General features: G+C 54.4%; 11 protein-coding genes, 1 long non-coding RNA gene and 3 other non-coding genes across 33 annotated transcripts; 10 read left to right on the top strand and 5 right to left on the bottom strand.

Moving 5' to 3' along the window:
• The first annotated feature begins 1,040 nt into the window (after positions 1 to 1,040).
• On the top strand, positions 1,041 to 12,765 carry HOOK2 (hook microtubule tethering protein 2). 3 transcript variants are annotated; one of them, XM_059696500.1, is made up of 22 exons: positions 1,041 to 1,198; positions 1,725 to 1,810; positions 1,880 to 1,952; positions 3,009 to 3,059; positions 3,175 to 3,307; positions 3,390 to 3,457; positions 3,740 to 3,802; positions 4,096 to 4,176; positions 4,269 to 4,429; positions 4,515 to 4,655; positions 5,804 to 6,005; positions 6,792 to 6,902; positions 7,008 to 7,095; positions 7,721 to 7,790; positions 8,442 to 8,579; positions 8,689 to 8,776; positions 8,973 to 9,007; positions 11,499 to 11,581; positions 11,663 to 11,763; positions 11,980 to 12,090; positions 12,159 to 12,230; positions 12,311 to 12,765. In XM_059696500.1, exons 1-22 carry the CDS (start codon positions 1,154 to 1,156, stop codon positions 12,458 to 12,460), a joined length of 2,151 nt encoding a protein of 716 aa, XP_059552483.1. In that variant the 5' UTR covers positions 1,041 to 1,153; the 3' UTR covers positions 12,461 to 12,765. The 3 variants fall into 3 exon arrangements, with proteins under 3 accessions (XP_059552483.1, XP_059552482.1, XP_059552485.1); XM_059696499.1 differs by having other exon boundaries at positions 11,660 to 11,763; XM_059696502.1 differs by lacking the exon at positions 1,880 to 1,952 and having other exon boundaries at positions 11,660 to 11,763.
• A 1,916-nt stretch (positions 12,766 to 14,681) lies between these two features.
• BEST2 (bestrophin 2) lies at positions 14,682 to 20,166 on the bottom strand. 3 transcript variants are annotated; one of them, XM_059696505.1, is made up of 11 exons: positions 19,800 to 20,166; positions 19,618 to 19,698; positions 18,643 to 18,885; positions 18,428 to 18,522; positions 17,470 to 17,703; positions 17,163 to 17,317; positions 16,799 to 16,876; positions 16,481 to 16,633; positions 16,316 to 16,396; positions 15,979 to 16,133; positions 14,682 to 15,528 (listed from the first exon to the last, which is right to left on the bottom strand). In XM_059696505.1, the coding sequence occupies exons 3-11, from the start codon at positions 18,792 to 18,794 to the stop codon at positions 15,105 to 15,107; spliced, it is 1,527 nt and encodes a 508-aa protein (XP_059552488.1). In that variant the 5' UTR covers positions 18,795 to 18,885; positions 19,618 to 19,698; positions 19,800 to 20,166; the 3' UTR covers positions 14,682 to 15,104. The 3 variants fall into 3 exon arrangements, with proteins under 3 accessions (XP_059552488.1, XP_059552486.1, XP_059552487.1); XM_059696503.1 differs by having other exon boundaries at positions 18,643 to 18,846; positions 19,800 to 20,164; XM_059696504.1 differs by lacking the exon at positions 19,800 to 20,166 and having other exon boundaries at positions 18,643 to 18,846; positions 19,618 to 19,790.
• A 1,890-nt stretch (positions 20,167 to 22,056) lies between these two features.
• On the bottom strand, positions 22,057 to 28,769 carry GET3 (guided entry of tail-anchored proteins factor 3, ATPase). The gene is made up of 7 exons (XM_059696514.1): positions 28,581 to 28,769; positions 27,614 to 27,761; positions 24,133 to 24,281; positions 23,902 to 24,052; positions 23,083 to 23,190; positions 22,808 to 23,005; positions 22,057 to 22,397 (listed from the first exon to the last, which is right to left on the bottom strand). The coding sequence occupies exons 1-7, from the start codon at positions 28,739 to 28,741 to the stop codon at positions 22,266 to 22,268; spliced, it is 1,047 nt and encodes a 348-aa protein (XP_059552497.1). The 5' UTR covers positions 28,742 to 28,769; the 3' UTR covers positions 22,057 to 22,265.
• Positions 28,770 to 30,822: 2,053 nt separating this feature from the next.
• TRIR (telomerase RNA component interacting RNase) lies at positions 30,823 to 34,152 on the top strand. Of its 2 annotated transcripts, XM_059696518.1 has the most exons (3): positions 30,834 to 31,247; positions 33,321 to 33,398; positions 33,707 to 34,152. In XM_059696518.1, the coding sequence occupies exons 1-3, from the start codon at positions 30,909 to 30,911 to the stop codon at positions 33,812 to 33,814; spliced, it is 525 nt and encodes a 174-aa protein (XP_059552501.1). In that variant the 5' UTR covers positions 30,834 to 30,908; the 3' UTR covers positions 33,815 to 34,152. The 2 variants fall into 2 exon arrangements, with proteins under 2 accessions (XP_059552502.1, XP_059552501.1); XM_059696519.1 differs by lacking the exon at positions 33,707 to 34,152 and having other exon boundaries at positions 30,823 to 31,224; positions 33,321 to 33,397.
• Positions 34,153 to 38,396: 4,244 nt separating this feature from the next.
• On the top strand, positions 38,397 to 55,489 carry TNPO2 (transportin 2). Of its 7 annotated transcripts, none has more exons than XM_059696495.1 (25): positions 38,397 to 38,788; positions 40,266 to 40,377; positions 41,631 to 41,706; positions 41,793 to 41,942; positions 43,967 to 44,073; positions 44,168 to 44,301; positions 44,382 to 44,463; positions 44,538 to 44,660; positions 44,768 to 44,886; positions 45,892 to 45,952; positions 46,051 to 46,216; positions 46,403 to 46,555; positions 49,176 to 49,401; positions 49,595 to 49,766; positions 50,226 to 50,312; positions 50,391 to 50,498; positions 50,582 to 50,740; positions 51,232 to 51,319; positions 51,502 to 51,600; positions 52,151 to 52,246; positions 52,554 to 52,659; positions 52,917 to 53,016; positions 53,096 to 53,170; positions 53,290 to 53,416; positions 53,496 to 55,489. In XM_059696495.1, exons 2-24 carry the CDS (start codon positions 40,279 to 40,281, stop codon positions 53,395 to 53,397), a joined length of 2,694 nt encoding a protein of 897 aa, XP_059552478.1. In that variant the 5' UTR covers positions 38,397 to 38,788; positions 40,266 to 40,278; the 3' UTR covers positions 53,398 to 53,416; positions 53,496 to 55,489. The 7 variants fall into 7 exon arrangements, with proteins under 7 accessions (XP_059552478.1, XP_059552481.1, XP_059552479.1 ...); XM_059696498.1 differs by having other exon boundaries at positions 38,397 to 38,913; positions 52,584 to 52,659; positions 53,290 to 53,391; XM_059696493.1 differs by having other exon boundaries at positions 38,398 to 38,913.
• On the top strand, positions 49,458 to 49,526 carry LOC132236352 (small nucleolar RNA SNORD41). The gene has a single exon (XR_009453282.1). It is a non-coding gene; the product is annotated as a small nucleolar RNA SNORD41 (small nucleolar RNA).
• LOC132236370 (small nucleolar RNA ZL2) lies at positions 51,360 to 51,434 on the top strand. The gene has a single exon (XR_009453298.1). It is a non-coding gene; the product is annotated as a small nucleolar RNA ZL2 (small nucleolar RNA).
• Positions 55,236 to 57,126, bottom strand: LOC132234917 (uncharacterized). The gene is made up of 2 exons (XR_009452958.1): positions 55,957 to 57,126; positions 55,236 to 55,557 (listed from the first exon to the last, which is right to left on the bottom strand). It is a non-coding gene; the product is annotated as an uncharacterized LOC132234917 (long non-coding RNA).
• A 125-nt stretch (positions 57,127 to 57,251) lies between these two features.
• FBXW9 (F-box and WD repeat domain containing 9) lies at positions 57,252 to 62,455 on the top strand. The gene is made up of 10 exons (XM_059696506.1): positions 57,252 to 57,779; positions 58,967 to 59,106; positions 59,184 to 59,309; positions 60,225 to 60,337; positions 60,429 to 60,520; positions 61,336 to 61,484; positions 61,567 to 61,680; positions 61,810 to 61,899; positions 61,986 to 62,051; positions 62,134 to 62,455. Exons 1-10 carry the CDS (start codon positions 57,371 to 57,373, stop codon positions 62,206 to 62,208), a joined length of 1,374 nt encoding a protein of 457 aa, XP_059552489.1. The 5' UTR covers positions 57,252 to 57,370; the 3' UTR covers positions 62,209 to 62,455.
• A 408-nt stretch (positions 62,456 to 62,863) lies between these two features.
• Positions 62,864 to 68,742, bottom strand: GNG14 (G protein subunit gamma 14). Of its 2 annotated transcripts, XM_059696523.1 has the most exons (4): positions 68,638 to 68,742; positions 64,417 to 64,486; positions 63,264 to 63,356; positions 62,864 to 63,182 (listed from the first exon to the last, which is right to left on the bottom strand). In XM_059696523.1, exons 3-4 carry the CDS (start codon positions 63,354 to 63,356, stop codon positions 63,057 to 63,059), a joined length of 219 nt encoding a protein of 72 aa, XP_059552506.1. In that variant the 5' UTR covers positions 64,417 to 64,486; positions 68,638 to 68,742; the 3' UTR covers positions 62,864 to 63,056. The 2 variants fall into 2 exon arrangements, with proteins under 2 accessions (XP_059552506.1, XP_059552505.1); XM_059696522.1 differs by lacking the exons at positions 64,417 to 64,486; positions 68,638 to 68,742 and having other exon boundaries at positions 63,264 to 63,538.
• LOC132236201 (U6 spliceosomal RNA) lies at positions 66,069 to 66,175 on the top strand. Its single transcript, XR_009453168.1, has one exon. It is a non-coding gene; the product is annotated as a U6 spliceosomal RNA (small nuclear RNA).
• DHPS (deoxyhypusine synthase) lies at positions 68,178 to 72,215 on the top strand. 6 transcript variants are annotated; one of them, XM_059696508.1, is made up of 9 exons: positions 68,181 to 68,551; positions 69,155 to 69,319; positions 69,563 to 69,684; positions 69,766 to 69,862; positions 69,943 to 70,029; positions 70,504 to 70,609; positions 70,686 to 70,789; positions 71,857 to 71,940; positions 72,024 to 72,215. In XM_059696508.1, exons 1-9 carry the CDS (start codon positions 68,345 to 68,347, stop codon positions 72,117 to 72,119), a joined length of 1,068 nt encoding a protein of 355 aa, XP_059552491.1. In that variant the 5' UTR covers positions 68,181 to 68,344; the 3' UTR covers positions 72,120 to 72,215. The 6 variants fall into 6 exon arrangements, with proteins under 6 accessions (XP_059552493.1, XP_059552491.1, XP_059552492.1 ...); XM_059696507.1 differs by having other exon boundaries at positions 68,185 to 68,551; positions 71,815 to 71,940; XM_059696512.1 differs by lacking the exon at positions 68,181 to 68,551 and adding an exon at positions 68,895 to 69,035 and having other exon boundaries at positions 71,815 to 71,940.
• Positions 72,216 to 72,259: 44 nt separating this feature from the next.
• WDR83 (WD repeat domain 83) lies at positions 72,260 to 76,138 on the bottom strand. Its single transcript, XM_059696517.1, has 9 exons — positions 76,003 to 76,138; positions 75,799 to 75,919; positions 75,613 to 75,718; positions 75,309 to 75,357; positions 75,101 to 75,227; positions 73,920 to 73,987; positions 73,718 to 73,826; positions 73,514 to 73,628; positions 72,260 to 72,409 (listed from the first exon to the last, which is right to left on the bottom strand). Exons 1-9 carry the CDS (start codon positions 76,103 to 76,105, stop codon positions 72,260 to 72,262), a joined length of 948 nt encoding a protein of 315 aa, XP_059552500.1. The 5' UTR covers positions 76,106 to 76,138.
• A 207-nt stretch (positions 76,139 to 76,345) lies between these two features.
• On the top strand, positions 76,346 to 77,760 carry WDR83OS (WD repeat domain 83 opposite strand). Its single transcript, XM_059696521.1, has 4 exons — positions 76,346 to 76,482; positions 76,597 to 76,702; positions 77,178 to 77,275; positions 77,371 to 77,760. The coding sequence occupies exons 1-4, from the start codon at positions 76,433 to 76,435 to the stop codon at positions 77,435 to 77,437; spliced, it is 321 nt and encodes a 106-aa protein (XP_059552504.1). The 5' UTR covers positions 76,346 to 76,432; the 3' UTR covers positions 77,438 to 77,760.
• A 4,385-nt stretch (positions 77,761 to 82,145) lies between these two features.
• MAN2B1 (mannosidase alpha class 2B member 1) lies at positions 82,146 to 97,070 on the top strand. Of its 2 annotated transcripts, none has more exons than XM_059696490.1 (24): positions 82,146 to 82,368; positions 83,082 to 83,184; positions 83,358 to 83,531; positions 83,893 to 84,086; positions 84,687 to 84,819; positions 85,041 to 85,186; positions 85,600 to 85,716; positions 88,361 to 88,443; positions 88,527 to 88,647; positions 88,727 to 88,805; positions 89,004 to 89,113; positions 89,476 to 89,583; positions 89,881 to 89,997; positions 91,069 to 91,278; positions 92,103 to 92,200; positions 92,283 to 92,400; positions 93,534 to 93,652; positions 93,743 to 93,844; positions 94,049 to 94,136; positions 94,316 to 94,396; positions 95,110 to 95,340; positions 95,969 to 96,124; positions 96,231 to 96,333; positions 96,834 to 97,070. In XM_059696490.1, the coding sequence occupies exons 1-24, from the start codon at positions 82,210 to 82,212 to the stop codon at positions 96,941 to 96,943; spliced, it is 3,060 nt and encodes a 1,019-aa protein (XP_059552473.1). In that variant the 5' UTR covers positions 82,146 to 82,209; the 3' UTR covers positions 96,944 to 97,070. The 2 variants fall into 2 exon arrangements, with proteins under 2 accessions (XP_059552473.1, XP_059552472.1); XM_059696489.1 differs by having other exon boundaries at positions 88,358 to 88,443.
• The last annotated feature ends 10,987 nt before the right edge of the window (positions 97,071 to 108,057 follow it).

Below are 108,057 nucleotides of genomic sequence, written 5' to 3'. Positions count from 1 at the left end.
GTGGGGGCTGCGGTCATCCTGCCGAACCCGCTCCGCGGCAGGGCAGGCGGAGCCGGACTCTGCGTTGCCGGGATCAGCGCCCCTCCCCTCAGACCTAGACCCAGCCCCGAAGCAGAGCCCGCCCTCCCCTCCGGGTACAGCTAATAACCTCTAATTACTGCTCGTTATGTCGCCCGCCCCGGGGGGAGGGGCTTTCGGAGAACTCGGGCGTCGGCGGGCGCCGGCTCTACCGCTCCTCCCGAAGCCGGGTCCACCCAGCGCCTCTGTTTCCCCGCCGGTGAACCGAGAATTAAAACACCACTTGCCATCTAGAGTCCCGGGGAGAATCCAGCCGCTTACATACGAAAATCGCGAAGCGCAGGGACTGTATACTGTAGGCACTCAATAGATGGTGGCTGCGATTGCATTGTTAACTGCTCTGGTTCTGTCCTTTGAGCCCCCGCCCTAGGCCGCCTTCCTGCGGCCTGAGCGCCCCCTGGTGGGCGGGGACCCGGGCGGCCTGGCCTGGGCTTTGAGACCCGAGGACCCCTGCCCGGAGCTCGGGAAGGTGAAGGTGCGGGGGAGCCCCGTGGAGGACGGATCCAGGCTGCGCAAGTGTGTTTGTCCATCACCACCAGGACGCTGTCTGGCTAAATCACCCTGTCCTCGACCTAGGACCACATCCATGTCCCCTCATCTACCCCGGACACGCCTCCCGAGGCACCTCCACCAGGAAGACAGACCCCCTCTGAGGCCCCCCGCTCCAGGTCCAAAGGATGTGTAATGGCTGCCCCTTCCCCGCGCAGACAGCAGGATTTCTCCCGGCCGAAGGGAGGCTGAGGCACGATCCTGAGATCCCCGCTATTCCCCCTCATTCCCCGCTCTGAAGAGCAGGGTGACACCGGAAGCGCAAGGTTGGCGCAGACTGACCCCTAGCGGCAGGGCGGGCGCCCGAACGCTGCCCGGAACCAAGATGGCAGCCCTGGAGGCTTGAGAGGGCGCCGCGAGGCGATCACGTGTCCGGGGCGGGGCCTGGCGCCTAGGGGGCGGGGCGGGGCGGGGCGGCGCTCTAGGCCGAGCGGGAGGTCGAGGTTGCGGGCGCTCGCTGGTGGCGGACCTGGAGGAGGCTGCGGTGGCCGGGCTCCGCGGCCGGGGTCGAATCCGATCGGGAGCCATGAGCGTGGACAAGGCCGAACTATGTGTGTCTCTGTTCACCTGGGTAGGTCGGGGGTGGGGCCAGGGGCAGGTGAGCGCCCGTTCTTGCCGCCCGGGGGCCCGGCCTTGGCTCGGCTCACCTTTCGTCCTGGGGCTGGGAGGAGGAAGGGGGTCGTCGGCTTGCTGGGCCGTTGGACTCTGGCCTGAGCACCCGCCCCTGTCACGTAGAAGGTCTGCGTGGACAGGACAGGTGAGGTCCCGCCCCTTCGTTACTGGGTCACGTGGGGCCGGGGCACAGGTGAGCTGGCCTCGTGACCCGTCGCCTGTGGGAGCGGGTGATTTGGTTCCGCCTTCGCTTGGTCCCGGGAGGTTGGTGGGACGGAGGTGAAGTGAGGCCACGCCCCCTCCGGTCCCAGGTGAGCAGAGGTCACTCCCCCAAGGACCTGGCCTGTGAAGCAACAGGCCAGCTCCTGTTCAACCGTGCAAGCTCAACTGTGTGAAGTTCACGCTGACCGACAAAGTCTGCAAAGGGGAGTGGCTCAGTGACCCAGGCCCTGACGCTGCCTGTTGCGCTCTGCTCTTCCCCACAGTTGCAGACGTTCCCCGTCCCATCCCCCTGTGCCAGCCCCCAGGACCTGAGCAGTGGCCTGGCCATAGCCTATGTGCTGAACCAGATGTGAGTGAGGCTGAGGGGGAGGGCCCCAGAAAGGTCTCCCAGCAGCTCATTCCACCTTCTCACCTCCAGAGACCCTTCCTGGTTCAACGAGGCCTGGCTCCAGCGCATCTCAGAAGACCCAGGTCCCAGCGGGAGGCTGAAGGTGATAGGTGGACTCTCCTGGGTTCAGACTGGTGAAGAGATGACCTGAGAAGGGTCAGATAGACATATTTCCTGGGCGGTGGACAGACAGACCTGGTTAGGAAGTGGGATAGATGTGATCAGCCAACTTTATTCCATTCATCTATGGAGCAGGCCTGGGCATGCAACAAGGAATAACAAAAACCCGCACGCACGAACATAAATGTTGACTTCCAGTGGCAATATGTTGTGTGAAAACAATAAAGCAGGCCAGGAGTGAGAACAACTGGGGGTTGGTGGACGGTCACTCCAGATCGGCTGATCTCCGCGTAACATTTGGGGGAACGGTATTCCAGGCTAGGGAACAGCAAGTGCAAAGGCTCTGAGTTGGGAATGAGCTTGGTGTGACTGAGGAATGGTAGAGGAGTCTGAACAGGAAGCAAAGGATGGTATGTGAGAGCATCAGGGGCCCGGTGGGCTGGGGCAGGGCGGTGGATTCTAAGTGCCGTGCAAAGCCAAGGAAGGGTTTTAGAAAAGGAAAAGACACACCCTGGCTTGGGCTTGAAAAAGCTCCCCCTGACTGCTTCCAGAGGAATGGAAAGTGGAAGCTGGGGTAGGGCTGATGCAGTAATTCAGGGAAGAGATAACAGTGGCTGGGGCCAAAGGGTGGTGGGACAGACGGTGATAAGTGATTGGATTCTGGGGACATGGGAACAAGATGAGCAGGTGGATAAAAAAGGCAGGCAGGCAGACCAGGCCTAGGAGAAGGGACATTCAGACGGAGAATGAGGCCAAACAGGATGAGATGACCAGGGATTGGCAGGGGAGGTGGAAAAAAAAAAAAAGGATGGGGAAGATAGATTCAGGGTGAGGGTTGCCTGGCCCCTTCTGGGGGGGATCTGGAGGGGGGCAGCCTGTAGGGTGGGATTATAGGAGAAATGGCTTTGGGGACAGGGGGATAGAGCGGGTCTCAAGGTGGATCATGGAGGCCTTGAAGGCTGCCCTCAGAGGGCCCGGCTCATCTCAGCGCCACCCCATTTCCCTCCAGCTCATGATCAAATTCCTTGTCTCTCCTCAGGTCAGCAATCTGAAGATAATCTTACAGAGCCTGGTGGAGTACTCCCAGGATGTGAGTAACTGTAAAGGGATTTAGGGGGTTGTATTGGGAGGCAGAGACGAGTCTGTGAGCCCCTGACACTCACCCACCCACCCACCCACCCACCCCTCCTCCCACCTGTCCTCAGGTCCTAGGACATCCCATTTTGGAGCAGCACCTCCCAGATGTGAGCCTCATTGGCCAGTTCTCAGACCCTGGAGAGCTCGGCAAGCTGCTTCAGCTGGTGCTGGGCTGTGCCATCAGTTGCGAGAAAAAGCAGGGTATGGGGGTTAGGGGGTCCCTAGGGGAAAACCCGAGGAAATCCTCCTCCCCAATCTCAGTCTCCTCAACCTTGACCCCCAGAGCACATCCAGAGGATTATGACGCTGGAGGAATCGGTTCAGCATGTGGTGATGGAAGCCATCCAGGAGGTAGGAGGGGGTGCCCAACATGGCAAGGAGCTGCAGGGAAGGGCACTGGCCGGATTTCCCTGTCTCATATCTGCCAGCCCCTCCCAGCTCTAAGTCACAGTCACAGGGCCAGTCTTCCCTGTGTGTTGGACCCTGGCAGGGGGCAGCCTGTAGGGTGGGATTATAGGGAGAAATGGCTTTGGGGACAGGGGGATGGAGAGGTTCTCAGGATGGATCATGGAGGCCTTGAAGGCTGCCCTCAGAGGGCCCAGCTCATCTCAGCACCACCCCATTTCCCTCCAGCTCATGGTCAAAGACACCCCTGATGCCCTGTCACAGGAGACATATGGGAACTTTGACAGCCAGGTAAGGGGTGGGGCACCTGGTTAGGGTACCAACCCCATTACTGATTCTCTGAGCTGCCTGAGCAGGAGGGGCTTGTGTTTGAGCCTGAAAACCACCCCCATCCCTCAGGGGCCTAGCCTCTTTTCCTGGGTACCCAGGATTCCCAAACGACCTTCCTCCTGGATCCTGAGGTCCCAGCTTTCTCCTAGATCCTGAGGGTTTCTTGAATCCCTCCTCTCTGCCCCTAGAGATCCCAGCCTCCTTCCCCAGTCTCCTCCCCTCCATTCCTGAGTTCCTTGCCGCCCCCCTATCAGTCCCGCAGGTACTACTTCCTGAGCGAGGAGGCTGACGAGGGGGATGAGCTGCGGCAGCGCTGTCTGGACCTGGAGCGGCAGGTGGGGCTGAGGTGGGGACAGGTGCCTCTAGGGCAGGGTTATCTTGCATAGCCCCCTTCTCAGCTCTAGCTCACTGCACCCCCTGCCCACAGCTGGTGCTCCTGTCAGAGGAGAAGCAGAGCCTGGCGCAGGAGAACGCAGTGCTGCGGCAGCGGGTGGGCCAGCCAGAGGGCGAGGTCGCCATGGGCCTCACTGCCAAGAAGCTGCTGCTGCTACAGTCCCAGCTGGAGCAGCTGCAGGAAGAGAACTTCAGGTGTGGGCTGCTGGGGCTGGGGCCAGGCAGGTCAGGGGTCGGGGGGGGGGGTGCGGTTCCCTCACATGCCCACCCCACCCCCCAGGCTGGAGAGCAGCAGGGAGGATGATCATCTGCGGTGCGTGGAGCTGGAGCGGGAGGTCACTGAGCTACAGCAGCGGAACCAGGCCCTGACCAGCCTGGCCCAGGAGGCACAGGCCCTGAAGGATGAGATGGATGAACTGCGGTGAGTGGTGGGTCTCTGGTCCCCACCACACACCCCCATTGCCAGAGTGCCCCTCTGATGCCACAGTATCTCTGTAACCCTGAAATGCCCAGTAGACCCCATAATGCCCTCTAGACTCCATGCCATCCTAAACCCCACTGCCCTGTTCTGGACTCTGCCACGTCCTCTGGATATCACCAAGCCCCCTGGATCCATGGTGTCTCCCAGGACCCACCCAGCGTCCCCCTGTTATCCCATGTCGTATCACCCAGACCTCATAGCATCCCTGTGATCACAGCAAGCCCAAGCCCCCCACAATGCTCCCCAGATCCCACTACATCATTCTGGGTCTTATCTTATTTTTTTAGAGCGAGAAAGAACATCGAAACATCAATGTTTGTTGTTCTACTCATTCATGCTTTCACTGGTTGTCCTGACCGGGGATCAAACCCGAAACCTTGGTGCATCAGGACGATGCTCTAACTGAGCAATCTGGCCAGGGTTCCCCAGCCCATGCCTCAGGATCCATGGTGCCCTCCAGGACCCCGCAGTGCAGCAATCTTGCCATCCCTTGTAATTCCCATTGGGCCCCCCATGACAGGACTCTACGTGACTCCACAGTACCCTGGCAACCCCTTTGTGCTTAGTGGGCCCCCACAGCACTCGCCCCCTCCCTCGACCTCACTGTGCCTTCTGTAACCTCAAAGGGCTCCCCCGGGGCCCCACTTCTGTAATGTTAAAGTAAGTTCAAGGACCTCATAGTGCTCTCGCCCCAAAGCTCTCCCATGGCCCCACCATCGCCCCTGCACCCACAGTGCTCACATCAGCCCCTCAGTCACCTCGTGACTACAAAGTGTCCTTGGGGCTCCTCCATCCCTCTGGGCCCCCATCATTTTCCCTGTAACCCCACAGCCATTCTGTGTCCCCACCACAGTGCCACCTCTGAGCATCCCTGATTATGGCTCTGGCTAGCATTGACACTTAGGCTCCCTTTATGCCCCCTAACAACCCCCAACAGCACCAGGCCCAGGCTGACCGTGATCTTCAAACCCACCATCTCTAACTCAAATGCCCCCAGGCCGACATCCCTTCTGCCTTGAGGGCATTGTGTCCTAGCTAAACCCTGACTTCAGATCCCAGCCACCTCTCCCACTTGCCCCCTCCCCCAGACAGTCCTCGGAGCGTGCTGGGCAGCTAGAGGCCACGCTGAGCAGCTGCCGGAGCCGCCTGGGAGAGCTCAGGGAGCTGCGGAGGCAGGTGCGGCAGCTGGAGGAGCGCAACGCTGGCCACGCAGAGCGCACGCGGCAGCTGGAGGAGGAGTTGCGCAGGGCTGGCTCGCTGCGCGCCCAGCTGGAGACGCAGCGGCTGCAGGTGCAGCAGGGGCTGGGGTGCCTGGGAGCCTGTACCTGTATCTGGGCCTCACGGCTCACTCCCTTCACTTTGGGGACCCTCACGTGGTGCTCAGCCCCTTAGAGATGAGTGGTCTCTATTGTTGAAATATATGGTCACGCCCTTTAGGCAGGCCAGCTGCTCTCTAGGTTTTGGGCCTTGCTCCTTATCTGAAGCTCAGCCCCTCCAATTCTTTGAGGCTGGGTCCTCTGGCCCTGCCCCTTCACCTTAACACCTTAAAAAAATTAAAAAAAAAAATTCAGAGAGGAAGGGAGAGGGAGAGATAGAAACATCAATGATGAAAGAGAATCATTGATTGGCTGCCTCCTGCATGTCCCCACTGGGGATTGAGCTCGCAACCCAGGCATGTGCCCTGACTGGGAATCAAACTGTGGCCTCCTGGTTCATAGGTTGACACAACCACTGAGCCACGCCGGGCACCCTTTTATTTTTTTTTTAATCCTCACCTGAGGACATTTTTTCCATTGCTTTTCAGAGATAGTGGGAGGGAGGAAGGGAAGAGGGGAGAGAAACATCGATGTAAGAGAGACACATCGACCGATTGCCTCCTGCACGTGCCCCAACGGGAGGCAGGGAGCAAATCGCAACCCACTTATGTGCCCTTGACCGGGAGTCAAACCTGAGCCCCTTCAGTGCTGGGGCCGATGCTCTAACCACTGAGCCACCAGCCAGGGCCCTGTCCTTTACCTTGAACTCAGTCCCTGCCCCTCTTCCACTCTGCCACCCTTACACCTCCCCCCTGTTCAGGTTCAGGAATTGCAGAGCCAGCAGCAGGAGGAGGCCATGAAGGCTGAAAAATGGCTATTTGAGTGCCGCAATCTGGAGGAAAAGTATGAGTTGGTAACAAAGGAGAAAGAGGTGAGGCTGAGGTCCTACCACACAAGCCCCCCTCCCCCCCCCATCCATCATGGGGTAGCCCACTCGAGTGGGCCTCAAGTGGTGTCTTGCACCCCTTCCCTCCAGCGGCTGTTGGCTGAGCGGGACTCACTGCGGGAGGCCAATGAGGAGCTGCGCTGTGCCCAGCTGCAGCCTCGGGGACCGAGCCAGGCTGGTGAGTTTGGGGCCCATCCCGGGATCCTGGGAGTATGTGTGGCCTGGGGTGCTGTTAGGCAGGCAGAAAAGGCAGTGCCTCGGGGCCTGTCTAGGCTGGGAGCAGAGCTCGGCCCTGCTGGAGAGACACTAGAGGGGCAGGTGATAGGCTGACAGAAGGCGGGAGCTGTCCTCCTGAGCTCAGGGGGGGCCAAGCATCACGGCTCCTTGCCAGGCTGGAGGTAATGGTGGGGGCTTATGTCAGGCCAGGCTTTTGTCTGCACTTGAGCCCTCAAAGATGGTTCTTGGCCCCAGCTGGTTTGGGTCAGTGGATGGAGCATTGGCCTGTGGACCGAAAGGTCCCAGGTTCGATTCTGGTCAAGGGCACGTACCTCGGTTGCAGGCTCCTCCCAGGCTTGGGCCCTGGTTGGGGCTCATGCAGGAGGCAACCAATCCAATCAATGTGTTTTCTCACATCAATATTTCTCTGTCTTTCACTCTCTCTTTCACTCTCTAAAAACTAATGGGAAAATATCCTCGAGTGAGGATTAAAAAAACAAACAAAAAAAGAGGATTCTTGGACTGAGGATCTTAAGGATGGGAGTGGAGGCCGTGCAGCTACCTGAAACGTTTCTCACATTCTCCAGACCCCTCGCTGGATCCCACCTCACCAGCTGTGGAAAACCTGGCAGCAGAGATCCTACCTGCAGAGCTCAGGTATCCTGGGGTCACTGAGAATTTTGGCCACACCCTGGCCTGCCAGTGCTCACCCTCAGCCCCGTCCCCAGTGCAAGCACCTGCCATAACCCAGCCAGCTCAGTTCCCAAGTCCTACCTGGACTCCGAGGCCCACCCACTCCTCATTCTGCTCTTCCCTTTCGGGGGGCTCTGGCCCTATTGGCGGCTTGCCTCTCCAGGATCCATCCTCAGTGCACAAAGCAGGTCCAACCCATCTGGCTCCACTGGCCACACAAAAACCCCTGCCCCAGCCCTGCCCATATTGGGTTCTGCTCCCAGGGCACAGCCCTGAACTCAGTGTCGCTCCTGCTAATCAGGGCCCTGTGCCCTGCCCAGATGGGCTCTCCCATCGCAGCTCTTCCCATTCCTGCGTCTTCCTTCCCCACAGCCCCTTCCCTACGTGTTCAAACCAGTTCCAGTATCCCCTCCCTCGCCCAGCATCGCCCCTAGGCCGGCCCACTTTGGTCCCCAGAGCTTCACTCAGAATACCTAGGCCCGGTCCCCAGGACTCTAGGGCTGCCCTAGGGTCTGGCCGGGCTCCTCCCAGGGCCCTGTCCCTTTCCTGGTCCCCTCCGCCAGCTTTGGGGTGACTGGTCCCAGCAGCGTTCACTCCCTGGGGTCTGGTCCGCAGGGAGACGCTCCTGCAGCTTCAGGGCGAGAACAGGCGCCTGTGCCAGCAGGAGGCGGCCGACCGGGAGCGGCAGGAGGAGCTGCAGCGCCACCTGGAGGAGGCCAACCGTGCGCGCCACCAGCTGGAGACGCAGCACCGGTGAGCGCGGTGGAGGGGGGCCGCGGGGCGGGGGGCGGCGGGGGGGGGGGTGGGGGGGGGAAGCGGTGGAGACCTGCGGCCAGGCACTGAGCGGCCACCTACCCCGCAGGCTGAACCAGCAGCAGCTATTGGATCTGCGGGTCCAGGTGGCGGACCTACAGAAGGCACTGAAGGAGCAGGGGGGCAAGAGCGAGGACGTGAGTGCCCACCTCCTTCCTGCCTGGCCCTCCCTCCTGTCCCCTAATAACCCTCTTTTCTTTCCCCACCTGCTGCCCGATGCCCCATGCAGTCCATTGTAAGTACCATGGGCCCCGGGGTGACACCTCTGTCCTCACCCCAGAAAAGGGCTGGGACCTCTGGACCCCACTGACCCCACCGTCTTCTCTTCCCTAGCCCGCCCTACTGAAGAGGAAGCTGGAGGAACATCTGTGAGTCCCAGAGGGATGGCTCTCCTAGTGGTGGGGAGGCTGGGGCAAAGGTGTGGTGGATGGGGAGGTGTCATGGAGAGTCCTCTGTGAGGCGAACCAGACGGCAAAAATGCAGACTGAAAGTTCAGATCTAGTGGGGCCTTAAAGGCCACGGGAAGCAGTAAAGACTGTTTTGGGGGAGCAGCGGGGAAACCACAGAGAGAATTTCATCAAAGTAGTCTCACTTTGCTGAAAGCGATAGTCATCTTTTACTTTTTTTTTTTTTAAATATATTCCACTGATTTTTTACAGAGAGGAAGGGAGAGGACAGAGAGTCAGAAACATCAATGAGAGAGAAACATCGATCAGCCGCCTCCTGCACATCTCCTACTGGGGATGTGCCCACAACCAAGGCACATGCCCCTGATCGGAATTGAACCTGGGACCCTTGAGTCCGCAGGCTGACGCTCTATCCACTGAGCCAAACCGGTTAGGGCCATCTTTTACTTTTTACATTATTAAAAAAACTATTTTAAATAGTGATCACATTTATAGTTTAAAAACCAAAATGTATACCTCCAGTGTTCCCTCCTCCCCCCACTCCCCCCACCCTGACTCATTTTCCACCCTATTCTACCCCCATTCCTATTAGTTTATTATGGCAATCCCTCCAGAGGATTTTTTCCTTTTCTTTTTTCAGTTACAGTTTGCATTCAATATTATTTTGTATTCGTTTCAGGTGCACAGCATAGGGGTTAGACAATCATTTATTTTATTTTTTTTAAATATATTTTATTGATTTTTTACAGAGAGGAAGGGAGAGAGAGATAGAGAGTTAGAAACATCAATGAGAGAGAAACATCGATCAGCTGCCTCCTGCACATCTCCCACTGGGGATGTGCCCGCAACCCAGGTACATGCCCTTGACCGGAATTGAACCCGGGACCTTTCAGTCCACAGGCCGACGCTCTATCCACCGAGCCAAACCTGTTTCGGCGACAATCATTTATTTTATAAAGTGTTTCCCCCTCAAGACTTTTTAAAGCAAATACAAACAAATATGAATATTGATTTTAATTTTCAGTCCTTATTTACACAAAGGTGGTATAATATGTGCTAGTCTGTACTTGCTTTTCCTATTTAAGATGACAGAGAAATTTCTTCAAATAAATCATCATTATTTTTTATAAATATAACAGCCTGGTCCTGGCCAGGTGGCTAAGTTGGTTGGAGTGTCATCCTGTGCACCAAAAGGTTTCGGGTTCAATTCCTGGTCAGGGCATGTATGGGAGGCAACCAATCAATATTTCTCTCTTCTCTCTCCCCTTCCTCTCTCTAAACTCAACAAACATATCCTTGGATGAGGATATATATATATATATATATATATATATATATATACACACACACACACACACACAGCGGCCTGCGTCAGCTGGGTTTCCATGGGGAACCTAGGCCTTACTGAAAACGATTTGGGTGGTGGCTTTCTCAGTTCTGACCAAGGATGGAATGTAGCTGAGGCTCACGCCGAGCACAGAACAAGTTATTTCCTTACAGAGGCTGGATACTTGGAGGCATTAGAGCTTAATGCTCCTATAAAATTCTGGGCCAGAAGGGCTGGTCTGTAGCATTTTCTGTGAAGATCATAGTGTATTTAACTTGTTCTTTCTAGGTATTTACAATTTCAAACAAGGCAACCGAGTGTAAAACCTTGCATACGCATTGTTTCACCTGTGTGCAAATATATCACAAAAGTGGAACTGGTGACTCAGAGGGCACATGCCTTTGTAATTTTAGTAGATGTAACTATTAGGTGTTATACTATGTTTCAAGTTCAGTGCACAATAACAGTGTCACCTCCAGGGAGTGTTATTAAATCTTTTGTGTTTTGCCACTGGTGGCAAAGGGCACTAAACCTACGTACAACTTGTAGTTTGCATTTCCTTTTGTTACAAGAGGTTTGCATTCTAGAAAGATCACTGGCTGTTGGGTGGAGCATGGAATTGAGGGGTTGAGAGTAGAACAATCCCTCTAGTCCAGCCGTGGGCAAACTAGGCCGGCAGGCCGGATTCGGCCGTTTGAAATGAATAAAACTAAAAAAAAAAAGACCGTATCCTTTTATGTAATGATGTTTACTTTGAATTTATATTAGTTCACACAAACACTCCATCCATGCTTTTGTTCCGGCCCTCCCGTCCAGTTTAAGAACCCATGTGGCCCTCGAGTCAAAAAGTTTGCCCACCCCTGCTCTAGAGGGTAGTGGTGGGTAGTGGTGGCTGGATCAGAATGTGAGGTGTGAAATAGAAGTGGACAGATGGGGGGCTGGTCTAAGGGCCACCTGTCTAGGGGTCTGGAGGGTTGTGGTTCTGGTGGCAGAGGCGGCAGTGGGGCCAGAGCACACAGCCGCCGTGCTTGGGAGGCAGGCGGGGAGGCCTCTGTGGCCGGGCAGGGACACTTCCCGCTGGGAATGCCTCGGTTGCCAGCACCGCTGCTTGTCCCCTGCCCACAGGCAGAAGCTGCATGAAGCGGATCTGGAGCTGCAGCGGAAGCGCGAGTACATCGAGGAGCTGGAGCCACCCAGCGAGGGCAGCAGTGAGCCGTGCTCCACAGCCAGGGGGTGGGGGGGACCTGAGCTTGGCGTGCACCTGAGGGGCCACTTTGTTCCCCCAGCAGATCGGCGAATCGAGGAGCTTCAGGACAGCCTGCAGAAGAAGGACGCAGACTTGCGGGCCATGGAGGAGCGGTACCGCCGCTATGTGGACAAGGCACGCACGGTGAGGATGTTGAGTGACCTCCTGTCCAGCCTGCTGCCTCCCGCTGGGTCACGCCTCCCACAGTTTGCCCAGCTCTGCCCCCACGCCCAGGCCTGTCATACCCCGTATGTCAGACTTTTACACCATAGCCATGCGTTGTCACACTCAACACACTCCACTGCGCCCAACAACCTGTGAAGCCAGGGTCACCTTGGCTGTATCTTTCCCAACCCCTAGGTCATACAGACCCTGGAACCAAAGCAGCGGCCACCTGGGGGGGTGCTTCCGGAACTCCACACCTTGAGGACACAGCTCCGGGAGCGGGAAGTCCGAATCCGACACCTGGAGGTGGGTGCCCTCATCCCTCCTCACTGCCCCCAGCATATCCAGGCCCTTGACTCTTGCATCCTTGGCAGATGGACTTTGAGAAGAATCGAAGTCAGCGGGAGCAGGAAGAAAAGTTGCTCATCAGTGCCTGGTATAATATGGTGAGTGCACCAGCACCAGCGCTGGAGTGTCGGGGGCATCCCCTGGGCTCATCTAATGCCAACCACACCCCTCTCTCTAGGGCATGGCCTTACAGCAGCGAGCAGGGGAAGAGCGGGCGCCTGCACATGCTCAGTCATTCCTGGCACAGCAGCGGCTGGCTACCAATGCTCGCCGTGGACCCCTGGGACGCCTAACATACTTGAACATGCGCCCCGCTGACAAGCATTGATGGACCTCAGGATCCTGCCCACCTGCCCAGCCAGTCAGGGCTTAATCCTAGATCCCCCCAACTCCCCCAGGGCTCAGCATCATGCCTGGGTCAGCTGCTTGAGAGCCTTGAGGTCATGACCTGTGCCTTTTGTTCTCCCTGGTGAGACAAGCTACAGGACAGGGCGGGAGGCAGGTACGGTCTGTTCTTTTTAGCAATGTGATTCTTACCCTTAATATTCTTCCTGAGGCTAATGAGCTGCCAGGATAGAGAGAGTGATTTTATATTTGAGAAGAAAAATAATAAAAGATTTTCAATCTGCCCTGGCTGGACTCTGGGCACTGAGGTGGGGGAGAGAATATGGGCCCAGGACTCAGACCACTGCTTTTTAAGAAGGGCCGGGCTTGTGGTCGTACTGAAGTGTGAATGACTGATAGTACCCAGTGAGAGGTGAGAGTCATATTTGCGTTTGTGTAACTGTGCATGTGTGGTGGGTTTTAAAGAAGCTTCAGACAAAAATCCCTGCCTTATGAAGCCATTATTTCCAATGAAGGGAGACAGACAATAAAGGAAATAGATAAAAAAAATTTTTTTAATATATATTTTATTGATTTTTTACAGAGAGGAAGAGAGAGAGATAGAGAGCTAGAAACATCGATGAGAGAGAAACATCGATCAGCTGCCTCCTGCACACCCCCCACTAGAGATGTGCCCGCAACCAAGGTACATGCCCTTGACCGGAATCGAACCTGGGACCTTTCAGTCTGCAGGCCGACGCTCTATCCACTGAGCCAAACCGGTTACAGTGGAAATAGATAAAATTTTATGTGAGAAGTGCAATAGAGAAAAATAAAGCAGACAGAAGTGATGGGGATGCAGGAGGTAGACTGTGATTAAAATTTTTTTTTATAAGTATTTATTTGAGCCCTCACAGGTTTGGCTCAGTGGATAGAGTGTCAGCCTGCAGATGGAAGGATCCAGGGTTCCATTCCAGTCTAGGGCACATACCTTGGTGGCAGGTTCCCCGGTCCTGGTTGGGATGCATGCAGGAGGCAACCAATCGATGTGTCTCTCACATCAATGTTTCTCTCTATCTCTCCCTCTCCCTTCCACTCTGTAAAAATCAATGGAAAAATATCCTTGGGTGAGGATTAACAACAATAGCAAAAGTAATAATAATTTATTGGAGCCAAATTGACAGCATGATGGGGAGTAAGATCGCAAATGCTCCAGGAAATGGGGATTTTTAATAAAAGGCCAGCAAAAGAAGCCTAGCCAAGGAATTGATATAATTTAAGCAGAGACCTGAAGGTGAGTAAGGAAGGGGCCGTGTAGGTATCTGGGGAAGAGCAATCCAGCCAGAGGGAACACCATGTCAACGGCCCTGAGATGAGACCTTGCTGGGTGGGTTAGAGGGAGTGTGGAGTGAGTGAGGGGAAGGGAGGAGACAAGGGCAGGGAGGTTGCTCAGGGCCTTGTGAGCTGCGAAGACTTGAGCTTTTATCCTAAGTGCGGTGGGAGTCACGGAAGCGTGTTATCTAATTTGGGTGTTCATAGGCTCCCCTTGGCTGCTGTGGGAGGAACTGACGGGGGGGTTAAGGCCAGAGCTGGGAGACTAGGGTGGAGGTCACTAGTCCAGCTGGGTGGGTGCATAACAGTGGTGGGGGCCCTAGAGGAAGGAGAAATGGTTGGAATCTGGATACAGTTGAAGACCAAGCCGATGAGATTTGCTGCTGGGTTAGTGTGGAGGGTAAGAGAAAAGAGTTGAAGATGACTCCAGCTTTTAGCCTCATTATCTGGACGGACAGAGCCAACAGAGAGAGGTTGGGGAGCCAAAGGGGACTGGTTCTGGGACCTGTTATGTCCGAGGTGCCTGAGAGATCCCTACATGGAGACATTGAGAAGACAGTTGGATCTATGGGTCTAGAGACGGGAGGGATCCTGTGTGGACATCTAAATACAGAGGTCATCAGCAGATGATTGAATTAAGACCAGGAGCACTAAGAGGGTATGTGAGAATTCAGGGACTTGGCGTAGAAAGATTGCTTGTAGAATCATAAATCGAGGCTGGCAGCAGGAAGCTGTAGTCCTGGGACTGTGGCTGGTACATGAATGAATGAGTAAAGTGTGCACCGATGCGGCCATTTCAGAGAGCAGACTTTGAAAAGAAGTGGGCAGGGCGTCATGAAATAACCTGGAACATTACTAAAATCAGACTTAGCATAATGCGTGGCAGGAGAAGTCAGACTAACAGCATTTGAGTAGAAACCACTAACATTTTATTGAGCACCTATTATGTACAAACGCCTTAAAGCTGTTATTTCATTCCCATCCTCACAGCTCAAAGAGGTAGGCACTCATATCTCCATTTTAAGGAAACAATAAAGGCAGGACACACATAGGGCCCTTCCAGGCAGTGGGGGGGGGGGGGGGGGAGAGCTGGTAGGAAGAATGAGCTGCTCTAAGCTGGAAAAATCCCTTTGCCCTTAGCCCAGGGCCAGCCCACAGGAGACACAGGCCAGACATGAAGACAGGAGCACGGGTAGCAGGAACTGGTCCAAAGCCGACGGATGAAATTCTCGAGGGCCTTATGCGGACCCAGATGTGTGCGTGGGTGCGGTGTGGGTCTTGATTCCTTGTTCTTGGGGATCTTGGGCCCAAGGGCCTTAAGCTAGGTTCTCCTCTTCCTCGCCAATGGGGCTGGGCAGCCAGGGCGGAGCCGGCCCTCTGGGTGCGGGCATGGACACTCTGGTGAAGGGCTCAGCGTCCAGCCCAGGGGCTGGCGGCTCTGGCCCAGTGTGGGGCTCGGGTTCCGGCTCTCGAAGTCCCGAGTCCAACAGTAGGTCCCCACAGTCACCCTCCGGGGCTACGCCATCGAGGGCGCTGGTGCCCGCGCAGCTGGCGGCTGTGGACGCCTCGGACACCCCGCTGTTCTTGCGGCGCAACACGGACAGGCGCCGGCCCAGCTGGCTTCCTGCAGCCATGCCCGGGCCCACCGGCGGGAGGCGCTGCCAGAAATCGCCATGCGCCTCGCCCAGCGGCAGGTCCACGCCGTCGGGCCGCTCAAACTGCATGTCCTCCTTGGCCAGCCTGTGGGACGGACGGACAGGGGGTCAGCCCTGCTACCTCGCCCCTCTCCTTGGTTGACAGGTGGGACCGAGGCCCACTGCTTTTCCTGGCTGCACTCACCCATGTGTCTCACTCATCCCAAAAGATTGTGGCCGCTCACCCAAGAGCCAGGCCTTGTCCTCTGGCTCTGCTCAAACTTAGGCCTCAAAGCCTTAGTTGTGGCATTGTATCGCCTATGACCACCCATCCAGCCCTCACACACCTTAGCCCTTAGCTCTGACCCCAATTGGTGGCCTGATCCCAGACCTTGACCGCAATCACTCTCCTCATAGACTTTAGCTCTTAGCCCCAAAGTTCCAGTTTAGCCATTAGCTCTGTTGTGGGGTCCCAGAGACCCCCCTCAGTTAGTCCCCACAGTGCCATAAGCCTAGCATCCAGCAGGACCCCCCCCCCCCCCCCCCGCTGGCTCACGTGATGTCGAAGGTGGAGCCTTGGAAGGAGGGCTGCAGCCTCAGGAAGGCGGTGGCCGTCGTGTAGGGGGCCCTAGCCTCCGCTGTGTCCCAGTACAGGTCCTTCTCCAGCATAGCCAGGTCATCGTACATCTCGTCCACGGCCAGCATTGACACCTGCAGCCGTGGACACGTGCTAGGCGGGGTAGCAGAGCACGGGCACCGAGGCCTGGGCCCTCAGGAGTGTGATGCCAAGGAGAGAAGGATGGTGCAGAGGCGAGGCCTGGGCAAGTCGTGGCAGGGGTGAGTGAGGCCAGGGCCACCTGGGGAGCCTGGGCCTGGGCTCAAGGGAGTCTCACCTGGAAGTTGCGGTCGATCAGAAAGTTGGTCTCAAAATCGTCATCGTCCTCTCCAAAGGGGTTGATGAGCTGCTCTGCCACCTGAGTGGGGAGAAGGGAGGTAAGCAGAGACCTGAGAACCCCGCCCGCCCCACTCCCGGAGCCCAGGCTCAGGGCCCCAGCCACCTTGAGCCAGCCGACATAGAAGAAGAACTGCAGCAGAGTGAAGACAGGCACAAACAGGTCAAGGTTGTGGTCTTTGTAGCCCTGCGCAGGGTCTAGGAACTGGCGACCAATGACGCAGGCCAGGAAGTAACTGTACACAGCGATGGTCACCACCTGGGGGCAGCAGTGGCCAGGTCAGGGCTCTCCTGGCCTTGGGTTCTCGGAGAGACCAGGGCTAGGGGTCAGGAGTCACTGTGACGGGGTCTTAGCTGGTCCTCCATGTCCCCTTGAGACCAGTGCGTCTGAGGATGGGCCTCCGAGGAGACACTGCGGGATTACCTGGGTGTAGACGAGGGGTATGCTGATCCAGTCGTAGTGAAAGAGCATCGAACACTTGCCCCGAAACACAGTCAGCTCCTGCGGGCAGATGCAGGTACTGAGCGGGCCTGGCTGGTGAGCTCACACGTGGGGACTAAGTGTGGGTACTTGGGATGGAGGTGAGTGGTCACCATGTGCTTCTGGGGGCTCCAGGGATAGTATTTAGTGGTGAGTGTACCCGGGGGGAGGGGGGCATGTATAGCTGTGCACCTGGGGGCTGCTAGGGAAGGGTGTTTGGAATCGGCCTCGTGGGAGGCGCGTGGCTCGTCCTCTGACGGTATAATGTCTCTGGTGTTTTGTATGAATGGCCAGCTGGCGAGCCCACCTCCAGCAGCAGTTTAAGGGCGCTGTTGTCCCGGATGCGGCCCTCCCGCCGGGCCTGTGCCGCCAGGTTAGAGAACCAGACGCAGGGCACCCAATACTTGTTGTAGGATGAGTTCAAGTTCTCAAACTTCTTGCGCTCCTCGCGGGTCATAAACCCTGGAGGGGTGAGACGGCGGAGGGGGGCGGGTCACTCGCCCCGCCTTCTCGTCCTTACCGGGGTCACTCTCCCCGCCCTCCGCCCTCCGCCCTCCGCCCTCCGCCCTCCGCCCTCCGCCCTGCCCAGGTCCCGCGTCCAGCCGGGGGCTCACCAGCCTCCACCACGTGGTCGATGGTGGGGAAGCGCTTGAAGACCGCGGTGCTGACCGAGCGCAGGATGAGCACGGCCGAGAGCCCCGCGTAGCGCATGAGCGTGCGCCGGTAGAGGCGGCCGCGCTCGTCGCGTCCGTGCACGGTGCCCGACACGATGCACATGAGCGCGTCGGGCAGCGGCATGCAGAGGTACTGGTTCCACCAGCGGTGCACCACCAGGTTCACGTAGAAGCCTGCGGCAGAGCCGGGAAGGGGCGCTCGGTGGCGACACGGGGCAGGGGCTTGTGGGCCCAGGTTGTGGGAAGAGGAGTGACATAGAGCCCGCCTCCGCAACACCCGGCAGGCTGGCCACCCTGACCCCGCGGGGCCACCTGGGCTGGGAACTCGGGGGTCTAGCCCTGAGATCAGAGTGGCTCGAGCAGCCTGGGTCACTCTGGTTACCTGGGAGTCACCTGAGATGGAGCCTGGGGTCTCAGTGCGGAGGCAGAGGCAACAGGTAGCCCGTGGGCCAGAGACATACGAAGGGGTTGGGCACAGGATCCATGTCGGGGCGTAGGCTGGTAACCCCACCCGTGTGGGCAGAGCACATGGGAAGGAGGCTGGGGCCAGGACTTGTCAGAGAAATACTTCCTAGGCTGGACTTGGGGGGACAGAGTCATGTGAGGTTCCTGGAGGAGGCTCCTGGGCCAGGAGGGGGGCGGGCACTAGTAATCTATGCAGACACAGGCGCAGTCCCCGAGGTGGCCAGGGGCAAACGCTCGGGTGACATGGAATTCTCAAGGGGCAGGTGACCAGGTGATGTCCAAGGGGCTACATCTGTCTAGAGGACGCAGAAATGGGGGTCTGTGGGGCTGGATTTGAGGGGCGTCCCAGAGAGGCAGGAGTGGGGGTCCCCAAAAGGCATGAATGGTTTCTGGGGTGGGGGATGGGGCACAAGGAACTCGAGCGCGAACACACCGAGCACGAAAGAGAGGGGGATGAGGCTGGCGTACTGGTCGCAGTAGATGACCAGCTTCTCGAAGTAGCGCTTGTGGCCTTCGGTCAGCACGAAGCTGCGGGCAGGGGTGCGGGGTCAGGGGCGAGCTCCCTCCCCAGCGCGCGCTCTCCTCCCGCTCCGTCCCGCACCCCGGGCGGGGCCAGCCCCCTCGGCCCGCACGCCGCCGGGGCCTCACCGATAGGCCGCGCTCAGCGCCATGTAGAGTCCGAGGAAGCAGAGCAGCTCCCGCCACAGGAGCTTGTAGATGCTGCCGCGCCACAGCAGCAGCAGCTTCGAGAAGCCGCCGAAGCGCGCGTTGGCCACGCGGGCCGTGTAGGTGACGGTCATCGCCCGCGCCGGCCGGTCCGGCGGAGGAGGAGGGATCGGACCGACCGCCCACCTGTGGCGGAGGAACGGGGTGGGGGGACCGGAGGGAGGGCTGGGGGCCACGGGCGGGGGTGAAGGTGGACGTCTGACTCAGCTCAGCGTGCCCGCCCCGGCCCAGCCACCTCCCCGTCCAGCCTTCTCCCAGCCTTGCTCAGCCCCGTCTCCCGCTGCCGCCCTCCCCAAGCCTTCCCCCGCAGGCCACCCCCTTTCTGGACTCCTGCACCCCACATCTTGCGCCTACCTCCTCAGGCCCTCACCAGCCTCCACCTCTCAAACTCTTGAGTCAACCGAGTTGCCTTCTACCCCATCCCATCCCATCCCATCCCCTTACCTGGGCTGCATCTGCAGCTTCCCCTACTCCCGGAGTCCCCAGTGCCTCCGTTTCTGGGTTCTCAGGCTGCCCCACCCCATTCCTTTCTCAGATCCCACCTGTCCCCCCTCCCCTAGCTCCCAGTCTCTGCCCTTCCTCCACCCCTGCACTCCCGTTTGAAGCCCTAGGAAGCCATCCTCAAGCCTCCAGGCTCCCAGGTTCCCTCCTGCACCCACCGGCCTCAAGCTGGCCCCTTCTCCTGCACAGCTACCCTGGCCTCCCACTCTCCTACCCTCCACTTAGCTATCCTTCCCCTTCTTCTGGGTCTCCTGGATCTGTCCTCTCTTCATTCTCCAGCCTTCCAAGCTCTCCACTCCATGCTTTGAGGGTTCTGAAGGATTCCTGCTTGATTCCTGTCCACAAGCCCACCAGTCCTCAGGGTCCCCTATTCCCCTGGGCCCGGGCCCTACTCACCTGATGGCAGGCGCAGGACACACAGGCACAGGGACAAGATGGGCAGGTGGCTTCAACTTTGGGTGTAGCTTAAGCCAGACCCTGGAGTGGGAGGGGGCTGAGTGGGCGTGGATAGTCCCTCCCTGGCCCGCACCCCTGGACTGCAGCCTCAGAAATGTGTAGAAATCTGGCCAGTTTGTTACCTGGAGCAGAGGGAGAAATCCAACCAGCCTCCCTCGCTCCTCCCTGTCTCTCTCCCTGGCAGTCACTGGCAGGTCCAAGGGATCTTGGACCCAGAGCTGGGGGAGAGGGCGGGGACTGTGTCCTTCCCAGTCACACACACACACACACACACACACACACACACACACACACACACACACACAGCTCAGTGGGGCTGGTTCACTCCATAGTCACCTGTAATCATACTGCCACAAAGATGTACTGTACTTAGAAACATACATCAGAGACCCAGGCACAAGTTCAGCTTCCCTCAACACGGACACACACCAGCTAAGCGCAGACCCCACCCAGAGCCCAGAGAGTCTTCACACACAGCCACACACCATCCCACAGAGGGTGGTAGCACACATTTATTCCTGGTCTTCCCTGCACAAAGATCTCAGACCCTCTCAGCATTGTCGTGAACACACAAGCTTGGGGACACAAGAACGTGCCCCCGTATTTGCATGGAGGCAGGAGAGATGTTCCCCCTTCACAGACGCCTACAAAGTGGACACTCCTAGCCCGGCACAAACACGCAGCCTCCCTATCCCGTTCCCCAAACACACAGCCTGTGTGGGAGGGGTGAAAGCTCTGAGGTCCAGACCCTGGGCCCCTCAGTCCGCCTTGTACACTAGGAATGTGGATAGCTTTACGAGGCTCCACCCGGAAGCCCTGTCAGCCAGGACACCTTGTTCCAAGCCTGGCATATGTCTGCCCCGCCTGGGGTAATTAGGAACTGGCCCAGGCTGGCTACCCTCAAACCTGCTCCTCGCTGTCCAGCTGCCGGACAGCCCATAAAAGTGGATGCAGGTTGGCACTGCTAGCTGTTGGCCCCAGGGCGGGGGCCGGGGGCAGATGACAGGGGACAGGCTTCAAGTTGATGCAGCTCCATTCCTGACCAGAGGCCCCCACTCCCTAGGATGTATATTTATACACACTGCAGCCAGCCAGCTTCTCCCGTCCCCGCTCATCTCCCTCCTCCAGTCCACAGGGTCCCCACACATTTCTGACAGCTGGACACCAGCTGGGCTAGGGGCAGGTTGCCCAAGCTAGCTCACAGGCTTCATTGTAACAACGAATAATAACATTTGTAAAGACGTTACTTATTTCACCTCACTGAGTCCTTACAAGCAGGCTTATGAAGTTGGTGTTCATCATTCCCACTATCTGGTAGGGAAACTGAGGCTCAAATGACACAGTCCGTTGACGGCACAGCTGGGATTTGAACCCTGGTGGTTCAGCTGGGAGCCAGGGGTCTTTGCCACTGTTTACAAATGCCACCCCAACATGCCCACACCCGCTTGTGCACACCCAGTACAACCGAGTCCAGGACACGTTTGGGCTTGTGGCTGGGCTCCCCTTACATGCACGCACACCCTCACACACCCAGACCCTGGGTGTGCACAATTTGAACACTTCCTGACTCATGCGTGTCCTCAGGTACCTCTTGTCCATTTCCCCCACCCCCACCCAGCTCTGGCTTGGAACCTGCAAACGAGGTCCTGCCAGTGCTGGGTCCCCCAGGTGGGGACGAATGTGGCTGTCCAGGCAGTTGTAGAGAGAGGAGTGAAGGGGATAAGGGGGCCCCCTGGATGCCTTCCAGGGCCAGGTGAAGTTGTCCCATGGCTCTGTGAATGGCCACACTTGCCTCCATTTTAGAGATGAAGCTCAAACTATAGGAAAACACGAGGCCACTCAGTGAGATGGCTCTACAGTTAGGACTTCAGGGATACCTTTGGCCCGAGTCCTCTACCATCATGTCACCTAATCTGTTCCTGGTTGTAACTGTGCTGGGTGGAGCGAATTCCATCCCACGGGGGCAGGAATTGGGGGGTGGAGACTGTTAATCCCTAGTCTGGCCAGCCCAGCCTCTGCCCAGGGTGCCCACTAATTTCCAAACCAAACAGCAGGTACTGGGCCGCTGCCTGCCTAATCCGCTCCCCGCCCGCCTGAGGTACACCAATGGGCCTCCTGGTTCCCACACCCTTTGAGCCTCAAAGGAAGGGGGTATATGCCAATTCAGGCGTTATGGCAGGGACACCCCTACCCATACAGAGCTAGAAAAAGCACCCCCTTACTGAAGACACCCACCTTCCAAAATTGCCATAACAAACACGCATCTTTGTTAGTCTGTTGTGACTGCATCCCTCTAGCTGTGACACTGTTGTGCAGAGTACAACCTGGGCAACTGTTCATGGAGGCGCTGACTCTAAAATCCTTGTATCAATACCCACAGTAGTTTAAGATCATTTTATTGAGAAGCGAGAGGCGGGGAGAGGTGAGGGGTAGCTACAGCCACCCCAGCCCCACCAGGGGGAACAGACCCCCTCCCCGCCTCCCACCTCAAGTGGCTCCCCCTGTACTCTGGGGGGACCTTGTGCAAACTCTGCCCCAGTGGGGTGGAGAGTGGGTGGAAATGGTAGCGGCTGGGGCTGGCAGCAGTGCTACTGGGTGCTGGGCGGCTTGTAGGGCTCCAGGAGGAGGGCAGAGAAGGTGTTGACCTTGTCCGCCCCCCGCACCTCATGGGGAAGCAGAGGCAGCTTCACAATGTGGAAGTCTTCATACAGGTCCTCCATCTGTGGTCGGGGCAGGGGGCAGAGGACATTGGTCAGGGGCCTGGCTGCAGGCAGGGACAGAATGTGGGTAGATCAAAGGGGTTGAGATGGGGGCCTCCCAGGGTCAGTCTTCATAGGGTCACAGGCGGGAGTGGTGCCAGTGGGGTCAGAGTTTCCAGGGCTGGACCTCTGGCTCCCCAGGGTCAGAGGTATCCAGGCCAGGCCAGCCAGATTCCTTCATGGCCAGAATTAGGGGGAAGGGACTGAAGTAGGGGTGAAGAGCAGGAGGCTGGGGCAGAGGTCAGAGGGAAGATGGAGCAAAGACTCAGAGTGCAGAGTAAATGGCTGGGGGTGCCATGGTTAGGATGGGCCGGGTCCCCACTGCCAAGACCAGAGGTTTGAGGGCTGGGTGGATGGCTGGGCATGCACACCTGGTCCAGGTACTTGGCCTGGATCTTATGGCGGGCCTCACACATCTTGCAGGGCTTCTCAGGGTCTGGGAAGACGAGTTGGTTGACAATGATGTTGTGTGTGTCGATCTTGCATTTGGCCAGCTCTTGGATCAGCCGCTCTGTCTCGTACAGAGACAGGAACTCGGCGATGCACACACAGATGAAAGTCGTCTGCTCCTGCAGGATGTGAGAGGACAGTGAGGGCCAGGTGCCGGTCCCGGAGCCTCTCACTGTCTATGTGCACCATGACTCACAGGATCCTTGAACTGCTCGCTGACAGAGCGGATGACAGGCAGCGTCTCTTCCAGCTTGGAGGCCAGCTGGTCTGCGTTCATATCCCCTAGGCCCAGCATGTTGCACATCTGGGGGGAGGACATGGGAGGGCTTGAGGCTTACCTGAGGCCATTATACCTCCTAGGTGGAGGGCCTGCTAACCACCTCCCAGTGGTTAAAAGCCTGGGCCCTTGAACAGACCACAGGGGGCAAATCCCAGCTCCGCTTCTTTTGGGGGACTATAGCCAGGTGGCTTGACAGGAATGCTGAGTTTCCCCATGTGTAGACCTTACCTCCAAGGGCTGGTATGCTAGATGAACTGAAACATGTCATGTGCTCAGAACAACGCCTGGCACAAAGTAAGCGCTCCACAAATGTGACTGATCTGGGACACAGGTACCCAAAGGGGGATCACACACACCACCTTGGAGGTGGGATGTGCGTAGAAGTGCGGCTGTCATGTTATCATGCTAACAACAGGGACACTCGCATGCTCTCCATTTGACAGACAAGGAAGGTGAGGCCCAGAGAGATGAAGTGACTTGCCTTAGGTCACATTACAATGCAAAACATTTGAACCTGGGCTGTCTGGCTCTGGAATATGTGCTTTCAAGCTGTCTGGGGCACTCAGCAGGTAGGGGCAGGGACACCAAGTCCCCCATAATGAAGATCCCCTCCCCCCCATTGGGAATCGTGGATCCAGAGTTGTGTGAGAGAAAGGCTTTTGTCACTGCACATCTGGGGGCCTGGGGACTGGCTCCCACTCAGGGGACACCTGGATGCCCTGGGGCCCTGCCTGCCTGTGAGATGAAGGGGCTGATCTGGTTCTTGATCTGCATGAGGCGGCCTAGGCCCCGCTCCACGATGGTGGGGAAGTTGAGCAGCCTCAGCGTGTGGCCCGTGGGCGCCGTGTCAAACACCACCACTGAGAAGTTCATGCCCTTCACCAGCCTGTGGGGAGATGAAGGTCAGGCCCACTCTGCTCCCTCTTCCACCCCAGTCCCAGGCCGCGCTAGCCTGCCGGGCCTGACCTCATGACCTCTGCATAGCTCATGGCCTCGTCAATGCCTGGGAAGGCGCTCATGGCCTCCTGCATCATCTTCTTGCCCATGCTCAACATGTTGTCCTCCTCGAAGAACTCGTCAGGCAGCTCTGCCACGCCAAGGCTGGGGTCAATCTCCTGGGGGGGGGAACACAAGGGATCGAGACTCAGGCTGCTTCTGCTACTCCCAGGGCCTTCTCACCTGGGGGGCACCAGGGCCAGGGGAGCCCGAAGAGGGCCCCATCAGGGAAGAGCTGGGGAGGCCCCCAAGGTGCCATGGCCCTCCCTCTGGCATTAAGGTCTTCCGACTGCTCAAAGGGTCAAACAATTTTAAAAACAGATGGAAAATTGCAAATTTTTGTGATCAGTGTCCACAGAGGGAAGCCAAAGACCCCTGCAGGGTTTGCACTGGCTGTTCCCCCACCCGGCCCCTGACTGCTTCCAGATTATTCTCTAATGTGAGTCTTCCCTCACCATCTCATCTAACAGGGCAGACACAGTCCTCACTGTCCCACCTGCCTTTCTCCTTAACATCCAGCCTCCCTTCACATGACACACTCATCACATTTCCCATCTGTCTCCCCACCCAGAATGTCAGCCCCCTGAGAACACCCGAAACTGTCTGCACACAGGAAGTCCTCAACATAGATGTGGAATCCACAAAGATATGACCATCCTTGGGGACTCTGGCCAGTCCTGACTTGATGCCTCCTTCTCTATCCTCCTATGTCACCTCTCCTTGGTGACTGCACAGGTCCTGCAATGAAGTCCCCCTCACTGGCCTCAGAGGTCCACTTCCCTGCATAGAGCTTGTGTATCCATTGCCCGACCCATCACACCCAGTCACACCCTTGATGGGTTATTCCTAGTCACCGGGTCACCTCTGAGCTCACATACCCCATTCTCTGACCTGGGCCTCCTTGCCTCCTGCTTCAGTTATTACTATTTTAAAATATATATATATATATATATATATATATATATATATATATATATTTTTTTTTTAAATATATTTTATTGATTTTTTACAGAGAAGAAGGGAAAGGGATAGAGAGCCAGAAACATCGATGAGAGAGATCGATCAGCTGCCTCCTGCACGACCCCAGTAGGGATGTGCCCGCAACCAAGTTACATGCCCTTGACCGGAATCAAACCTGGGACCCCCTGAGTCCGCAGGCCGACGCTCTATCCACTGAGCCAAACCGGTTCGACTTAAAATATATTATTTATTTCAGAGAGGAAGGGAAAGGGAGAGAGAGATAGAAACATCAAAGATGAGAGAGAATCATTGATCAGCTGCCTCCTGCATGCCCCACACTGGGAATGGAGTCCACAAACCATGCATGTGCCCTGACCGGAAATCGAACTGTGACCTCCCAGTTCATAGGTCGATGCTCAACCACGGAACCACACTGGTCCGGCTGTTATTTTTTAAATATGTTTCTATTGATTTCAGAGAGGAAGGGAGAGGAAGAGAGAGAGAGAGAGAGACAGAAACATTAATGATGAGAGAATCATCTATTGGCTATCTCCTGCAAGCCCCCTACTAGGAATCAGGCCCGAAATCAGGCCCTGCCTGGGAATCAAACTGTGACCTCCTGGTTCATGGGTCAATGCTCCAGCACTGAGCCACGCCAGCTGGGCCTGCTGCAGTTATTTAAACCTCTTTGGGCCACCTCATTCCCCCTCCCCTGACCCCAGTTCACTGTCAGTGTCCCTCTTGGCCAGCACCCTTACCCAGCCCAGGCTCCAAAGGTTGCCTCTACAAACACGCCCCCTTCCCTCTGTGGTTGCCAAAATCCCCATCCTGGTTATTCCTGGGTCCCTGGTGTGGCTACACTGAGGTGAACACGAGGGGAGCGCACCTGACAAATAACTCCCACCTGCTCCCCATTCCCAATCACAAACACCAATGGCACCCAATAGCCAGGCCATCCACTCTGGTGAATGTTTATGTCCCATCTTATGCCTCCTCAACCCCCTTCCGTCCCAGTCACCCCGTGCTCTCTGCTGAGACTTGTGCCTCACCTGGGCCTGAGAGAGAAAGAAAAGCCACTGGCTGTCAACACCTTATCCCTTCCTCCCAGGAAACGCCCCTGGCCCTCCACCCTGCCTCCGCATCCCTGCCCTGGAGAGTCCATGTAAGAGGTCTGTGCGCTGTATGTAGCTCCCTCCCACCCGAGGACAGTCCTCTGTCAGCACCCTCACTCCTTCCTGCAGCACTACTTGTCCCTCCCTGGTAAAGTATTTGCACTGGCAAACAAACATGCTCCAGCGTCTCCTTTTTCAAAAAAGCCCTCCTCAACCCCCCTTCCGTCTCCCTCCAGTGGTGGCCCCATTTCTCAGCCCCCATCATGGCGATCACCGTCTCCATCTCCACAGCTCACCCATTCCAGACAGCCTTTTGCCCCCACTCACCAGTGGTCTCTAAAACGGATGCACCTGCTGGAGCAGACAACCTCTTTCTGCCTAAGTTCCTTTGTCCTCCTGGAGCTCAGAGGCTATAACCTCTGTCTCGCCTCCCACCTCCCCGATGGCTCCTTCTTAGCCTCCTTCACTTCTGGACCCTAATGCTGACATGCCCTCAGGTTGTCTCTGGGCTCTCTGTTCTCTCATATTCTCCTTTACTCACACAGCTTTCAATACCACCTTCGGGACAGCGACCCCAAAATCAGTATCAACTTCCTCCGAGCTCCAGGCTCACACAGCTAAGCCACTGTCCTGTGTCCCCACTTGGATGTCCAGTGGGCACCGTGGATCCACTGTGGTCAAAATAGAATTCTTGACTTGTCCCTTCTAAACCTGCTTCTCTGCTCGTCTTCCTCATCCCAGCTGCTCAGGGGCCAACCAAGAGATGTATTTAGCCCTAGACGGTTTGGCTCAGTGGATAGAGTGTTGGCCTGTGGACTGAAGGGTGCCAGGTTCGTTTCCGGTCAAAGGCACGCACCTCAGTTGCGGGCTTGATCCTCAGCCCCAATCAGGGAGTGTGTGGGAGGCAACCAATAGATGTGAGAGAGACACACTGATGTTTCTCTCTCTGTCTCTCCCCCTTCCTCCCACCCTCTCTCTCTCTCTCTTTGTTTTTTAAATATATTTTATTGATTTTTTACAGAGAGGAAGGAAGAGGGATAGAGAGTTAGAAACATCGATGAGAGAGAAACATCGATCAGCTGCGTCCTGCACACCCCCCACTGGGGATGTGCCCACAACCCAAGCACATGTCCCTGACCGGAATTGAACCTGGGACCCTTGAGTCCGCAGGCTGACGCTCTATCCACTGAGCCAAACCCGTCAGGGCTCTGGCTTCCTTTTTGCTCCACAAGCATTCCTCAGTTGTTTCCTTGTGGGTACGCTGAAGAAGGGGCGAGACTGGAATGACAAAGGATGTAGATGGGCCGATGGTAGATGTGCACAGGAAAGACCTGAATGAGCCGTGGCCAGACTGGGGAGCTGAGCCTTGCTCTACTCACCATGGCAAAGAGGTTGTCATAGCCTTTGACCTTGGTGGGCACCTTGGAGAACTTCTGGTCAAACGCATCGGAGATGTTGTGGGCCGGGTCCGTAGAAATGATAAGAACACTCTCCCGCCCCTTGGATAGCTGGACTGCTAGGCTGCAGCTGGGCAAGGAAAAGGTCAAAAGGTAGGGAGCACGGGGTCAGGGCCTGCTCCCCGTCTGCATGGGGAGATGTGAGGCTCAGAGGCCGGGGCCCTGAGAACAGGGGTGATTGTGGGATCAGTCCCCAGTCTCTGTGCAGGGCCCTTCTCAGACCTTTGCTAAGACCACTCCAGCTGGCGAGTGGCCGGGTTCAGTCTGGCATGATGCCTGCTTCTTGTTTGCGGGCACAGCATGGCATGGTCCAGCTGTCCAGCCAGCACAACTACGGGGTCCCTTGCGCCCCCTCAACGCTAAGCTAAGGGGTCCCTGGAACCTCCTACTGCTCTCGGGATGGTTCAGTCCCATTTGTTCAGGGTAATTTGCCCCAGGAACCCCTCCCTCTCCTACCGGTTGAATGGAAGTCTGATCACCTACCCTCTCTCGCTCCGTCCCCCACCCCCCACCCCCACGTGGGCACAGAATAGCAGGTTTCACCAGACGAGGATCGTTTGTTCCGGTGCCCCGGCCCCGACTCTGAGCTCCCTCCGGTGTGGCCCCGCAGACGGGGACCCCTAAGGGCTCTCCCGGCCGCCGTGCGCTGGGTTCAGCGTGATTCGGCCCTTGAGCCCTAACGGAAATGGTCCAACTCAGAGGGTGCCGGGCCTGAATCCGGGAGGCCCCGTCCACGCGCTCCAGGTAGCTTCTGGAGAGCACACCCCGGGACCCCCGGCGCCCCTCCCTCCCGTGCCCGGCTCGGCGTGGAGAAGCCGGTCCCGGGCCGCCCCCTTCGCCTAGTGGTCCAGCCCACCGGTCTCCCCGGCTCCCGCCGCGGCCTCCTTACCTGCACGTGGTCTTGCCAACGCCACCTTTGCCCCCGACGAAGATCCACTTAAGGCTGCGCTGCTCGATGATGTTGCCAAGCGTGGGTTCCAGCGGTTCCACATCGGGCGCATCCTCGAACTCCTCCGCTTCAACCCCCCACCCGGCCACCCCCGCCGCCATCTTGGAACCGGCTCACGTGACCACGCGGAGCGCACCACGGCAGGCACCTGCGGGGGGAGTTCTCGGTCACATCTCCAGCGGGACCAGCAGCCCGAGGGACGTTCCCCACCCCCTGGCTTTTAGGCGCCATAGAAGAGGCTATAGTTCCAATGTTCTCCATTCCCGAGGTTTACCTTGTTGATCTCTCGATTATGTTTTCTCACAGACGCCCCCCGATTAATTAACATATTGGTACGTTCCAAAATACTCCCCTTCACTGATTGGACCCCAAGTCTTGCAGCACTCTTTTCATTGGCTACTTTTTTTTTTATTATTTTCTCCAATCACTCGCCTGTGCCGGTAGTCTCCCACCTCTCCTTAGCAACCCGCCAAGCACCCGGTGCATACCCTTTCCCTGAAGTTGGATCCCAGACACGCCCCGGCCGGACGCTATGGGCTCAACCTCAGGTCGATCATTTCCCCCCCAGTTCTCTAACTGGGTCCCCAAGTCGTCTCATGTCCGTCTCCTTTGTGAGCCACCCGGGCTCCTCACGCAAACCAATCAGACAGATTGATTAGTTGACCGAAGACGTCTCCTGAGGCGGCGAACGGCCTAGCCCTAGAGGGAGACCGCCTCCAATTGTGTGCAAGGCCCACAGACCCTTGTCCAGTGCTCCCAGAGCCCCCATGCTGGGAAGATCAGGGCAGGGATCACACTTGCAACCGCGCTCCTTGTGTTTCCTGTTCCCGAAAACCTTCTTGCAGTTTGCTCCCCATAGAAGGGGAGACTCCAGGTTAGCGAATTCCCCCTGTTGGACCTCAGCAATGGACAGGAATACAAGCTGGGTACCAGGCCCTTGGCGGACACTTTTGTGTGTGTATGTGTTTATTTTTAAGCTATTTTATTGCTCTGGCCGGTGTGGTTCAGTTGGTTGAGACTCCTTCCATGTACCAAAAGGTCGCCAGTTCCATTCCCAGTCAGGGCACATGCCCAGGTAAAAGGCTCTATCCCTGGTTGGGGGTGGTGGTGGCTGGAGGCAGCTGATCATATCGATGTTTACTCTCTTTCTCCCTTTCTCTCTAAAATCAAATTTAAAACATTAAAAAATATTTTTATTGGTTTTGAGAGAGAGGAAGGGAGAGGGAGAAACATCGATGGGCTGCCTCCTGCACGCCCCCTACCGGAGCTGCAGCGCGCAATCCGGGCGTGTGTCCTGACGCTAATGGAACCAACCACCTTTCCTGGCACCGGACGACGCTCAACCAACTCAGCCACGCTGGCCAGGGCTTGGCGGACACTCTTGCTAATAAGCGGGGGGACTCCGGTTTAGAAAGCCCAAATAATACCCTGGTTCTGAGATGGGACCCCCAGCTCCACGGAGCTCCATCCCAGGGACATGTCATCAACCCAGAACAACCTCATCCAGGCTAGAGACGCTCTCTAGACTCAGTTAGGGACCCATGTTCCAAGGCAGCGGTTCTCAACCTATGGGTCGCCACCCCTTTGGGGGGGTCGAACGACCCTTTCACAGGGGTCGCCTAAGACCATCGGAAAACACATACATAATTCCATACTGTTTTTGTGATTAACCGCTATGCTTTCATTCTGTTCAATTTGTAACCATGAAAATACATCCTGCATATCAGATATTTCCATGACGATTCATAACAGTAGCAACATTACAGTTATGAAGTAGCCACGAAAATAATTTTATGGTTGGGGGTCACCACAACACGAGGAACTGTATTAAAGGGTCGCGGCATTAGGAAGGTTGAGAACCACTGTTCCAAGGTGTCAGTTGAGCACACGGCCTCAAAAGGGATCCCTCTCCCCACCGAGATTATCTCCGGTGCCAAGAAGGAGGTCCTAGCCACAGAAAGCTATGCCCCCCCAACCCCCCACCCCACTTTCCCCCACCCCCGTCTCAAGCGGAAACCTCACTCCTGAGAGCCCGCTACACCACGTCTCCGTGATGCCCGCCCAAGCCTAGCTGAACGGAAAAGCCCGCGGATCCGCCGGCCGGTTTTTACCCTCCTTCGCTCCGCCCTCAGGTTCCGCCTCCACTGCGACGCCTTGAGGTGCAGACGGCTCTTCCCGGCATGCATTGCCCGGGACCCGACTAGTCGGGCGCCAAGCGCGGGCCGGAGCGGCCTTCCCGGAGTCCTTTGCGCCGCACCTGGTGACAAAATGGCTGCCCGAGGGAGACGGGCGGAGCCTCCGGGCCGGGAGGCGCCGGGCCCCGCGGTGGGCAGCGGCGGCGGGAGCCGATGGGCTGAGTCGGGGCCGGGGACATCGCCCGAGAGCGGGGACGAGGAGATGTCGAGCCCGGTGTCGGGCGGCGTGAACTTGTTCGCCAACGACGGCAGCTTCCTCGAACTGTTCAAGCGGAAGATGGAGGAGGAGCAGCGGCAGCGGCAGGAGGAGCCGCCTCCGGGCCCGCCGCGACCCGACCAGCCAGCGACCGCCGCCGCCGGGGGTCCCGGGGATCCGAAGAGGAAGGGCGGCCCGGGCCCCACGCTCAGCTTCGTAAGGAGCCGCGGGGGTGGGGGAGGGCGCCAGGGCCTCCCTTGGCAGCGGGAATCGGGCCCGAGAAAGGGAATCGGGAGCCAGGGCCGCCCTCCGGCCCGAGGAGGGCTACATCCAGGTCTCTCCGAAGATGCGGAACCTGGGTTCCCCACGAGAGAGGTTTGGGGGCGAGGGGAGGCTTTCCCGTAGACTGCCCGTGAGGACCGGGAGCCGGGAATGGGGAAACCAGGATGCCTGTTTGGTGCCATAACTGGATGCTGGGACCGTCTCCCCCTTCTCGGAGGGGAGCGAATGCAAGTCTGGAGTCTCAGATGTGTGGGTTAGACACTCGGACCGCCCGCTGTGTGGCCTTAGGAGATTTGCTTAGCTTCCCTGAGCCTCATCGCCCAGTGTCCGTTTGTTGAGTCCCTTACCTGGTGCTGGGCATTGTGCTAGGCGTTGGCTGTGCCCGGGTGAACCAGGCGGGCACGATCGCTGCTTTCCTGGAGCGTCTGTGATGGCCTGCCTTTATTTTTTGTATTTGGAAAAACGGACATCTCCTCTTCTGATGTGATGAGAATTCAGTGAGGCCATCCTGGAAAAGGATCACGAGGCTTGTCTGATAGAAAGGGCTAGACCAGTTGTCCTCGTTTTACTTTTTTAAATTAAATAAAAAACCAGATTTTTTTTTTTAAATTAGGAAAGGGAAGAGAGAGAGATAGAGAGAGACAGTCGAACAGTGATTTGTTGTTCCACTTATTGATGCATCCATTGGTTGGTTCTTGTACGTGCCCTGACCCAAGATCAAACCCGAAACCTTGGCGTGTTGGGTCCATGCTCTGACTAACGAGTGACCCAGCCGCGGTCAGTCCTTCTCAATTGGAGATGCTCTTCCTATTTAGGGAAGCCTGGAGACATTTTCGGTGTCAGAACTGGGGCAGAGGGTGCTGCTGACATCTGCGGGGAGACCAGGACAGGGATGTTGCTCAACATTGTTCAAATGCACAGGGCAGCCCTCCTCGAACCCCCACTCCAAATTCCCCAGCAAGGAGTGATCCAGCTCCACAAGTCGTTAGTGCGAGATTGAGAGACTTTGGTTTAAATAAATGGCATCTATATTGATTTTCCATTCTGAGCTTGCTTTGTCTCAGGTGTTGAGATCAAGGCCCTGTGGTGTGGGGAAAAAAATACCAAAATTTGAGAGAATAACAGACTGGGGGTCAGGTTTCTTCATCCACCAAAAATGGGTGTGAGACTACTAGTCCCAGCTCTGCAGGTCCCTGAATGCCTGGTTGATGGGTGGAGAGATAGGATGATGCCTTTCAGGCTCGTTGCTGCCTGTGGGGCACGGGAAGCCTCAGTCAGTGGGAGCAGATGGAGGACCAGGACAAGAGTCCGGAGGGAGGCTTCTGTTTGAGGAAGGGAAATGCCAGGAGCTGAGTGGGAGTAGTAGTCCCTGCCTTTTCATCTATTCACTGAGGGGCTGTTTCGGGAGCACCCTCCAAGAGGCCAGGCCAGATTAGGTTCAGGGACACTGTGGCTTGGTGGTTAAGGATGCTGCTCGGTGGCTTGGACCCACTCGACCCTAATTCAGTCCCATTGTTTGCTGCCAACATGACCGAGGGTACAGGCCTCTCCTTCTCAAAAATGTTTCCTCATGTATAAAATCGGTATGGTTGTAACTATGAAAGTGAAAGGAGGTGATACATGCAAAGCACTGGGCACAGGGCTTGGCATACAGTAAGTGCTTAATAAAAGGAGCTGTTGTTGCCCGCGTGGTCACTGCTAGGGGAGGGTGAGGCTTCAGCATGGAGAGTGAGGACGGAGCCTGTCCCCACTGGTGTGGGGGTTCTTCTCGCTCCCTGGGAGGGCATCATGGGGGCCCAAGACTGCCTGGGTATCATGGGCCCAGGGCAGGCGCTAAGAGTCGCGTGTGCTCCTCTCTGATTGCTGCGCAGGTTGGCCGGCTGGCGGAGCTGGGCGCGGCGTCAGGACGGGCCACCGGGCCGGGCTAGGAAGGTGTAGTGGGCCTCAGCGCCGCCAAGGGCGGGCCCGACTCCTGTAACCGTTGCAGTCTTCTGTCCCTTCACCCAGGTGGGCAAGCGCAGAGGCGGAAACAAACTAGCCCTCAAGACGGGAATAGTAGCCAAGAAGCAGAAGACGGAGGATGAGGTGAGCAGGCCAGGTTTGGGGGCTACCCGTGCGGCCTTTCCTTAACAGCCTCAGCACCTGGCTAATCAGCCCTGCCCCTCCCTGTCTAGCATCTGGACCTTGGATGTGGGGGTACTGGGTGAGGGAGGAGGGCTTTCAACAAGGTCCCCAGATAACTTGACTCTGAATATCTTTACCTCAAATCCAGGACCTCTGGGTGGTGGTACTGGGGGTGGGTCAGCTGTCTCAGGACAGTTCTGACCCCAGTTCCTAGCCTCCCTGGTATCCCCTTCCCAACCTCCTGTGTGCCCCTGCCCCCCTCCCCACAGGTATTAACAAGTAAAGGTGATGCATGGGCCAAGTACATGGCAGAAGTGAAAAAGTACAAAGCCCACCAGTGCGGTGATGATGATAAAACTCGGCCCCTGGTGAAATGACCCCCTTCCCCCGTCTGCCCACGGCCTGGGACTCTCTGCGATGTACATAACTATTTAATGCGGCAGCGGCAGCGGCGGCGCGGCGGCAGCCCTTCCCCCCAAGGACTTAAACACAGAAGGAAACCAAGATGCTTCCCGCAGCCGCGGACGATCCTCCAGGACTCTTTTTTACCTTGAGCACTTGCCTCCTGAGACTTCATAGAACAGTGGTTTACTGTCCCCTCTCTTCCCTCCTCCTTGCTCTCTCGGGCTCTTTCTGTCTTCCTTTTCTCGCCCTCCCCTTCCTCCTTCCCTTAGCCATCACTTCTGGGAAGTAAAGAACTTGACTTAGTGCCGGAGCTGTGTGCTTGGTTTGCCTTCTTTGCTCCTTCCAACCTAAAGCCTCCCCTGCTACAGTTTCCAAAGTCTGGATCTGGCCTGGTGAGGGGGGTTTCGGGGTCTGGGGAGGATGGGGGTACGGCCCCGTCAGTAGGCCTGGACTCTTCCTTAGGACCCTTTTCCCCCCACCCCTGACTGTACCCCCCACTGTTGCTCCTGGTGTTCAGGTTCTCTTCACAGTCCCATTTGGCTGGGCCAAAGCTGTTATTCAACAGACATTGAGAACCTATTCTGTGCCTGGGCTGGGGCCACAGCTATGGACAGAACTGATCATGCTTGCTCCCTGCCCTTGTGGAAGGAAACAAACAAAGGGGAAGCCATTTTGGGAGGTGCCTGTGAAGAAGTACAGGGTAGAGGCTTGGGAAGGGTGTCTATTTTCATTGACATACGATCAGGGACCTGAGCGAGGTGAGGAAATGAGTTCTAGGTGGAGGGAACAGCCAGTGTAAAGACAGGCCAGAGAGTGCCTGGCCCTTATGGGGAGCTTTGAGGAGGCCCATATGACAAGCCAGGTGAGTGAGAAGCGTGAGTGGATTACATATAGAGCCTTGTGTGTTAGGGTGGAAACTTGGGACTTTATTCTTGGTGAGAAGAAGCCTTTGGGGGTTTTGAGCTAAGGAGCAACACACTGTTTTATATCAACAGGAGAGGCTGGGGCTGACCCCGCCGGCTGTATATATGATCAGGAAAAGGAATACATAGAAGGAGCACATGGGCTTGTTTGTCCCATCTTGCAGGCATGACTATTAACATGTTAGGGGACAGGGTGTCCTAAAGGAAGTCTTATTTCCCTAGTGCCCCTCTAATGCCCTCCTGGCCCCTTCGTTAATCCTGGTGGAGCTGGAATGTTTTATGATGCCCTCACCTTCCAACCTCTTCTCAAACCTCATAGACCTGGGATCCCCGACGTGGCCCAAATGCTGAGCAGCCCAGCACTCCAGTCTATCCCATGGCCAGGTTCCTGTACCCCTTCCATCAGGGGAAGAGCAGGGCTTGGAGGATCATGGTGGTCACTGGGACCTGTGGAGGCAGAGGGTGGAAGGGCAGATAGCTGTGGTCCTTCCTGGGAGAGGGCAGCCTGTTGCCGGGTTCCAGCCTGTGGGAGTTGGGGTGGAGCACCAGAACAGACAAAACTCCCTGTCCTAGTGGAGCTAACATTCTAGTTGGGGAAAACAGACAAGAAACACATAGGACACATCAGATGGTTATACATTTGGGGTAGGGTATGAAAGGGGGACTGATATAAGAGTGGAAGAGATGGCGATTTTAAGTAGGTCATGGATGGCCTGCCTCTCTGAGAAGGTGGCATTTGTCCCAAGTTCTGAAGAAGGTGGGATTGGCAGTGAAGAGTCTTTGGAGTATTTCAGGTGGAAAGAACTGCAGGTACAAAAACCTCAAGCTGAAACCATCCCTGACTTGAGGAAGCAAGCAGACTTTGGAACAGGAGACATACCCTCTCTCATTTCCTGCTAATATACAATAAAGTCTGGTTTTTAAAATTTTGTTTATAATCCTCACCCAAGGATATTTTTCCATTGACTTTTAGAGAGTGGGAGTGGGAGAAACAAACATCTATGTGAGAGAGGGACATCAACTGATTGCTTCCTGCAGATACCTTATCAGGGCCTGGGCTGGGGAGGAGCCTGCAACTGAGGTACATTCCCTTGACCGAAATCGAACCCAGACCCTTCAGTGCACAGGCCAATGCTCTATCCCTTGGCTATAACCCCTGAGCCAAACCGGCTAGGGCTGGTTTATTTTTTTACATTGACCCAAAGTGTTGGGGTCCAACTCCAGCAGGTCCAGGGGCCCCGAAAGGTGTGGACTGAGTCGGTGAAGAAGAAATGACACGGAGACAGCGTTCAGTTGATCAGCAGCCTAGCGAGGATCTCCAGCCAAGTTCTGTCTTTTATTGTCTTGTTACATCTGTCAATTTCTATTCCAAAGGTTAGGGCGTTTCTTTTCTCCATTCCAGGGAGTAAAGATGATGTAGCTTAAGGGTGATTGTTCGTAGTTAAAGTGATTAACTACCCGCCTGGCATTTAGTTAAGGGGTTTTATTCCCTCCCTAACTTCAGGGAAAAATCCCTACCTGGGGAAACAACCTTTCTCTGGAGAGGTGACCTTGGTTAAAACACATAGCGCCAAGAAGGGGAGCAAACATATTAAAAACAGTATGCCATATACGCCAGGTCCCTTGAAACATGCTGTGCAGATGTTTCTTCCCCACAGTGACTGTGTCAAGCAGCAAGGATGGACTGGCTTCTGGCACCAAAGTGCTTTCCTTCCTACTTGGGGGAAGCTGAGCTGACCCAAGTGTGACTAGTGGGGGGAGGGGACATAGCCCATGGAGCCACTTCTACTTCCTACTCCCTGGAAGCCATCAGCAGTGGTTGGATCTTTAAAAAGAAACACGTGGGAGAAGTAGGTCGCCCCTGCAGCAGCTCAGCTTCTATTCTGAAGTGTCAAGCGGCAGGAGGAGCTGATGGAGTCCTGGCACCTCCCTTCATGGTGCTCACCAGCTCTGACCTGGGGAAAGTCTGAAGGGGGAGGAAAAGAAAATTTCAGGTTTTGGTGAGTCAAATGGTTTGGCTTCAAACAATTCTGATGTCTGTTAGCAGTTTGATCTTGGGTAAGTCACTTAGCCTTTCTGTGGCTCGGGTTCTTCATCTATAAAATAGGTGTAAAATGCAGAACCATCTCTAGAGTCAGGTTCTAATGTTCATATAGTCAATGGTAACCCTGACATTTTGAACAGCTGTCATTGCTTTCCAGGGTGAAGCAACTGGCTTGTGTTTGGTGGTCATGTTTGGGAAATACTGACCATTAAAGCTGGTTCAGTGTGATGAGATGCACAGGCAGAGAGGCTATTGTAAAGCGATAGGCATTTGTCTGCCATCTCAGATTCACAGTTGGGCATCAGCTCCTTGAGTGTCTTTTTGCCCTAGAGCTTCTAGATGAAGTAAGTTTGCCATGCACATGGCTGTTGTGAGAATTACATTTAGAAACTGCCTTACAGGCAGTAGTAGGTGCTTAAGAAATGGGGTGAGGACTCCCAATTAAGTACTCAAATCCACCAGCTGGGGAGAGGAAACTTACCAGTACTGTGGGCCATACAGGTAGCAGGGGCCACTTTATTCTGTCCCATCCCCACTCTCCCGAGGCTTGTGCAGAGTCGCTGGAAACTTTACGAGTTAAAAGGGAGGTGAACCCTAACAAATTCTTTCCTGCATCTCTAACTCGCTCCCCACCTGACCCTTATCTGGGGCAATCCCCAACCCTGAGCAAAAAATTCTCACCGTTCATACACTTTCCGGAAACCTATATACATAGTGCCAGCCCTTCAAGCTCACCCTTTCTTCTGTTTAACGCCCACCTCCAGGGCTCTACAAATCCCCAGGCTCTGAGTCTCAGCTAGAGCCATAGCCGCGGGTGCCAGGAGGGAATTGTAGTCCAGATAAGTGCGGGCGCGAGAGAAGGCCACTGCGCATGCGTAGGCAGCGGCTCCTCGCACGTGTCTCTCCAGTCGGATGTCTGTCCAATTCAGCCCGCTGTGGTGGGCATCCAGGCTGCTTTAGGGAACTCGACTGTCGGGTGGAGCTCGGCGCCTGCCCACTTTTCTCATGCCGGTGCTCGGCAAGAGGGGTCTTAAACACCTGTTTTTCATGAATGAACGGAGCCAAGACTGACTTTGTCAACGGAAAGTGGGCTGAGAAACCGATCCCCTTCCTCCAGGCTGGGGCAAAAATTGACCTTGTGCCTCTCCTGAGGCCAAGAAGTCTCTCAGGGCAGGGCTGGGTTGTCCTCAGAGCACTGGGTCTCCAGCTCTTTCCTGCTCGTAAGAGGAAGAGGGCCCCACTTTGTCCTACGGCGGCGCAAAGATCACAAAAATGCCTTCTTTATCACCCTGCTCTCGCCTAAATTTCCTGGGCCGTTCCACTTCATTCAGCTTCAAGTGGGGAAAGGGATTAGGGCGTTTTTGCTCCAGTGTTTATTTTATTAGTTCATTTCATTAAAAATTTTACATCCTTGTTTTTTTCATATCCCTGTAAAAATTGTTAAACTGGAATTTAGTCTGGGAAGTATATAACGTAAAATGTAGCAGAGGCTTCGGTAGGATGAGCCTGTCTCCGGCACTCCCTTTGTCTGGCTTTTTTTTTTTTTGGTCTCTGGGGTATAAAGTCCACCCGCGGCTGTTCCCTCTACTCTCAACTTGAGCACACAGACTGTACTCCTACCAAGTACCCTCTGGATGGGGGGAGGGGGGCAGTTAAATTCTCAGAGGGGGTGACCGGCACTGCAGCTGGCTCTGGCGGAGCGGTTCCGGTGTCCACTGCACGGCCCAAGTCCCAGGTTCTGCCAAACTTAGCTGGAGCTTCCACGTGAGAGCGGCTGAGAAAGACGAGACGATGGGAGGACCGGCCGGCCAGAGAGGCCAAGAGAGGCGCTCACTCTTCGGTCACGTGACCCAACTCGGCGGGGCCTGGGTCTCCCGGGTGCACGGCCACGTGCGACCGCTGCTGCTTCCGATTGGCTTGGTTGGGCCAATTTGAACGGCGTACGGGAGCCGCCGCGGCTCATGTGGGGCCGCGTTTGTGTATGTATGAGTGTGTGGTTCTTTTTTTTTTTTTTTTTTTAATTCCCTCGCTTTGGCTCCCTCCTTCCGCGCGAGTCTCACGAGAAGCCGCAGCACAAGGCGCCGCCGCTGCTGCCTCGGGCCGGGTAAGTGGGCCTCACCCGGAACCGGACCTGCTCGGCTCCACCTGGCGTTGACCCCCGTCAGGGTCTGTGCCTGTGCCGCGTGCTGCCCGGGCGTCAGGGCCGCGCCTGACCCGTAAAGGCCGCGAACCTTGGGTTCTCGGGTTGGGCCCGATTCTCGAGGCAGGAGGAACGGGTGTGGGGGGGGGGGGACCGAGCCGGGCTTAGGGGGTGGGGCCTCGGAGCCCGGTCCGCTCTTGGTGCCGAGAGAATCCGGCCAGTGGGGCGCCTAGGGTCGGGCTGTAGATCATCTGATTGGGGGACGTCGCTTGGATCGGGTGTGTGCGGGGTGGGGGTGCTCTCCGGTGGGGCTTGGTTGGGTCTCCTTGGGAGAGGCCGCATTGGAAAGTTGGGGGCTCTTTTGGGTTCTGATAGGGAGGGTCGTCAGACTTCGGCCTAGAGGGCTTTTCTGGATCCGTTGGGGGGAGTGCCCCAGGGGTGGTTCGGCCTAATTGGGGGGAATCCTCAGGGATCGACGAAGGGGGTTTCCGGCTGGAGATGTTGTGGGGGTTTGTCCAAACTTGATGGGGGGAAGCAGCGGAGATCCGTCGGCAGGAGATGCTGCTGACCGGGGCGGAGGGCGGGAATGGGGGACAGGCTTGGCCAGACCTGCTTGGGGGAAAGGGACAGGGACCTACCTGCTTCTGTCGCAGGGTGGGCATCCTTGACTGGCTCTCTCTCTCTCTCGGAGAGGCAAGCGGCCTGATTAAGGGGAATCGCTGGTCCAGCTAGGCCTGAAACGGGAGTCTGTATCCGGCTGAGATGGATTAGGGGAGGCGGCAGGGATCATGAGTATCGGAACGCCTTGGGATGGTGCGCCTAGGGAGGCTCAGGGACCAGACCCCCAGGCCTCGGCAGAGGATGTGGCGGAGCTTGAGGTCTCAATTTCGGGCGAAGGGGGATCTGCTTGCACTGGGGAGACCACGGGGGCCAGAGGTTATCGAGGTCTGGGGCAGGGTACCTGGTTGGAGAAGTGGCTGGGCCCTCGAAACCTTAGGGCCTGCAGCCAGGGGCTGCAGAACCCCCCCGCCCCCACCCTTCCCAGGCTCTGCCCGCGAGATGATGATCCACCGGGCCCAGCCACTGCCTCCCATGGCCCATTTCCACATCTCCCTGCCTGTTCTCCCAAGCTCGCTACTGTGCCACCGTGAATGGTGCAGATTGCTGGGACACCCCCCCCCTCCCCGCACTTAGGTTGGCTGAATTGGCAGCAGCACTCCTCTGATTACACTTCCGCTGCCAACTCTTTGGGTCTCAGTCCCGTCTCACACAGAGCCCCGGTGACCGAGCCCTGACCCTAGCTCCTATCCCTGCAGCTTGCCTTGCACCATGGACTGGCAGCCAGACGAGCAGGGTCTGCAGCAGGTCCTACAGCTGCTTAAAGACTCGCAGTCACCCAATACAGCCACTCAGCGAATCGTGCAGGATGTATCCTTCCTTCTGGGCCTGGGGGAACTGGGCAGACATCTACATCCCCTGAAGGCCACAGAGGATGGGGCCCATCCCCTAATCCCTTGGCAGAGAATTAAGGGTTAGAATTTTTGGGTCCCATTTCCAGAAGATATGTGACTCTGGGGTTGGGGGAATGACACCTCTAGTTGGGATTCAACTTTTGTTTAGGTTCATGGTTAAAAAATTTTTTCGATTGGTTGTTCAAAATACTTTTTAAAATAATTAAACTTAAAAAATATATTTTTATTGATTTCAGAGAGGGAGGGAGAGAGATAGAAACATCAGTGATGAGAGAGAACCATTGAATGCCTGCCTCCTGCATGTCCCCCACTGGGGAGAGCCTGCCTCCTCCATGTCCTGACTAGGAATCGAACCATGACCTGGTTTATAGGTCGACACTCAACCACTGGGCCATGCCAACCGGGCCTATACATACTTAAACTTAAAATACTTAAACCATTGGCAAGTTTCCTTTTTTGTTGTTGTTATACTCACCTAAGGATATTTTTCCATTGATTTTTGGAGAGAGTGAAAGGGAGGAGGGAGGAAGTTGAGAGAGATTGATTAGTTGCCTCCCCGACCAGGGTGGGGATCAAACCTTACAACCCATGTATATGCCCTTGACTGGGACTCAAACCCTTCTGTGTGCTGGCAAACATGTTCTCACTTCTTTTTTTTTTTTCTTCATATATTTTTATTGATTTTAGAGAGAGAGAGAAACATCAGCGATGAGAGAGCATCATTGATCAGCTGCCTCCTGCACGCCTCCTAGTGTGGTTCGAGCCTGGAACCCAGGCATGTGCTCTTGACAGGAATCGAACCCGGGACCCTTCAGTCTACAGGCTGATGCTCTATCCACTGAGCCAAACCAGCTAGGGTAACGCTCTCACTTCTGAGCCACACTGGCCAGGGCTCGGATTCCCTTTTTTTTTTTTTTTTTTTTAAAAAGCCGACAACATTGGATTGCTAGTAAGCAGAGCTGAGTAGCAGCTGCCATCTTCACACAGAGCCAGGTCTGCTAATCCTTACCTGCTCTGGCCAGGTCTTCAAGAGTGGTGGGGAGCTCAGGGGTGCTCCCTCACCTCCTGGGTGAGTTTGACATGCCTGAAATACTGCATTGTAGGCATGGGGATTGACAGGTGGCTGCCTGGTCCCAGAGGTCAGAGGTACTGTCAGCTACATGGTAGGGGGAAGGCCCTTGTCTCCCAAGTCCCTTAACAACCTGACAGAAACTCAAACAACTGAACCAGTTTCCCGACTTCAACAACTACCTGATCTTCGTCCTGACCAGACTCAAGTCAGAAGGTATGAGGCCCTCGATGCCCCTCCATGCAGGCTAGACCCCCACTCGCTCCCCTGTGGTCCCCTGAGCTGCAGCTCTCATCCCCCAGATGAGCCTACTCGCTCTCTCAGTGGCCTCATCCTCAAGAACAATGTGAAGGCGCATTACCAGAGCTTCCCACCGCCTGTGGCGGACTTCATCAAGCAGGAGTGTCTGAACAACATCGGCGATGCCTCATCCCTCATCCGAGCCACCATAGGTAAGGGGGTGGGGGCAGCAGGACTCAGCCTGTGATGGCGCCCTGAACCCTTCCTCTCAGCCAGGGAGCATCTCAAAATGTTAAGGCTATTGATTCACCATGGGTGGTAGAACTATTACTACTGCCATTTTGCAGATAAGGAAACTGAGGCACAGAGAGGTTGAGGGACTTGTCTGGTAAGTAGCAGAGCTCAGGAGTGACCAGTGCAGGTCCATGCTCTGAACCCCTCCTTCCTGAAATAGCCATTCTTGCTTCGGAGGCAGTCACCCAATGCCCAGAATTTTGTGTTAGGTCCTGAGGGTTCAGCAGATTAAAATCAGAGCTCCCTACCCTTGTGGAGCTTCCTGTCATTAATGAGTTAGCTTTGCCTTGGAGATTTCCTGATTCCTGGAAGGCTGCCTGAGGGAGTTAACAGAAGGATGACCACAATTTTCGAGCAGTTTATCTTAAGCCTTTTTTACTATTGATAAATACATCCCTACTATTGGTTACTGACTTACATCCATCCCCCCCCCCCCAGTTTATTGAGGTTAGTTGACATATAATGACTTACATTTTTGTTTCTTTAAAATCTTTGTCAACTCTTAAAACTTGCTTTTAAAAAGGTGTTGTATGTAACTATTTTAAGTGAAAAGACAGATGCGCTTACCCTAAGGCAGCAGTTCTCAACCTGTGGGTCTCGAACCCCAAGGTCAAACGACTTTCACAGGGGTCGCCTAAGACCACCGGAAAACACATGTATAATTACATATTGTTTTTGTGATTAATCACTATGCTTTAATTATGTTCAATTTGTAACAATGAAATTGGGGGTCACCACAACATGAGGAACTGTATTAAAGGATCGCGGCATTAGGAAGGTTGAGAACCACTGCCCTAAGGGAAGGTAGTCTTAAAATGAAATAAAGACAGAAAAATAGTGTTAAATTTGAGATAGATGCTGGGGCCTACCACAAGATCAGCCCTGGCTTTTGTTAAGAGACTCATAGCCCCAGCAATACACCCTCACTCCCCACATGCCAGCAGAAGGATCTGAATTCACCAAGTGCATTCTGGGTGTCAGGCTCTGCTCTGGATACTTGATTTACGTCGCTGAAGTTTCCCAGTAGCCCTGGTGGGCTGATGGTCTTGGTTCCCATTGAGGCACAGAAAGGTTAGGTGATGTGGCCAACGTCACAGACAGGGATGGGACTGTGACTGCATTCACAGTCTACCTCAGGGAGCACCTTTACTAGCAGAGCTGTAAGCCAGGGTCATCTGGAGTGTTGGCACTGGCAGCAGCTTCCCCTAGGAAAGACTGCCACCTCCTGGCTTTAAATATTATCTCTGCACTGACATCACCCACGTCAGCCCAGCTGCCAAACCCCTGTACTGCCTTCATCCTTCATTCAGATGCCTACTGCAGGTTGTACTTGGGTTTCCAGTAAGCAGTACGAGGTCTCAGGAAGCCATGTGGCCCTCTTGGCCCTGCCCCTCCCAGCCCTCACCTCCTTCTGCTCAGGCCCTGTGGTTCCTTATCCATCTGTAATCTCTCCAGGCATGCCCCTGCCCTCAGGCCTTTGCACCTGCCATTCTCTGCCTGGGATGCTCTTTACCCAGGGACCCGGATGCTGCTCCCTCATTTCCTTCAGGCCTTTGCTCAGATATCAAGATGTCACTTGGAGGAGGCTCTGGACACCCAGTTTTAATTTGCTACCCTCGTCCTCAGCCCTTGCTAGCCATCTTCTCTGCTTTATTTCCCCCTTTAGCTCTTGGCATATAGCCTCCCAGGTTTTTTGCAGGTTTATGTTGACCTAGCAGCCTCCCTCACTAGACAGACAGCTCCTGTGGGCAGGGACTTTGTATTTAGTTCTGTGCTGCATCCCGAGACCTGGAACTGAGCTGATTTACAGTAAGGCTCAGGGGATCTCAAAAGGTGTGTGGGGCTCACAGGGAGAGCATCCTAAGAGTGGCAGGGAGAACTGGGGTGCCGAGCAAGCCCACCTGCACCCAGCCTGAGGCAGCGTCCTTTCCTGGCTGCCCAGGCATTCTCATCACCACCATCGCTTCCAAGGGTGAGCTGCAGATGTGGCCTGAGCTGCTGCCCCAGCTGTGCAACCTGCTCAACTCGGAGGATTACAACACATGTGAGGTAGGCCATGGGCCATGGCCCCCCACCCCCTGCCCTCAAGTGGGAACCAGGACTGGACCTAGACCCGCATCCATGTATGTTCCTCACTATTCAGGGAGCCTTTGGCGCCCTGCAGAAGATCTGTGAAGACTCGTCTGAGCTCCTGGATAGCGATGCCCTCAACAGGCCCCTCAACATCATGATCCCCAAGTTCCTGCAGTTCTTCAAGCACTGCAGCCCCAAGATCCGGTGGGTGCAGCTCCCCAGGGGTCTGCAGGGGGCCTGGAGTAGGCAGGGCGGGGGTGACCCACATGCCCACTCCCTGCCAGGTCCCATGCCATTGCCTGTGTGAACCAGTTCATCATGGACCGGGCCCAGGCGCTGATGGACAATATTGACACTTTCATTGAGGTGGGCTGCCAGGCTGGGGGTGAGCAGGGTGAGGGCCAGGGTCCCTGCTGTGGCTGACCCTCCCCTCCCTGCAGCACCTGTTTGCCCTGGCTGTGGACGATGACCCTGAGGTGCGGAAGAATGTGTGCCGCGCCCTGGTGATGCTGCTGGAAGTGCGAATCGACAGGCTTATCCCCCACATGCATAGCATCATCCAGGTGTGCACACCCAGGCCAGCCTGGGTGGGTGCTGTGGGGCTGGGGGCACAGCGGGTAGCACCCCCAGCTGGGCAGGGCCTTCAGCTTTTCTCACTCCACTCCCCTAGTATATGCTGCAGAGGACCCAGGACCATGATGAGAATGTGGCCCTTGAGGCCTGTGAGTTCTGGCTGACGCTGGCCGAACAGCCCATCTGCAAGGATGTCCTGGCCTCCCACCTGGTCCAGTGAGTGTCTCTCCTGAGTGCTGTCCCACCCCAGCCTCCACCTTTCCTGTTTCAGCTTACTTTCTATACCTGCACACACTTTTGTTCAGTTTTTATTGATTTCAGAGGGGAAGGAAGCGGGAGAGAGAAAAGTATCAATGATGAAAGCGAATCACTGATTGGCTGCCTCCTGCTTGTCCCCTACTTGGGATCCAGCCCACAACCCAGGCACGTGCCCTGATCAGGAATTATAGGTCAATACTTAACCGCTGGGCAACACTCGCTGGGTGCCTGCATATATTTTGGAGGATATGAATGTAGCTTTAGTGACTTAAAAGTTAGTTAAGTTATAGATGGAATAAATGAGAAGTCAAGAGAGGCTTTAGGCATAGTTGGGTCCAGGTGCTCAAAGGATGTGAAAGGCATCTGTCTAGTCTGAGATCTACTTCCTCTCCATTGGCTTTGTTCTCAGGCATGACCTTCCCTCCTGGCTGTGGCCTTCTACAGCTTTACAGCTTAGGAACCTCTGAAAAAGAATTCCCTCTTGACCAGTATCTCCAGCAAAACTCCTAGGTCAGCTTGGATCACTCACCTATCCCCAAGTCAGCGAAGACTAATCAGAGTTTCCAATCCCAAGGTACATGGGCGCCAGCGGATGGGGCTGGCTGCCTTGCCTGTTTGCTCCCCTCACCTGGCCCCATCCCAGGGAAGTTCCTGGTGACTGGGCCACATGTCCCTGCCTTAGGAGAACTAGGGGTCAGGCACTGTTCTAAGCTCAGTGTATTCAGCGGTGTCCAGGTCTGGGTCAAGAGCCTTCCTGTGGAGCCAGGAATGGTGTCAGCTCTGTGCCTGTCACAGTGGGTAGCTCCCATTAAGGGAAATGAAGGGATGCGGGGCCAGCAGAATCACTGTGCGCTCTACAGTCTGCCCTTGACACTCCTGTCTGTACCTCTGCTTTCCTCTTGCCCAGGCTTTCAATTCCCCCAGGGCACCCTGCCTCCCAGTGAATAGCCTCTCTCCCAACAGGTTGATCCCTATCCTGGTGAATGGGATGAAGTACTCGGAAATCGACATTATCCTGCTCAAGGTCAGCTGGGCTGACCACCGGGCACAGGCAGGGGGGTGAGGGCAGTGGGGGTTGGGGCTGGGGCTCTGGTGGTGCTTAGTGGTTTGTCTGGCCCACAGGGAGATGTGGAAGAGGACGAGGCAGTCCCCGACAGCGAGCAGGACATTAAGCCCCGCTTCCACAAGTCGCGCACTGTGACACTGCCCCACGAGGCCGAGAGGCCTGACGGCTCTGAGGATGCTGAGGACGACGATGACGACGATGCTTTATCGGACTGGAATCTGAGTGCGTGGCCCGGCAGGAGGGGTGGCGGGGTGGCGGGGCTGGAAGGTGAGGAGAAACTTACTTGGAGCAGATCGTGAAGATCATCCTAATCGTGATCTCTGACGTGGGGGTATGGTGGAGGGGGCCCTGCCTGATGGGCTTCCCTGAGCCTGCCTCCCCCTCCCCACAATTTCCCTTCTGTCTCAGGAAAGTGCTCGGCGGCTGCACTGGATGTCTTGGCCAATGTCTTCCGGGAGGAACTATTGCCCCACCTCCTTCCCCTGCTCAAGGGCCTCCTCTTTCACCCTGAATGGGTCGTCAAGGAGTCCGGCATCCTAGTGCTGGGCGCCATCGCTGAAGGTGAGTGCCCTGCTGTCCTGGCTGCCTGACCTCTGACCCTTGTGCTAGCATGAGACGGGCTGGCCTAGGCGGAGCTGCCTGGGGGCAGAGTGGTGATGGACCTCATCCCTGAGTTCCCTCCAGAGGCCTGCTCAGCCTCTCCAGACAGATCTGGGATCTGAATCTTATCCTCAGTCTATGAGCCTTAAAGGAACCCCAAACCCTGAAATGCAAACCCTCTCCTTAATTCTCATGGACATGCAATTCTGTGAGGCCGTAGCATAATTATAGCTACAACAATAGTGTCACTTCCGCAGTGCATGTCCTGTGGCAGGCAGCCTGTTCTATAGGCTCAGTCCGACCTGATGAGATGGGATTCACAGATGGGGACACTAAGGTACAGCGGGACGTACATCACCTCCCCAGTTACCCAGGGTGCAGCTGAGCCTCAAACCTGCCCCCTGGCTGCGGGGCTGGCCTGCCAGAATGAGAAGTGTGCCGTGGTCGTGTTTCTACAAATTCACATGGTGGGCTATTACTGATGTGGCTTTCGAGCGCGCTTTGTCCTGATGGAATGTGCAGCTTGAATGAACCAGAGGGCTTTTCGAGTCTGTTACCGCCCTCACTTGTGACTGTCTCAGCATCCAGGCCTGTCCTAAAAAATAAGTTCAGCTCTAGCTGGTTTGTCTGAGTGGATAGTGCATCAGCCTGCGGACTGAAGGGCCTGGGTTCGGTTCCAGTCAAGGGCACGTGCCCGGGTTGCGCACTGGATCCCCAGTGGGTGCACGCAGGAGGCAGCTGATCATTGATTCTCTTATCATTGATATTTCTATCTCTCTCTCCCTCTCCCTTCCTCTCTGAAATTAATAAAAATTTTAAAGAATTAAGATAAGCTCAGGAGCCCTCACCCTGGAGAGCTTTCAAAATTTATCTAAGAAGAGGTTCCCTCACATTAGGTATTCTACATATTCATGGAAAAGAGCTGGAGGAACTAACATTAAGCCAGTAAAAACAGGTCTCTTGTCTTAGATTATTAGGGGGTGTGCCATTATCTGTGTTCTCTAATTAAAAGAGCATTGACCTATGAACCAGGAGGTCAGGGTACATGCCCAGGTTATAGGCTTGAGCCCTAGTAGGGGTCATGCCAGAGGCAGCTGATCGATGATTATCTCTCTCTTTTTTTTTTTTTTTAATACATTTTATTGATTTTTTACAGAGAGGAAGGGAGAGAGATAGAGAGCTAGAAACATTGATGAGAGAGAAACATCGATCAGCTGCCTCCTGCACATCTCCCACTGGGGCTATGCCCGCAACCCAGGCACATGCCCCTGACCGGAATGGAACCTGGGACCCTTCAGTCCGCAAGCCGACGCTCTATCCACTGAGCCAAACCGGTTTCGGCTATCTCTCATTATTGATGTTTCTATCTCTCTCCCTCTCCCTTCCTCTCTCTGAAATCAATAAAAAAACACACAAAACTTAATAGAAAAAGATAGCCCTCAGTGGTAGAGCATCAGCTCGGGGACCAAGGAGTTTCGGTTTTATTCCCATCCCTGGTGGTCGGTAGGGGCTTGCGAGGAAGGCAACCAATCGATGTGTGTCTCACGTTGATGTAAGACATACTCATGGTTTTTTTAAAAAAGGAAGATGGAAAATAGAGAAAGAAATATCACAAACATCCAGGAAAAGTTTCAAAAGAAACCTGTGTGGTCACTGCCCACAAAGCCTGAGTGAGTGTGCAGCCTGGTCATCTGTGAATTAATGAGTGACCATGTTGAGGTGGAGCCGATGGCAAAGAAAGGTTTGCCCTGTTGTGGCTTCCCCTCCTGACCCTACTTTTCACTGACTCAAACTTTGTTCATCACTGACTTTAGAGAGGAAGGGAGAGACATTGATTTGTTGTCCCACTGATTTATGCATTCATTGATTGATTCTTTTTGTTGTTAATCCTCATCTGAGGATATTTTTCCATTGATTTTTAGAAAGGGTGGAAGGAAGGAAAGGAGGAAAAGAGGGTGTGGAGGGAGAGAGAAAGAAACATCCATGTGAGAGACACATCAATTGGTTGCCTCCTGCACCTGCCCCAACCGGGGCTGGAAATTCAACCTACAATCCAGGTATGTGTCCTTCATCGGGAATCGAACCCATGATCTTTGGGGCACGGACTGACTCTAACCACTGAGTCACAGCCCAGGGCCATTGGTTGATTCTTTTTTTAAAAAAATATATTTTTATTGATTTTTTACAGAGAGGAAGGGAGAGGGATAGAGAGTTAGAAACATTGATCAGCTGCCTCCTGCACACTGCCTACTGGGGATGTGCCCACAACTAAGGTACATGCCCTTGACCAGAATCGAACCTGGGACCCTTCAGTCCACAGGCCGACGCTCTATCCACTGAGCCAAACCAGTTAGGGCAATTGGTTGATTCTTGTATGTGCCTTGATGGGAGATGGATCACATAACCTTGGCATATTAGGACGCTGCTCTAACCAACTGACCTACTAGGTCAGGGCTCTGAGCTAATTTAAACTCTGAGCCTCAGTTTCCCCATCTGACAGGTTCGGCTGATCCTCTCCCCTAAAGAGTGGGTGTGGCTGGGCTCAACTGGACTCAGGATTGTCCCTGTGCTGTCCTTACAGGCTGTATGCAGGGCATGGTACCCTACCTTCCCGAGCTGATCCCACACCTCATCCAGTGCCTGTCGGACAAGAAGGCCCTGGTTCGTTCCATTGCCTGCTGGACGCTGAGTCGCTACGCCCACTGGGTGGTCAGCCAGCCGCCAGACATGCACCTCAAGCCTCTGATGACAGAACTGCTCAAGCGCATCCTAGATGGCAACAAGAGGGTGCAGGAGGCAGCCTGCAGGTGACCCCTGGCCCCTGGCCCCCCAGTCCTTACCCCCTGCGCCGCTGGCTGCCATCCGGGAAGTGATGACACTCATTACCTCTGATATTCGCTGATTTCTAACGTATTCGTACTGGCTGATCCCGGGTGCTCTATCTGCTTCTGGCCCAGCCGCCACCTGTAGATGCCCACTGAGCCCTTTCTCCCCTTCTAGTGCCTTTGCCACCCTGGAGGAGGAGGCCTGCACAGAGCTGGTGCCCTACCTCAGCTATATCCTGGACACTCTTGTCTTTGCCTTTGGCAAGTACCAGCATAAGAACCTGCTCATCCTCTATGATGCCATCGGCACCCTGGCTGACTCTGTGGGCCACCATCTCAACCAGCCGGTGAGACCCCACAGCACCTCCCTCTTCCCGATTCCCTGCTTACCTCTGGCATCCAGGGACCTGGCGGCGACCCCGTGTTGCACACCAGGGACATGGCCATGACCTTGACAGGTAGACAGAGCCCTGGCCCCTGCCCTCGCCCTTTCCCAGTCTAGTGGGGGAGACACACAGTTATGAAACAGCATGGTAAGTGCTGTGCTGGGAGCTCAGGGGCCTGCGGGTAGCAGGAGGCTGACCCAGGCTCCTGAAGGGGCAGTGGTGGGTAGGGCGGGGCTTGGGATGGGTGAGAAGAACTGGTGGTCTGGCTGGATGGCCAGGCCTGGCAGGATCCCATGAGGCACAGTGGGGAGCCAGGCCTCATTGCTCAGGCAGTAGATGCTCATGGGTCACAGGGAGCCCAGTTGGTTCCCAGACTGCCACCTCTGCCCAGAGAGCCCCAATTTCCTGCTCCTCCTCCAGGAGTACATCCAGAAGCTGATGCCTCCGCTCATCCAGAAGTGGAACGAGCTCAAGGATGAAGACAAGGACCTCTTTCCTCTGCTGGAGGTGGGTGGGCTTCAGGCTCCCTCCCACAGTCCTGCCCCACCCCACCCAAGTTCACCTCTCCTGCCTTCCTCCCACCAGTGTCTGTCATCCGTGGCCACTGCCCTGCAGAGCGGCTTCCTGCCCTACTGCGAGCCTGTCTACCAGCGCTGCGTCACCCTAGTGCAGAAGACACTGGCCCAGGCCATGGTGAGCACCCATCTGCCCGCTCCTCCGCTGCTGCTCCAGCCCTGGCCTACCGCCCTCACCTTCCTGCCTACCCCTCTGCCCAGATGTATACCCAGCACCCTGAGCAGTACGAGGCTCCCGATAAGGACTTTATGATCGTGGCACTAGACCTGCTCAGCGGCCTGGCCGAGGGCCTGGGTGGCCACGTGGAGCAGCTGGTGGCCCGAAGCAACATCATGACACTGCTGTTCCAGTGCATGCAGGTGGGTGGGCACCCTTCGCAGACCTCTCACAGTGATGACACCGAGCAGCCTGTGTGGGCCACCCTGGGGGGGTCAGGGTCCCCAAGGACATCGGGGAAAGGGGGCCTATTACAAAAACTTATAATTCTTTTAAAAGGGCATTTGATTAAGACATGAGTAAAAACTCATTTTCAAGGCAACAATGTAGAAAACTTAGAAGTAGAAAATAGAAAACGTGAAAGCACAGCCCCTTCCCCATCACCCCCAGCCCATGTATCAGCAGTTACATGTGCCCCTTCCTTCTGCAGCAGTGCCCTGAGCAAGGCACTGGCTCACACGGCCCCTGAGCCCTGGTGTATGTGGGGGCCGCAGCCTTGGTGCTGGGAAGTGGAAGGGTTAGGCTGTGTTCCTGGGACTGCTCCCCTAGCTGCCCTGAGCTGAGGGATTAGTTGGCACCCCAGCTGGTTGGGGGGAGGGGAGCCGTGCCATGCTGACCCTGCTCTGACCCCCAGGACTCGATGCCTGAAGTTCGGCAGAGCTCCTTTGCCCTCCTGGGAGACCTCACCAAAGCCTGCTTCATCCATGTCAAGCCCTGTATTGGTACGACACCCATCTCATCTTCACCTCACAACCCCGCCCTGGCCTCAAGTGATGGAACAATGACCAGGGAGGACTGTGACCGAACCAGGATGTGTTCGTACTGTCTGATGGGGCCACCCAGCCCGGTCCGGGAGCTCACCCTGCGGGTCCTCCTGCTCAACACCCCTCTTTTCCCCCACCAGCTGAGTTCATGCCCATCCTGGGCACCAACCTGAACCCTGAGTTCATCTCTGTCTGCAACAATGCCACCTGGGCCATTGGCGAGATCTGCATGCAAATGGGTGAGTGCCCTGCAGGTGGGCAGGCTCTGCCCCTCCCCATTGACCTGTTCCTGGCCTGGAGCCTGGCTCTGCATGACAGGTCCCCTTGAGAGGGTGCTGGTGCTCCTTGAGGAAGGCTCCCATGGGCCAGGGGCAAGTGGGTACCTCTGAGCATTTTCATCAGAGATGGGCCGAATGGCTGAAAGGCCATCTGTGATTGGCTTCTGTAAAGAGGCAGGACAGGAGCCTTGTTTTAATTGGACAATTTGCCACCTCCCCACCCCAAATGCAGTTCCACAGGGATTGGTAGGGAGACTTTGGCAGCTTCCCCTCTCCCCGCAAAGGAGCTGGCCATCTGGCCTCACCTTGGTGTTCATCAGTGACTCCAGGGAAGCTTCTGGTGTTTAGAGGGTGTGGATCTACCTCTGGTTGGCTATGGGTCCTGGCCCAGGAACCAGCTAAAGTTTTTTTGCTCCGTCACTAGATGTGCTTGGCCAGTATCTAGATGCAACTGTGATGGGTGGCATGGGTGGCGGGGGCTGTGTGTGGCTCTGACTGTCTGGTCCCCCAGGGGCAGAGATGCAGCCCTACGTGCAGATGGTCCTCAACAACCTGGTGGAGATCATTAACCGGCCCAACACACCCAAGACCCTGCTGGAAAATACAGGTGGGCGCCAGGTCTGGCTGCTGCCGCCCCCTTGCTCACCTCCTGGAGGTGGGCTTCTTGGCTGGGAGTGTAGTTAAGTGGCCTTGGGAAAGAAACAGGGAAGGTATCTGGAAGGACCTGCCTGGAAGGGGTTCTGGGAGGTGAGGCAAGAAAGCTAATGCTGGCTTCCAGGGAAGACCCAAGTGGGGCCGAGCTCCAGGCCCTGGTGGCTAGCAGGAGCTATTCCCCTGTGGCCCGTGGGACGGGGCTTGGTGCCTGGTGCCAGAGGCCCCCCCATGTACTGTCCCGGGGCCACTCGGGGTTGCAGGTCGCCTGACGAGTCCCTCTGCCATTCCAGCCATTACCATCGGCCGCCTGGGCTACGTGTGCCCACAGGAGGTGGCACCCATGCTGCAGCAGTTCATCCGGCCTTGGTGTGTGCTCATCTGTGTGGGGCCTACCGTATGGTGGGCCGGGCGGCGGAGTGGGTGGGACAGGCCCAATCCGTTCCCTTGCCTGTGCCCTGCTCACCCTCAGATGCACGTCCCAGCCCCATCACCCTCTGACCCCCTGCTTCCTCCATGCCCCGTAGACACAAGGCCCACCCCAGCCCCTCTACCCACTGTTCCTGTGGATGCCCCTCCTGCCCCACCCCTGCCGGCTGATTCCCCCCTGCTCACCTTCCCCACAGGTGCACATCCCTCAGGAACATCAGGGACAATGAGGAGAAGGACTCAGCCTTCCGAGGCATCTGCATGATGATAGGCGTCAACCCCGGGGGCGTCGTGCAGGTTGGGGCGGCTGGGCTCTGAGGGAAGGCACTGGGGCTGGGCTCGGGCGGCCCCTCACATGGGATCCGTCACATTTCAGGACTTTATTTTCTTCTGCGATGCTGTAGCCTCCTGGGTGAGCCCTAAGGATGACCTTCGGGACATGTTTTATAAGGTGAGGCTCCTGCTTCGCCCTGATGTAGCCCCAGGAGGTGGCAGGGGAAGGCTCTCTGGGGGGAGGCTGAGTTCATCTGCTCTGTTCTGGTGTCCCTCTCCCACCTCCCCGGCCCGCAGATTCTCCATGGCTTCAAAGACCAAGTTGGAGAGGAAAACTGGCAGCAGTTCTCAGAGCAGTTCCCGCCGTTGCTCAAGGAGAGGTTGGCTGCCTTCTACGGGGTCTAGAGGAGCATTGAGACTGCCGGTGAGGAGGCTGCATGTAGGGGCTGGTGCTGTCACCCGGGCTGAGGGAGCACAGGCCCTGATTCTTCCTCTCCCTGCAGGTTTCTGTCTGCGTCGTCATCGGAGGGGTGGCTGGGGAGCACACCGCGTCCAGAAGTTGCCGTGCCCTGGTCGAGGGGGTTAGGGAGGAATGAGTGGGACCCAAATCCAGATGCCTTCCCTGCCCATCTACCTGCCATGCCTGGCCTGGGTGGCCGCAGTGGTGGGCAGGTGGGTGGGGCCTCCACACTCATCCTACCAATGGGAGGGGGGTGGGACTTCTTGGCAGCAAGGGCCCCTTTCTCTAAGTAGGGTCACCACAGGCAGCCCACATGGGCCAGCCATGTGGGGGGGAAGAATCAACACCGCCGACCGAATCCAGCTTAGGGTGAGGCAGGGGGAAAGCAGGCGGGGAGGGGGGGGTCCCTGTAGAGGTGCGTACACACACGTACACACGTGGCTACACGCATGTGTGGGCGCTGCAGCCAGCTAGGCTGGGTCAGCTGCCCCACCATTTCCCTGACTGCATGGAGACAGTAGAATTAGTGAACCCCTGAGTTAACCCATGAGGCCTTCCGTGTAACCTGCATCTAGAGTTTAAGACGCTTCAGCCGTTTTACCAGAATTGATGATGATTGGGGAGGGCTGGGTGGGTTGGGGTCCTTTGCTGGGAACCCAGGGTGGGATAAGAGGATGGCCACCTTGGGGCTGCCCTGTCAGCACACACACACACTTTGACCTGCTCAGCACACTTCTGCCAGCTCTATGGCAGCCGCAGCCACCATGTCCCTCTCCTTGTCTCATCCCGGCCAGAAGAGTGGGGACCAGAGGAGTGGCTAGGGCTGGCCAGAGGTCTCCCTTCCTCCCTCCCTTGTGCTCCAGTGACATGAAGACACTGGGCTGGGGCCTTTTCTGGAAGAGAGCTGCAGTGGCCAGAGCGGCTGACACCTACCCCTGCCTCTCTCCATAAGCGTGTCCATTTAAAGGGCAGTCTATTTCTCTGTGCTCCAGAGAGCCCTCCTCAAGTTCCAGGCCCAAGTTTTTATAGTAAGGGCCGGGGCATTTAATTGATGTTGATGAGACAAAAGCTTATGCTTTGCCAGCAAGAAGGAAAGCAAGGGCTTAGAGGAGTGGTGAGGCCCTGAGTCTTCCTGTTCGTCACTGCTCCCAGTGGCCCCAAGAGCCTACCAGATTGGGGCAGTGATTCTAGGGATCCTTCAGGGATTGGCCAGGGATGTGGTCACCGTGAGAGAGGATCCCCTAGAACTAGAGGGAATGTGATTCTGAGTTGGCCTAGAAATGAAGCTGGGCCCTGCAGCCCCCCTAGTGTTTTCTTTTTTCTCCTCCCCTGCTTTTTACTTTAGGGGTCCCTTCAGGGGCTTTGGGGGGTCTGATGATTCCTGCATCTTGGGGCCTGCTCCATCCATCCCATTGGGTTCTTGGACCCTACCCCCATCATAGTCCTGTGTCTTCTCAGACAGGGTCAGGCCCTGCCTCTATTCCAAGGGGCACTTGGTGCACATTCCATAAACTCAGCTGGTTCCCCTTCCCCCTTGAAACTCCAGCAGGTCTCTGGAAGCCATTTGTAAAAAAGAAAAAAGAAAAAAAAATTTTAATACCATTTAATTTCCTGGTAATTCCAATTCTTTGGAGCATCCTCTGCTGGGTCTTGGGGTGTGTGGATTGGATTGGATGGCTGATGGGTTGGGAACTCCTCCACCCAGGATGAGGGTCTCCAATTGCCTTCAGGGAAGTGGGAGTCTGGTTCATTGTCTTATTTTTTTTTAAACTATTTAATTTTAATTTATTTTTGGTTGATTTTTGCACAACGAAGTTGTAGCTTCTCAACCTCCCCTGCCCTGGGCTGTGGACCCTGACTGGCCTCTATCCACAGTCCCACTTGCTCCCATGTCCCTCCTTCCCCTTCACCCTCTTCCTCCTGCGGGCTCCAGGGTCTGTCCATTTGTTACTGTGCTGTGCTGGGGATTGGCGCCGAGGTGGCGTGAGATTCCACTTGTGTAGAACTTTGTTGAGTAAAGATCAGTTTCTTGTGAAACCTCGGTCTCCACCCGGCCTCCTGTGTCCTTGTCTTTGGCAGTAGAGATGTTGAAAGGAACTGGGAAGCTTTAAGAATGGGGGTGCACAAGATTCAGGAAATAATTGGGGGAGTGGGAAAGGAACTAAGCAATAACAAGGCATATTACTTGGGAGCCTCAGTTTTCCTCCCCGTAGAATGGTTAGGTTAAACGTGAAAGGTAAAGATTAAATGTAATACATGGAGTGCATTCTCTCGGCCATAATTACAGCTCACTGAATGTCCTGAGCTCACCAAAGGGGAACCATTAATATTATAGCCTAGGTTCAAGATCCCCACCTGCCTTAAACTGACTTCCACACTGGATAGCTGGGCATGTGTTATACAAAGTGCCGAGGTCCCAGAAAACTTCAGTGTTATTGTTGATAGATTCCAAAGAAATAACCTGGAGGACTGGCTGTGAAAGACATGGGTTTATTAGGACTTACATGCGCACCTGTGGTGGTCAACCAGTGAAGATGAATTGCTAAGTCCCATCAGCCTGTGCACGGGTAGCACCAGGGGCGGCTGGCTGGTGCTTTATAGAGTACAGAAAAATGGAGGGGGATGTGCCTATCTGAGATCAAAACACTAGCTGTTTACAATTCAGGCTCACATCTAAAAAAGCTTCTCTTTGGCTGTTGTTAGCCTGAGTTGCTGGCCAGGTTCCCAAGGTCTCACAGTCCGCTTACAGATGGCCTTCACTATATTTCCCAGGGTGGCAGGGGGAGTTGGAACATGGGGAGGGGCCCATATTCCCATTTGCCATATGGCAAGTTAGACATTTTTGTAGAAAGCTTGGCCCAGTACCAGGCCTGAGGGAGATCGTAAGATAGCGTCAATTACTAAGGCAAGTGAGAAACTGCTGGGCTCTGGAGAGGGGCAAGCCTCAGAATAAAATGTGGCAACCTCAGTATGGCCCAGGATCACCTCCACCAACCTGGGGAAATGCGGACACATCCGACATTAACTCAAATGTGTGCACTTCAGTGAGGGGAAACAGTATAAACAAGGAAGCAGTGACATGTCCCGTAGAGAGACAGCGGGAGGGGAGAGGACACGGGGAGATGGTCGCGATCTCACAGTAGGTGCTCTGGGAAGATAATGCTTGAACAAAGCGTGGATACGAGGAGCCTGGCGGAGGGTACGAGTGTTGTGCTGTCACTGCCTGGCTCAAAGGCTCCCAGGTGCTGTTTTTATCGGTGATTCACTTCTGTTCCACGAAGCCCCTGCAGTGTAGCCGCATGTTTCTAGCTGCGGAAGGAGAGAGGAGTTCGAGTCGCCGCCCCAGACCACCCGGAAAAGGGCTCTGCTATTCTCATCGGTGCGTGTCACCCGGGGCCGCGGTTTTCAAACCAGAGCCGGCTGGCCTGCCTCGGCACCACCCGAGGTGCAGGAACCGCCCTGACCAGTTTGGCTCAGTGGATAGAGCGTCGGCCTGCGGACTGAAGGGTCCCAGGTTCGATTCCTGTCAAGGGCATGTACCTTGGTTGCGGGCACATCCCCAGTAGGGAGTGTGCAGGAGGCAGCTGATGGATATTTCTCTCCCATCGATGTTTCTAACTATCCCTCTCCCTTCCTCTCTGTAAAAAATCAATAAAATATATTTTAAAAAATAAAAATAAAAAACGCAGGAACCAGAAGTCTGCATGTTCCAGGCCTACGCAGCTCCAGAGCGAGACCCCCGGGCAGGAGGGGGCGAGGAGGGTGTCAGCATCCAGCCAGTTTCACGCGTGCCGCTCACTTCCGGCCGGAGCCTTGACGTCATCAGGCAGAGCCGAAAGTGCCCTCGCGCTGCCTAGGAGACAGGACGCGGGGGCCTGCGGCTGACAGGGCACCACCGGCCGCGCCCACTCGGTCGCCATGGAGCTGCCCCCAGGGCCGCGCGACCATCCCAACGCCTGGGACGATGACTCGGAGCCGGAGCCGGAGCCTGACCCAGACGCGCAGGCCGAGGCTTACGTGGCCCGCGTGCTCAGCCCACCGAAACTCGGACTGGCGCCCCCGCGCGCCCCTCCGCTGTCCGCGTCCGCCCGGTCCCCGGGCGCCCTGGAACCGCGGGCCGCGTCCAAGAGCCGCGCCGTGGGGGTCCCGGGCCTGCTGAGCCTGCCCCCGGAGCTGCTGCTCGAGATTTGCGCCTACCTGGACGCGCGCCTCGTGCTCCACGTCCTGCCGCGCGTGTGCCACGCGCTGCGCGACCTTGTGCGTGACCATGTCACCTGGAGGCTCCGTGCGCAGCGCCGCGTACGCGCACCCTATCCAGTGGTGGAAGGTGCGCACGCGGGGGGCCAGGGTCGCCCGCCCAGGTCAGCTTTAGGGCCCGGGAGGGAGTATCTGGGATGCTGCGATCACAGCCCCTAGAGCTGACTTCCTGGCTGTCCTAGCTCCCGTGGAGGCTGAGGTGGTTACTGGTGGTGCCAGAGTCCCTGAATTCTGAGTGGACCATGAGGCAGACATTTGGGGTCCTGACGCTGTAGAAACCTGTCTGGGGGTGTGGGGTCCTGTGAACTCCGGATCCAGCCATCATCGGGCTTGGGTTCTGGTGGTGGTACAAAGGCCCTGATCCCTGGCTGGAGGTTGACACAGGGACTTGAAAGTCTCAGATTGTAGGAATCTGCTTGGGGCTCAGGGTAAACCCAAGAATCCTCAGGTTCTGGGTCAAGATGCCGAGGCAGCAACTAGCGATCCCTTACCCCTAGGGCCCTGACCTAGGTGGTGGCGAGGCAGGGACTCTTGAACCTGCAACTCTTGAGCCCAAGGTAGGGTTTGGGGTTGGGAATCTCTGATGCCAAAATCACAGATCCTCCAGCCCAGGGTCTAGCCTGGGATCTTAGGTAGGGGCTGGTGGTCATCACCCCCTGCCCCCGAGGTCTTCGGTCCCTCGGGGATAAGACAGCTTGGTGGCCCTGAAGAGATGGGACGCTCCCGAGTAGCTGGATAAACATGGATGCCTGGGCTCCATCCATATCGCTGAATCTCTACACCTAGGGCTTGGGTTCTGCATCTTGACAACTCTGCCAGGTTTATAGTTTGAGAAGGAACACTCTCCCGGGTCTGGTTTGGATGGCCGAGGCAGAAAGTCCTCGCTCCTGTGCCCAGACCGAAGGATTAAGGTCAGACCTAAGTCGGGGGCAAGGAAGGACCTTAATGTCCTGAGGCCGCTGTCTCCCAGACACGGGTTGGGGGCTGAGGCCTGAGGCGGTGGTCTTGAGACTCCACTCCCCCAGCTTCTGGAAACAGGGGTGAGGGGTAGTCCCAGACCTGCTTCGAAGGTGGGTGAAGCCGTGGTCCCAAAGCGAGAGCCTGGGCCTCCTTGGAGTGGGGTGAGGGATCCGGATGGGGGCGTTTCTCCAAGTCTGGTGCTGGTTGGGCTCCCTGGGAACCAGGCGCAGGCTTGGATAACTGGTGTGGGTAGCAGAGTTCCTGCCCACCAGAGACCCCACTTGTGGTACCCCACAGAGGAGGACTTCGACTGGCCGGCGGCCTGCATTGAGCTGGAGCAGCACCTGTCACGCTGGGCGGAGGATGGGCGCTGGGCCGAGTACTTCTGCCTGGCTGATGGGCACTTTGCTTCCATTGACTCAGTGCTGCTGTTCCAGGTGAGATGGGGTTTGGTGAGAGGCCGGCAGGGGTGGACCAGGGTGATCCCAACAATATCTCCTTACTCCCCTCCCAGGGTGGGACACTCTGTCTGTCCGGCTCCCGAGACCGCAATGTCAACCTGTGGGACCTGCGGCAGCTTGGGGTGGAACCCAGCCGGGTTCTGGTCAAGGCCCTTGGCACCCAGAGCAGCACCCACAAGGTAAGGCTATAGGAAGCTCGAGGCCTAGGTAGGGTGCTGTGACTAAGGGCTCGGGTTTTGGCACCAGACCTGACAGATGACAGTCTTACTCTGCTATTATTGGTGTGATTTGGGGTGTGATGTATGACTTCTCTGGGCCTCAGTTTCTATTTCTGTCCAGGGTCAGTTAGGATGAATGAAATGAACAGGCATTAAGAGCTTCACTCAGACTTGGATACACAGTAGGTGCTTCATCGATGTCAGGTGTGGCTGGAGAGGCCCAGGGCAAGGTGTGAGGAGGCGGCCCTGAGGGATCTGACAGCTCTGAGCATGACTGTCGTCTTGTGTGAAGTGGCCATGGAGCGGCACCTTCACCAGTCAGTGGGGTGATCTAGTCTGGTGGGCAAGAGCTTGGTCTCTGAGCCAGGCTGCTGGGTTCCATTGCTCATTCTGCTGTTTCCTGGCTGTGTGACCGTGAGCGAGGAACTCGACCGTTCTGTGCCCTCAGTTTTCTCATGTGTAGAATGGGACATTGACAGTATTCTCAGAGGGTCTGGAGAGGAATAACCCCGCCATCAGCCAGCACTCTGTAAATTACCTCCTGAGACAGGGACGGCTTTTATGCCCGTTTTCCCGATGAGGAAACTGAGGGGGGGGGGGTCATTTACCCACGCCACGGAACAGAGGCTTTATATTTAATCTCATTGTCACGTGGCCTCAAACCATCGCAGGTTCGGGGTCTCCGCAGAAGTTGATGTAGGAATATTGTTGGGTGAGGGGGTGTGCGTGTCCTGAGCTCTGCAGACGGACAGACCTGCAGGTGTCAGCTCTAATCTCTGCTGTGGCTCTGGGTTCTTGGGTTGGTTATCTTCCTCCTCGGGCCCTCCATCTGGTTATCTGTGAAGTGAGGCCTGTCACATGGCTCTGGTCCTACAGGGTTGGGTGTGGTCGCTGGCAGCGCTGGACCACCGAGTGTGCTCCGGTTCCTGGGACAGCACGGTGAAGCTCTGGGACATGGCGGCTGACGGGCAGCAGTTTGGCGAGATAAAGTGTGAGGGGTCTTGAGGAGGGGCGGGGGGGGGGGGGGCGGGCAGGGCACTGCCTGGCCACAGCCCAGCCTCGTGCTCTGTGTGTCCCCAGGGGCAAGGCAGCTGTGCTATGCCTTTCCTACCAGCCTGACATCCTGGTGACCGGCACCTATGACAAGAAGGTGACAGTCTACGACCCCAGAGGTGGGCCAGGGGCCTGGACTGGGGCGAACAGGGCCGCCTGCGGGTCCCAGGGTCATGCTGGGGAAGGAGGCACTCGGGTCTCATGGCCTGGCTGGGTGACGGTCACATACGCCAATGCTAACCCCTCAGAATGGCCTGTGCTGTGCTGGGGGCAGCACAGGGGGCTTTTGAGTGGGGGTGGAATAAAGGACATAGAGGGTACCCAGCGGAAGGCCTCTGAGCCGGAATCCCGCGGGAGGCAGACAGCCCCGAGAATCCAGGCTCTCCCACTGCCTGGCTGTACGACACCAGTCAGACTTGAACCTCGGTTTTCCTATCTTGTAAAATCAGATAACTCCACCCTTTCGGGTTAATGGGAGGAGATGATAATAAGAACACTTGGTGGGTTGTTAGTTTACATAAAATCCCTAGAACAAACATTGCCTGGCACATAAGCCTTTTCTGTTAGTTTTTAATTCTTATGTTGTTTAATTGAAGGGCCAGTGCACCTCATCCCAGCAGAGCTGAGTGGGGGTAGAGGTGGCAGTGACTCTGCTGGCATGAGTTGGCATTTTATGCTGGGACTTGCCTGTCTACTCTGTACTGGGAGCAGATGGGACAGGAGATGGGGTGGCACAGGCCTGGGGTCCTGGGCGGCCTGGATTCAGCTGGAGCAGGAGAGGAAAGAAAGGTCATTTGTAGGATAGGGAGTGGGGGCGGGAAGCTGACCAAGGGTTTTGCCATAGACCACAGAGGCCCTGGATCCTGGGGTTGGCTTGGGGGTGCCTCTGAGGGGCTCTGATGTCACCTTCCTCCCTGGCCCGTCACCCACAAAGTCGGCCCAGCCCTGCTGAAGAGCCGGCGGCTGCACTCCAGCGCGGTGCTGGCGTTGCTGGCGGATGACCGGCACATCATCTCGGGCAGTGAGGACCACACGCTCGTTGTGTTCGACCGCCGGGCCAACAGCGTCCTGCAGCGGCTTCAGGTAGGCCCTCCCCAGCGTCCCGAGGGAGCGGGGCTGCGGCCTGGCCCAGCCTGAGCGGCTCCGTCCCGTGTCCCTCCCACAGCTGGACTCCTACCTGCTCTGCATGTCCTACCAAGAGCCCCAGCTCTGGGCTGGTGACAACCAGGGTCTGCTGCACGTCTTCGCCAACCGGGACGGCTGCTTCCAACTTGTCCGGGTCTGCCAGGGCCTTTGCCCCTGCCCCCTCCTTCCTGGGCCTCCTCCCTACCCCTAGACCCCCCGTGGCGATGGGTGGCTAGCCTGAGGAGAGCCTCGCCTGAGTGTCACCTGTCCCTCCTTCCTGCAGTCCTTTGATGTGGGCCACAGGTCTCAGATCACAGGGATCAAACACTCGCTGGGGGCCTTGTACACCACGTCCACTGACAAGACCATCCGGGTGAGGCCCCGTGACAAGCCCCCTCCCACGCCACCCCCGCTGGCAGGGGGCACACCTCTTGACCTTCGTCTGTTGCCCGTCACCAGGTACACGTGCCCACAGACCCACCACGGACCATCTGCACCCGAAGCCACGACAACGTGCTGAATGGGGTAAGGCCCTACGCCACGTGCCCTGCCCCACATGCCCTGCTGGTTGCCGAGGGCACCCCTGAGTCTTCATCTCCCTGCCCAGATCTGTGCTGAGGGCAACCTGGTGGTGGCCGCCTCTGGGGGCCTGTCGCTGGAAGTCTGGAGGCTCCAGGCCTGAGCAGGCAGACATGGATATGGATGTGGATCTGCTGGCTGGCAGGCTGGGTCAAGGCCTCTGTTCTTGGGGGGCCCTCCCCTTTTCTGGTGCTGCCCTGGGCTGAGGCCTGGGGCACAAGGACTCCAGGCCACTGTTGGGCAGGGTCCCTGGTCTGTGCTCCATGTTCCAGGCCACCCTCAGGTCCTGTTTACAATTGGACGCCTGCTTTCCCTTGAGAGCAAAGGGGAAATAAACCTGATGTACTGGTGCTGTGGCCTGGAGTGGTGCCTGCTTGGGGCTGGGATGCTGGGGAGGCCCTCAAAGTCATCACCATCCACCCCGCCGCCCTGGCCTGTGCTGTGTGTGTCTGGGCGGCCTGTGTCCACCCAAGTGCATTCCTGGGATCGTGTGTGTCTGTGCATTCCCAGGGGGGCGAGTTAGCTGGCTGTGTGTGATGTCACTGTAACCCCGTCTGTGACTGTCTGCATGCCCGTGAGTGTGCACGTGTGAGAGGAAGAGGGAGATTCTGGAGGATGTGGGCACCTGTCTGTGTGATGACACCTGTGTGTGTGTGTGTGTGTGTGTGAGACGTGTATGTATGCAGTGTGCAATGGCGTGTAGAAAGGGACTGTCCCTGAATGTGTGTGTGCGGGGGGGGGGGGGCGGCCTGCTAGGGCTAGCCCATGGGTGTGTGCTCTTCCGTCCAGAGTCCAGGGGGTGTGCCCCTGTGGCAGTGACCCCGGAGTGGGCCGGGGAGAGGCCTGGGCCAGGTGCCGCTGCAAGCCTGCAGCTCCCCACTGCCCCCCATTGCCGCTCACCCAGCCCTGAGGAGCATTTACTTCATGTTTATTGAGGGGCCTGGGCCAGTATCATAGGATGGCGCAAGGCTTCTTCTCCTTGAAGGGGTTGGTGGCAGCTGGGATGCCCACCAGGAACGGGTCGCTCTTGGCCTGCTCCATGCAGAACTGCAGCAGGTCAGCGGCTGCCTTGGACACCTGCAGGCCAGCTCAGTCAGCCAGACCTTGGCTGTCCCTCTGTCCCCTCGCCCGGGCGTGCCCATCTGGCCTCAGCCTCACCTTTATGCGATCGATGCCAGCCTCCATCCTCAGCTGCTCCACTGCCTGGCGGGCCTGCCCAATGTCGCAGCCAATGGCCTCCTTGCTGGACATCTGGGGGAGGGTGAGAAGGGCCATAGGAAGCAGGCTGAACCCAGACCTGGAGTCCTGGGGCCACGCGAGGGTCCCTGCACCTCTTCTGGTGTCCCCTGAGAACTGTGGGGTAGGGGTGGATGCTCCCCACCCATCAGAACCACATACCTCAGCTGAGGACTCTGGCCGACTCCTGGCTGCTCAGTTCTGTGGCCCTGCTCTGCCTTTCTCCCTTGCGCGCGCCGCGCCCCCCCCCCCCCCCCCCGCCCGCCCCGGCCTCTCCAGTCCCCTCCTCCCTGACCCCTGCAGAGACTTTGAAGCCAGGACACTCATGGAGTAAAATGTCACCAGTGACAGCAGCAGCAGCTGCCTCAGCCAAGGGGCTCCCTGCCCCAGGAGGCCTGGTGGGCACCCTGTGGTCTTGTGTTACCTTGGCAGAGGGAGTGTGTGGCCTTGGCCTGTCCCTGATCTGCTTAATCCCCTGCTAACTAGCCCCCAAACCCCTCTTTTACCAGCCTCTGTACCCCAGTGTGCAGTGTCCCCAGGCTCGGGTGTATCCCTGCCTCTCCTCTCCATCTACACTCACTGTCCCAGGATCCACAACATGGATGACTCAGTCCACGGCTTATGCTGATGGCTTCCTTGGCCCCAACCCAGCCTTTCCCTGACCTCGATCCACCTGAGGTGGATCTAGCCTCCATCTAGCCTCCTTGGTCCATCCCACCCATCACCCCGGTGTCTCTCACCTAACTAGGCCAAGGCCGGATTCTGGATTGCCTTCTCCCCAGACCTTCTGCCCCCAGATTCACCACCATCCACCAGACTGCCCTGGCACAAATCTCAAACTCCTTTATTCCTCTTTCTGGTATCCCCACCTCTAATCCCTTCTCAAGTCCCAGCCAGTTAACCTTCAAATTAGGTCCTGAATCTGGTCACTTCTCTCCACCACCACATGGGTCCCATCTCCACCCTTGCTCACTTGGACCAGTCCACCCTGGTCCACCCCCACCCCCGCCACTATTCTCAAGGCAGCCAGTAGGAAATGTTAAAAAACAAATCAGAATAACATGGATGAACCAACCTTGAGGGCATTATACTGAGTGAAATAAGCCAGTCACAAATGGACATACGATTCCATGCATATGAGGTCCCTGGAGAAATCAAATTTGTAGAGACAGAACATAAGATGGTAGGTACTAGGGGCCGGGGTAGGGGAATGGGGAGCTGGTGTTTAATATGGACAGAGCTTGGGAAGATAAAAACGTTCTGGAGATGGATAGTGCTTGCAACTGTTTGCATAACCATGTGATGTGCTTAAATGCTGCTGACCTATACACTAAAAATGGTTAAGATGGTGAGTCTTATTTTTAGTGTCTCACTTCCTTTTTTAAAAAAGATTTTAAATTGATTTTGAGAGAGAGAGGAAAGGAAAGGGAGAAGGAAACAGTGATGTAAGTGTGAAACATCAATTGGCTGCCTCCTGCATGCCCCCTACTGGGGATGGAGCCTGGAAACCTGGGCATGTGCCTCTACCAGGAATTGAACTGGCAACCTTGTGAATGGGATGACATGCAACCAACTGGCCACAATGGCCAGGGCCCTCACTTCCTTTTTAAAACTTCTCAGCCTCTAAGAATAAAACCCACCTTCTTTACTACAGCCCATAGGGTCCTGCCTGGTTCGGCACCTCCTGCCCACTCTGAATTCATTTACCAACTTCTTTCTCCTTCATTCCTCATGGATCATGCTGATGCCCTTGTATGTGTTCATTCGTTCATTCATTGATTCATTCATTCAGTATCTTTGCTGAGATTCCAATATGAGTCCAACACTGCTTAGGGCAGTGGTTCTCAGCCTTGGCTGCACATTAGAATCACCTGGGAATCTTTTTAAAATCCTGATTTCTGGGCCTCATCCTCCGGAAATTCTGTTTCTTTGTTATGGGGTGGGGCCACAACATTAGTAACAAAGAAACAGAATTTCCAGAGGATGAGGCCCAGAAATCAGGATTTTAAAAAAGATTCCCAGGTGATTCTCATGTGCAGCCAAGGTTGAGAACCACTGGCTTAGGGTAAGGGGCTCAGCAGTGAAACCAGACAAAATCCTGCACTCATGGAGCTGTTGTTCTAGTCAAAGACAGGCAACAGCAAACACAATGTATTAAATGCTATGAAAGACGACACAAGTAAGACAAGGGCAAGACTGGGTAATTAGGGCAGGCCTCCTGGAGGAAGTGACTTTTTTAAAAAATAGTTTTTATTTATTGATTGATTTTTAAAAATCTATTTTATTGATTTTAGAGAGGAAGGGAGAGGGAGAGAGATAGAAACATCAATGATGAGACAGAATCATGGATTGGCTGCCTCCTGCACGCCCCGCACTGGGGATCGAGCCTGCAACCCAGGCATGTGCCCTTGGCCGGAATCGAACCTGAGACCTTTCAGTCTGCAGGCCAATGCTCTATCCATTGAGCCAAACCAGCTAGGACTTTATTGATTTATTTTAGAGAGAGAAAAGGGAGAGGGAGGAAGGGAGAGGGAGAGAGAGAGAGAGAAACATTGATTTGTTGGTCCATTAATTGATGCATTCATTTGATTCTCGTATGTGCCCTGACTGGGGATCAAACCCACAACCATGGTTCATAGGGACAACCCTCTAACCACTTGAGCTACCCAGCTAGGGCTGGAAGCGACATTTTCAAAAAAATTTATTTATTTTAAAAAAGAGGGAGGGGTGCTCGCTTCAGCAGCACATATACTAAAATTGGAACGATACAGAGAAGATTAGTATGGCCCCTGCACAAGGATGACACGCAAATTCGTGAAGCGTTCCATGTTTAAAATAAATAAATAAATAAATAAAAAAGAGGGAGGGAGGGAGGGAAGGAAGGAGAGAGAAAGGAGAGAGTTGTTGTTCCACTTACTTATGCATTTATTGATTGCTTCTTCTATGTGCCTTGACTGGGGATCAAACCCACAACCTTGTGTATTGGGAATATGCTCTAATCAACTGAGCCACCTGGCCAGGGTGGAAGTGACATTTTGAACTGAGGCCCAGAAGAAAAGGAGCTGGGGTAGGCATGTTCCAGGCAGAGAGAGAGCAGCGGGTGCATTGTCCCTTGGTCAGGAAAGAGCTGGTTGGGGCTCAGTGTAGCTAGAGAGGAGCGAGTGAGGGCAAGTGGTGGGAGATGCAGGAGGGAAGTCAACAACAGGATGATGCGAGAGCCTTTTGCTTGGGGGTGGGCGAAAGCCCAGATTGTAGGCCACGGTGAAAGCCCAGATTCTACTCCCAGGGGGAAGCCACTGCTGTTAGAAGGAACGATGCACCTGATTTCCGTGTAAGGAGCTCTCTGGCCACAGCTTCGAGAGGGACTGGAGGGGAGTGAGTGCAGTGTGGAGGTCGTGGAGGCTTTGGGGATGATGAGTCGGATACAAATACCGACTCACGTTGTACACCTGTAACTAATGTAATGCGGTATAACAATTATACCCCAGTTCTAAAAGAGCAACAAGAAAGCACTTGGATTTGGGACCTATTTTATAGGTAGAATTTGGTGCATGTGCTGGGGGATAGATAGGTGGGGGTGTGAGACAAGGGGAGCCATCAAGCTCAGCTCCCGTTTTTAGCCTGGTAGGTGAGGGTCGTTTGCTGAGATGTGGAAGACCGCAGCATGACCAGGGTTAGGTGGAGAAAAAGCCGAGGTGGTGAAAGTGAGATCCAAGCAGGGAACTTCCAGACTGTCCAGGAGGATGTTTGTTCTCCAATTGAGTAGGCTCATTTCCCGCCCCAGGGCCTTTACACTGGCTGTTCTCTCCCAAAGGGGGGCAGTGGGGCAATGGCCTCCCCCCATAAGTTCACATCTGGGCCTTTCTTGGCCTTTTGCCTTTGGCTCAAATGTTACCTCCTGTCCTAACCAGTTTGGCTCAGTGGATAGAGAGTTGGCCTGTGGACTGAAGGGTCCCAGGTTTGATTCCAGTCAAGGGCACATGCCTGGGTTGTGGGCTCAATCCCCAGTAGGGGGCATGCAGGAGGCACCCGATCAATGGATCAATGATTCTCTATCATTGATGTTTCTCTCTCTCCCTTCCTCTCTGAAATTAATTAAAAAAAAAGTCACCTCCTTTGTGTCCTTCCTCAACCACCTGTCCCTCCAAGGCCACCAAACCCTTCATCCACCCCCATGCTGAAGGCTCTTGCATCATCCTGTTGAAATCCTGAATAGCACTTGGAACTATTGGTAACTTTCTATCTCACCAAACAAACTGTGGGCTCTAGGAGGGCAGGGTCTGCATCTTACTGCTTAATCTGCACCCGACACAGACTCCATAAATGCAGTGTGAGTGATTAAAGGGGTCCCCTCTGGACCAGACCCTGTGCACAGTTAGAAGGAGCCATGAGATACAGTCCCCACTCTTAGGGTCTCAGAGTCTTGCTGGAGGGAGAGATGTCCGCCCAGGATCTCAGAGGAGATCCCTTACCCAGAGCAAGGGCAGGGCAGGCCTCCCAGAGGTGAGCGCTGGGGCTGCCTGGGAGGACCAGAGGGTGATGCAGCATGTGGAGGCCCTGGAGACTCGTGAGGTACGGACAGGGATCAATAGCCTATTTGAGAAGAGATGCTCAGTGGCAGAAACTGACAGTTCCCGATGACTGAATTCTGTCCAAGGGGACGTTTAAGAAGCCATTCTCTCACTCCAGGGGACAGAAACGAAAGGACAGGCGCCCCGCAACGCGGTGGGCCTCCACTAGGCGGCAATGAGTCCTCCTTCCTGTGAGGCGCGTCGCGAACAGGAATAACGGCTCTAAGCGGCTTCCGTAGTTCGCAACAGGCCACGCCCCCGACTAGAGGCCTCGAAGGCGGCCATGTGACTAAACAACTTCCGGCCTCCCTCTCCCGTTTTTTTCCGAGCCCTGTTTGCTGTGCCTTTGTGGAGAAGCGCGTGCCAGGTCCAGCGTTTGCGGCCCCTGAAGGCTGGCCTGGGACTGCTCTGATCCGCGCGCGGCGGCGGAGCATGGAGGGCCCCCCGGAAGGGGAGGCGCCGGCGGCGGCGCGGGCCGCGGTGCTTCAGCACAGCTCGGCGCTGCCGTCCGAGAGCGCCCAGGTCCGGGGCTACGACTTCAACCGTGGCGTGGACTACCGCGCGATGCTGGAAGCCTTCGGCACCACTGGTTTCCAGGCCACCAACTTCGGCCGCGCGGTGCATCAAATCAATGCCATGGTGAGGCGGGGGCGGGGCTTCCAGAGTTTGGGGGCGTGGCCTCTGGTGGCACCAACGCGGTGCAGTCCCTGGGGGGCGGGGCTTACGTGAGAAAGAGGCGCGCCCTTCGTAGGGGCGGCCCAGTAGTTGGAGAGGTGGGCCATACCGGGGCTGGAGTTTCTGTGTTTAAGAGAGGAAGTTGCCCCCCCCACCCCCCAGTAGCGATAGCCTAGCATCAATAAGGGGCGGGGACTGACTCTAGGCAGAGGGCGGTTTATAGTCTTTGCCTGTGTTCTGAAGTGGAAGGAGCCCAGGGCTAGACCGCGGCCTGGAAGGAGGAATTGGAAGAGCCTAAGTCAGGGCAGGGTCTTGGATTTGCTCCTCCCAGCGGAAAGGCGGCTGAATCCTGCAGAGAGGCTCCGATTCCCGAGTGAGGCAAAGCGAGGGTGTGCCGCAGAGCCAACCTGCGAAAGGGGCGGAGTTGCACTCCCTCCCCTGGTTCCCGGTATAAGTGGTCCTCTTTCCGAGTGGGCAGGGCTTGGGGGCGGAGTGTAATCCTGAAAACCACGGGGGTCGTTGGGCTGGAGTTTGGGTTCAGGGGTTAATTTGACTCCTCTCGCACAGATAGAGAAGAAGCTGGAGCCTCTGCCGCAGGATGAAGACCAGCACGAAGACCTGACCCAGAGCCGCCGCCCACTCACCGGCTGCACCATTTTCCTGGGCTACACGTCCAACCTCATCAGTTCAGGCATCCGTGAGACCATCCGCTATCTCGTGCAGCACAACATGGTGAGGAGCTGATGGGGTGGGCTGTGGCCTTGACCTCTCTGGGGTCAGTGGGCAATAGGATCACTGGTATTTTAGTAAGATAGAGAGATGTGGGCCAATTCTAAGCAGAGGGACAGGATTGAGTTTTGCTTTGCAGCAGACATTCCTGTAAAGTTACTAGATGAGGGTTGGGAGTTAGGAGCCCTGCCCAGAATGAGGGCAGGGTCCGCCTATCTGGGCCAACCTCATTGCATGTGGCTGCAGGTGGATGTCTTGGTTACTACGGCTGGGGGCGTGGAGGAGGATCTCATCAAGTGCCTGGCACCCACATACCTGGGCGAGTTCAGCCTCAGGGGGAAGGAGCTCCGTGAGAACGGGATTAACAGGTGGGGGGCCTAAGTGGTGTTGGGCAGGGGAGCTGGCCTGAGGGTCCTGGGGCCTGATGCCTATCTGCCTCCTGTCTCCAGGATTGGGAACCTGCTGGTGCCCAATGACAATTACTGCAAGTTTGAGGACTGGCTGATGCCCATTCTGGACCAGATGGTGCTGGAGCAGAACACAGAGGTGGGGCTGGGACAGCTGGGGGGCTGGCATGGTGGCAGTAAGGGAAGGCACCACTGGCTGAAGCTCATGTCCCCTCCCAGGGTGTGAAGTGGACGCCTTCCAAGATGATTGCCCGCCTCGGCAAGGAGATCAACCACCCAGAGTCAGTGTATTACTGGGCCCAGAAGGTGAAGGTTTCATCTTCACAGTCACCTAGGGAGTCAGTGCTGTTCTCATCACCCTCACTCTTCGATTGAGGAATTTCAGACATAGGCTCGGCAGCTTTTCTGAGGTCACGCAGCTATTGAGTGTGGTCCTCATATCCTGGCTCTACTCCTACACCACCTGGGAGCAGTTGGGGCAGTGTTGGGCCCACTGCTCCTCAGAGCTATGAAGTCCTGCAATGGGAACAGTAACAGCCTGCCATTCTTTATGTGCTGGGCATGGTCCTCAGTGTTTTGGGTGGGTTTTCTTACAAATGCTTCCTCATCTGTGAGGGAGGTACTGTTGTTACTGTCATTTTACAGTCAAGGAAACTGAGGCCCAGAAAAGTTAAACACTATGCCCAGAATCAGGCAGAGAGGGGATGCTGCCAGAATGGGGACCAGCCTATCCCCACCAGGATCTGACTCCTGCTGCTGTCCTGTCCTGCACTCCCCCAGAACCACATCCCCGTATTGAGCCCGGCACTCACAGATGGCTCGCTGGGCGACATGATCTTTTTCCATTCCTACAAGAACCCGGGCCTGGTCTTGGACATCGTGGAGGGTGAGGTGCAGGGGCCAGAGGAGTCGGGGAGGAGGGCTGGCTGGCCTCGGGGCCTGATCACAGTTCTCTTCCCCAGATTTGAGGCTCATCAACACACAGGCCATCTTTGCCAAGCGCTCTGGCATGATCATCCTGGGTGGGGGTTTGATCAAGCACCACATCGCAAATGCCAACCTCATGGTGAGTGGGGATGGAGCACCTGGTCCCTAGTGTGGGGGTGGCACTTGGGTCTGCATGTAGCGATGTCTGTGTGCTAGGCCTAGGCCCATGCTGGAGACACAGCCATGGACAGGCCAGGATCCCTGCCTTCCTGCGACTGAGGTTTTAGTCGGGGGAGACAGACAGTAAGTTAGGTGGCAGTGACTGCCACGGAGAAAAACGAGGGATGACAAGATGGTAATAAAAAGGTACACTCTTCCAAAAAGGGAAGCCTTTCTGGGAAATGTGACCTGTGAATAGAGCAAATTCAGTAGATGTCTCCCCTGAGCCATGTGGTTGCCTTGAGGAAGAGGTCCCAGCAGAGGAACAGCCAGTGTAAAGGCTCTGAGGCTGAAATAAGTTAGGAACAGCTAGGAGGCCTGTGAAGGAGGGAGAGTGGGAGGTGTGAGGCCAGACTTGCAGGGCCTTGAGGGCTGTGACTCAGGTGCTCACAGGTGCCCTCTGGCTGCTGCAGGGGGAACAACTAGGGCCAGGACCAGGGTAGGGACCAAGGCAGGGAAGAAGTGTTTGGGTTCAGAGGTCTTCTCAAGATAGAGTTGGTGAGCCCTGACCGGTTTGGCTCAGTGGATAGAGTGTCGGCCCCTGCGGACTGAAGGGTCCCAGGTTCGATTCCGGTCAAAGGCATGTACCTTGGTTGCGGGCACATCCCCAGTAGGGGGTGTGCAGGAGGCAGCTGATCGATGTTTCTAACTCTCTATCCCTCTCCCTTCCTCTCTGTAAAAAATCAATAAAATATATTAAAAAATAAATAAAGATAGAGTTGGTGGCAGATGTGAGAGGGTTATTGCTCTCTAGGAGGTTGGTCTGGGGCAAGACTACCTTATCATTTGCCCAGTAACTCTCCAACCCCTAACTGCCCAGCGTTGATGTAGGACCCGTCCCTTGCAGAGTGGCCACCAAGGGGTCCTCCTTTACCTAGGACACAGGCTCAGCTTCTCTAGCTGCACTGCCTGCCTCTATGTGTGTGTCTGTCTCCCCGCCCGCAGCGGAACGGGGCTGACTATGCTGTCTACATCAACACGGCCCAGGAGTTTGATGGCTCTGACTCTGGTGCCCGGCCGGACGAAGCTGTCTCTTGGGGCAAGATCAAGATGGATGCAGAGCCTGTCAAGGTGAGGGCCGGCCAGCCTGCTGGGGTGTAGGGTCTTCCAAGCTATAGCTCTGGGTCCTGTGGTTACCTGGGTCCCCTCCACAGGTCTACGCTGATGCCTCCCTGGTCTTCCCCTTGCTTGTGGCTGAAACCTTTGCCCAGAAGGTAGATGCCTTCATGCCTGAGAAGAACAAAGACTGACAGCGGTGCCCCTCCCCCTATTTATTTGTTTTCAGACCCGGCCCCTCCCCCACTCCTTGGTCAGTAGCACGTCTGGAATAAATGGTCTCAGTGGTCCAGAGTCTGCACCTGTGTCCTTAGTGGTGGTGGGTCCCCTGGCCTCAACCTGTGCCACCCTCAGTCTCATAGGCCTCTTCCCGCCAGCAGTGGATGCTGCCCCCCATGGCAGTCAGCAGGCAGGGCTCTGTGGGGTGGTAGGCCAGTGACTGCACCACACCAGGACCCACCTGCAGGGCCAGGGCCAGGACACCCTGTGGAACAAGGAGGGAGCGGGGAGCAGTTATCAGTGAGCCTCCCATCCTGACCTTCAGCCATCTGCTTCTAATGGCTTTCCAGTCACTGCAAAACTAGGCTGCCCCAAAATGAGCCTCTCAGTGGCTCCGTCCTTCCAGGTGTTCAAGCCAAAACCTTGGGAGTCTTTTTCACACCTCACATCCCTTTATCTGTAAATCCTCTTGGTTCTGCCTTTAGACCAGCAGTGGTCCGTGAGGCCCGAAAGGTTGGCGACCACTGTTTCAGACTATACTCAGAGGCCACCACCCCGCTCTGAGCCGTTATGTCCGGCCTTCAGCTGCCCTCCCCTGCCGCCATAGGGGCTCTACAGGTCTACTTGGCAGCATCAGTGTTTGCACTTCTTTCATCAACCCGCAGACACAGCAGCTCCGCACATACGGTTTCTCCGGGCGGCCCCGGTTCCTCTTTTCCCCGAAATGTCCCCTTCCTTCAGTGTGACCTCTGCTCTATCAGATCCTCAAGAATTAGGCAGAATATTGGCTCTTTCTTAGTCCCCCTCAAGTTCCCAAGGTCCCCCAGTTCCCTCCATCCTCTTAAGGGACTTACTTCCCTGGCCAAGCCCCAGCACCCACATCTTCTTCCATGAGACTCTCTAGCCCTGAATCCCCTAAGCCCAGCCTGTCTGTTCTCCGCCTGATGCCACCACCAGGCTGGGACACATCCGGATACGGCTCACAGGGCTTGGGGCTAGAAACCACAGGGATGCTCAGAAGTAGCTCAGGTTTCCTGAACAACTACGGCCTCATCTCCCCCAGGGTTAGATGTCGCCATTGGTTCCCCCACCCTCAAGGTCAGTCCCAGTGGCTCAGCCTGGCATTGGTGGCCCTGCCTGACGTGGCTCCTGCTGCTGCCACTGCCATCCTGAAGTGCTGCTGTTTCCTGACCATCGCGTGCAATGCTTAGAAGCCTTAGCACATACTGTTCCCTTTGCTGGAATGCCTTTCCTGCCCTCTCCTTCTAGCCACTGTTCTAATAACACTCCCTTTTCCCGGTCTGGGAATGACTGAGGTAAAGGCAAAGTGGGGACAGTGCAGTGTGGGGGTGGAGAGGGTTAGGCTCACCTCCACCAGGTCCCAAAAGAACACCTTCCCATCCTCGGAGCAGCTGACTACGTGCGTGTCACGCTCACTCAGGCAGCAGTCCAGCTTGTACTCCTGGTTCTTATGGCCTGTGTACCTGGGGGTGGATGGGATCAGTGGGGCTCGGGCCTTACCAGGGGCAAAGGGGAGGGGAGAGGGAGGGGCCCCACAACCCCAAGGACTCACTCCCCTAGCAGCTCCCCTGTGTCCTTGTCTAGAAGCCTCAACGTGGAGTCCAGGCTGGACACCAGGGTGCACTGGCCATCCCGGCTGAAGCAGGTGCAAGTGATGGGGCCTGGGGGGAGGGGAGAGGTGGATAGGCACGTGGGCTGGGGCCCCTTTTGCTGCCTCTGCCTCCCCTGCTGCCCCACAGCCTGGCCACACTCACTGCCCACGTAGTCTGAGAAGAGTTGTCCCATCCTCAGGTCATAGCGCCTGACCCGGCCGTCCACGGAGCTGCAAGAGAGGGTGGATCCGATTAAAGTTTCCACTGGGGCCAGTGGCTCCATGGCTCTAGGTAACCTGTGTCCCTCTACACTTGCACCTGGCCAGGGCCCTCAGGACAAGGCTAAGCCCATCCTTTCTGTGCACCCCTCACTGTCATACTCCCTTCTCAGGGCTAGCCAGTTTTCTCAGTGTTGATCTGTGGACTACAGGGTCGAGGGTTCAATTCTGGATCAAGGCTCATACCTCAGTTGTAGTTCCTCAGCCCTGGTAGGGGTGAGTTCAGGAGGCAACCAATCAATGTCTCTCACATCGATGTTTTTCTCTGTCCTCTCCTCCCTCCCACCCTCTCTAAAAATCAATGGGAAAAATGTCCTTGGGTGAGGATTAACAAAAAGGAAAAAAAAGGAAACGTGCACTGAAGTGAATTCATGAGGGGAAATCTGAGGCACCGTCTTTGAGATCCAGACCCAGGGACCATGGGGAACAACTCAGTTCGTTTCTGATGGGCACCGCGCATCCCCTCTGGGCCAGATTCTACAGCAGGGATGGCTTGGGACACAGCTTCGACCGAGCCAGGAGACATTTCTGGAGCCTCACTGACTGGGTAATATAGGAAGTCCTTCCCAAGGTGACATCTGAACCGGGACTTGAAGGACGAGATGGGAAGATGCGTGGGAATGGCCAGTCAACAGGCTGGACAGTCCAAACTCCCCCCATGGTGGGCATGGCACTCTCCTGGGCTGTGGCAACACGTGAGCAGCTCTGCATGGGAATTTTTTCTTTCTTAAATAGCAAGTCTGTGGGCAGGAATTTCTTCCCTATTTCCCTGTCTTATTCACTGCTACATGCTCATTGCCTAAAAAAGTGGCCCGTGGGAGGGGCTCAAAAACACTTGCAGTAAATAGTAGAAAGGCAGTCCAGGCAGAGGAAGAGCAGCTGCAAAGCACGCTTGGCATATCTCCCTGAAACGAGGCTGGAAATCATAGAAGCTGAGAGGTCAGCAAGGACCAGACTGTGCGGGGTCTTGGGAGGCAGTGAGGAGGGTAGACTTAAGCACAGAGGCAGCTGTGATAGGCAGGGGAACCGGGGGAGGGGCAATGGTCTAGCTCTAGCTCCACTCACCCTGCCAGGACCTCATGGTCTGACACCTTCACACTGGATACACCATCCTTGGCTTCGTCCAGCTTCTGCACTGGGTCCGGCCTCCGAGAGCGGCAGTCCCAGCAGCGGATGGTGGAATCGATAGAGCCTGTGAGGCCAGCAGGAAGGTGAGGCCAGGTTTTGGGGGCAGGGGCTCCCCTGGGCGCCCCTGCCTAGGCCACGCACTCACCTGACAGGATGACCGTGGCCTCTTCATTAAACTGCACCGTATTCACCTTCTGAGAAACAGGAACTACCACTCAGAGGTGGCCGGTCTTTGAAGGATTGGGATAAAGACCGCGTTCCCAGTGCAGATTAAAGTGAGGACAAAAGCTAGGGGTACGGGAGGTGAAAGGTTTTGAGGGTGCTGCAAGCAAGGGGCCTGTGAATGCGCTGTAATGTGTGTGTGGGAGGGCACCTGTCACCCCTGCACACGAATGCGGGTCCCCTCCGCTACCCACGCTCTAATGAGGCGTCTTTCTGCTTGTACTCACCCCTGCGTGACCCCGGAATTTACGCACGACCTGCCCGGAGGCCACATCCCACAGCACCACCGCCTTGTCCCCGCCGCCGGAGCAGAGATTGCTGTTGTCAAAGGAACTAGGGGGCAGGGGAGGGAAGGTCAGCATCGACCTGGGTCCCCGCCTCAGCGCCCCCTTCCCGGCCAGGCCCCGGCTCACCCGGCCGCGTCCAGCACCTCGTAGCCGTGGCCGCTGTACGTCCGCAGCAGCGTCCCCCGCAGCGGGTTCCACAGCTTCAGGGTCTTGTCGCTGCCGCACGTCAGGCAGTAATTGCCGTCCACTTGGGAAGACCAGGCGGGGGTTACCGGGCTGCCGACCTCGAGAGGCCACAGGCCGACCCGGAATGAAGACGAGGGCGCTCACCATTAAATCGCACGGCTCGCACCGCTCCCTGCCCGCAGTCCAGCGTCTTCAACCGTTTCTGCGGCAGCACCGGGCCACGCGGCTTGGGCTCAGGGAAAGACATGGCTCCGGGATGCCTTCCTCGCCGCCTCCCATCGGTCTGTACCGAAGTTGCCGAGCGTCTCTCGCTTGGTGCAACCTTATTATTGTCCCTGCGGTCTACTTCCGGTTCCCCACTTCCGGGCTCACAGTTTCGGCTTTTTGGAGGTAATGTTGGAAAATACAATGGCTGCAGGCTGCCTCTAGGTTCCAGGTTTCTCCTTCCACTATCTGGGCCCCGCCGCTAGGTACGGAAGCGCGAGGGCTGCGGGTGTGACTGTAAAAAGCACCGTCCGTTTCCACGCCGGAAGGGGCCACTCCGGCGGCGGAAGAGGGACGTCCCTGACTCGCTATGTCCACGAACAACATGTCGGACCCGCGGAGGCCGAACAAAGTGCTGAGGTAGGGACCCCGGCGTCGTGGGAACGAGGCTCGGGCTGTGGGTCGGGGCCCAGGGAAGCACGTGTCCATCCGGGGGCGGGACGTGAGTGCCCCTGACCCTCAATCCCGCCGCAGGTACAAGCCTCCGCCGAGCGAGTGTAACCCGGCCTTGGACGACCCGACGCCGGACTACATGAACCTGCTCGGCATGATCTTCAGCATGTGCGGCCTCATGCTGAAGGTGGGCCGGGCTGCGTGTCTCTGCTGGGCTCCCAGGCCAGGGGCGGGTTGGGAATGAAGCGGGGCCGGCGCTGAGGGGCGGGGCTGGGGTGACGTTGGACGGAGGAAGCCAAAGCCATCGGGGATTCAGGAATCCGGGTCAGGGTGGGTGTGTGGGAGGTTGGTGTGAGGGTGGGGCCAGACTGTACAGCCACTTGGAGGGGATGGTGGAGAAAGCGGGGTCATGAGCATGACGGGCTGTGTCGAAGTCTAGTCTTTTTAGGTCTGAGGGTGGGGTCAGAGGCCCTGGCCAGGGGGTAGGGCCAGCAACTCCGTACCTGGAGGAGGCTCTGGGTGGATGAGACTGAGGGGCTTCTGAGGGTCAGGGGGACAAGGTTTACGCTGCCCCATCTGAAACCAGTGGGTGGGAACCGGTGCCTGGGAATGCCCCTTGTCTTCCACTGACCTAACCCACCCCTCTACCTGCCTTTCCCCAGCTGAAGTGGTGCGCTTGGGTTGCTGTCTACTGCTCCTTCATCAGCTTCGCCAACTCCCGGAGCTCTGAAGACACTAAGCAGATGATGAGTAGCTTCATGTGAGGCTGGGCCTGGAGAAGGAGGGACTCTAAGTAAGGGGGGGAGGACCCAAGCCTTCCCATCTTGACTGACACCTTTCTCCCGTCTCACCCAGGCTGTCCATCTCTGCCGTGGTGATGTCGTATCTTCAGAACCCTCAGCCCATGACACCTCCTTGGTGACTGATGTCAGCCTAGAGGGGTCACATCCTGCACCTCTCTATACACCTCCCTCCAGGGCTGGGCCTTAGCCGCTCAGCCTCCTGCCCTGCCCTCAGCTGCTGGCTGTCCTGGGTGAGGTAGTCGCAGGGCCCCCAGCTGGATGGAAGGAACTTGGACCTTAACCTGGGGCCCCACTTCTACTGGGGCAGGGAGGGGAAAACCCCAGATAGACTCCTGCCCTCCTTCCCCACCCTGGATGCTGCTGGGGGAGAGCTGTCCATGTTTCTAGGTATAAACACTCATTTTCTTGTTGAAAACAGATCGTAATAAAGATTTGCACTCTGGCTGCTCTCTGAGACCTCTCCTTCTGTGCACTGCGGGTGCTCTCCTGGAAGGGCTGCAGCTCCTCCACTTCCTCAGGCCTGGGGTGAGGCCGTCTGGAGCCTTCTGCTTCACTTGCTTATTCGCAGCCTTCAGGCCTTAAGTCAGCTGCCGGAGACAGGACAGTGACCCTCACCTCTGGCAACTCAGCAGGTGGCCCTGCTGACCTGAGGAATCTGGGCTTTGGTTTTCTTTTTGTTGTTGTTTGTTGTTAATCCTCACCCCAGGATATTTTTCCATTGATCTTTTGCAAGAGTGGAAGGGATAAGGAGAGACAGAGAGAGAGAAACATCAATGTGAGATGGCGGGGCAAGACTGCAACCAAGGTACGTGCCCTTGATTGGAATCAAACTGGGCCCCCTAAGTCCACAGGCTGATACTCCATCCACTGAGCCAAACCGGCTAGGGCCGGGCTTTGATTTTCTTATCAAAGGAGTGAGATAACGTCATTGAACTAGATGGACTGATAGGGAATCGGAAAGACATGAAAGACTGTCTTCCCCCAGAGGGGAAGAGACTGTTCCATGACTTGACTGCTGTAGGACCTGAGTGCCGACCTGGATTAGAACGGGGAGATTGCTTAGTAAACCCCCCACCCCCCCCCAAGAAAAAGACAACTTTCTGATTGTACTTGATGTTCATTCTGACACAGATGGCCCCTCTTTTGCCTCAGGCTATGTGCCGGTTCCTGGAACAGGTTGTCCTGATATGTTCAAGCATGTGAAGTAATTTCCCCTACCTAATAGCATTCACATGTCAGTATATATGACTATACCTCCTTTTACCCTGGACAATTCTTTGGCACCTGCCAAGCAGCATGGGGATCAATTTCAGCTTGCAGCCACTCAAGACACACCTGTATGTCAGTTTCCCTTTGAAAACTATTATTAGAGAGGAGTGGCAGCTTTCTTTGGTCTTCCCCCACCCTCTGCTTTTGGAGGTAGATTTTCAGTCCTGGGGCTTTCCCCTGGGTGTGCGTGTACTAACAATTGGCAAGCCACCAGGAGACCAAAGACATGGGCTTGGTAAAGGGGGTCGACCTGGCCATTGACCCCTATGTGGGGAGGGGTGAGCTGTACGCTAGACACAGCGGACTGCCGCATGAGTACAGGGGACTCTGAAAATGCTGGCTGGTCTCCTACTTGTTTAAGGAACTGCACTGTGGCAAGGCAGGAAATCTATGGCTTCAACTGTAGGCTGGTCACAGATGCCCACTAGAAGCAAAAGACAGGGTTAGAAAGGAAAAACTGAAACTAGAAAAAGATGTTAGAATGTCTACAACTCTGTTAGCATAGGGATGGGCAGATAAAGGCGGGGTGGGCGGCAGGGAAGCTCCTTTGAACAGATCCCACCTCTTTTTTAGAAGCCATATGTTCATGTGTGTCTATATATGTGTTGTTTTGGTGTAGTAGTTTCTACCTCGAAATGGTGTTGCTAACTTGTAAAAGAGCTATGTTTAGTTGGTTTAATGGAATGAAGTGCTTCTATAAATTAAGGATTGGGTATTCTAAAATTCTCAGAAATTAACCCAAATGCTTTCTCAGAATCACATGATCTGGGGAGATCACATGATTTGTCATTAAAGCTAGTTTAAGTGTGTTGGTTTAATTAAAACAGATATGTCTTGCCCGGCTGGTGTGGCTCAGTGGTTGAGCATCGACCTATGAACTAGGTGGTCATGGTTTGATTCCCAGTCAGGGCACATACCCGGGTTTCGAGCTTGATCGCCAGTGTGGGGCATGCAGGAGGCAGCTGATCAATGATTCTCTCTCATCATTAATGTTTCTGTCTCTCTCTCCTCCCTTTTTCTCTGAAGTCAATAAAAATATATTTTTTTAAAAATGGGGTCCTTAACAGATTAACTCACTAACTAGAAAACCAACTTTGGCCAGTATACAAAGGTGTTTTCCCAAGTGTAAATACTCTTAAATGATCAACAGTGGGGCCTATTGCTCTGTATGCCAGGCTGGGAGCTCAAACGAGGCACCCAATATGGTTAAGGTGTGAGACACAAAGGACACAGTAATAGTCTTGATGCTTGCCATGGACCAGTGGGCCATGATATTGAAGGCACCAGCCCTTATCGTCCCTGGAACATTCACTGGAATCTGCAATGAGATACTACCCTGTGATGGGTTGGTTACTTCATGCACCTGGGGGAGAGGAACTGCTCAGTCTCCCGTAGGACCCTGTTATCCTGATGCAGTCAGGAGCCATGGAGACAGGCTATACTCAGACTGGTACATGCACCACTGAAAGAGGGGAGAAGGTAGGGGTCCTGATCTAATACAGTCCTCGCCCTATTCACCGCCTTACTTGTTGGTCGGGAAGAGCACCATTTCTTCCTGACCAACAAGTATGGTTTACACAGCCTGGCCAGGTTCCAAACACTGCGGCTACACTAACATCTAAAGATCAGACTGCAAGTATAATTCTCATAGATCTCCCAATTCAAGTCCCTACTAAATATTTGTCTTTGCCCTAGCCAGTTTGGCTCAGTGGATAGAGTGTCAGCCTTCGGACTGAAGGGTCCCAGGTTCGATTCCAGCCAAGGGCACATACCTGGGTTGCAGGCTCGGTCCCCAGTAGGGGGCGTGCAGGAGGCAGTCAATCAATGATTCTCTCTCATCATTGATGTTTCTATCTCCCTCTTCCTTCCTCTGAAATCAATAAAGAAATATATTAAAATAAATAAATATTTGTCTTTTTTTTCTTTTTTTTAAATTTTCACCTGAGGGTATTTTTCTATTGATTTTTTTTTTTTTTTTTTTTTTTTTAGAGAGTGGAAGAGAGAGGGAAAGACAGAGAAATATTGATGTGGATGTGAGAGAAACACATCGATTGGTTGCCCCCTGCATGAGCCTGACCAGGGCCCAGGCTGGGGAGGAGCCTGCAACTGAGATAAGTGCCCTTGACTGGAATCAAACCCGGGAACCGTCAGTCTGCAGGCCGATGCTCTATCCACTGAGCCAAACCAGCCAAGGCTAAATATTCGTTTTTCTACCTTAGATTTCCTGCTGTTCCTGTAGCAATCCCTTACAGGCCTGTGTATGTGTGTGTATGTGTGTGGTGGGGGGTGGGGGTGGGGGGCCTGTGCCATTATTCAAACTGAATGTTGTGTTCTTATACCAGGTGAATCTGCTAATATTTCTTCCTTGTTAGTACATATGAAAACTCATGTAAATGCCTTAAATGACCCAGCCAAAACCTAGGTGACTTACTAACCCACCGGTTTAGGTCCTGGCAGAGGGGAAGCAAGATGGAAAAAGTTACTAATACTTGGACTGCTTCTTTTAACTGGTCTCTTTTCTTGTATGTGTCGGTACTGTTGCTGCCGACTATGTCTCCAATGAGGTCAATTGGCAACTAAGAGAGCTACTTCCCTGCTACTGAAGCCCCTTGCTGACCACTCAGGGCATCATGGGGAACAGGGGGTCACGTGAGATTGTAAGAGCTGGTCATGAGGGGTAGAGTGTGGAGGAGAGACTTCCGTGAAGTTGCCACTGCTGGACCCGAGAGCTGGGCCTGGGCCAGAAGGGGGAGATTGCGTACTGCAAACACTGTCTGACTGTATTTGATGTTCACTCTGATATAAACCAGTACCTCCCCTTGCCCCCTGCTCTGCGCTGCTTCCGGGAACAGGTTATTGTCCTGGCCCGTTCAAGCACGTGAAATAATTTCCATACCTGGTAGCATTCGTGTACCAGTACCTATGACTGTCCGCCCCTCTCCCCTTCCCCTATATAATTCTTTGGCACCTGTCAAGCCGCACAGGGACCCATTTCCTCCTGTAGTCACGCAAGAGGTGCCACTTAGGTAAGTTTCCCTTAACAAGCTCCATTAATTTTTAGACTAGTGGGAGGGAAGACTCGTTCTTTGGTTTTCCCCTGCCCTCTGCTCTTGGAGATAGATTTTCAGCCTTGGGGCTTTTTCCTGGGTCTGCGTGTACTAACTTCTCTCACGGAGGCTGCATGCCTGCCATTCCCAGCGCTCAATTCCCATTGGAGAGAACAGGACCCCCATGAAACCCTCCCTGCTCCTAGCCCTGAGGCTAATGGAACGCCGGGGGACCCCGGGCACGCCTGCCACCGCCTAGGCACCCCGGCTCGGGTAGGAAAATCTGAGACCTCCGCGCTCCCAGGGACAGAGGGGGTCTCCCAGTCCACACGAAGGCGGCGAGACGTTCAAGGCTCTCCTGCCAAACCGAGGGTGGGAAGGGCCAGGCCTCCAGGAGTATCCGGAACTGCGGCCTCAATCCAATAACAGGCCGAGTTGCGCCCTAGCCCCGCCTCCACAAGTTCCCATTGGCTAGGCCGCAAATGGGGGTGGGGCCTTTGCTGGGCCTTTGCGGGGCCGGGAACTGGCTGTAGTGTAGGCGGTGGTGGCGGCGAGGCGGCGGCGGCGGAGCAGCCATGGGAGTCCACGCGCGGCCTTTGGGGGTGCGCGCCAGTGGCGGCCGGGGCGCAGCGTGGCCCTGCACGAGCTCGCGTGCGCTGTGCCCACCGCTCCCACCTCTTTCCTTCCTTTTTTTGCTTTTGGCTGCGCCCAGCGTTCGGGCCGCGGGATACGAGGTGAGCGGGAGTCGGCGAGCGGAAATGTCCACAAGCCAGAGGGGAGCCCCGAGGAGGGTCTGGAGGTGTGGGTGGGTCTGTTCTGTGGTTGCTGGTTTACGGTTGCTAATATGACTGTGTGGTCGAGGGTGTGCTTTGTGTCAGCGGGAGGTCTGGCTCCGCGCGTCTGCGAATGGGGCTGCCGGTTCCTCCTTTCCTGCTTCTGTGGGTCAGTTTGCCTGGACTTTGCATGCATTGAACCGTGTGATTGGGCGTGTGCGTGTGGGGGTTGGGGGGCGGATGCTGGTTGAGAACTGGAGCTCGCGGCGGCCGGCCTGGAGTTCCAGCCTGGCTCTTGCACTTCCTGGCTGCGGGATTGTCATCACTACACTTCTCTGATCTCGGTGCTCTCATCTGCAAACTGGAGGTAATAGTGTCCCTGTCCCGCAAGGTGGCTGCTTGGTATTTGTAAATGCTTAATAAATATTAGCTACTACTATGATTTTCCCAGGGTGTGAATGAGAGCTGCCCTGAGGAGTGTGCCACTAGGGAGTTGTATCTGTCAGCGCAACTGTGTGTGTGTCCTCCCTGGGAGTGCCTGTCCCGACCTCTCTGAGTTACTCACCTCTAGATCAAGACTTGCCTTGTGCCCCCCACCCCTACTCCCACCCCAACCTGCCTCTTAACTTTGGGGAGACAAGGTGTGTGAGTGTGCATTTGGGGTCCCTGTGCAGACATGCCCCACGGTGAAGCCGAACATGCTCAATGTGCACCTGCTGGCCCACACACACGATGACGTGGGCTGGCTCAAGACCGTGGACCAGTACTTTTATGGCAGTGAGTAGAGGGTGGGGACTGACGCGTGGGTCTCCCCTGATCCCTCCGAGCTCTTCAGATCCTCTCTGGGTCCTGGATATTCGGGTGGGGGCAATGCCCAGCTTGGGGTCCTGTGTCTAGGAATGTCCCCTTTGGCTTGCTGGTCCCTGATTGCTTGACCCCTGTGTCCACAGTCCACAATAGAATCCAACATGCAGGTGTTCAGTACATCCTGGACTCTGTCATCTCTTCCCTGCTGGCGGACCCCACCCGTCGCTTCGTCTATGTGGAGATGGCCTTCTTCTCCCGTTGGTGGCATCAACAGACAAATGCAACACAGGATGTTGTGCGGGACCTGGTGCGCCAGGGTGAGCTGCCCCAAGGAAGTGAAAAGAGGAAGCTCAGCCTAGCTTCTGTTTTTGCCATCCCGCCTTCTGAGACTTTATCACGCTACGTGCAGACTGACTGCGCATGTGATCTGCCTGCCTGGAATTTCCCTTTCTTTGTAGAACTCTTATGCATCCTGCAAGGCCCCATCTCCAATAGATCCTCTGGGAAGCCTGCCATGCAGGAGGCCCTCTGTTCCAGATCTGGCTATACTGGCCTGGGAGAGACCTCTCTCCTTCCAGGCCTGGGCATGCAGGCAGGTCTTCTCATCCCCTGCATTGCCAACCCCAGCCCTACTCCTGGCCCTGACAGCCTACCTGGATTTTGCCCCTTCTGGTACAGGGCGCCTGGAGTTTGCCAACGGTGGCTGGGTGATGAATGACGAGGCGGCCACCCACTACGGAGCCATCATAGACCAGATGACACTAGGGCTCCGCTTCCTTGAGGACACGTTTGGCAACGACGGGCGCCCCCGTGTGGCCTGGCACATCGACCCCTTTGGCCATTCTCGGGAGCAGGCCTCACTGTTTGCGCAGGTATTTCCCTGCCTCCCTTGGACCTTCCCCTTCATTGCTTTGACTCCTCCTTCGGCCACTCAATCCCCGCCCGTCCTTGGGACCTGTCCCTCTAACTTCTTGAGACCCTGCCGCTGGAGTCCCACTCCTTTTCCTCTCTGGCCTCGGCCTCTCTCTGCCCCAGCCCAGGCTGACCACCCCCCTCTAGCTGCCCCTCTCCCCTTCTCCTGGCCCTGCCCCATTTGCTAGGATCCTGGCTCCTCCCCAAGCCAGGTGGCAGGTGGAGGCCTGTCCTGTTTTGCTAGCGGCTTCTTGACCAGTGCCATGACCCCTTCCATTCTCAGCCTGCAGAAGTGGGCATATATACACTTAAAAAATATATAGATCTATATATCTATATATCTATATATCTATAGCTATATATCTATATGTATATGTATATGTATATGTATATGTATTGATGTCAGAGAGAGGAAGGGAGAGGGAGAGAGGGATAGACCTGCTTTTTTCCGTGCTCTGACCCACCCCTTTCATGCGGAGGGGCCTGGAGGGTGGTGGTGAGAAGGCCTCGCACTTAGTCATCCTGCCCTCCATTCCTGTCCTCACCCCCACCTCTCCCAGATGGGCTTTGACGGCTTCTTCTTCGGGCGCCTGGATTACCAAGATAAATTGGTGCGGAAGATGAAGCTTGAGATGGAGCAGGTGTGGCGGGGCAGTGCCAGCCTGAAGCCCCCCACCGCCGACCTCTTCACCAGTAAGGGGGTGGATAGGTGGGGGCAGGGTCGCCTCCAAAGGCGTGGCTTTACACTCTGCTGTCATCGTCTTGAAGTCTTTAATAATTTACCACCAAGAGCTCAGCACTTTGCGCTGGGCCCCTGCAAATTCTGAAGTCCGACTTGGGTGGGGCATTGCAGGCTGTGACTCCAGGGCAGGTCCAGGGCGCTGGGCTACCCCCTGAGTCTAGTGTGGCCACAGGTGTGCTCCCCAACAATTACAACCCACCGGAGAACCTGTGCTGGGACGTCGTGTGTGCTGACAAACCCATCGTGGATGACCGCCGCAGCCCTGAGTACAACGCCGAAGATCTGGTTGATTACTTCCTAAAGTTAGCCAAAGACCAGGTAACCCCAGTGTCCAGAACCCGGAAAACGGGGGTACATACTGCATCAGGTCCTTCTCACAGCCCAGGGATTGATTCCCTAGTACCTCCTCATACCCTCAGAGGAAGGTGATAGTCTCTTCACCTCACCATGTCCTCCTTCTGGATTTGCTCCTGATTAGAAGCCTGTGGAGCCCTTCCCCTCCCCACACACTCACAATGGTCATGGACCAGCATGGCAGGCCCAAGAGAATTAACTCAACAACTTGTGGCTATTTTTATTCATGTCCCTATGTTCCCATGTGACATACTTCTGCACACCCCTCTCCCCATGCTACTGTGCTTTCACAATTGACCACATATATACCAAGACACAGCTGTGCACAGGGGTGGCCAGGACACTCTGGCCTGAGGACACCCCCACTCTGTCTGCAGGGTGAGTTCTACCGCACCAACCACACTGTGATGACCATGGGTTCGGACTTCCAATATGAGAATGCCAACATGTGGTTCAAGAACCTTGACAAGCTCATCCAGCTGGTCAATGCCCAGGTGAGTGTGTCCACCCTGTGTGCACATGCGTGCTTAGATCCCCGGGCCTTGGGTCAAGAGGAGTAGCTATGGGTGCTCTCTTAGTTTTCTTTTGCTCCTATAATGAGCTAATCACCAGGAATGTAGCAGCTTCAAACAGAAATATATTATCTTAGAGTTCTACAGGTCAGAAGTTCAACACTGGTCTCATGGGGCTAAAATCAGCATGTCAGCAGGGCTGCGTTCCTTCTACGGCAGTGGTTCTCAACCTTGGCTGCACATTAGAATCACCTGGGAATCTTTTTAAAATCCTGATTTCTGGGCCTCCTCCACCGGAAATTCTGTATCTTTGTTATGGGGTGGGGCCACAACATGAGTAACAAAGAAACAGAATTTCTGGAGGATGAGGCCCAGAAATCAGGATTTTAAAAAGATTCCCAGGTTATTCTAATGCAGCCAAGGTTGAGAACCACTGCTCTAGGGGAAAATTTCCTTGCCTTGCTCATCTTCTGGAGGCCGCCCATGTTCCTTGGCTCATGGCACCCTCCCTCCATCTTAAAGTCTGACCCGGCTTCCACTGCCACATCTCTTTCTCTCACTCTCACTTCTTTCACTTCCCTCTTCCACTTTTAAAGACCCTTGTGATTACACTGGGGTCACCCAGATAATCTAGGATAATATCTGATTTTTGTTTTTTTAAAATATATTTTTATTGATTTCAGAGAGGAAGGGAGAGGGAGAGAAAGATAGAAACATCAATGAAGAGAATCAATCATTGATTGGCTGCCTCCTGCACTCCCCCCACTGGGGATTGAGCCCGCAACCAGGGCATGTGCTCTTGACCAGAATCGAACCTGGGACCCTTCAGTCCACAGGCCAACTCTCTATCCACTGAGTCAAACCAGCTAGGGCAGGATAATATCTGTTTTAAGTTCATCTGATTAGCAACTTAATTCCACCTGCAAACTTAATTCCTGTTTGCCATGTCACAGGTATTAGGACATGGACTTTTTGGGTGGCCATTATTCAGATGTATTGGTGTGGCTCTGGTAATTGGCCTGTGGCTTGTGGCTGTGTGGGCAGGCAGTCACTCTCCCATCAGCACAGAACCTGTCTCCCCTCTTCCCATCACTTCCATCCTCAGAGTTGTCTATCAGCACAATCTCCATGTCCTCAACGTCTGCTTGCTCCCTGCACTGCTGTTTCACCAAAACAGCTCTCAGGAACATCACCAAGGATCTTCCGAAAGACATTTCTCAGTCTTCCCCATGTCCCTGAGGAGCCCTGAAAAACCTGATCACTTCCTTCTGCAGATACCATGTTCCTGGGCTGTCAGGACATCACACTTCCTTGTTTTTTCTCCCGCCACTGACGGCTTCTTTGACCCCTCGATTCTACTGGAAGTGGGAATCTCTCAGTTCTAATCCTGGCTCTGCTACTTGCTGGCTCTGTGACCTTCAGAAATGTTTAGTACTCAGTACCTCCCCGTATTCTTATCTAGAAAAAGGGCATAATAGTGGTTCTCACCTGATAAGGCTGTGGATGAGAGTTTAATGAGTTCATTTACACAGATCAGTTAGAACAGTGCTGGATAAATAATAAGTATTATGGTTTTTGTTTATTTTTATTATTTGAGGCTGAAAACATTCTGCTTCTCCTTTAAGATACCAATGTCTCTTACTCCAGGAAGCCTTCACAAACCCCAGGTAGAGCTCTTGCTCTTCCTCTGTACTCACACCAGTCTTCACAAATACCTGTCACATCCATGCTGATTGTAACCAGCTGACTGTCCAGTCTCTCTCCTGCACTTGGCTGTGAGTCCCATGAGAGCAGGGCTGGCCTGTGGTTCTAGTTTGCGTCAGCCATCCTGAGCATGTTGAAGAATCGAGTGATTGCTGAGTGAATACAGTGTGTATGTGGGTCTGTGTATGTAACGGTGTATATGACTATGCTGAAGACGTGTAGATGTGTGTCCGCACATAAAGGCCTGTGGTCTCATGCACTTCCCTTCAAGTGGGTGAATGAGCATCTACTTGTACCAGGTACTGATACAAACATCCTTTCCTCATGGAAGATGTCACCTTTTTATAAAAAAAAAATGTTTTTATTGATTGATTTGAGAAGAAGAGAGAGAGAGAGAGAAACATTGATTTGTTGTTCTACTTATTGATGCATTCATTGGTTGATTTCTGTATGTGCCCTGACCAGGGATCAAACCCACAACCTTGGCATATTGGGACGACACACTAACCAACTGAGCCTGTTCCTCTACCTCCCTCAGTTGAAAGTGAGCCTCTATTCATTATGACAATTGTGTCATTTAGCAATAACCTGACAGTGCTGAGAAATGATTATTCCTGCCCTATATGTCAGACTTAATTTTCCCATGAAAGTTTTTAATAATACAATTGAAATTATTTAAAAAGTTTAGTAATATTTCAGATTTATTTTGCATCACTGAAATTCTTTCCAGGCTGGTAATATTTAGGTTTGGCCAAAATACATTTTCACACTTGGTTATTGGTTTGCATTCAAAATGTGTATGAAGAGAATCTGAACCCACTGGATGCATAAATGTGTGTATGTGTTGCCCACCTGTGGGCCCACCCCCTCAGGAAGTGGCAGACTCCAGAGGGCTCACACATGCAACACCTTCCCCCAGCAGCAGGCCAATGGGAGCCGTGTCAATGTTCTCTACTCCACTCCAGCCTGTTACCTCTGGGAGCTGAACAAGGCCAACCTCACCTGGTATTTGGGGGACCTGGGGAGCTTGAGGGGGGTGTGCATGCCCTGTGGGTAGTGACTCTCCCGCAATGCCTCTGCCGCTGCAGGTCGGTGAAGCGGGATGACTTCTTCCCCTATGCCGATGGCCCCCACATGTTCTGGACTGGCTACTTCACCAGCCGGCCGGCCCTCAAACGCTACGAGCGCCTCAGCTATAACTTCCTGCAGGTGGGTGGGTGCTAGACGCAAGGGGGCAGCCCAGGGGTCCCAGCCGGCCCCGTGCCTCAACACACTCCCTGCCTCCTAGGTGTGCAACCAGCTGGAGGCACTGGCAGGTCCAGCGGCCAACATGGGACCCTATGGCTCTGGAGACAGTGCACCCCTCAGTAGGTGTTTGGTTGGTGAGGGGGTGGGGCGGGGCCCAAGCTGGACACCAGACCATGGCCCTCATCCTGGAGTCCCTTCTGAAAGCCCCTAAGAACCCTGGCGCCCTGCATGTGACCATTCGCATCTCTCTGAGATCAGTGCTCAGGGTCCTGCACCGACCCCACCCAGCTCACCACTCGCTCACCATCTGCCTGCAGATGAGGCCATGGCTGTGCTCCAGCACCACGATGCCGTCAGTGGGACCTCCAAGCAACATGTGGCCAATGACTACGCTCGCCAGCTGGCAGCAGGCTGGGAACCCTGTGAGGTGCATGGGCGGGGTCTGGGGCATAAGGGCGGAGACAGGAAGGGCGTGGTCAAAGCAGTGGGGTGGAGTCTAGGAGCGCCTGTGGGGCGGGGCTTGCGGCAGGAGGGGCATAGATAAGAACAGGGCAGGACCAGGCAGCAGGGCGGAGCCTATAAGAGCTAGTGGGGCGGGGCCTGGGATGAGGGGTCTTGAATGGGGCGAGGCGTGGAAGGGCTACTGGGGTGGGGGGTGGGGGTGGGGGTGGGAGTGCGGAGACAGAAATGGGGCAGGGCCCAGAAGGGCTTGTAGGGCGGGGCCTGGGTGGGGCGAGGGAGCTCGCCGCGGGCTTGCAGAGTGGACCCTGCCTTTATGTTCCTCCCCAGGTTCTCCTGAGCAATGCGCTGGCGCGGCTCAGCGGCTCCAAGGAGGAGTTCACCTTCTGCCGCAACCTCAACACCAGCCAGTGTCCGCTCAGCCAGACTTCAAAGAGCGTGAGCCACGCTTGGGATGGGTGGGCTAGGGTAGGGTGGGGTGGGGGGCGGGGCGGGAAGGCAGGTCTAATGGGTGGGATGAGAGCTGCAAATCCCGGACTGGGAGAAGATGAGGTGGGACTGGTGGCCAGATTATTTTGAGGGTTCCCTCTGGGCCAGATCCCCTGGGCCACAATGTAGCGGGGCTGCATGGAGACCACACAGGGACTTGGATCACCCAGGGTCGTGGCAGTGCATCGTGGCTGGGTTTGGAGAAGGCCTGCTGTGACTCATGCGCACCCTGATCTCCCTCCCCAGTTCCAGGTGACCGTTTATAACCCTTTGGGGCGGAAAGTAAACTGGATGGTGCGGCTCCCAGTCAGCAAACACATGTTCCTTGTGAAGGATCCCAGCGGTGCAGTTGTGCCCAGCGATGTGAGCTCATTTAATGAATATTCCTCCCATGGACCCCCTCCTCCAATGACTCCCTCCCTCATGGCATTTCTCCCTCCCCCCATGGACCCCTCCCACGCTTGGATCACGTGCCTCCTTGGATACTTGTCTTCATGGATACCTGCCCGTCCATGAGTACCTCCTGCCCAGTACTTTCCCTTCCTCCTCTGAATCTGCCCCCTCTGCCCCGTAATATCAAATCTCCTGGGAACATTCCTCCCCTGCATCTCCCTCTTTGTAATATGTCTCCATGAAATATTTTTCTTTAAAAAAAAAAAATGTTTCTATTGATTTCAGACAGGAAGGGAGAGAGAGGGAGAGATAGAAACATCAATGATGAGAGAGAATCATTGATTGGCTGCCTCCTGCATGCCTCCTACAACCCAGGCCTGTGCTCTTGACTGGAATGGAACCCCGGATCCTTCAGTCTGCAGGCCCGACGCTCTATCCACTGAGCCAAACTGGCTGGGGCTAAAATATTTTTCTATTTATGGATATTCCTCTCATCCTGAAAGGCCTCTTCCCACGAACCTCTTCCTCCCCAGGAATCTTGTTTTTCCCTCACTCCTCTGCCTCAAAGATCCCTTCCCCCACTTACTCCCTCACTTCTCCCCCTTCCTACAGTCTTTCTACCCTCCCTATGGGTTGTTTCCTATCTACTGAATATTCTCTGCAATCTTTTTATTTTTAATTTTTATTGATTTCAGAGAGGAAGGAAGAGGGAGAGAGATAGAAACATCCATGATGACAGAGAATCATGGATCGGCTGCCTCATGCAAGTCCCTCACTGGGATCGAGCCCACAACTCGGGCATGTTCCCTTGACCAGAATCAAACCTGGGACCTTTCAGTTCGCAGTCTCTATCCACTGAGCCAAACCGGCTAGGGCTTCTCTGCAATCTTGAACCCAGAATTCCCTCCCCCTCTCGTTATCCCACCCCAACACTTACATTTCTTCTCCCTGTCCTGGGACTCCTTCCCCTTCTGGAGTGTGACCCCTCCCTGTATGTGAACACACAGCCTCTTGACTCAGATTCCCTTCTCCTGTCCTGAGGTGGTGACAATGCCCAGCTCAGATACACAGGAGCTGCTTTTCTCAGCCTCAGTGCCTGCCCTCGGCTTCAGCATCTACTCAGTAACCCAGGTACCTGGCAGGAGCCCACGGGCTGACCGCCCTGAGCCCAGATTCCAGAAGTCCTTATCTTGGATCAAGTCCTCATCTCGGGTCAAGCCCTCGTCCCGTGTCTTGACCATCCAAAATGAGGTGAGAACCCATTCAGATCCCCTTCTCTGCCCCAGCGACAAGTTTGAGATGTCATAGTGAGCTGACCTCTGGGTCAGCAGGTCTTGGGTTCATGGTCTAATGTCACCACCCCCCATTGTGTGTCCTTGAGTGAGTGACTGCCTTCCTTTGAGTTTCAACGTTCTCTCCCGGGGCTGTTTTGAGGGACTGGTGTGATTATGATGGCACTTGACAGGTGACAGTCAGAGCGGATGGTGGTAGGGGCCTGCACATTAAGTGAAGCCCGCTTGGAGGACATTTTGGGGGAAGAGGAACCCAGGCAGGCAGGGAGCAGCAGCCAAAAGCGCTAAAATAAATTAAAATTTATAAATTTCCTTTTTTTGTGTTAATCCTCACCTGAAGATATTTTTTCTCCAATTGATTTTAGAGAGAGTGGAAGGGAGGGGGAGAGACAGAGAAAGAGAATCATTGATGTGAGAGAGACACATTGATTGTTGCCTCCCCCATGTGCCCAGGCCCAGGGATCCAGCCTGCAACTGATGTATGTGCCCTTGACCGGAATCAAACCTGTGACCCTTTGGTCCGAAACAAGACCCGGGAGACTAGGAATTGGTCAGCAGCATTCACTAGTCCAGGAAGGCCTTGGAGATGGTCAGAAGAGGGCAGACTGATGATGAGGCAGAAGGTGGAGCTATTAGGATTTGCCAGTAGGGTCAGGAGTGAAGAGTGAGCAAGAGAGAGGAGGGGAGAGTGACTCTAGGGTTTTCTCCTGAGTCCCAGGAAGGAGGAAATTGCCCTTGGCTGAAGGGATGGTCATTAACATCTGTCCACCCTCTTCTGCCCAGTACATCTCGGCCAGCTTTGACCCTGACACCGGGCTCTTGGTGGAGATGAAGAACCTGGAGCAGGACCTCCTGCTGCCTGTTCGCCAAGCCTTCTACTGGTGAGGGATGACCACCAGGCCAGGGAGGGGCTGGGAGGAGAGCTGGGGTCTCTTCCCTGACACTTACCTTTCCCGGCCCCAGGTACAACGCCAGTACAGGAAACACTCTAAGCTCCCAGGCCTCAGGTGCCTACATCTTCAGACCCAGCCGACAGACACCTCTGTTCATCAGCCGTTGGGCTCAAACCCGCCTGGTGAAGGTCCGGGGCCAGGAATGATGAGTGGGCATTTGGGTTGTGTGTGTGTGTGTGCGTGTAGCCTGGGAGGGTGGTATGCAATGTGTTGGGTGGGAGTGGGGAACGGGGACGGATGTGTGTTTCCATCAGATCAGAGGGCTAAGACCGAGGGGAAGATGGGAAATCCTTCCACAGGGCTGGTATTCATCAGCTTTTATGTTGTGGCATACCAAGGCATTCACATCTGCTGCGGGGTCAGTAGGAGACTTAGCTTTGAAGCTGGGTGTGGAGTGAATGGGGAGAAATAGGTAGAGTATCTTGAAGAGTTCACCAAGGATCTGTGCTAGGACAGGATTATATTTGGGGTGGATATTGGAGAGTTCACACTTGGATAGGGCTTGGATGGTTCTCACCAGGTGGGTAGCTGAGCATGCATCTGGTCGGGAACAGGGGGCTCCTGCTTGTGGGGTTTCCCGGGGCTTCTTGTGAACACTTCCTGTTAGGATGGGAATGGGGCAGGTAATGGTAAGACTCACCTTTGACGGGAAGGTCTGCATACCTGGGTTAGGATATAGTTTTACTGCTGTAACAGAATGACCCAAATTAACTGCCTAAAACAAGGCAGCGTCTTTCCATGGAACAGAAAGTCTGGCTGGACCATCCAGGGTGCGTGGGGTGGTTCCACAGTCCTCCAGCCCCCTCCTATTTCATTGCTCTGCCTTCCTCAGCATTCAGCTTCTACCTCATAACCCAAGATGGCTGCTCAAGCTCCAGCCATTACATTTGCATTTGAGCTAGTGGGAGGGGCAAGAAATGTTGTTCACAGCACTTTAATCACTTTGCATTGGGCAGACCACAGCTACTGATAGCCTCAGGGAAGGCTGGACCATACAGTCTTCATTGTAGGTAGCCACATGCCCAGCTAGAATCCTGTCCTAAGGAGGAGGATGGGGTAGCAAGCAGGAATTATGTGGCATTGACTGTGGCGGGAAGTATGGGCCTCACACCTAGGCAGATGAGGCAGGTAGGTTGTGTTCTCATGCTCTTAGTGGGGTTGACTCTGATGTAGGCCTTTGTGAGGTTCACGGCAGGGGTGGGCATTTGTGGGGTTCACCTCCGCTCAGGTGCAAGCTCACACTTGCCCAATGTGCCTGCAGACGGCCTTGGTGCAGGAGGTGCACCAGAACTTCTCAGCCTGGTGTTCCCAGGTGGTTCGCCTGTACCCAGGACAGCGGCACCTGGAGCTGGAGTGGACGGTGGGACCAATACCCGTGGGGTGAGTGGCACAGACTGGGCTTCTGGGGTCAGGGCCAGGGCAGAGTGATGGTAGGCCTGGCTCACAGTTTTCCTGTTCCATTGGGTCTAGTGATGACTGGGGGAAGGAAGTCATCAGTCGTTTTGACACTGCGCTGGAGACAAAGGGACTCTTCTATACCGACAGCAATGGCCGGGAGATCCTGGAGAGGAGGTGGGGTGACTGGGGGCCAGGAGGACTGTGGTGTGTGGGGCCCATGGGTGATGGTGGCATTTGCCGATCCTATGAGTGTGGGTGGGAGAGTATGAAGGGGGAGTGAGGAGTGGGTGAGCCTGGGAAAGGGAGTTGGGGAAGGGAGCCAGAACCCAGGTCTGACCGACCAAACCCTCCCCCTTACCCCCCCCCCCCCCCCCCCAGGCGGGATTATCGTCCCACCTGGAAGCTGAACCAGACGGAGCCAGTGGCAGGAAACTACTATCCAGTCAACACCCGCATTTACATTACGGTACCCCTCCCCTATCCTGCTCCCCACCTTTTCCAGACCCTCTTCTACACAGTGGTGTCACCCCTCCTGCTTAGCATCTCCCAGCTGTCGTTGGCTGTGCCCACCATGCCCTGTGCTGCCTACCTGGGGGCCCGGCCTGGCTGGCAGTGTCCTTCCTCACTCTCATCCCTTGCCCCCAGGATGGGAACATGCAGCTGACAGTGCTGACCGACCGCTCCCAGGGTGGCAGCAGCCTGAGCGATGGCTCCATAGAGCTCATGGTGAGTGGTCTGAGCCCATCTAAGCTAGGCTTCTCCCACCAACCTCCCCCCCAACCCCCCCCTCCCCCGCCGCCCCCTGCTGGACCAGGAAGCCAGGTTCTCTTCCAGTTCTCTGCTAGTTGCACCCTTCTGTTTGGGGTCCCCCAAGCTGCGACCTCCATTCCTATGTAAGATGTTTACTCCATGCTTTTTTTTTTTTTAAATATATTTTATTGATTTTTTTACAGAGAGGAAGGGAGAGAGATAGAGTCAGAAACATCGATGAGAGAGAAACATCGATCAGCTGCCTCCTGCACATCTCCCATTGGGGATGTGCCCGCAACCCAGGTATATGCCCTTGACCGGAATCGAACCTGGGACCCCTCAGTCTGCAGGCCGACGCTCTATCCACTGAGCCAAACCGGCTTCGGCCATGGTTTTTTTTTTGAGAGTGAGATTGAGTGGGAGGGTTAGGGTGAGCTGCTCCATACTTTTTATTCAATCCTTACTCAGGCGCCCCCTCCAATTTCTGACCTGCTCTACCCAGGCTTCCTTTAGGTCTCTACCTCCCTCTCTTCTGGTGGTAGGATCCCCACATCTGCTGGGGTCCCCTATAGCATACCTTCATTTTCATCTGATCACCCCAATGTTCAATTTATCTGGAAGTTCCCACAATTTCTGGCCCTGAAATTGGCCAGAGGGGCCTTCACTTCTTTTGGCCACTTTCCCCGCAGGTGCACCGAAGGCTGCTGAGAGACGACGATCGCGGAGTTGGGGAGCCACTGCTAGAGACATCGGAGTCGGGGTTGTGGGTACGAGGGCGGCACCTTGTGCTGCTGGACAAGGCCCGGACCGCGGCCGTAGGGCACCGGTTGCAGGCGGAGAAGGAGCTCTTGGCCCCGCAGCTTGTGCTGGCCAGGGGCAGCGGCACCCCCTACCACTTGGAGGTCGCCCCGCGCAAGCAGGTGAGGGGTGGCGGGCCGGCAGAAAGAGAGGAGCTGGAGGAAGCCTGAGGTGGGGGCGGATCTCTCTAGGCTCAGCCAGAACCCACGTAGCCGGCCCCCAACTCTTCCCGGCCCCCAACTCTTACCGGGGAGGCCATGGCCTAGCCAGCGTCCAGTCGCAGCTCAGCCCCATCCCTCGAGGACTGGGTTCACACCCTCTGCTCCTGCCCCTTCCCGCACCTCTGCTCGCCCTTCTTACCTCCCCTAGGCCCCGCCCCGCCCCTCGGCCGGCCCCGCCTCTCCGTCTTCAGCCCCGCCCTCTCTGGGGTCTCAGGCCAGATCATTTGGATGCCCCCAGCCTAGCCCTGCCCCATCCGCTCATTAGCGCAGCCTTTCCGTTCCTGGCTGGGCCCGGTCCTTCCCATGTTAAATCCTGCCCCGATGGTCACGGCCAAACCCCGCCCCTTCGGGTCCTCACCTTCTGGCTCGGCTCAGCCCCGCCCCTCCGCTCTGCCCCGCCCCTCCGACTCAGCCCCGCCCCCAGATCAGCCCCTCCCTCCGGCTCAGCCCCGCCCCTCCGCTCAGCCCCGCCCCTCCGCTCAGCCCCGCCCTTCTGCTCAGCCCCGCCCCGTCCCCCTCCTTCCCTCAGTTCTCGGGATTGCGGCGGGAGCTGCCGCCCAATGTGCACCTGCTCACACTAGCCCGCTGGGGCCGGGAAATGCTGCTGCTGCGCCTGGAGCACCAGTTTGCTCTAGGGGAGGACATGGTCGGCAACCTGAGCTCTCCAGTGACCTTGGACTTGAGGGTGAGGAGGGCAGAGTGGGAAGGAAACAGGAGAGAAGCCAGCGGAGGGAGAGGGGAAACCTCGCATTGACCCTCCCTTGCTCAGCCCCGCCATCCGCTGCCTGCAGGACCTGTTCTCTGCCTTCACCATCACCGACCTTAAGGAGACCACGCTGGCTGCCAACCAGCTCCGGGCCAAGGCCTCCAGGCTCCAGTGGACACCAAACACGGGTGAGGGCTTGCCCCTGGGGTTGGGAGCTGGGGGCTGTGTGGAAGGTGTGGGAGTGTTGGCCAGGACCCAGTGCAGCTCCAGGGTCTGCGGTGGTGTTCAGATCCAGGCTGGGGGCATCAGGGTCTTAAATAAGTACAGCAAACTAGTGGTGGATCTTGGGTTTTTGAAGTTGGCGTGCAGTCCCAAGTACAAGATCTGAGTCTCTGTTAGTGTCTAGTTTGGGAGTGGGGTGGGGCTGTTCATCAGCCTTGGGGTTTGCTTGACAATCCTTGAGGTGGGACTTGAGGGTGTGAGAGCAGTGGCCAGGCATTGGGAGGGACTTGGGGATCTGGGGGTGGGATCCAGGCCCTGGGAAGCCATTGAAGAGTCTGGTAGTGAGGCCCTGGCGACAGATTTGAGGGTGTGTGGCTGTGTCCAGGCCCAGGGGAGAGAGCACAGGGGACGGGGGAGTGAGGCAGAGTAAGTCTGCGTCCCTCATTCTTCCCCTGCACCTCTCCAGGCCCCACACTCAAGCCCTCTCCCTCCCGGCTGGACCCTGCCAGCATCACACTGCAGCCCATGGAAATCCGCACCTTCCTGGCCTCCGTCCAATGGGAAGAGGAAGGCTAGACCTGCTGGGGGCAGGCTGCCCCCTTTCCAGCTGAGCCCCCGCCTGCAGGGGTCAGGCCAACTTCCCCTTCTCTTCTTGCTGCTGTTACACCAGTGAAAGCCATTAAAATGCCACTACCAAGCCTTGGGTCAAGGTGTGACTGAATTTCTTTTTGCAGGTGATAGAATTTATGATCCAGAAAGGTCTCCAGACTTGAGCTGACCCTTGACCCGAGGCCTTGCAGAGAGGTCACTGCCTGGATCCTTACACCAGACTCTATACCAGTGGTTCTCAACCTTGGCTGCACATGAGAATCACCTGGGAATCTTTAAAATCCTGATTTCTGGGCCTCATCCTCTGGAAATTCTGTTTCTTTGTTATGGGGTGGGGCTACAACATTAGTAACAAAGAAAGAATTTCTGGAGGATGAGGCCCAGAAATCAGGATTTTAAAGATTCCCAGGTGATTCTAATGTGCGGCCAAGGTTGAGAACCACTGCTCTATCTGTTCACACCTGCCTCATCATCCACCACGCGCTCAGTGAACCATACACACCTGGGGCCTCCTAGACCTGGCCCTGAGGCGAGGAATCGGGGAGGTCCTGGGGGAGGAAGTGGATTCAGAAGTAGGTCCCAAAGTGGGGACTGGGACAGGTGGATATTGGAGTTGCAGACCTCCCAGGAGGCAGAGGCAGAGTCTGGCCTGCCCTGTTCTGGTGTGCTCTGGGTCAATTTTGGAAGGAGACCTTTTGATGAAATAGGTACGAGGTTGAGAGTAAAAACGAAGTGACTTTGGTGTGCAGGCCCCTTGAAGGCTCATTGAGGCCACGGAGGGGTGTGGCTTCACCCTGGTCAAGAGAGCGGAGTTCAATTCGGGAAGGTCTGAGCTCAGCTGGGAAGGGGAGTGCTGAACCAATAAGGAGGTGGGGCTGGAGCCCGGGAAAAGGCGGTGTCAGGTGACCAGCATTGCACCCTCTCCCCAAGTTGGATGTGCCTCCAGAAAATATTTCTGAGGCCTCTTTGGGGCAGGATTGGGGGGTTGCAGAGGATAGGCATGGGCCTAGGCCAGCTAGGAACCTCTGGGGAGTGTTCCTTCTATTCCAGCGGTTCTCAACCTGTGGGTCGCGACCCCCTTGGCCGTCGAACGACCCTTTCACAGGGGTCGCCTAAGACCATCCTGCATATCAGTTATTTACATGACGATTCATAACAATAGCAACATTACAGTTATGAAGTAGCCAGGAAAATAATTTTATGATTGGGTCACAACATGAGGAACTATATTTAAAGGGCCACTGAGTCTATTCCCACTTTGCTGAGAGTTTTTAATCATAAATAGCTGCTGGACTTTATCAAATGCTTGTTCTGCATCTGTTGATATGATCATGTTTTTTTAAAAAATTTAAATTCTTTATTGTTTGAAGTATTACATAAGTCTCCTTTTCCCCCCATTGACCTCTTACCGGCTGTCCCCACCCTCCAGCACATGCCCTCACCCCACTACTTTCTGTGTCCATTGGTTATGCTCATATGCATGCATACAAATCCTTTGGTTGATCTCTTACATAATATGTGAAGGGCCAACAATAATCAGGATATATCTAAAGAAGCTAGGAGAGGAGACATGTCCTTTCGTATATCAGAATTTATGATGAAATTACAGCAATTAAGATCATGTGGTTTCTATCCTTTAATTTGTATATGTGTATATCACATTTATGTTTTGCGGATATTGTGCAACCTTGCACCCCCATAATAAATCCCACTTGATCATGGTGTATGATCTTTTATTAAAAAATATATTTTTATTGATTTCAGAGATGAAGGGAGAGAGAGATAGAAACATCAATGATGAGAAAGAATCATTAATCCACTACCTCCTACACGCCCCACACTGGGGATGGAGCCTGCAACTGGGCATGTGCCCTGACCAGGAATTGAACGGTGAACTCCTGGTTCATAGGCCTATGTTCAACCACTGAGGATATTTTTCCATTGATTTTTAGAGAGAGTGGAAGAGAGAGGGAAAGACAGAAACATTGATATGAGAGAAACACATCGATTGGTTGCCTCCTGCACTCGTCCTGACTAGGGCCCTGGGCTGAGGAGGAGCCTGCAACTGAAGCACGTGCCCTTGACTGGAACTGAATCTGGGACCCTTTGTTCTGCAGGTCGACACTCTATCCACTGAGCCAAACTGGCTAGGGCGGAATTTATCCATCTCTTCCAGACTGTCCAATTTGTTGGCATTTGGTTGTTCACAATATTTTCTTACAATCCTTTGTATTTCTTTGGTGTCAGTTGTTACTTCTCTTTCATATCTGATTTTATTTATTTGGGGCCTCTCTTTCTTCTTGATGAGTGTGGTTAAAGGTTTGCCAATCTTGTTTATCTTTTCAAAGAACCAGCTCTTGGTTTCATTGATCTTTTGTACAGTATTGCTTTTTAGACTATATTTCATTTATTTCTGTTCTGATCTTTATTATTTCCTTCCTTCTACTCACTGTGGGCTTTTTTTTTTTTTTAAATATATTTTTATTGATTTTTTACAGAGAGGAAGGGAGAGGGATAGAGAGTTAGAAACATCGATGAGAGAGAAACATCGACCAGCTGCCTCCTGCACACCTCCCACTGGGGATGTGCCCGCAACCAAGGTATATGCTCTTGACCGGAATCGAACCTGGGACCCCCCAGTCCGCAGGCCGATGCTCCATCCATTGAGCCAAACCGGTTTTGGCATTGTGGGCTTTGTTTATTGTTCTTTTTCAAGTTCCTTTAAGTATAAAACTACATTGTTTCTTTGAGCTTTTTCTTGTTTCTTGAGGAAGGCCTGTCAGGCTATGAAGTTTCCTCTTACGACTGCTTTCCCTCTGTCCGGCAGATTTTGGGTTGTGTTCATTGGTTTCAAGGTATTTTTTGATCTCTTCCTCGATCTCATTGTTAACCCAATTCATTGTTTAGTAACATATTGTTCAGCATCCATGTTTTTGTGCTTTTCAGTTTTCTTGTGATTGATTTCAAGTTTCATAGCATTATTGTCAGAGGAAGATGCTTGATATGATTTCAATCCTTTTTTTTAAAACATATTTTGATTTTTTACAGAGAGGAAGGGAGATGGATAGAGAGTTGGAAACATCAATGAGAGAGAAACATCGACCAGCTGCCTCCTGCACACCCCCTACTGGGAATGTGCCCGCAACCAAGGTATGTGCCCTTGACCGGAATCGAACCTGGAACCATTCAGTCCGCAGGCCGATGCTCTATCCACAGCCAAACCGGTTAGGGCGATATGATTTCAATCTTAAATTTACTGAGACTTGTTTTGTGTCCTAACACGTGGTCTATCCTAGAAAACATTCCATGTGCATTTGAAAAGAATGCATAGTCATCTGCTTTGGGGTGGAATGCTCTGAAGATATCAATTAAATCCATTTGATCCAGTGTGTCATTTAAGGCCACCATCTCTTTGTTGGTTTTTCTGTCTGGAAGATATATACATTGATGTCAATGGGTGTGAAAATCTCCTACTAGAACTGTGTTACTGTTAGTCTCTCCCTTTATGTTCATCAAGATTTGCTTTACATATTTAGGTGCTCCTATGTTGGGTGCATAAATGTTTACAAGGGTCATCTCTTCTTGTTGGATTGATCCCTTTATCATTATGTACTGACTAGAGGCCCGATGCATGGAACTTGTGCAAGAGTAGGCCTGCCTTCCTCCGGCTTCCTTCTGGCACCGGGGACCTCGGCTTCCCTCTATCTGCCGGCAGGCTCCTGGGACCTGGGCAGTCCCAGCTTTATCCGGAAGGTTGTCTGGTCTAGTTAGCATATTACGCTTTTATTATTATAAATGCACTATAGCCTTGGTTTTAAAGTCTATTTTTTTTTCCAGATATAAATATTGCTACCCCAGCTTTTTTTTCTTTCCACTTGCATGAAATATCATTTCCATCCCTTTACTTTTAGTCTGTATCTTTCCTTCTGAGGTGGGTCTCTTGAAGACAGTGTATACATGGGTTTTGTTTTCTTAGCCATTTACATTTAAAGTGACTATTGATCCTCGCTGTCTGTTAGTCTCAGTCACTTATTGAGTCTGGCTGTAGTCCTCAGCAGGGCATAAGCCCGATAGGGTGGGGCAAGAGAGGTTCCAATGGGTGGGACTGTTGCTTCCCCCAGGCTAATACTGCCGTTGGGAAAGCTGTCTGAGAAAGATGGCTTTGGTAGAATGGGGGAATGACAGCACAGGGATTTGGCTGTCCCTCAGCTCTCCCCCCAGAGCCACCAACCCCAGACTCTCCTCACGCAGCTGTGGTCCACTCTGCCCTCACTCTACCAGAACCCAACGAAATTTTGTGTGTGGGCCCTTTAAGAGGGTGCATGCGTTTCTCGCCCTCTCTCACTGGCAGACAGAAGCCCCTCTGCTGTTTACAGCCAGATGTCCTGTGGCTAACTTTCCCTGTTCTGGTGCTCTGAGCGGGGGTGCCCAGCTTAGAGTTTAGACCCCAGACTTCTCAGGGGGACCCCTCCACAGCTGAGATGTCCCTCTGGAACTTCAGCGGCTGCCTGTGGGGGCCTGGCCAGCCCTCTCGTACTTCCGCCGATCCTACCCGTCTCAATGTGGCCTTCTCTTTAAGTACTTGGTTATAAGGCTTCTTTCCAGATTCTTCTATTGGTTATTCGGGATGGTTTTTCTGTATTTTAGTTGTGATTCTTGGGCTCTGGGAGAAGGCCAGTGTAGCTTCCACCTATTCCACCACCATCTTGGAATCCCTAAAATTTTTGACAGTCCCCAGCAGAGGTGGTGCAGGCCTTTAAAACAGAGATGCCATTGTTCTGAGCGACGTGAGTTTGGTACGGCCTAGTTCTCCCTGCTTTTACCTTTCATTTGTAAGACGAGACGAATGATTGGAAGGAGGCAAAACAGCTGAGACAAATAATTATGAAATCACATAAGCTATACCATGCAAAGAAAACATCACTGGAAAAATGGGGGAAGTTTGGATTTCCTTTGCTCTTCAATAAAACACAAAGCTGGCAATCTCCACCACCCCCCTTCCATAAGGGGTGCTGGAAGTCTAAGAATATGGAAAGGAGTCCTGTGAACAGCAAAATGGACTTTATAACTTTGTGGGCCATTGAAACAAAAAGCTTCCAGGTCTCCTCTTATGAAAGACATGAGAAAAGTCTCATTTTGAGGTGGTCAAACATACCCCTTTTCCATTAAATAAGGTGTTACTCAAGATTATGCACTCACTGTCTGCAGCTTACCTCAACCATTCCCTTGATTACTGCCCTTTAAAGTCCTATTGACCCTTTTGGCGTTTTAACCAGAAAATTACATTGGACTTGAGTATCACTCTACTCACAGGAAAACCCATGACGGGCTACAGCTGTGCGGATGACCAGAACCCTCCCCGCGTGCAGTCTGTGTAGCAGCAAAATGATAATGGGGAAAAAAGGGCAAATACCTGTGGCCCAAAGCAACAGGAAGTCTTGTCTCAGATCACCCATGTCTAAACTTGTGATTACTATTACGTGCAATAAAACTTTTATTAATTTTAAAAAAATTGATTTCAGAGAGGAAGTGCAAGGGAGAGAGAAATAGAAACATCAATGATGAGAATCATTGATCGGCTGCCTCCTGCACACCCCACACTGGGGATTGAGCCTGCAACCTGGGCATGTGCCCTGACTGGGAATCGAACCATGATCTGGTTCATAGGTTGACGCTCAACCACTGAGCCACTCTGGCTGGGCATGCAATAAAACTTTTAACCACATCTATACCTTTATTGAAACCATTACTGTTAACCACAGCCATCAACTGCCTATATTGCTCCCCACTGTTGACATCTGCACTGGAGTAATTCCTCCTCAGTGTTTAAAATGAATTAGATGGTGGAAGTAAAAATGATCAATAAGGACATCCTCACTCACTGAGGCCCTGACCCTTTATAGAGAAGAGAGACACACACATATCCAGCCGTCTATTACCTCACGTTACTGTTTAGTTTTCTTCAAAGCACTTATTTCCTTATATACCCAAAGTGTTGGCATACAATGTTGTATTAGTTTTAGGTGTACAATATTTATATAGCTTACAATGTGACCACCACTCTAAGCCTAGTAATCATTTATCACCATGCAAATTTATCATATTAACTATATTTCCCTTCACCTTCTTTTCACCCATTCCCCCACTCCTATCAAACATCAGTTTAATCTCATTGTTTTTAGATTCAACATGTAAGTGAAACCATATATTTATCTTTCTTTGTCTGACTTATATCACTTAGCATAATACTCTCTAGGTCCATTGTTGTTGCAAATGGCAAGATTTCATTCATTTTCATTGGTAATATTCCATTGTATATATGCACCACTTCTTTATCCACTCATCTATCAAATGGACACTTGGGTTGTTTCCATGTCTTGACTATTATAAACTAGAGGCCCGGTGCACAAATTTGTGCATGGGTGGGGTCCCTCTGGGTGGCCTGCAGGGATCAGGCCGAAACCCGCAGTCCAATGCTGCCTGCAGCTCCTACCTGCTGCTCCTGCTCATCCTGGCCCCACTGTGCCTGCCATGGGTTCGCGCCCAATTAGTCCTGATCAAGAGAGGCTTGTGCTGCCGTAGCATCTCTCACCAGCCGTGAGCCCTGCATCTGGCGCCCTCCCAAGGGGAGTGGCCTGCAGGATTGGGCTGAAACTGGCTCTCTGACATCCCCTGAGGGGTCCCAGATTGGGAGAAGGCGCAGGCCAGGCTGAGGGACCCCACCGGTGCACGATCAGGCCGTGGAGGGACTGTAGGGGGGCTCCAGGGTGTGTCTGGCCCATCTTGCTCAGTCCCAATCAGCTGGACCCCAGCAGCAAGCTAACCTACTGGTCGGAGCATGTACCCCCCGGTGGTCAGTGCACATCATAGCGACTGGTTGACTGTCCCCTGGTGGTCAGTGCACATCATAGCGAGTGGTTGAGCAGCCTTAGCATATTACGTTGTTTTTTAAAAAATATATTTTATTGATTTTTTTACAGAGAGGAAGGGAGAGGGATAGTGAGTTAGAAACATTGATGAGAAACATCGATTCAGCTGCCTCCTGCACACCCCCGACTGGGGATGTGTCCGCAACCAAGGTACATGCCCTTGACCAGAATTGAACCTGGGACCCTTAAGTCCATAGGCCGACGCTCTATCCACTGAGCCAAACTGGTTAGGGCTAGCACATTATGTTTTGATTGGTCCTGCCATTTGGTCTATTTGCATATTACCCTTTTATTATATAGGATAATGCTGCAATGAACATAGGGTCCATGTATATATTTTTTGTTTTTATTTTCTTCATATATCCAGAAATGGGATTGCTGGATCATATGATAGTTCCATTTTAGTTTTTGGAGGAATCTCTATACTGTTTTCCATAGTGGCTGTACAAAAAATGGTGGGTATTTTGAGTCTAGTGCCTGACAGGAGAGGAATGTTAAAAACCTGCATCAAGACCATAGTTTCTGAGCAAAAAAGGCTCAAATGGAATAGGGACCTTATCTTTCTCCCTTGCTAGGTTTATGTTGCCGCGACCCTTTAATACATTCCTCATGTTGTGGTGACCCCCAACCACAAAATTATTATTTTTTTTAAATATTTTACTGATTTTTTATAGAGAAGGGAGAGGGATAGAGAGTTAGAAACATCGATGAGAGAGTTCAATCAGCTGCCTCCTGCAGGCCCCCCCCTGGAGATGTGCCCGCAACCAAGGTACATGCCCTTGACCGGAATCGAACCTGGGACCTTTCAGTCTGCAGGCCGACGCTCTATCCACTGAGCCAAACCGGTTCGGCCACAAAATTATTTTTGTTCCTACTTCTTAACTGTAATTTTGCTACTGTTATGAATGGTAATGTAAATATCTGATATGTAGGATGTGTTTTCAATTTGTTACAAATTGAACATAATTAAAGCATAGTGATTAATCAGAAAAACAATATGTAATTATATATGTGTTTTCTGATGGTCTTAGGTGACCCCTGTGAAAGGGTCATTCGACCTCCAAAGGGGTTGGGACCCACAGGTTGAGAACCACTGATTTATCTGAATCCAAAAGGTCAGTTGATATTATAAAGTTTGCTAAAGAGCAAGCGACTTTATACATTTTAACTGAGGTACTTTATACGAAAGTGTCCCATGTACCATAGGGAATATTCCCATGTTTAGGTAAGAACTAATATGATTACCAAAGACAGAATTTAGTTTTCCTCCTCACAGTATCCAATACACAGGAACATTTCCCTTCCTGGAATACCTATCCCATCACTTACCACAAGCCCAAACTGCCTAAGATCTCTCACTGATGCAAGCCATTATCATGTACGGTGTGTGGTCATCCTTATCACAATTCATTACACCACTTTCTTTAGTACAGATGTGATCCTACAGTTTTTGGCAAGAAGGCACCAACAAAGCCATGACATAAGGTTTTATTAAAGAATGAATGAGAGGTTAGTTTAATCACAAACATTTTTAACTATAGGAAAAAAAAAAAACTTGCCTGAGGAAAAAATACATAATACTGATTTAAAATGTATGATTAACTTGACAAAAATCACAAATTGATCTAAAAGCCACAATTGCAATGGGATGTTTTATTAATATATCCTTTCAGGAAGTGTAACATATATTTGTTAGTACATAAGCTGTTTGAAACAGTTGAAAAAATTTCTAAGAAAGATCTATAGAAGCATTTGACCAAAAAAAACCAAACAAAAAAACAAAATAAAAAAAAGCTACAGTGAACACTGTTTTAAATCATATACAAACATAATTGACAATGTCCTAAGGACTTATGTTCAGCTGTAACTGAAAATATCCACAATCTGCCTGATGTGAGGAAGGACTGAGAGCAGTCACTGCGCACTGCAGCAGGGGAAGGCTCCATGTAGTTCTTGACAGCACCTCTGTAGCTGTCTCTGTGTCTAGGAACACATAGTCACTAGCAATAGTAACAGAATGAGTTGTTTACTTTGCAATTAGACCTTATACAAGTACAGTCTAGAGAAGTCAGCGTTTCCGAGAACATTCTCAAACACAACAGTCTGAATTTGTTGTTTGGTGGACACGAGGACTTTTAGAAAACGCCAAAAGGGCAGATCTTTGCTGTGGATCTTGTGGAAACCTACAGTTCTGAGAAACTGGAAGTCATGTAGTTGCTAGTGGCACTTAGGACACGCTTGACTGGCAGGAAAAATAATGACAATGGGTTGGAAGCAGGTATATATGAAACGTCTATGCATCAGTCTCTCTGTGCTCTATGGTTCAAAAACTGAGGCCTTCCGAATCTCATGCAAATGAGGTTATTAGTGAATTTTAACATGAAAGCATAAAAGAACAGGAAATGTTCTAGAAAATGTAGGGCACAACCTTACTCATGTTGACATAACATATTTCAGGAGTGCCATCTCCAATTCTACATTTTGTTGTCCTGTCACAGGTATCTTTTGTGTGTGTGTGTGTGTGGAAAATATAAAAGCTTATTGGTCTACCTAAGATAATGTTATAATGAAAAATTAATAAGAGTTTAAGTGTTAAAAACACGTAAGAAAGTAGTTAGAGCCGAAACTGGTTTGGCTCAGTGGATAGAGCGTCGGCCTGCGGACTGAAGGGTCCCAGGTTCGATTCCGGTCGGGGGCATGTACCTGGGTTGCGGGCATATCCCCAGTGGGAGATGTGCAGGAGGCAGCTGATCGATGTTTCTCTCTCATCGATGTTTCTAACTCTCTATCTCTCTCCCTTCCTCTCTGTAAAAAATCAATAAAATATATTTTTAAAAAAAGTAGTTAGAAACATGCTTTTAATCTCACAAACTTGAAACACTGTGAGCAGTAACTTTAGTTATGTTCACTGTTGTATTTTCTGGTGTCCAGCTCAGGCACATAGTAGGTACTCAATATGAATAGAGGGATGGTGATGCCACTGGTTGACTTGAATGATAGCAAATAATCATTCTAATTGTATTATAGGTAAACAATACCTTAAATAGTGACATCAGAGTATCGTAGGATTTATTGGATTGAGGGGAAAATGTAGCTTTGGTGCAAATATATTGTAGCTGTGAATTTAAATATAAAATAATTATACTTGTAAACATTTTAAGATTATTCTGTAAGTTTGAGGCTGATGTTAATACAGATAGCTCGTCTTCTTTTTTTTTTGTTAATCCTCACCAAGGATATTTTCCCATTGATTTTTAGGGAGAGTGGGAGAGGGAAAAACAGAGAAAAACATTGATGTGAGAGAAACACATTGACTGGTTGCCTCCTGTACAAGCGAACCAGGGCCTGGGGCTGGGAGGAGCCTGCAATCAAGGTACATGCCCTTGACTGGAATCGAACCTGGGACCCTTTGGTTCACAGGCCAATACTCTATTCACTGAGCCAAACTGGCTACGGCCAGGTAGCTCTTCTTAATGTGAAGTCTGTTTTCTAAATCACAGCCAGAGGGAATGACAGAGTAAAGGGAAAGATGTAAACAGCAATTCAAGTGATATTATACTCTACTAGAAGCCTGTTGCATGAAGATTTGCGCAATAGACCTTCCTTCCCCTGGCTGCTGGCACCGGTTTTCCTCCGGCACCCGGGACCCAGGCCTTTGGTCCAGCTGCAGCAGAGAACCCAAGCCACTTCAGTCTTCAGTCTTAGTGCCTGCATATGCAAATTAACCGCCATCTTTGTTGGGCTAATTTGCATAGTCATGATTGGCTGGTGGATGTAGCGGAGTGACACCAATTTGCATGTTTCTTTTATTAATGTAGATAATAAACTTTGCATATTTACAAGTTTATGCCAAATATCCTTTAGTAAGAAAAATTAGTAAGGCTCTTTTGATGAAAGAAAAAGAAAGCTTTTCTCCTAAGAAGAGGAATATTTATCACAGGTAAGAAATATCCAGTACTTGCCAATAGGAAAACCCTAACAAATTCCAATGTGTCACTATTTCCCTTAACTTACAGGGTTAGGTTTTTGTATAAAAATTAATCCTACTAGTATGTAGTACAATTATATTCCAACTCACCCATGGATCCAACAGACTTTAAAATGGAAAAACAAAAATTTTATAAGCTGATTTAAGAAAAACTACCTACTAAA

This window comes from Myotis daubentonii, chromosome 5 (genome assembly GCF_963259705.1).
Source record: "Myotis daubentonii chromosome 5, mMyoDau2.1, whole genome shotgun sequence".
NCBI classification, from domain to species: domain Eukaryota; kingdom Metazoa; phylum Chordata; class Mammalia; order Chiroptera; family Vespertilionidae; genus Myotis; species Myotis daubentonii.
This window is presented reverse-complemented; position numbering and strand designations above follow the sequence as displayed.

Excerpts from the sequence above, each read along its gene's own strand:
- HOOK2 (XM_059696499.1), top strand. The coding sequence starts at position 1,154 with ATGAGCGTGGACAAGGCCGAACTATGTGTGTCTCTGTTCACCTGG. Across the intron at positions 3,308-3,389 it reads CAGTTGCGAGAAAAAGCAGG|AGCACATCCAGAGGATTATG; the intron begins GTATGGGGGTTA and ends CTTGACCCCCAG. Across the intron at positions 3,803-4,095 it reads ATGGGAACTTTGACAGCCAG|TCCCGCAGGTACTACTTCCT; the intron begins GTAAGGGGTGGG and ends CCCCCCTATCAG.
- BEST2 (XM_059696505.1), bottom strand. The coding sequence starts at position 18,794 with ATGACCGTCACCTACACGGCCCGCGTGGCCAACGCGCGCTTCGGCGGC. Across the intron at positions 18,523-18,642 it reads GCGCTGAGCGCGGCCTATCG|CTTCGTGCTGACCGAAGGCC; the intron begins GTGAGGCCCCGG and ends CCCTGCCCGCAG. Across the intron at positions 16,134-16,315 it reads TGATCGACCGCAACTTCCAG|GTGTCAATGCTGGCCGTGGA; the intron begins GTGAGACTCCCT and ends CCACGGCTGCAG.
- WDR83OS (XM_059696521.1), top strand. The coding sequence starts at position 76,433 with ATGTCCACGAACAACATGTCGGACCCGCGGAGGCCGAACAAAGTGCTG. Across the intron at positions 76,483-76,596 it reads AGGCCGAACAAAGTGCTGAG|GTACAAGCCTCCGCCGAGCG; the intron begins GTAGGGACCCCG and ends ATCCCGCCGCAG. Across the intron at positions 76,703-77,177 it reads TGTGCGGCCTCATGCTGAAG|CTGAAGTGGTGCGCTTGGGT; the intron begins GTGGGCCGGGCT and ends GCCTTTCCCCAG.
- WDR83 (XM_059696517.1), bottom strand. The coding sequence starts at position 76,105 with ATGTCTTTCCCTGAGCCCAAGCCGCGTGGCCCGGTGCTGCCGCAGAAA. Across the intron at positions 73,827-73,919 it reads CTTCTCAGACTACGTGGGCA|GCCCCATCACTTGCACCTGC; the intron begins GTGAGTGTGGCC and ends CCCTCCCCCCAG. Across the intron at positions 72,410-73,513 it reads TCTTTTGGGACCTGGTGGAG|GGTGTCCTGGCCCTGGCCCT; the intron begins GTGAGCCTAACC and ends CTTGTTCCACAG.
- TNPO2 (XM_059696498.1), top strand. The coding sequence starts at position 40,279 with ATGGACTGGCAGCCAGACGAGCAGGGTCTGCAGCAGGTCCTACAGCTG. Across the intron at positions 50,499-50,581 it reads AGACACTGGCCCAGGCCATG|ATGTATACCCAGCACCCTGA; the intron begins GTGAGCACCCAT and ends CCCTCTGCCCAG. Across the intron at positions 52,660-52,916 it reads CAGCAGTTCATCCGGCCTTG|GTGCACATCCCTCAGGAACA; the intron begins GTGTGTGCTCAT and ends CCTTCCCCACAG.
- FBXW9 (XM_059696506.1), top strand. The coding sequence starts at position 57,371 with ATGGAGCTGCCCCCAGGGCCGCGCGACCATCCCAACGCCTGGGACGAT. Across the intron at positions 60,338-60,428 it reads CAGCAGTTTGGCGAGATAAA|GGGCAAGGCAGCTGTGCTAT; the intron begins GTGTGAGGGGTC and ends GTGTGTCCCCAG. Across the intron at positions 62,052-62,133 it reads ACGACAACGTGCTGAATGGG|ATCTGTGCTGAGGGCAACCT; the intron begins GTAAGGCCCTAC and ends CTCCCTGCCCAG.
- GNG14 (XM_059696522.1), bottom strand. The coding sequence starts at position 63,380 with ATGGCCCTTCTCACCCTCCCCCAGATGTCCAGCAAGGAGGCCATTGGC. Across the intron at positions 63,183-63,263 it reads CTGGCATCGATCGCATAAAG|GTGTCCAAGGCAGCCGCTGA; the intron begins GTGAGGCTGAGG and ends GCTGGCCTGCAG.
- DHPS (XM_059696507.1), top strand. The coding sequence starts at position 68,345 with ATGGAGGGCCCCCCGGAAGGGGAGGCGCCGGCGGCGGCGCGGGCCGCG. Across the intron at positions 68,552-69,154 it reads TGCATCAAATCAATGCCATG|ATAGAGAAGAAGCTGGAGCC; the intron begins GTGAGGCGGGGG and ends CCTCTCGCACAG. Across the intron at positions 69,320-69,562 it reads ATCTCGTGCAGCACAACATG|GTGGATGTCTTGGTTACTAC; the intron begins GTGAGGAGCTGA and ends ATGTGGCTGCAG.
- MAN2B1 (XM_059696489.1), top strand. The coding sequence starts at position 82,210 with ATGGGAGTCCACGCGCGGCCTTTGGGGGTGCGCGCCAGTGGCGGCCGG. Across the intron at positions 91,279-92,102 it reads TCTTGACCATCCAAAATGAG|TACATCTCGGCCAGCTTTGA; the intron begins GTGAGAACCCAT and ends TCTTCTGCCCAG. Across the intron at positions 93,653-93,742 it reads GTGGGACCAATACCCGTGGG|TGATGACTGGGGGAAGGAAG; the intron begins GTGAGTGGCACA and ends CATTGGGTCTAG.
- TRIR (XM_059696518.1), top strand. The coding sequence starts at position 30,909 with ATGGCTGCCCGAGGGAGACGGGCGGAGCCTCCGGGCCGGGAGGCGCCG. Across the intron at positions 31,248-33,320 it reads CGGGCCCCACGCTCAGCTTC|GTGGGCAAGCGCAGAGGCGG; the intron begins GTAAGGAGCCGC and ends CCCTTCACCCAG. Across the intron at positions 33,399-33,706 it reads AGCAGAAGACGGAGGATGAG|GTATTAACAAGTAAAGGTGA; the intron begins GTGAGCAGGCCA and ends CCCTCCCCACAG.
- GET3 (XM_059696514.1), bottom strand. The coding sequence starts at position 28,741 with ATGGCGGCGGGGGTGGCCGGGTGGGGGGTTGAAGCGGAGGAGTTCGAG. Across the intron at positions 23,191-23,901 it reads TCAGCCCCTTCATCTCACAG|ATGTGCAACATGCTGGGCCT; the intron begins GCAGGCAGGGCC and ends TCCTCCCCCCAG. Across the intron at positions 23,006-23,082 it reads GCGAGCAGTTCAAGGATCCT|GAGCAGACGACTTTCATCTG; the intron begins GTGAGTCATGGT and ends CACATCCTGCAG.